At 46.9% G+C, this 140,959-nt stretch overlaps 7 protein-coding genes across 9 annotated transcripts in view; 5 read left to right on the top strand and 2 right to left on the bottom strand.

Annotated features, from left to right (window-relative positions):
• sugp1 (SURP and G patch domain containing 1) overlaps positions 1–7,905 on the bottom strand; it is a 15,496-nt gene extending 7,591 nt beyond the window's left edge. Inside the window, exons 1-7 of the mRNA XM_088907788.1 lie at positions 7,831–7,905; positions 6,276–6,438; positions 5,612–5,715; positions 3,957–4,235; positions 2,692–2,815; positions 1,297–1,400; positions 102–225 (exon numbers count right to left, since the gene is read on the bottom strand). Coding sequence (XP_088763914.1) covers positions 102–225; positions 1,297–1,400; positions 2,692–2,815; positions 3,957–4,235; positions 5,612–5,715; positions 6,276–6,438; positions 7,831–7,849 — 917 coding nt within the window. The 5' untranslated portion in view covers positions 7,850–7,905. The remainder of the gene's footprint in view (positions 1–101; positions 226–1,296; positions 1,401–2,691; positions 2,816–3,956; positions 4,236–5,611; positions 5,716–6,275; positions 6,439–7,830) is intronic.
• Positions 7,906–9,337: 1,432 nt separating this feature from the next.
• Positions 9,338–14,721, top strand: LOC148813784 (complement factor D-like). Its single transcript, XM_088907644.1, has 5 exons — positions 9,338–9,569; positions 10,276–10,426; positions 11,899–12,046; positions 12,920–13,198; positions 13,901–14,721. Exons 1-5 carry the CDS (start codon positions 9,512–9,514, stop codon positions 14,054–14,056), a joined length of 792 nt encoding a protein of 263 aa, XP_088763770.1. The 5' UTR covers positions 9,338–9,511; the 3' UTR covers positions 14,057–14,721.
• Positions 14,722–16,523: 1,802 nt separating this feature from the next.
• On the top strand, positions 16,524–22,119 carry LOC148813783 (complement factor D-like). Its single transcript, XM_088907892.1, has 5 exons — positions 16,524–16,770; positions 17,697–17,841; positions 17,989–18,133; positions 20,575–20,832; positions 21,809–22,119. Exons 1-5 carry the CDS (start codon positions 16,707–16,709, stop codon positions 21,956–21,958), a joined length of 762 nt encoding a protein of 253 aa, XP_088764018.1. The 5' UTR covers positions 16,524–16,706; the 3' UTR covers positions 21,959–22,119.
• Positions 22,120–38,381: 16,262 nt separating this feature from the next.
• fstl3 (follistatin-like 3 (secreted glycoprotein)) lies at positions 38,382–49,807 on the bottom strand. Its single transcript, XM_088907786.1, has 5 exons — positions 49,539–49,807; positions 46,994–47,179; positions 42,077–42,292; positions 41,091–41,318; positions 38,382–40,138 (listed from the first exon to the last, which is right to left on the bottom strand). Exons 1-5 carry the CDS (start codon positions 49,612–49,614, stop codon positions 40,086–40,088), a joined length of 759 nt encoding a protein of 252 aa, XP_088763912.1. The 5' UTR covers positions 49,615–49,807; the 3' UTR covers positions 38,382–40,085.
• A 4,424-nt stretch (positions 49,808–54,231) lies between these two features.
• Positions 54,232–65,298, top strand: rnf126 (ring finger protein 126). 2 transcript variants are annotated; one of them, XM_088907785.1, is made up of 9 exons: positions 54,232–54,343; positions 57,520–57,578; positions 58,916–58,976; positions 60,200–60,390; positions 61,618–61,686; positions 62,320–62,389; positions 62,656–62,749; positions 62,883–62,998; positions 63,794–65,298. In XM_088907785.1, exons 1-9 carry the CDS (start codon positions 54,269–54,271, stop codon positions 63,941–63,943), a joined length of 885 nt encoding a protein of 294 aa, XP_088763911.1. In that variant the 5' UTR covers positions 54,232–54,268; the 3' UTR covers positions 63,944–65,298. The 2 variants fall into 2 exon arrangements, with proteins under 2 accessions (XP_088763911.1, XP_088763910.1); XM_088907784.1 differs by having other exon boundaries at positions 60,155–60,390.
• A 4,172-nt stretch (positions 65,299–69,470) lies between these two features.
• Positions 69,471–83,640, top strand: bsg (basigin). 2 transcript variants are annotated; one of them, XM_088907783.1, is made up of 8 exons: positions 69,471–69,697; positions 77,794–77,959; positions 78,590–78,678; positions 78,891–79,027; positions 79,746–80,022; positions 81,707–81,719; positions 81,944–82,016; positions 82,399–83,640. In XM_088907783.1, exons 1-7 carry the CDS (start codon positions 69,610–69,612, stop codon positions 82,002–82,004), a joined length of 831 nt encoding a protein of 276 aa, XP_088763909.1. In that variant the 5' UTR covers positions 69,471–69,609; the 3' UTR covers positions 82,005–82,016; positions 82,399–83,640. The 2 variants fall into 2 exon arrangements, with proteins under 2 accessions (XP_088763909.1, XP_088763908.1); XM_088907782.1 differs by having other exon boundaries at positions 81,695–81,719.
• A 9,059-nt stretch (positions 83,641–92,699) lies between these two features.
• hcn2b (hyperpolarization activated cyclic nucleotide-gated potassium channel 2b) lies at positions 92,700–134,572 on the top strand. The gene is made up of 8 exons (XM_088907781.1): positions 92,700–94,027; positions 100,924–101,347; positions 108,549–108,710; positions 116,464–116,682; positions 126,458–126,604; positions 127,267–127,507; positions 130,068–130,232; positions 133,018–134,572. Exons 1-8 carry the CDS (start codon positions 92,700–92,702, stop codon positions 133,980–133,982), a joined length of 3,651 nt encoding a protein of 1,216 aa, XP_088763907.1. The 3' UTR covers positions 133,983–134,572.
• Positions 134,573–140,959: the final 6,387 nt, after the last annotated feature.

Raw genomic sequence — 140,959 nt, 5'->3', positions numbered from 1 at the left:
AGTGCGGCCGGATGGGTTGCTCCACACTCCCACCACCCTTCGCGTAAGGGTCCCGCACACCCCCACATCACCAGATCCCTGGTCAAAGCCGCGCTGCTCACCTGAAGGCTGGGTTTCCGCGGTTGTGCCGAGCGGCGATTGTTTCCACCTCCGGCCCGCCATCCGCTACGAAGCGTGCCAGCTTCTCCGCCACCCTGTGCATCTCCTCGTCCACTGGGGGTGAAACTTTAAGCAGGCTATGAGTACTGGGGTTCAACTCACACAACAACTCAACAGCCACTTAGATTCTATAGCGACCAGGGGATAAGAAGGGGGGAGAGGAGGGGTGGGAAGAGGAAGCGTTTTAAAAAAAAAAAAACTCTCGTGGAGTTGCAGCCCCTCGTGATGATGGATGGGGGCAGCGATATGACCACAAGTTTAAAAACTGCGCAGTCAGGCTCTGGCCTCTGGCCTTCGGGGACTTGCCTAATATTCTGGTTTTCACCAGATACGCAGTTAAGATACTCAAGATGCCAATTAGAAGGGGGGCCGTCTGTTTCTTGATGCCCAGAGTTTGGGTCTCAACCACCCACGTGGGAAGCCAGTTACAGACACCCACCACTCTTTGTGTAAAAAAGGGTTTTGTTTTTTTTTCATCTTAAATGAACTCTCTTTTAAGTCCTTACTGTGTGTGTGTGTGTGTGTGTCTGTTTCTGTACTGAGCAATAAACAGTCCCCTGCCGTGATCCTATCTCCACCTTGAAGGATCGTATATAGTTGAACCAAACCCTCTCAGTGTTCTGTGTTCTTTGACGTAGAGACTTCTCCTGTTTAACTTGACAAATTACAACAGTCCAGGAATCTGGAAACTGTGTGCCATTTGTAACCTTCTGTATCCTTCTCAAAACCCTCACAGCCATTTAATGGCACAATACCCAGCAATGCAACTGTTAACAATAAAACAAGTAAAGGTTTATTCCATGCTGAAAAGAGAAGAAAAGAAACAACGTTTCGGCCGTGGAGCCTTCTTCCTGCTGCCCCTTCTTTGACACCCAAAGAAGGCTCCACGGACGAAACTTTTTGTTTCTTTTCTTCTCTTTTCAGTACAGAATAAACCTTTACTTGTTCCTTTGCAGCCTACGCATGCTGACGCAGCTCCCTACTGGAACTTTTAACACTATACAACATGTCGCCACTGACATCAAATTCCTCCCAGTGCTGCTCATCAGCCTGTTACTGTCAGTACCGTAAGAGGAAGGACACAGGAAGTTTCAGAAGGGGGTGTTTCCCCAACAAAAAACATAACCACGCTCTTACCATCAGAGCTGGGGGAGATCTCTTCTTTGGTTTTATCCTTTCTGAGCTCTGCCACTTTCCGCCTGTAGTACAGATAGTCCCGACTGTTCTTGTCATACAAGAACCTGCAGACAAGCAGACGGGAAATATGACCACCTGCTCCACAGCTCATCGTATGAAAACCAAAGAATCGCTGGATGCACACTGGTCAGGTGGGATGCTCTCAATGTTCTTTCCTATAAATAAAGCACTTTGGAATCTTTCTGATTGAAAAGCACTAGACATAGGCTAAGAGTTATCATTTTTTGAGACGAAGTAACTTCTTTAAAGTTGCAGAACCTCCCTGCTGGGCGAAGCTGCTCCTAGTCAGTAACTGGGATGAGAGACCTCTAAGGATAAGCAGGTGTAAGTTGTTGTTGCCACACCAGCAAGTGGTGCTCTTTCCCTCTTGGCCAGTATTCCAAATCAATGTCCCAGTGTGGAGTCTCAGTCTGTCCTGTCCTGTAGGTGGTGCCATCCTTCTGCTGAGGCTTTAAACCAAGATCCCGACTATTTAGATATTCAGGATTTTAAGGCCTTGATCAGGACTATAACCCCAGTGCCTTGCCTGAATTCCAAACCGGGCTCCCTAAGGGTCGCCAAAGCAAAAGAACCTCTGGACCTCAATCTAAAGTCTATTGCTTTACTGTGAGAAGTACCTAGTACCTAGTCTTCAGTACCTAGAAGTACTGATTGTATTGTATTATTATTATTGTATCATTCATTACACTGTGGCTGTGTTGTCTGTGTTAAGCTGCTGTTGCACTGCAATTTCCCTCACGGGATCAATAAAGTATCTATCTATCTCTATCTATCTACCCAGGCAACCTGCCTCTGAAACAGGGTGTGCCATTATAGCATCTTATGGAGTATTACAATTCTTTTAATTCCGGATCTCACAACTACTGAAGTAAAAACGGAAACCCAGAGACTTATCTGAACAGCAGTTTCTCAAGTCGGGGATGTTGCAAAAGGAGCAAGAAATTTGCTTGACAGCTGGCATAAGAAACACTTGCAACCACACCAGTTTGGTTGGGGGCTTCTATCTTGCGACACCTCGAACTCAGCAGTTTTACAGAGAGTGAGGACTGGGTTAAGATCTGCCTCCTTTCTATGCTGATGTGCACATCAGAAAGACATCTCTCTCTCTCAAACTTAAACAAAGAAACCTTTCGTGGGGACAATTTGGGACGTTATAAACAGTTTATATGCTTTATGATATTCTTCAGTCCTCCCCGCTGCACAGATAGAGAGGAGTGGACAAAAAGAATTGAACCGAAAAGCTTCATTTCCGTCACTGCTGGTCTCTACAATAAAAGCACGCCCGAGGCGATAACTGAGCTGCGAAGCCGCTGGGAGCAGGGTGGAGGGACTCACAAGAAAAGGGGGTTGTCCCTGTAGTCCTCCTTGGCCTTCCTCTCCAGCTCCGGCCCCCCTTCCGCCACGAAGACCGCCATCTTCTCCAGGATAGTGCGGGTCTCGGGGTCCTCTGGAGGGGAAACTTTAAGCAGGCTATCAGTACTGAGGCTCAACTCATACACACAACCGCACCACCAGCCAGCCGGGAGGTGGTGGGGGAGTCTGGGGTTCACAGAGAGGGTGGGCGAGGAGGAGGAGGAAGGAGGGGGGGGGGGGAGGAAAGAGAGTCAACAGCCATCTTCAACGCTTTTTTAACCGACCAGAGAAAGCCTGGCTCACCCGAAGACTGACCCTACTCTGAACCTCCACCCACTTCTCTGCTACGTATCTCCTTCTCGGGCGAGAAAGTTTAATGTCAGATCTTCTAGCAAGATAGCAAAAATAACCTGAACTGTTACGGCCTGTTATTTGAGGCTAGAAACGGAGAGCGTGAAAATTAAAAAAAAACTGCAGGCCTGCCATGTTTAAAATGGCAGGCCCAAACAGTTTTGTCCAGGGCTTTGTCATTGTACAGCGTGAATTCCACGTGGGTACAGACTCAGTTTTTTAAAAGGTTTCTACGGCTAAGTCTGAAAGTAACTAGATCTCCAGGGCTGTTGGAACAGACAGCAAATGCAATCTAACTTTTTTCCTAGCATCGTGCATGTGGCGAAGAGCTTCAGCTCCTTTTTTAAACGTGTAACATCCCTTTCAGCAACCAGCCTGGCACAGTTGTGTCTCACAGCAGTATTTACTTTTGTGCTGAACAATCATAGCCCTGTGCAATATGGTTTCTGTTAGCTGCCTCATGCACAGTGGTGCTGCACAGAGGCAGAGTGCCAGGACTTTTAGAGAAGCTGAGCTCCGTGCAGAGAGCTGCAATGATGAAACAAGAGCGAGACATGGGTGGCTGAACCTCCCCGGCTTTTGTTCTGTAAAACTCCCTGCGTTCGCTCAAGTCAGCCATGTATTAACACGCACTGATAGATTATAAAGGGCGCCCCAGGGGTTAGCATTTCTAGCTCACAGCGATGGGGCCGTGGTTTCAGCCCCGGAGCTGGGATGCTATCTGCGTGGAGTCTGCATGTTCTCCCCATGTTCACACGGGTTTCCTCCCACAGCACAAAGACACGCTGGCAGGTTAACTGGGTCTGGTGCGAGTGCATGCAGGTTTGCGTCAGTGTGTCTCTACTGTCAGCGATACTGAGGTAAGGACTATGCAAGACCACGGTCATGGTGATTACCTTTGACCTCTAGGTAGTGCAGGTCGTCAGTCTCATCCTCTTCCTCCTCCTCTTCCGGCGAGACGAAGACGCTGGGGCGGGGGACGCGGGGGGCCTGCTTGGCCTGGGAGTAGTTCTTGTACTGGTTGAGCATGCTGCTGAAGCCGAGGCCGGGCCGCTTGCCTATCAGGATGCTCTTCTTCGGGGCCGGCGCCCCGCCCGCAGAGCCTCCCGGAGCGGGGGCCAGCCTGCTGTTCGAGGGGTCACTGCCGGCTCCTGCGTTGGGACCCGCAGCCGATCCTAGAAAACACAACAGGGGAGTTCGGCACACGGACTCGGCTGTTCTCCTTATACGTTTGTTTGAAAACCACGCAGAGCTTCAGCAAGACCTCTTGTAGAGCTCCGCGCTTCTGTTTTTTTCTCTGCGTGCTGCAGGAAGGACTCTTGCTCTGGCTTGAGTTCAAAGGAGAGCAAGTTCAAAGGTTGATTCTCGGTCTGAAGAGGAGCAGCCTACGCAGTCTGGTTACAGGAACTGAACCTCTTCAGTCCTCAGGAGGGGACGGGGGAGGAAGATACGATCCAAGCATTTAAAGGGGAACTGCAGAACTGTTTTTATATCGCAGGGTTAGAAAGAATCAGCCTTTTGATGAGAGCATTTCCAACCACAGTGAAACTAAAATATACACAGTAACTTGCTCAACCTCCGATTTGCATCACAAAACAGGTGAACTTTCCAGGTGTGCGCAGCACCAGGTCCTGCGATTCAGAACGAGGCAAGAAATCTTCAGGTGACGTGAAGCTGTCCTATGACACTGTAAACAAGCCGGCCTGTGAATCCATCTCTTTTCATCCAATAGAAATATTGCTCTCAACTTGGTTGATGGTTTTGCTTGACAAAGACTACGCGCTTGTTAACTCTGCATGCAGATCACGTTGGAATACTTCTGCGGTGAAATGTCTGCTGCACAACCTGTACTTATTCAGTCCTACACCGCAGTACATTGATCAGTCATTACAGGGACTAGTGAGCAGGAAGGGCCAAATTTCCTCGCAATTTGTGGGAACTCGATCTCACCTGCGCCTGTGGCGAGACCAGGGGTTTGCAACAACATGGCGACTCCCAGTACTTTCATAAAGTTCATGATTTTGTGCTTAATTTGATATGAATTTGATATGAATAAACAAATTTATTTTGTAACAGAGATTTAATAATAGGTCTGAGAAATTAGGACAGCAGTTCCCCTTTAAAAGCGACAGAGTCAACCCAGAGGACTGCTTCAGAACCAGTATTGAAACAAAGACCTAAGAGTAAAAGAATAAAAAATGGGAACCAAGTTGAAACATATTGATGCGGAAAAACACGATAGTCCTGTAGTGCAGGTTGCATCAAAGCTGTAAATGTGTTTACACAAAGGGTTGTGGGGGTCTGGAACACCTTGCCCAGCCATGCTCAAGTGGTTGAACAATATCCTCCGATCAATATGTTAAGAGGAACCATAAGTTGCTGACTGACCCGAGAGAGAGAGACGTTCTGCATCTAAGTTTACCAGTTTTCAATTAAAAAAACGAACTGCACTGTTATTGTAAATTTAGTCTTTCATGATCGAATGTATCCAACAGGCCATTTGCAGGCAGATGAATCTTCGAATGGACCTAACCTCAAGGCGGTCATGTACCTGAGTTTGAGGCCGACTTCTCCTTCTGCATCTTCAGAAACTGCTGGAGGAAGCTGCCGTCGTTGGCAAACTTGTTAGAAGTAGGCCTCTGCTCATCTGGCGAGCTGTGGAAAACGGCATCAAAACATTGCATTGGAACACAGCATCAACTTACATACTCTCAAGTTCTGCAGAACTGGAAGTTTGCATGCATAATACCCCAAAGAGTTAACTGCACATGACAACACATGTACACACATTTGATACATCACATTTGATACCAAGAACCCATGTCTCAGAAAATACTTGTGCAATTCAAAGTCTTATTTTGTGATTGTTTGTCGCTCAGACATTGATATGTGCAGACTCGCAGTTCCATTTTCTCTTCAACCTTTCTTAATCCTAGAACAAAGCAGGTGGACATAAACCAGCCTGATGTACTTTTAGACACCCTCTCCCGAGACAGAGGGGGCAGAGTGCGACAGCCTGCAGGTGAAATCAAAGCTTTAACCCATCAGCTGGAGACAAATTACAAAGCCTGTACTTCGCTGCGGGTCTCTAGAAGCAACGAGCCACTGGCAAAGGGAAACACGCCCCTCAAGCATCATCTCGATTTCGTTCTGTTTAGGTCGGGGCTGAAGCTTGTAGAAGGCGAGCGAAGCCGGCAGCGGACAGCGGAGCAGACCTGGGGGCGGCAGGCTGGCTGGGGGCCGGCGCTCTGCTCTTGGTCTGGTCGGCCATCTTGGCCTCGATTTCCCGTTTCTTCTGCGCGATTAGCTCTTCCTGCCGCAGGATGTTCATGGTGGCCTTGTTCTTCGCCACTGGCTTGACCTTCCAGCCTGATCGCCCTGTTGGGTGGGCAGCACACATACACATAAAACACACAGGGCCGTCTGACTTCAAGCCTTTTAAAACACTTTCACAATGCACGCTCACTGGCCAAAATATCAGAAACGACCAGTGGGCAACAATGGGTAGCTGGTTTTGAGGACACCCATCAGACACAGTCCCATCCCCAGATCTTAGTCCTGTTAAAAACTGGGAGATCTGCAGTTAAGGGCAGCACTGCATTTGTTATAACTGCTTATAAAACCACAACTAAAGGTGCTTCAGGAACAAAAATTTGGATAGGGATTGGGCTGCAAATATCTCGCATGTTCTTGTGGAATATGTACCCGAGTCTTATTTGAGCTGCCCTTGCTACCTGCAAAGGCCCGACACATTGCGCTGAGGGGGGTTCCAAGAATTTTGCCACCAGGTGAATGTACACAGAATGCACACATGAGCTTTGCAAGCTGGTTCTGGTTCATTAGCTGTGCTCAATTAATAACCCAAGAACGCAGAGAGGAAGACAAGAGGGAACTAGGAGGGGGGCGCTTTAGAACTGATAACAGCAGGCACTTATTTACACAGAGAGTGGTGGGGGTCGGGTGCAGGCTTCTTTCGCGAAACATCTGAATGAGATCTTCTATTCACTTGGCTTCAAGCACAAGATCCTCCAGCCAGGACATCGAGGTCTAACAAACCGACCTGTGAGACTCTTTTTTTCCCTTAGTAACTGCGTCCCTTAGGCTAAGGATCATTCTCAGAAGGCCTGAAAGTTTGTTCAGCCTCACCCCGTCGTCACAATCAGATGTATCAGGAAGATATCAGAATAACCGAGGCTTAGTGTGGCAGGTGTAAGCGACCGCAACAGACGATAAGAAAGAAGCTGAAGCTAGCAGAAAAAGAGAACAGGAAGAACAGCAAGCCGAGGTTATGACAGAAACGCGGCCCAAACAACTAAAATAAAATAAAAAAATTGTTGACTCTGCTTTGCTACTTATGTAAGCAAAAGCGTCCGTCAGTAATGATGACTCCGGGTTTCCTCGGCGCCGGGTGGGCGTGTAGCGTCGCCTGAGCGCTTTGGTTCGTGAATTTCTGAATTCCTCCGTTTTTGCATAGAATAAACACAAAATAATTATCTTAATTATAGCCACGAACTCACAGGAGGTTCGTGCATCGGGCGATTATCTGAGGTTATTCGAGATGTCTCAATACCACGTTTTACGTTAATGTCCCGTCCATCTTACTCTGGTTAAAGGTGACTATTGAGGCCCGCTCAAACTCCTGGCAAATCCGAAAAAAGACTCGCTATTTTTCGCATGTCGGCTCAACGTGAAGACCGTTAAATCCTGCATGGCGTTTCTTTGGGGAAACAAGCGTTACAAAAATAAATAAATAAAAATTCTTTTCTTTACCTGTCTCGCCACTCTCCATAGTTAACAGTTATCGTGAGAACACAATCCTTTTTTTCCCCCCGTCCGGGAACTCCTACGTCATATCCGGGAATCCATTGAAACTCTAGAAAACTCGATTTCCCAGTACACCTTGCCCCCAGGACGGATTGCGATTCACAAGAATTTGTCGTTTTTAATGACAAGGTTTAAATATACGTTGTTGGAATTAGAAAAAAAAATCATGTACAATGTTAATAACCTTTTCTGTTGTAATTGACAAAGGTAATATTTATATATTCAACGTAAAATGATCATAACAATTATGACTAGTTAATTGTGTTTATTCGTTGTGTCTAACATCAATGTTTATTTCTTTGTTTTTGGGTTGGGAGCAACTTTTAGTAGTTTTTGAGAACCTGCTATCCCAGCGCCTTAAATGGCTTGAAAAAGTTTACTAAAACAATTTCCTGTACAGAACAAGAGCGTACCAGGTGACGTCCTCAATGATCTTGTAGTTCAACCGCTTGCAAAACCCGAAACAGCAGGTTTCGACCACGTCTCTGCCAGACTCGTTGCGCGAGATAACCTCACTCAAATTGCTACATAAATTAGTTTTTTTTTCCCCTTAATGGTATAACATGATGAAATAAAATAATAAGATACAAAAAGCCCAGGAACTGTGCCGAAAGGAGCTGTTTGACTCCAAAGGCTCCCGACTTTGAAAAGGCAGTACTTTCTTGATACAAAGTAGAGCGGGCAGTAGATTTGTAATTTAATATAATGACAATAACTCTTATTTTATGTTGCACCTTTAAAGGCGTATTCTCAAAGGATTTTACAGCAAGAAAAAACACAATTATTGAAGACAGCAGAATTACACAATTAGAGTGAGGGTCTGGATTGCAGTAGGAATGTGAAGGGACAGACACAGAACCAAATAAAACATTCTAAAGAAGAAGGATTTGAGTCTTGATTTGAAAGTGCTCAGGAAAGGTGACTCTATGACACCCTTAGGGACAGAATTCCAGAGCTTTAATGGTAACACAATAACATTTATGTTAGCTTATAAAGTGCAACATTGCATCATTCAGTATTCAGTATTTTTCACAGTTCAATAAACAGCTTTGAGGACTATCTTGTCTTCGATCTTGTATCAGATCTGCAAATCTGAATGGTATGAAAGTACATATGTAGGCCTGTGTGTGTAAAAACATGTTCTCCTGCCTCTGTGCATGTAATGTTTCCAGACTTTTTAACATGTATATACAGACACTCATGTATCATTGAATAACGATGTAGAGTTCAACACCATGACACAGACACTCATACAGAGTTTCATCAATTTCCCTACGGGATTAATAAAGTATTATCTATCTATACAGTGTAGAATAGAGTGGGACACTGTTTAAAACTGAAGGCTTAGTTATTGTGATCCTCTGAGTCACCATATTATCCAAACATACATCAGACATTTTCTGGAAGAGTGTGCATCTTTTATTAAGAGAAACACGGGAGAAACACACTGATACCTGATAATAGGGTTATTAACAGTGTTGCAATAGGAAGTACTCTAATTTTAAACAGACACATATGCAGTTAGTGCCTCTTCCTCTTCCACCCCTCACCACTCTCACCCAGCTATAAAGCTCTCAGCTTCAGTTCCACGGAAAGGGACAGAGAGACAGACGGAAGGACAGACAACATGTGTCTGCTGAACACGGCTCTGCTGGGAGTGACTATCCTGTCTTTTCTCCAGTCTGGTAAACTGTACATTTTTTTAAGTGATTACTTTGATCATTTCTCCTGCCTGAGCTAAATAGCAGCAATTTCAAATGAAAAAAGGCAGCACATACATTTACAGTGGCACAGTAATGCAGTGGTGACATTGCTGCCTCGCAGTGCTGGGGCTGTGGGTTAAGTTCTGAATCTGGGGTTCTGTCAGTGTGGAGTTTGCATGTTCTCATGTGTTTTTTGTCCAGGTGCTCCAGTTTGCTCTCACTCTCCAAAGACACACTGGTGGGTTAATGGCCTTCTAAAAAAAAATGTTCCGGGTGTGACTGTGCGTCTATGTCTGCGTGTGTTGTACCCTGCCTTGCGCCTTGCTTGCAGGGACAGGCTCTGTGGTCAAAATATATCATTAGCAATTAAGAGAGAAAAAAACTTGTTTAACTTCCTTTTGCGTGAAGCATAATTTGGTCCCATTTTGTCATTGGCTGTCTTCACTTGATGTTAACCATCGGGAATCAAGAATGAAAAGGTCAGGAAAACATGTTAGCTTAAGAGAAAAAGTGTTCCAATACCAGTAGGCCATAATGGGAAAACACCACTCAATAAACTAACTTAGGCAGCACTGTTAGGATTTGGGACAAACCCATTTCCATCCGGGGTTGAATTAGTCATATCGATGATATATTATCTGAGTGCCTCCGGCTGCACTGCTGTGTATTAATGATGTTATTTCTTCAGCGGATTCCCTGCGGATCATCAGAGGAAACGACGCAGCTCCTCACTCCAGGCCCTACATGGCCTCCATACAGAAGAATGGGCAGCACTACTGCGGGGGATTCCTGGTTGCTAGGCAATGGGTGATGTCGGCCGCGCACTGCTTTACCGAGCAGTAAGTACAGGGAGAGCTCCCTCCCCAGAAACAGCCATGTGCTCCCAGCACCCAAGGCAGCCAGCCTGCAGGGAAAAACTCAAAGCAGCATAAAAAGTGCCTGGAAACAGAACCAAGCAGGCGACAGCAGTGTCTAGGCAGGGCCTTTCACCAGTCTATATACTGTATAGGAACAAGTAATAGGTTTATTCCATGCTGAAAAAAAACACAACGTTTTGGCCATGGAGCCTTCTTCAATATGAAGAAGCACTGGAATCAGTAACAGTATTCATCATCATCATCATCTTATAGTGCCCTTCATGTCAAAAACACCCCAGCGACCTGCACAAGAATCAGACCAAGCCTAGCAACAGGTTAGGGTACAAACAGCAATAAGAAGCAGGACAAACAGAATACGAACCAGGCGGTTGCTCTGTGCTCTCAGCCTCTGGCCTGTCTGCTTCCCTTTTTTTCTTACTTCTGCCGCCAAACTGTCTGGGAGTGAAAATCACCAGTCTGATGTTGTCGCGAGTGTGAGCCAGAATTGTTCTGGAGGTCCATCACAGACAGCTCTACCTCACACTCACACACATGCACACTCAAACACTCATGCCAACACACACATGCTCGCAGACATGCACACACATGTATACAAACACACACAAGTATTCATGCACACACGCAGACGCGCACGCACACTCCCACGTGCACACATTCACACACACACTCACACATGCACAGACACACGCACAAACACACGCACACACACACATTTACACACACACTCACTGACATGCACACACATGCACAGACACACACACAAACACAAGCACACACACATGTTCACACACACTCACTGACATGCACACACATGCACAGACACACACAAACACAAGCACACACACACACGTTCACACACACACTCACTGACATGCACACACATGCACAGACACACACAAACACAAGCACACACACACGTTCACACACACACTCACTGACATGCACACACATGCACAGACACATGCACGAACGCACACACTCACTGACATGCACACACATGCACAGACACACACACAAACACAAGCACACACACACGTTCACACACTCACACTCACTGACATGCACACACATGCACAGACACACACACAAACACAAGCACACACACACGTTCACACACTCACACTCACTGACATGCACACACATGCACAGACACACGCACAAACACGCACACACACATGTTCACACACACACTCACTGACATGCACACACATGCACAGACACACGCACAAACACGAGCACACACACACGTTCACACACTCACACTCGCTGACCTGCACACACGCACAGGCACACCCAAGCGCCCACACACTGCTCAGAGGTGTGGTGGACCAATACTGACGTCATTACCCTTTGACAGGTATCACATACTCTGTGAGTGCGCGAAGGAAACAGCGATGCTGCGGATTTCTGACACTGTGTGTTGTATTCCCCAGGGAGGAGCGCAGAAGTAAGATCGTGCTGGGGGCCCACTCCCTCGGGGTGAGTGAGGACACGAAGCAGGTCTTTGAGATCCAGGCCTGCTACTCCCACCCAGAGTTTCTCCCTGATCAGGGCTTCGACAATGACATCGCTCTGCTGAAGGTACGCGTGTGTCTGGAGTCTAACCGCACTGATCTCACAGCAGCTGAGATACTGCACCATCGCATCCAGAGAAGGAAATACAGTAGATATAGCTTATCTCAACTGACAGGTTGGGAAAAGGAAAAGGCCGTGGGGGCCTTCTCTTTCCTGCATTTCAATGTTGGGTGCAGTGAACGCAGATAAAGGAGAGTAACATTGAAATGGAAGCCTTGCTCAGCTGCTGGTGAGGTTTTGGCCTGGAGTCCGCTGACTTGAGCACAGCAGGTTCTGGTTCCATGTGTGTCACAGCAGGGAGCCGAGATCCATCACAGTGCCGATCCAGTGGCAACCTGCTGTGCTGAAAGAGCTGTTTCTTTTCAGGGACAACCATCAAACCATACAGCTCTCAGGGCGACAGAAGGGTAGGAGGGGGAGATTATCGATGAGGAAAGTGGAATCACTTAGTGAATGGAAACAGACTGATATATTGGCCAGTAGCGATTAGGGTTCTTGTGGGTTCGAAACCTAGGTGGAGACACAGCTGTTAGGAACTTGTCTTTTCGCATACCCCAACTTGCTCTCCATGAGACACACTATATACATCAAACACAGACACCTCCCTTCACATTTGTCTCAGGGATCCCTCCTGCAGCTGCCCTGGGTCACTCCTCTCTGAATGGAGAGAGGAGGCTGCCCATTAACCAAACGGGTTCGGACAAACCTGTCCCACCAAATAATCCGAACCTTCACCAAGCCTCGGATTCTTGGCTGTTGTTGTCCCCGGTGGAAATTAATTAAATGTTTGAGATCCACACAGGAGACGCGTGTGTTCAGACGTACCTGGTGATGTCAATGGTGATGAGCCGCAGTCCGGGCCCCGTGTTCTGATTCCAGCTGGACCGCGAGGCCATCTTGACCGCGGCCGTCCAGCCTGTCGCCTTCCAGCGCGGGGGCCAGCAGGTGCCGGAGGGGACGCAGTGCAGCGCGGCCGGCTGGGGCTGGACCTCCAACTCCGGAAACTTGCCGGGAGTGCTGCAGGAGGTCAGCGTGGAGGTCCTGGGCCGCCGTCTGTGCGCCCGCAGCGATTACTACGGGGAGAAGTTCACCGAGAACATGATGTGTGCCAGCAAGTGCGACAAGAACAACAAGAAACTCTGCAAAGACACCTGCAAAGTGCGTTGTGGGTCTGTGCTCTCAGCCTCTGGCCTGTCAGCTTTACTTCTTTTCTCACTTTTCTTACCTCTGCCGCCAAACTGTCTGGGAGTGAAAATCACCAGACTGATGTTGTCGAGAGTGTGAGCCAGGCTTGTTCTGGAGGTCCATCACAGACAACTTTACCTCACACTCACACAGGCATGCACACACACACACATGCACACTCAAGCACTGATGCACAAACACACACACACATGCACTCACACACAAGCACACAAACACAGGCCCACACCCACGCACGCATACTCACACATGCACAGACACATGCACAAACATGTGCACACACACATGTTCACACACGCACACTCACTGACAGGCACACGCACACAAACGTGTGCACAGACACATGTTCACACACGCGCACTCACCGACAGGCACATGTACAAACACGTGCACACACACATGTTCACATACACACACTCACTGACAGGCACACGTACAAACACGTGCACAGACACATGTTCACACATGCACACTCACCGACAGTGCACAGACACATGTTCACACACGCGCACTCACTGACAGGCACACGCACAAACGCGTGCACAGACACATGTTCACACACGCGCACTCACTGACATGCACACACAAGCGCACACAGCTCCTCCACTGCAACAGTCCCCTGATGGCTCGCCTCGTGTGTCTGTGCTTGTGTTGTAGGGGGACTCGGGGGGGCCCCTCGTTTGCGATGGCAAGGCAGCGGGCATCACGTCCCACGCTGGAGTGAAGTGTGGCTGGAAGAAGAAGCCTGGCGTCTATACAGTCATCTCCCGCTACACCGCCTGGCTCCAGAGCATCATGGGACAGCGCGACTGACGCTGGCGGGGGAGACAGCCCCAGCGCCGTTCCTGAAGAAGCCAAACTGCTTGACTGCGACTCTTCATCCTGCTCCTCCAGATCCTCCTCAGAATGTTTACAGCTCAAAATATAACAAGTGATGCATAAAAGAGAAAAAAATGTTTCATTTTTAGTTATTAGAAACCATTTGCGCTGGGGGAACTTTATAAATCTATCCTGCAGTGTTGCTTTGCCTGGAACCTAATACCTAATTCCAAAGCAGACAGACTATTGTTTTCTTTTTAACATTTAAGCCTGTTAAAAAAGCGGATTTTAAGTGAAAAAGTCAATGGAGACTTTATGTGATCACTCCATGTTTCTATTTTTCCTCTAGGATAGGAAAACATTTTCCCAGTTTTGCATCAAACACTTCTGACTGAGAGGTTATACTCGAGCTCGGGTAATATATAGGATATATAATTTATAATAAAAGTAATAAGATATCATCCTACCTGTGTCATCACCTGCGTGCAGCGGTCGTTGTCTGTTGACTCCTCACTCTCAACATTTAGCATTGCTTGTTTCTAGTTGCGCTGAGGTCAATAGGATGTTCTTCTTTTGACGTGTTAAACATACGCTCTTATTGTTCTCGAATGCTTTGCTGTTCTGAGCTCTCTCACCTGGAGTGCCAAATAAACACTTTTTTTTAAAAGCACTGCCACAGGGATTATTCAGTTGTCTTCATTTCTCATGAAAACGCGCACACAGCGGAACCCGTGAATGCCGCCTTCTTAAACCGCGTTCCTGTGATCAACACGTGTTTCCGAATCGCAAGAACCGTTTCGAATTGAAATCCCTGGTGGGACGTAATAAGATCAGATCACTTTATTGGCCCTATACAGTTTCTTGCATTAGGAATGTGTCTTTTCGCATACCCCAGCTTGCTCTCCATGAGACACACAGACACGGGGAGAAGCTGGGGGTCAGAGCGCAGGGTCAGACATTTATACGGCGCCCCTGGAGCAGCTGGGGTGACGGGCCTTGCTCAGGGGCCCAACGGAGTAGGATTCCTCTGCCGGCCGCAGACCTGTTACGTTGTGCGCTGAGCGCATCTAGAAGCTACCGTGAGCTTGGCAGGCACTTTCGGCTTAATGGTCCCGTCAGTGTCAGAATTTGCACGGATTTACTTTCGACTGGGGTTTAGTCATAATGACATCCTGCTAATTTGAGCAAATATGAAATATATGAATCATTATAAGCATGAGGAGCACTTGTGTGGGATTTAGAGATCAAAGCAATGATGGCTCCGTTATGAACAGTTGTACGTGCAATCAGTCCCACTGCTTAAAACTGCTCAGTCCGCATGTAGCGATAGCGGTATTATACAGTATGACAATTCTGCTATCGCGTGTTCACATAAAGTACGCGAGAAGTACTATCTCATAATTACGGGATAATTTTCTCCTGATTAAGAGAAAAGAGCAAAGATTTTTTTTCTCTTGGTGGCAGCAATGCACTTCCGTATACCTTCTAAAATATTTGCAGCTTCCTCAGCGATGGCGATTTAAGGACCAAAAGGAGGACACGTCAGAATATATTCAGACATATTATATTGTAACGCTTACGGCCGACAGGCACTGTAAGAGCCGGCTTACCAGAGCAGGTGACGTCACCGCCCTTCCCAGTAATAGCAGGACCACAGCCCCTGGGCTGTAGAGAGATCTCTCTTTGGCTCACCGGGCTGGGTCCCTGCTGAGCGACGCGAGAGTCCCGGGTTCGAGCCCTAATGCGGCAAGGGCGCCCGCCTGAGCCCCCGTTGCGTTACAATATCTTCGCTTCCAATGGATATTTCAGACGGCCTTTCCCACAGAGGAGCACGACAGGAGACACCATAAAAAGACGAGATGTTAAGATATAGGACATAGTTACAGGCATTTAAACCCAGAGAAGTTGTGTTAATGCTGTGCAAGTCACAATATTGTGTTCAGATTGTGGTCGCCGCAACACTGTCATTTCAATATCAAAACAAAGTTGGCGATGCTCGGCATGTCCTGTGCATTAACAGGCTGGATGAAATTAACCTTTAAATCTTGGAACAGGGGGACCTAACTAAAGTATTCAAAATCCTCAAAACTGCTGGCAAAAATCCTCCGGCCTTCTTCAGGATGAGCGTGAAACGCGAGCCACAGAACACGAGTGAAAAACACAGGACAGCGCCCTTTAAAAAACAAAAACAGGAGTTTGTAAAGAGCGATAACTTCTATTAACTGGGGAACAGATTGCGGGGGGTGGGCTGTCGCGAATCATAGTATCTCACGACTGCAAATAACCTCCTTTATAGCTGGTCCGTGTTCATCCCGCGTCTCCATACTCCCCCACCTTCCTCATCCTCCTTCCTGCGAAGATGTGATGTCTGTGGAAGCGCGGCTGTGGTGTCAAATATCACCGCCGCTCATAACCCGTCCCGCAGGCCCCCCGACCCCCGTCCAGCGAACGATAGTAACCCGGCCAGGAGACAAAAAACCCTGCACGCCGCACTTCTGTTTCCTCAATTATTCTTTTTCTGCCTCCAACCACAAAAAGTTTCGCCGAGACAGCGCTATTTATTTTTCCACCCCTCCCTTTTCGTGGCGTATAAAACGGGACCCCGTCGACGGGACCCCCTTAATTCTCCAAGCCCGCAGACACCATGGGACCGAGATACTACGCACTGCGCCTCGTAGCCGCTGCGCTGCTCGCTTCTGCACAGCTGGGTAAGGATCTGCCCATTTCTATAGGCATATTTGAAATAAAAAAGTGGTCAAATTCTCTTCAAGAGTGAAAAACACTCCGCAGCAGGCTTGTTTTTCAGGCTTGTTAAAATATTTACGCGGGTGGCTCATCTTTATTTTATTTTTAAGCAGGCCGACTGGCCGAATACGATTATCATCTCAATTATGATCTATTTTAAGTATTAAAAGAACGGCAAATATACTTAACTCTACCTCGCGATATCGTTAGGTTCATAATAACGCCAGTGCCTTGAGTGTGGTACCTTAAAATGCGGATACAATTTTTTTTTTCCTCCAAAGATGTAATGAAAGCAAAACTTCCAAAAAAAAAAACTTCTGTTCACACCCTACTGAGAGTCAGTAATTAAAACTGCAGTCAATATTTAAATGACCACTAAAGGCTTATTAAAAATGATGCGAGTCGGCATTTTGCTCCCTGATTTGCACAGCGTTGCGTATTAATTTACAAGCTGAGTGCTTATTTTAAATTACTTTAGCTGATACCGGAGTATCCGATTGTGAGACTGAGCTCTCCGCAGGTGCCAGGTGCTATATGGAGTAGTGGATGGAGCTGTGAAACTGGGAAGGTTGCGGGTTCAAATCCCACTGCCGCTATACCACGGATCAAGCAACGCGCTTCGCCTGAATGGCTCCAGTAGAACTTCCCAGCTGTGTGAATGGGGGGGGGGGATGTGGTCCGCTTTCGATAAAAACGTCGGCCAACTGAATGAACGAATTAAGGTGGGGAAAAAACAGTCTGCAATCCAGGTTACTCAAGGAAAGGCATAGCAGGTGCGAAGTACAGATCAATCATGAAAATATGAATAATCCCGGTTTGAGAGGAATTCCGAGCTAAAGCATGCGGCTGTAGACTGAGACGTCCTGTGTGTACCTGCCTGCGGGCCCAGGTGACTGCGTCATGGGCGGCGGTGAAGCTGTGGCCCACTCCAGGCCGTACATGGCGTCGATCCAGCACGACGACAAGCACGAGTGCGGCGGCTTCCTGATCTCCGGGCAGTGGGTGATGACCGCGGCGCACTGCTTCTCCGAGCCGTGAGTCCACCGCTGCCGCCACCTCTCCGCCCCCCGCGTCCGGTTCCGTCTGCTGCGGCTCCGCGGCTCCCGAAATTAAAGATCATAATCGGGCTAAGGAGAAAGCCGCGGTCTGGGTCATTTTACTCATGGTGGGATTTTTTAAAGGTCCGACAATAGCATCAGAGTGGTGCTGGGAGCCCATTCCTTATCCACGCCAGAAGACAGCAAACAGGTTTTCAGCATCGCATCAAGCCACCCTCACCCGGAATTCTCCTTGGAAAACTATGACAACGACATTGCCCTGCTGAAGGTAAAGGGTGCCCACCTCCTGAATAATGTTGGCATAGTGTGGTGCCAATTGTATTGGGGGCATACGGTGCTGCTTCAGTACGGTGCAGAGAGCAGTGCTGTTTCAGTACACTGCAGAGAGCAGTGCTGCTTCAGTACACTGCAGAGAGCAGTGCTGTTTCAGTACGGTGCAGAGAGCAGTGCTGCTTCAGTACAGTGCAGAGAGCAGTGCTGTTTCAGTACACTGCAGAGAGCAGTGATGCTTCAGTACAGTGCAGAGAGCAGTGCTGCTTCAGTACACTGCAGAGAGCAGTCATGCTTCAGTACAGTGCAGAGAGCAGTGCTGCTTCAGTACAGTGCAGAGAGCAGTGCTGTTTCAGTACACTGCAGAGAGCAGTGATGCTTCAGTACAGTGCAGAGAGCAGTGCTGCTTCAGTACAGTGCAGAGAGCAGTGCTGTTTCAGTACACTGCAGAGAGCAGTGCTGTTTCAGTACACTGCAGAGAGCAGTGCTGCTTCAGTACAGTGCAGAGAGCAGTGCTGCTTCAGTACAGTGCAGAGAGCAGTGCTGCTTCAGTACAGTGCAGAGAGCAGTCATGCTTCAGTACAGTGCAGAGAGCAGTGCTGTTTCAGTACACTGCAGAGAGCAGTCATGCTTCAGTACAGTGCAGAGAGCAGTCATGCTTCAGTACAGTGCAGAGAGCAGTGCTGTTTCAGTACACTGCAGAGAGCAGTGCTGCTTCAGTACAGTGCAGAGAGCAGTGCTGTTTCAGTACAGTGCAGAGAGCAGTGCTGTTTCAGTACAGTGCAGAGAGCAGTGATGCTTCAGTACAGTGCAGAGAGCAGTCATGCTTCAGTACAGTGCAGAGAGCAGTGCTGTTTCAGTACAGTGCAGAGAGCAGTGCTGCTTCAGTACAGTGCAGAGAGCAGTGCTGCTTCAGTACAGTGCAGAGAGCAGTCATGCTTCAGTACAGTGCAGAGAGCAGTGCTGCTTCAGTACAGTGCAGAGAGCAGTGCTGTTAAAGTATGGTGCAGAGAGCAGTCATGCTTCAGTACAGTGCAGAGAGCAGTGCTGCTTCAGTACAGTGCAGAGAGCAGTGCTGCTTCAGTACAGTGCAGAGAGCAGTGCTGTTTCAGTACACTGCAGAGAGCAGTGATGCTTCAGTACAGTGCAGAGAGCAGTGCTGTTTCAGTACAGTGCAGAGAGCAGTGATGCTTCAGTACAGTGCAGAGAGCAGTCATGCTCCAGTACGGTACAGGGGAGTGCACTTTGCAAGTTATGATAACCAGGGGACCTCATACAAGTATTCCAAATCCTGAAAGAGCTGTCCCATCAGACGTCTTCAGAAAACAAGATGTTTAGACGTCTAAAGGACAGAAGTGGAAATTACATGGAAGTGCATTTTAACCTGCTAACAGCAGGCATGTTTTTACACAAAGGCTGGTGGGTGTATGAAACAATTTACTTAGCCATGTTGTTGAAGCTGTTAGCCTGGCTTCTTTCAAGAAATGTCTGGATGTAAATCCTTGGATCAATTAGCCAGTAATCATTAACTAATTAACCAAATGGCCTTGTCCTTTGTGTACAGACATGGGGTGGGCGAGTCGCTGCCCGGGAGGGTTTGGAGAGCGCTCACGGGGGTGGAGGATCAAGAGGGAGTATGGGGGGGGGTCAGACAGGTTTGTAGGGAGGGATGGTGGAACAAGTCTAAATTCTGTTTAGTGAAACAGTGCAGGGGAAGTAACAACAGGATGTTGAGTGTCAACAGTCTGTGCATGGTGAAACCGGACACTGTTTACAGCAGCACAGTGGCCTTCCCCTTTGAGGCCAGCTCCTGCAGGGGCTCCTCAGGACTCAGGACTCAGGGTTCAGGGGGCTCATGACTCAGGACTCTCAGGGCTCAGGGGTTCAGGGTTCAGGACTCAGGACTCAGGGTTTAGGGGGCTCAGGGCTCAGGGCTCAGGGCTCAGGGTTCAGGGTTCAGGGGGCTCAGGGCTCAGGGTTTAGGGGGCTCAGGGCTCAGGGCTCAGGGCTCAGGGCTCAGGGTTCAGGGTTCAGGGTTCAGGGTTCAGGGTTCAGGGGGCTCAGGGCTCAGGGTTCAGGGGGCTCAGTGGGCTCAGGGCTCAGGACTCAGGACTCAGGGTTCAGGGCTCAGGGCTCAGGGCTCAGGGCTCAGGGGGCTCAGGGTTCAGGGTTCAGGGGGCTCAGGGCTCAGGGCTCAGGGTTCAGGGGGCTCAGGGCTCAGGGCTCAGGACTCAGGGCTCAGGGCTCAGGGTTCAGGGGGCTCAGGGCTTAGGGTTCAGGGCTCAGGGCTCAGGACTCAGGGCTCAGGGCTCAGGGTTCATGGCTCAGGGGGCTCAGGGTTCAGGGTTCAGGGGGCTCAGGGCTCAGGACTCAGGGCTCAGGGATCAGGGTTCAGGGGGCTCAGGGTTCATATCTCAGGCCTGCGCGTTGTGCTTTCAGCTGGACGGCACGGCCACGGTGAGCAGCGCTGTGAAGCCCATCGAGTTCCAGCGCGGCGGGGGCTACGTGCGGGAAGGGGAGGAGTGCAGCATCGCCGGCTGGGGCGCCACCAGCAACATCGGCTTCCGGCCGGACAAGCTGCAGGAGGTCGACGTCAAGGTCCTGAGCCGGCGCCTGTGTGGCCGCAGCGACTACTACGGAGACAAATTCACGGACAACATGATGTGCGCCGCCGAGAGCCGCAAGGACACCTGCGATGTACGTACAGCTTCCCGCCGACAGGAAATCACTTAGTTGGAATAACCAAATATCAATCGATGAACTAAATTCAGGGACAGGGATTTCTATATTTTAGTATTTTTAATCACTCCACAAAATTCTTAAGCTAGTTTTCAAATAATAGATACGTGGACGTGTAAGATTTTATAGATGTACAGATTGATTAAATTGATCAACTGTAGATAGACGTGACATACAGAAATTATCTGACATAGTATTTTCAGGCAGAATGTTTCTGATGTGGTGTTACTGATTCCCAAGATTTCTAAAAGGTTGCCAAAACAGTTGGTTGCTTTCTTACGGTATTGCTGGGAATACTCTGGGGAGCAGCACATGGGTCAAGGGGAAAGGGACCCCTAGCTAACAGGAAAAAGAGATATGGAAATCGACAGAGGGCGGGGTGATGGTGCTGTGGTCAGCAGCACTGGGACCCCGAGATCGATTCCAGACCTGGGGTGCTGTCTGCGTGGAGTTTGCATGTTCTTCCCGTGTTCCTGTGGGTTTGCTCTGGGTGCTCCAGTTTCCTCCCACAGTCCAAAGACGTGCTGGGGGGTTAAATTGGCTCCTGGGAAAAACTGACCCTGGTGTGTGTGAGTGTGCTTCAGCGTCTACCTGACCCTAACCCTGCGATGGGCTGGCGTCCCATCCAGGGTGTACCCCGCCCTGCGCCCCGTTAGTTGCTGGGACAGGCTCCGGCTCCCCCTGCGACCCTGGGATAGGTGACGTGGTTACAAAAAGGATAGCTAGTTGGATATCTCCTGCGTGATTACACGTCCGATTCCCGACACAACGTTCCGGAATGCTCCTGTGTTTTCTTCCGGGCCGCAGAGATGTGCAGAGCACTGTGACCCCCAGTTTTCAGCGGGGGGCTCCCCAGAGAGCCCCTCCTGCGGTGAGGGGTGAAGGGCTGCTGTCCTCTGACCGGCCCCCGGCCGTGTGCTTGCTTGTGTCCCAGGGCGACTCGGGCGGGCCGCTGGTGCACGGCGGCGTGGCGGTGGGCATCACGTCCAACGGCAGCAAGAAGTGTGGGCGCCCCAAGAAGCCGGGGGTGTACACCGTGATTTCGCGCTACACCCAGTGGATCGACAGCACCATGCAGCAGTGACCCGCAGCGCTCCTCACGCCCCCCCCCAGCGCCAGTGGAGACGGGGGGGGGCAGGGCGGCGGCCCACTTTGGGAAACGGAGGTGCTAAGCCTTGTACTCTTTCAGCTGCGCCTGCTTTGTTAACCAGCCTGATTAAAGCAATAAACTGCCTCTCATTGCAACAGGAGCTCTCAATGGCTTTATTACAGTGTGGCAAAGACCCTGTGGCGGCATCTGTGGTTTACTGCACCGAGCAGTTTCTGACAGGGAGTGTCTCAACGATGATGCCGAGGTGTTGCCAGTGAACTTCGCGAGAGCCCCCGCAGAGTAAAAAAATGCTCTGAACTCAATTAAGCGAAGGATAATAACTAGACAGTAGACCGTCTGTTCGATATTTATCTTTATGGTTGTGATAGCAGTGTGAATTTTGGCCTGAGCGAGGGGTACCACAGCAGTGCGCCTTTCCTGCAATCGGAATAAGTTGAAATCAGACATCGGGCCATTCAGCCTTCTAGCACATTGAGTTGTAGCTCATCGATCTACCCCCATCCAGCTGCTTCTTGAAAGATTGGCGCATCTCGGCTTCAACAACATATCTAGGTAGCTTGTGCCCTACCCCCTCCACTCTCTGTGTAAACAAGTGCCTCCTGTTCTCAGTTTCAACAGACGGCGGTACCTTACAGTAGGTGTGGACACCCTGATCTCCAGCTCCCCTCAGTGTAGTGTAGAAAGACACTACTGCTAGATCTTCCATATCACGAGGCAGCCTGTCAGCGCTGGTGATGAGGTCATTAGCAGTTCCCATGTTTAAATCACATTGTCCAGTCACCTCTTGGATTTCATTTCTAGTGCACACAGATTAATACCTGATCAAGATGAATACACATTAATTAGCAACCAGCAGCCATATCACCCTGAAACTCAGAACTGGTAACCCACTGGAGCCCAGCAGGTGTGAGCCTGGCCAGTACCTGGATGGGAGACTCCTGGGAAGACTAAGGTTGCTGCTGGAAGAGGTGTTAGTGGGGCCAGCAGTGGGCGCTCACCCTGCAGTCTGTGTGGGTCCTAATGCCCCAGTATAGTGATGGGGACACTGTACTGTAGAAAGGCGCCGTCCTTCGGATAAGATGTAAAACCGAGGTCCTGACACTCTGTGGTCATTAAAAATCCCAGGGTGTTTCTCGAAAAGAGTAGGGGTGTAACCCTGGTGTCCTGGCCAAATTTCCAATTGGACCTTACCAGTCACGGCCTCCTAATAATCCCCATCTCTGAACTGGCTTCATCACTCTGCTCTCCTCCCCACTGAGAGCTGGTGTGTGGGGAGCGGACTGGCGCATCATCCAGGTGGGGCTGCACACTGGTGGTGGTGAAGGGGATCCCCCTGACCTGTAAAGCGCTTTGAGTGGAGTGTCCAGAAAAGTGCTATAAGTGTAAGCAATTATTATTACTAATATTAGTACCACTATAAGCTTCCGCTGAAGACTCCACAAGATGGATTTTTTTTATTCTTACATTTCGACGTTGTATTAACCCTTGCGTATGTACTGAAGACACCCGGTAAATATGCGGAATTTCCGTACAAAACGGCTGAAAACACGGAAGTAAAATATCCGGTTAGCTTCATTAAAATACAAATCGCCTGATCCTCGCCCTTGCGCTCTGCGAGAGCGCCTTACCTGTAGTTCTCATGATCACCGGGAGATGGCGCTATTGCACAGCTGCGTGCTTCCTAAGAGAGCGGAGCTGATGTCTTTTCAAGACTCGCAATTAAAAGTCGGTTTATTCCCTGCTATTGTTCTAATGTTTAACGATATTCACAATTAATTACTTTGCAGATGTCTATATTATCCACTTATAACAGTTATTTAATTTTTATTCAATATTTGGTCACGTTTTTCTTCAGCAAATTTTTTTGGGGGAAATGTTACATAATTGAAGGGCTATGTTCATGGTGTTACATGTATTTTAAAACTTTCTGTGCATACATTTATGAGGTTCCCGAACATAAGACAGGCAGCAAACAAGAGCAAGCTGTTCGCCCTGCCTAACTCGTTTGGTTGCTAGTCGGTTTGTTTTCTAACACTTCTTTTCTTAGACAGGTGCGATTCATCAGTTCCAGACTCCCAGAATCCTCTCAGCAAGGAAATATCATTGTCTCACCGTCTGTCTCAAATGGCCGTAAACAGATCTTATCTTATACAATTATGTGGCTTATTAATAGCTCATCTGTAATTAGCTGTTAATAAACCACATAACTGAGCAATTCATCGGAAGCCACATGTCTTCGGTTAGCATAATAGTGCACTGTAAACCTCTGGGAAACACTGGAAACAAGCTTTTACAACAACAACATGAAACTGGGGCATGCAGAATGGACGTCTGACACTTTGCAGCAGACATTTTGAATCCCTTGATTCTGATATGCAAATGGTCCTTCATGCAGTCTGAGGTTCACCAACTCAGGTCCAGTTTCGCAGCAAGGCCAAAACCCTATGCAACAACGAAGCCAGACAGAACAGAATCAGAAAATTCTTTTGTCATGCACTTTATTTGAAATAGAGAATTCCTTAAGTAAAACCCAGTCTTTCAAGGTCTAAGAGCTCTGAAAAAGATTCCCCTGCTATATCAGCGGTGTCAGAAACCACACTCTCCGGCTTCGCTCATTTGCATGAAGACGTAGATCCCGTCTGTTAACGGGTATCTGATTTAGCCGTGCTGCCTTTCCCCTCGTCTTTCAATAAAGACTTAAATAACCTTTTATCGCAAGAAAAAAATGCAAATCACAGCTGTGTCGAAACACAGAGGCAACTCTACGTCACAGTGCCAGTGAGCGAGGCCTGAAGCACAGACACTGGCCACTGGAGAAGGGGAATAAAGAATATTTGAGGCGCAGCTCAGGCTTTAAAGTTTTTCACACAAATTTTAAAAGGTGACCCACCAGCTGAAGGACAGACCGCCCAGGACGCGCGAAGGTCATTTCTGTGTTCCTGCTGCCTGCCGGAACATCCCCACTACTGCCACCCAGGCATGTGGGTGCCTCAGCCATTCACGGCCCTGCTGTGCTCTGGGCACCCTGCGCCGGGTCAGGTGATCTGGTGCCAGCCTGGCCCGGCCCCAGCTGAGCCCAGACAAGGTCAGGAAGATACGGGCACGCGCACAGCGGCTCTCGGAATCCAGGCAGCAAAGGAGCCCCCTGCCATGCCAGCTGTCATTCTCAGACTGTTCTTATTTTCTAATGAGGAATTGGTATAGGGCATAGAATTCTGGAGAGGAAGACTGTGGAATTCTCACTCCCTCATCACATTGAAAATAAGTACAATAAGATTTTATCGTTATATTAAATTTGTCGAAATTCTAAAGAAGTATGAAACTAATCAAGATAAGACCACTTTATTGGCCCTATACAATTTCTTGCATTAGGAATTTGTCTTTTCGCATACCCCAGCTTGCTCTCCATGAGTCACACAGACAGGGAGAGAAGCTTGGGGTCAGAGTGCAGGGTTGGCCATTTATACGGCGCCCCTGGAGCAGCTGGGGTTAAGGGCCTTGCGCAGGGTTCCAACAGAGTAGGATTCCCCTGCCAGCCGCAGGATTTGAACTGGCAACCTTCCAGCCACAGGTGCAGATCCCGAGCCACAGAGCCACTGCACTCAACCACCCTGAAAAACACTTCTTCCCTACATATCATATCCAGTTTTTAAAAACATTCAGGCAGGCCCTTAGCTGTAAGGCTGCAATGCTGGGACTTAGCAAAAAGTCTGAAGTTCGAAGGAAAGCCGAATTCTATCCAAGCCTGTTCTGTGGGTTAGCTCCTGGCTGCTCTAAGTTTTTGCTTCTGTCCCAGCTGTGTGAGAGCAGGCTAATCAGTACAGTCCCAGCAGCTGTGCTGAGCAGCAACTGATATCGGGCAGTTTGCTATGGCTGACCCGGCGAGGGTATTATCTTCAAGCTCTGCGTGCGTCATCCAGGGCCGACTGGCTTCTCTGTAACTCTTCAATCCGGGCTGCGGTGCAGCAGAGCTCGTGACACCCGGGGTGAGAGCCAGGGTTACGCTGTACCGACTCACGGCGGCCCAAGGTCACTGGGCTCCAGTACATTCCAGAGCTGTGCTCTTCGCCACCTGCCTTTCTTAAGAGCGCAGGAGAATTTACGGATCAGAGCCCCACTCAGCCCGTCGCCCATAAGTGAGTAGCTGATTGATCCCAGGATCTTATCCTTTAAAGAAGCCAGGGTACCGGCTTCAACACCGTGTTTGCGTAGCCTGTTCCCTACTCCCACCACCCTTTGGGTAAAGAAGTGGTTCTCTCAGATCAGAACATTATTAATGCCACAATAGAAGAGATAAAAAGCTTCTGCTGTAGTGGCAGAGTCAAGGTTTTCCCTCGGTATCTGTATCACCTAATTATCATTTGAGAAGAAATGGCATCCACAGTTATGCAGTTATTGTTACATGTCCACATAATTTTGAGTTGCTTAGTTTCATGATTTAACCACATGTTCTATAGCGAGGACTCCTAGCAGAGACACTCCTCCTCATCCACTCCTGATGAGTGGCTCACCCACAGGGCCACTCGTCATTGAACACGCTGTCTAGTTTTCAGGGCCCGTTGGGGCCTGGCAGGGCCGTGAAGATTTCACCCCAATAGCCGAGCCAGCTAAGCCCAGCGCTGCCCCCAGCAGAGCTCGGCCAGCTCTATGTCCGTGGGAACCGCAGGTGTGGAAAGTTTCTTCCTGACTATTGATCCAGTTGGATCTGATGTTGCTCTGCAGAGCCAGACCAGATTTGAAAAAAGACTCATCCTACCCCCTGTCTACTACCACGGAAGGCTCTCCCAGCCTACTGCGTGAGCATCTACATCAGGCCCTGCGTGAGGCCCAACCCTAGGCCATCAAAAGCTGTGCTTTCGTCCTGACTCAGTGTTATACCTGATGCTGTGACACCTGCACAAACACAAGGGCGCTCTTTCCAAATGCCGCCGGGCTCCATGCATCACTCCAGGATATCTTAAAGACAGTCCCGCCTCCCCCAGCCCTGCCAGCCTCCCTGTCTGGTTTATCTCCACGCCCCACAGAGACCACAGCGGAGGATCTGCAGTAATTTCCCCCAAATGCGCAGTTATTGACACACATACATGTGGCGGCTCCGATCCCCCCCCCCGGCTCAATGACTAACGACATTCCTGGGAGCTGCTTGCGCAGGCCAGTCCGGATGTCGGCAGACTGGAACTTTCCCCAGTCCCCCTCTGCAGCTCTTGTTTGTGCCGTCTGCGGAGGAGGTCCCCACCGTCCCGGAAGAAGACCGAAACAAGCCGGATCAGGCTTGCCAGGCCTGCCCGCGCCACCCGGCAGAGCCACGAAGCCGTCAGCGGTGGCCGAGATTGCGCAAAGCTGGGTCTTGAGAATTCCCAGACTGCACGTGGACCAGTGCAAGCCGGCCTGTTGTTTTCCTGCGGGCGCCTGGCTGTCATGTTCCCAGCCGCGGGTCACTAGTGGCAACCACAGTTCGTCAGTCTCAGGGCTCGCAAGAATTCGGCACCACAACCTCCCTCTGCCAGCTTTTATAATATGATAATAATTTCCTTACGCTTCTATAGCGCTTTTCTAGACCCTCCACTCACAGCACTTTACAGGTCATGGGGATCCCCTCCACCCCCGTCAGTGTGCAGCCCCACCTGCATGATGCACCAGTCCGCTCCCCACACACCAGCTCTCAGTGAGGAGGAGAGCAGAGGGATGAAGCCAGTTCAGAAATGGGGATTATTATGTCAGGGTAACACCCCTACTCTGTTTGAGAAACACTCTGGGATTTTTAATGACCGCAGAGAGTCAGGACCTCAGTTTTACATCTCATCCGAAGGACGGCGCCTTTTTTACAGTATAGTGTCCCCGTCACTATACTGGGGCATTAGGACCCACACAGACTGCAGGGTGAGCGCCCCCTGCTGGCCCCACTAACACCTCTTCCAGCAGCAACCTTAGCTTTCCCAGGAGTCTCCCATCCAGGTACTGACCAGGCTCACACCTGCTGGGCTCCAGTGAGGCTGCCAGCTGGGAGCTGCAGGGTGATACAGCAGCCAGGTTTGATCCCACCAGCATCACCAAGCAGACCTGCACCCCGCATGGCTCACTGCCATCATGCTCCGTCACTGTGCGCCAGCCAGTGCCACTGCAGGCTTTCTGTCGCTGATGTTACTGAGTGGCTGGTTTGCCCAACTAATAATATCAAAGACACGGGTTCGAGCCCTGTATGGGCCGACTGTCCCGCACATAATTTGGATCGTGAGAGACTAGTACAAGCTACCCTGCCACGTTTTTGAAGCCAAAAGACTGGGTTCTCTCAAGAAACGGCTGGATGAAATCCTCCAGTTGGAACTATAGGTGCTTCTTTGCAAAGAGAGTGGTGGGAGGGGGGAACAAGCTGCCCCGCCACACGGTTTGGAGCAGATACCCAAGGCTCCTCTCAAGACACAGCCGGAGGAGATCCTCCAATCCGACCGGGAGGCAGTTCTTTACAGAAAGGGTGGCAGGAGCGTGGAACAAGCCGCCCAGCCACGTTGTTAAAGCCGATAACCCTGCCTTCTCTCAAGAAGGGGCTGCATGAGATCCGGATATCACCTGGCGAGCGGGCGAGGTGGGATGAACAGCCTCCTCTCTTTTACGACCTTTTTGATATTCTTATGACATCAGAAGCCAAGCCAGCCGGATGAGGGAGGCACAGCCCCCCCTGACCCATCCAGACACAGGCTTGCTGTGAAAGTTACAACATGACCCCCGGCTTGACCCTTTGTCCCTTTTTCCCAGCAGGCTGCAGCCCCGGGACCAGGGGGCCGTGGGCAGAAGCTCTTCCGCCCCTCTCTTCCCGCGTGGGGCCACAGACACACGCCGTGGCGGCAGCTGGGAGCCAGCGGAAACGCCGTGTCTGACGCGCACATGTGTGAGCAATTTCTGCTGTTGTTGTTGTTGCTCTTGCCCGCTCCTGCCTTCTTCTTCTGCTTTTTTTTTCCAAGCAAAGATCTCTCCCCCCCCCCCCCCGCTGCGACTCTCCGGGGGGAGAGGGGTACACGAGGAGGGACGGCAGGAGCTGGCGCTGGGTGGTCTGGAGTCACATGGCTGTGGCTGGGTGTGGGATGCCAGAGAGAGAGCAGTCTTTGCAGCCGCAGGGGGCCAGCAGCTGGCGTCTAGTGATACTTCGTTACGGTTTACCAGTGCTGCGGTGCCCAGCATTTCATGCACTTTCGCCAAACCCACGTTAGGCTCCTAGCGCCATGGTTTCCTATAGGCTGCACTGACTAGAGCTCCCTCTTCCTCTTCCTCAGCGTCCTGACGCTGTGATTATCCTGTGCTGCTCCACAGAATGTCTCTTGCGCTCATTTTACTGATTGAGTTGGGGCAGGGAGGCGTCTTCCCATTGTCAAAAAACACGCTGCTACGTTAGCTGGCTGTTGGGAAAACAGGGCCTGTGTGTGTGTGTGTGTGTGTGTGTGTGTGTGTGTGTGTGTGTGTGTGCTGTTGTCTGTCTGCCCTGAGATGGACTGGTGTCCTGTCCAGGGTGTACCTCGCCTTACTCCCGTTGCTTGCTGGGATAGGGTCAGACTCTCCTAAGATCCCGAATCAGATAAAGCATTTAGAACGTGGACGTATGGAATAGTGGGTGGGGGTGCCCTTCCACAAAAAAATCATTTTTCTCTCAAATTCAGATTCAAGGAATGTTATCGGTGTCGCTACTGAATTGTAGCATTGCTAAAGCAAAAACAATCGACACATCTCTGTCTTTTTAAACCCCTTGCTTCCACAGTACTCTTTTCTCCCTAATAAGACCCTTTGTGGCTTCACTGTACCGCCTGCTGGGGGAAATTAACCGTTTCAAAAATTTCATTTTCCCCGGCTGGGTTAACTGGGGTAAAGACCAACGATGAGAATATGAGCAGGGTTTTATATCCTGGGTATTTCAGTGAACTGCGGCGTCTGGGAGGAAATTCAAATATAATAAGGAATGCATGAACACATTGAAAAAAAAAACTCAGTGAAAGTCATTAAAATCTCTTCTTTTTCACAGTAATTGTCCAGCCTTCTGTAATTATGCCGCACGAAACTAAAGCTGGTAAAACAACTTTGATGTCAGCTGTCATAAAATATAGCCACTGAACAACAAAGATGCAAGGCTGGTACTATACCAAGACAACTAGAAGCATAATTGGCTAATTGGCATCTCTGATGGTGTAAGATTTTAAATGGGCTTTGTAGCACCGCTAATTATGCAGTAGTAGTAGGTTAAAACAGAAGAGCATTGCTCTATCACCATGCCTGAAAATGTATCGGACAGGGGTGAAAAAAAAATGTTAAGAAATTAGAATAAATGCATGTACATACTGTAGGTGTATGTGTATATAACTAAGCAGGTGCAACTGATTTATTATTATGGCTTTCCTTTTCTTTCCTTGTAAGTCTTTTAATGCAAGCTAGCAGGTGCGTGTCTACTCAATAACCGAAGACCTTCTGGTTTTAATTACCATTAATTTAATTTTGTGCAATTTCACTTAATATCGGCATAAATGGAATGTAACCTTGGGGCCCGAGCGCTTTGAAGTGTTTCCCTGAGGTTCGTCTGCGTCTCTTGGCCTGATCCAGTGTTGTTTCTTCTGCACGAGTGAGAGTAGGTTACCTTGTACGACAGCAGACATGTCCCTGGCCTTGTGTTTCTTAATCTGGAATTCCAGGCTCACATCCTTCCCCTGTAATGGGATAGTGTTCTTTCACAAAGCTGTTTAATATGCACCATATTTTCTTGTCACGTCCCTTAAAAATATATCCTTGAATGTAAAAATTCCTGCATGCATGGAAGGCAGTGATTGTGATTATTTTATCTTTCTGCTGGGAACCGGGCAGAGAGGGAAGGGGGAATGTCCTTGGCAGGATTAGGAGTCTCATGGTCTGGAATGTGCCAGGACTGTGGTCAACTCCAGCCATCTATCAGGCTAGTTTGAGAGTGTCCACTCCTTGGTCATGAGCTGTTTGATTGCAGACGGGTTGTGGCAGAGGGGTAAAACACGGTATTGGGCACTGTGTTTCACAGTATTGGGCATTCCATGTAGTTTTAAAAATTAGTGGAGGCTCAGTTCTATTGTTGGGGTACTTCTCCCCAATCAGATCAGATAGGAAGATTGTTACATCACGCCCCCGGGGAACTCACCCCCCCTTAGCAACTCCTTCACATTCCAGTGCAGTTTCCAATGAACTAATCAGACACACCTTCTTCCACCTGCCTCCTTAAACCAACCTGACATGCCACTCCTTGCTCAGTACTGGGTTTTACCTAGCTAGAGCTGTATTGTTTTCTGCTTCTAGGTTTTTGGTACAGACCCCTGGCTTTGTCTTCTGGATCTCGACTCGGTTATTGTGGATTTACTGGTTTTTGACCCTGGCCTGACCTCCTGACTGGGATAAGCCCCTGCTGGTACTTTTGAGTTCTGATGATTTTGCTTAGGGTCCTGCTTCCACACTGTGACAACCATAAGGATACTTACCAAACAAGAGGAGGCTGTTCTGCCACTCCAGCCCATTAGCAACAGTTAGTAGTTAAGTGATCCCAGGGTTTCACTCAGCTGTGTTTGGGAAGAAGCCTGGGTAACAGCTTTGACAACATGGCTGGGAGGATTGTTCCACAGCCCTTTGTGTGGAGAAGTGCCTCCTGCTCCCAGTTTGAAATGCACTTCTGCCCATGAGAACAAAGTCCTTATCTTGACTGTGACGTCTACTGTGCAAAGAGAATAATCCCCCTGTGGCCCCAGCACCCCTTGGGGAAAATAATGCAGCTGGTGCTTAGAACCTATTGGAAAGCCTGAACCAAAGGTTTCAGATTGCTGTTGGGTTCGAGGTCGGCTCTTAGGATCGAGATTGCTGTTGGGTTCGAGGTCAGCTCTTAGGATCGAGATTGCTGTTGGGGTTGAGGTCGGCTCTTGGGTTCCAGATTACTGTTGAGTTCCAGACTGCTGTTGGGTTAGGGTTCATGAACTGAGAACTAATACTTAGACCCTGTTGGAAAGCATTAACTAAAGGATCCAGATCGCTGTTGGGCTCAGGAGCTCAGGTTTGATCTTGTGTTCTGAAATGCAGTGGGTGATGGCTCCACTCCTGTGTATCTGTGCAGGAACTACTCTGATGGTATCAGCCTTGGCAGATTAAGCCCATTTCCAAACAACATCCTTGACTATAGCCCTGTTCATAGATCCTTAACAGGGGGGAAATTGATTCCATATGGCCAGTCAAATTCATTAAGTGCTGCCTGCAATAAGATTTCATTTTTTTTTTTCATGTGAGGCTCATGAGTTCAGCTCGCAAATTAATCGCGTCGATGTTTTCTTTTTTTTATCATTTGGTGTGTTTCAGAGGTAGGTTTTTCTTGTGCAACAGTTTCTTCAACTGTTTTTCTGTCTTTCCTCCCTGTCGATACAGGGGTGCCTATCTGCCCCTTTGGAGACCAGTGATAAGTGGTGTCTTTTTTTTCCTATACTTTGCCCCCTGCAAAACACAATCATAAATGCTTCTTTTAGCCTATGAAGTCTCCTAGTATGAACGGTGTGTGTGTGTATGTGTTCCCTTTAGGAAGAGTACTGGGAAATTCGGGAAATTCTTTTCTTACACATTCCATATGGATTTAGACAGATGTGTTTGTTTCACTCTTTCATGTCTCAGAGGGGAGGAAGGGTCGTACAATTTAACTCCAAGTCACATGATTGTACTTGGAGTCTCTGTTTTTCCTACTCCAGCAAGCCTTTCTGTCTGGTCTGCATCGAAACGTACCCCCGGAGTCCTCTCCCTGCTTCGAAGGACCACACAGAGGGCGAGGCAGGGCAGACGGACTGCTGACCTTTTCTTAGGGGAAATAAACTTCTGACTAATTGCGTGCTGGTCACGGTTAATTGAATGACTTGACTTTTGCTCAATTTCCGAAATCTGCTGGTCTTCCTTTTCTCATTTTGCTTCTGGCCACCCTTGCTACCCTCCTGTGACCCACTGCTGTCTGTCCTGGGCCCTTCCTAAATTGGAAGATTAGAAGTAAAAGTGTTTTTTTTCTTTGCTAAATCCGTGCAGGACAGCCAAAAGGAAAGAGCTTCGTGCAGACACGATAGGGCCTTCGTTAATGCCAAACATGTTGGGAACTTTTCATCTTTTTGTAAGAGGCATTGGACACGCTTTTTATAAAGGACAGGTTTTATAAAGATATTGCCACCACACTGAACTAATGGTTGTTGCATGGCTAACCAAACAGCGTTATTGTTATGCAACATCACAAAAAAGTTACAGCTTTCTACAGATCTACTGTGGCCTTTCGAATTTGTAAACTTTAGGGCTTGCTGTTAAAACTATCCTTCCCAGTGTTATCAGAAGCCTAACACAAAATGTTGCTATAGTATTTGCTAGCCACAGGCTTTTTTTCACACTCTGATGTCTTAATAACGCAGGTGAAACACCTTCGTAAAACATGCACATAACATAAATGTCTTAAGTGTTAGTGGTATCTGAATGCCCCTCTGCAAACATCGCAAAACCCTTTCTGAGACATTTTGCCAGCATGATTCAGCAACAACTGAAAATGTGATTAAAAAATGTTGTGTTAACTGGGCGGCCTTGACAGACAGACCCCCCATCACTGAGGATTGTGCTGTATGTAGCACTAGTTACTGCTGTGACCTCCAGGTGTCCCAGATTTCTTCTAGATAAAGTGCGTCAGAGAATCTCAGCGGACTTCACTCAGAATATTGTGCATGAGTCTGGAGACCTCATTACTAGAAGGGCACTAATGCCCTGGAGACAGTTTGAATAAGAGGCACTAGATCAGGTCTCAGTGTAAAAGGCTGGCCACATACAGATAAATGCTGGGAACTTAATCTCTTCAGTCTCACACAGAGGAGATTGAGAGGGAAGGTGTTATGAATAGTCAAAATACTGACATGTATCAGCAAGGTTAAACCAGACTATTTCAGGAGCAGGCATCGAAAAAGAACACAGGCATGGAAGGAAAGGACGAAGCAGCATATTTAGAACCAAGAGCAGGATGTAGTTTTTTTTTTCCTAAAGGGTGGTTGAATTTGGAACAACAAGCTACTTGGCCATGCTGCCGAAGACAGTTCCTCTGGATCTTTGAAGAAAGGGCTGAATAAACTTTCCTGGGTCACTGATCTGCTATTTTTCAAGTACGTGAGATGGTGGAACAGCCTTCGCAGGTCTGTAACCTTTCTTATTTTCTGTTCTCACCTCTCTACTGACAGGCTGCAGGGTGGACCTGTGGTAAGCATCGGTGCTTCGCAGTACTGGGTCTCCGGGTTCAATTCCAGTCCAGAGGTGCTGTCTGTGTGGAGTTTGCATGTTCGTGGGCGTTCTCCAGGTGGTCTGGTGTCCTCCCACAGTCCAAAGATGTACTGGTAGGTTCATTGGCCTCTGAGAAAACTGGTTCTGGTGTGAGTGTGCGTGTTTGTGTCTGCGTCCGTGTGTATCATGTGATGGAGTGGTGTCCCGCCCAGGGCGTACCCCACCTTGCACCCATTGCTTGTCCAGATAGGCTCCGGCTCCCCCCGCAACCCTGAATTGGAAGAAGTGGTTAGATAATGGATGGATGGTTCTCTCTACTGCCATTCAGCAGAGTGCTGGAAGGTTCGTCCTGGGCAATCAGTATCAGAATAAACTTCATTCCCTTTGTCTAGCCATTGCTAGAGCATCTGGAATGCAGTGTTGCCGAGCCTGTGCCGCAGAATAAATTTGTTTATCCTGCAGATAATCAGGAAGGACGGGACAGATGGGGAAGAGGGGAGAGGCACGGCGACAGCTCAGAAACCATACTTGACAGGCATGCGAGTCCGGTGATCGAGGCCAGGCCGAGCTCATAAGAAATAGCTTTTTTCGCCCAGACAAGCCCGGCTGCAGCTCTTTGAGATCCCCGCGGTGTGGTTACTGCCGCTCCAAAGCCTCCAGCATGATTCAGGAGGGTGGGTGGTCCCTCGGTCTCGGTCTTTCTAAGATTTCTTTTGTTTTAACACCATCGTGTTTATGAGCATCTGGTGGGCCTGTGTCAGGGAAGCCTTACTGGAAGTTACATCAATGCTGTGACTTCAGCAGGCAATAAAGAGTGCAGGAAGAGTCACAGCGACTGGCAGGGAACATGCAGAGGAGCACACAGGAGGAAATAAACAGCGAAAGGTATAGGCAGCAGCTGTATCACCCTGCAGCTCACAGCTGGCAGCCCACTGAAGCTCAGGAGGTGGGAGCCTGGATGGCAGGCCTCCTGGGAAAGTTAAGGTTGCTGCTGGAAGAGGTATTAGAGGGGCCAGTAGGGGGTGCTCTCACCCTGCAATCTGTGTGGGTCCCAATGCTCCTGTATAGTGACGGGGACACTATACTGTAAAAAAAAAAAAGTACCTTCCTTTGGATGAGATGTAAAACCGAGGTCCTGACTCTCTGTGGTCATTAGAAATCCCAGGGTGTCTCTTGAAAAGAGTAGGGGTGTAACCCCGGTGTCCTGGCCAAATTTCCCCCTGGGGAACCAGTCATGGCCTCCTAATAATCCCCATCTCTGAACTGGCTTCATCACTGTGCTCTCCTCCCCACTGAGAGCTGGTGTGTGGGGAGCAGACTGGCACATCATCCAGGTGGGGCTGCACACTGGTGCTGGTGGAGGGGATCCCCATGACCTGTAAAGAGCTCTGAGTGGAGTGTCCAGAAAAGCGCTATAAAAATGAAAGGAAAGATCTGGTTGCCAGCTAGCCCTCACTCCTCCAAGCCACATAACTGTCCTGATTCTCCACAGTGAGCACGCAGCCCTCTCTGTAACAAAAGAATGAGATTTGATTGAATAATTGAGTGATTCTTGCAAAACACGAATGGGATGTTTGATTTTTTTGCCCATTCTTGGTAACTGCTGTGCATGCAATAGCCCTGGACTTTACCCTGGGAGGCGTTCAGGCCTTTCAAAGCCTTTCATACGTTTCCTGAGGGAAACGAATCTGCAGTTGATGGTTTGTGCTGTTTGTGCACAGAAGGTCACTCTTATCTTCCTCGCCTAGCGGGCCGCTCAGTGTGAGGAGTGGTCTTCCTAAGAGGGCTCGGCAGGAAGAGACGGGCGATCGGCAATACGAATCACGCGCCCGAGATCTGTCTTAGCCTGGGGTGACGTTCTGTCCCTATCAATCAAAAAGAAAAACAAAACCTTTTTTTTTTTAATGGGAAACAACATAAGAATGAAGAAACAAGGAGAGCGCTCTCCAAACCCTCTGTGGCGTTGTTGTTGCTATTGAGAACACATTTCGTTCTCTCTTTCACTGAAGGGCCTTTGGCCTTGAATGAAAACATCACGCAAAGTTAAAACAGATGCTAGCGCAGTCGGGAGTGCCTCTGGAAAAGGGGAAAACAAGAGAGGAATTTAATACAGGAAAATGACTCACAGCCCTAACAGCTCTTACCTCCACCACCTCAGTCTAGGAGTTTCTCCATGGAACCAGACTGGGGCAAGGTTTTCTTGTGTTTTCTCCCTTCCATTCCACACTTTTAATATCTGAAATGAATGGGCACAGTAGCGTCAAGATTTTGTCTTGTACGTCAGACAAGCAGTGGATGTTTAGTGTTGCTAACCAGAACGGTCTTCACAAGATACTCGGCAGAGAAGCACCGTTATGAGAAGAGGATCTGTGGGGACCCAGGCTGGGGTCTCCGGGTTCAATTCCAGTCCAGAGGTGCTGTCTGTGTGGAGTTTGCATGTTCTCCCCCCCCTGCTGTCTGTGTGGAGTTTGCATGTTCTCCCCGTGCTCATATGGATTTCCTCCGGATGCTCTGGTTTCCTCCCACAATGCAAAAACCTACAGGTAGGTTAGTTGGCCTCTTGAGGAAAATCGTCCCCAGTGTGAGTGTGTATGTTTGTGTCAGAGTCTGTGTGTGCCCTGCAATGGACTGGCGTCCTGTCCAGGGTGTACCTCTCCTTGCGCCCAGATAGGCTCCAGCCCCCCCCACAACCCTGAATTGGAAGAAGTGGTTAGATAATGGATGGATGGATCTCTCCACTGCCATGCAGCAGAGTGCTGGAAGGTTCCTCCTGGGCAATCGGTATCAGAAGGCTTGAACTGACCTGTAGGTAAGACAAGAAATAGACGCAGAAATAGACGCATAGTGTTGCTAACCAGAGCGGTCTTCACACTGCAGAGAAGCCCAGTTATGAACAGAGGACGTGTCGTGACCCAGGCTGACTGACTGACCGACCGCCCGGCACCCCAGAGGGGACAGGCTCAATCTGACGAGCAGGAAGAGTGCAGCCCTCTGTACACTGTTGGTCAAGGGCTGTTAGTTAAAAGCTCAGCCGCTTTGACAGAATTACAGGATTCAGTTCCAATGTAGCGTACAGTGCTCTCGTCGCTCACAGTGTGAGGTTTAATTAATCTTTTCTGGACATCTTGCAAACACATTCATATAACAACAAGAGGCTGACCTGGCAGGCGAAACACAACACACAGTGTGTTTTGAAGATACTCTATATGCATGAAAAAGAAGAGCGGAGTTGTGGTTTCATTTACAATTGGTTTAGCTCGTAGTTCATTCGATTAAAACCTGTCAGCAAAATCAAGAAGGCATGGAAAATCTTATTTAAAACATGCTGAATGGATTGAAAAGCATGAGATCGTGGCTTTGTTCAAGAGGGCAGAATCAAAGGTATAAGCAGACCCAAAACAGTTCAGTTTCAAGAAAACCCCCTTTAAACCAGCTGTCAGAGTGTCACTCCTTAATAAGGTCGCAAGAAAGTGACCACATTACCCCTGTGCTGGAGTCCTTACATTGGTTTCCTGTCAGGTTTCGTGTTGATTTCAAAATCCTCATGCTCACCTTGCATGCATTCATGCTCACAGGTACTCGTTCTCTGTACCTCACCTCACAATCTGTTTGTCTGATTCGATTCTGGTCACTTGTCTGTACCCAAGCTCATTTACCCTCTATGGGTGACAGGCTCTTCTCCTGCTGCACTCCAAAGCTCAGGAATTATTTCCCCAGGGATATAAGACCTGCCCTGAACGCATTATTATTATCATCAGGGACGGAGTGGTGGCACTGTGGCTGGAAGGTTGCTGGTTCGTATCCCGCAGCCAGCAGAGGAATCCTACTCCGTTGGGCCCCTGAGCAAGGCCCTTAACCCCAGCTGCTCCAGGGGCGATGTATACATGGCTGACCCTGTGCTCTGACCCCCAGCTTCTCTCCCTGTCTGTGTGTCTCATGGAGAGCAAGCTGGGGTGTGCAGAAAGACAAATTCCTAATGCAAGACATTGTATATGGCCAATAAAGTGATCTCTTATTATTATTATTATCATTTCTACATTGGTACCTTTCTCCGGGGTAGTACGACCCCCAGTTGTAAACCGTGATGATTCTGATAGTTTGGAAATGGAAAAAAAAAGACAATCAGGCAAGGACAGTCTTAAGAATGATGAGTATTTATGTTGGGGATAAAAGAGCAGTACAAAAATACAAAAATAACTTGGTACATACAAATCTGACAGTGGTAAATGCGGTCCTATTTACAGCCAAGAAAATAGTGGATATACTGCAAAATATAATCATACAATTTCAAAAATAAAAAGTTGTTTATAAACATGGGTATAGTGATAACAAAGTCGGTATCCTTAATCAGTTCAAGGTGGTTTTGTTTTATACATTACTACTATTGTTATATATTATTATACTTCCACAGTATAAGCAATTTAATTACAAAAGCATTGAGCGGATTTAACTTCAGACAAAAGATGACAGGATTGTCCAGGAAAAATAAAATACGCCCCAGAAGATGTATTATTTTAGCAGCTAGGTGAATTGGAGGATTTCTTCCTCATGGATATCATGGGCCTGTGCCTTTGTCTACCTGAGCACTGCAGAAAATGACTGTTTCTGGCAACCTTGCGTCCAAGGTAGACTGTGAGAAAGGAAGGCTATACTCAATTACAAGCCCCAGTGTAAACTCTTGACGGACTTTAATATTAAACGTCATTTTGCATGTTACAGTCTCCTGCAGGAGGGGTATTAGAAGAAAACTTTGATTGAAAAGCTGTAATGTAGTCTGTCCAGTCTGCAAAATCATATTGAACAGTATCATGCTTAAACCAAGCCATGCAATGCAAGCTGAGAATATGGTGCAGCTTTACATATGATATATACATATATGTGTATATTTACAGTATATATTAAAGGAGTGAAGGTCTTTTAAAATCATCCCTTTTAACAAATCCAGGATTATGTTTTATTAAAAAAACATATAAACAAAGGAGGAAAAAATAATAAATATATCTCTGAAAGAAGAGAGTAGTTATTGTATACAGGAAAAACAAATATATAAATAAATCAGATTTTTTTATACCATTTGCTCCAATAAATATCTGTGGCATTGAATGTACAATATTCACATTCCAGCACGCCTTGTCTGTCATGGTCTCTAGTGTGGCTGCAGGTTTCTGGGAAGGAACAACACTGCCTGAGACACAGACCAGGAAGTTTCAGAATGCCGTCATTGCGCGAGTCATCGAAAGCACGACTCATCGACTTGATCAAACCTGTGCTTTCGTTTTTAATCAAAGTTTGGCCATACTGTATCTGCTTTTTAATCTTAAAGGTCCATAAGGTACCCTAAAGAAAGCTATTAAACCTCCCTCGATCAGGCTGCAAGAAGGAAGGTTGATTTTAACTGACTGTACATACTGTATTGTATTGTTGTATTATTGTATCATTCGTTACACTGTGCTGTGTTGACTGCACCAGGCTGCTGTTGCACTGCAGTCTCCCTCATGGGATTAAAAGAGTATCTATGTAAAATTGAAAACTGGGCAGACTCCAGAGGCTGGATGACTGGGAGCAGAGGATGAATGCATGAGTTAAAGATCTGCATTCTCCCAGCTTGTTCCAAGCCCTCCGTACCCTAAATAACAGCACCGTGAAGACTGCAGCTGTGTCGAAATGCGAGACGAAAGTGAGCACAAAGGCCTCTGGGCATCATGGTAGAGGCCCAGGGTGGAAGCCGGAGGGCCTGTCCGCTCCTGGCTGCAGCTCCAGGTCTTCGGTTAATCCCCTTCCTTCCCCGCAGCTAACCGAGAGACCTGCGGCTTCGGTGGAGTGGGGGGGGGGGCAGCCTCTACACCGCGTTCTCCTCGCTCTCGTCCTTCGCCAGCGCACGCCTCGGCACGTCTGGAAGGGAAGCGGGGCCACGGTTTACAGGACAAGTCTGACACGACAGGGGTGCCCTGTGCCCCATACAGCCTTTCTGCTAGACCTGACCGAGGGCAACACCACCAGAGGAGAACCAGCCAGCCTTGCGTCCCCACAAGTCTGTGCGCCTGAGACGAGAGAGGGAGTGAACTCCGCAAGGGGAGAGGGAAGAGCTTGACATGACGGCCGGATTCATGGGAAGGAAGAAAAGGGAACAGAAAAAAAAAACTCTGGCTCAGCCTCCTCCTTGATAGATCCCTTCGGGGCTGCAGGTTTTAAAACCTAGAGCAGGCAGCACTTCTGAATATACCCAGCCATGAAGCTGAAGCTGACACTCTGACTTCTTCCAGGAAACAGCTGGGTGAGATCCTTGTAGCATTGATGCTAACTACCACCCAGGCTAGCTGGGCCAAATGGCCTGCTCTCATCTCTGATCTATCTTGTGTCCTTATGATGATGATGTAACACAAGAAGACAAGAACCAGCTAGCCTGCATATAAGAGTGCAGAATAAAGATCTTTTTCTACACTGCTGCACATCTCTGAACTGGCTTCATCACTCTGCTCTCCTCCCCACTGAGAGCTGGTGTGTGGGGAGCGGACTGGCGCCTCATCCAGGTGGGGCTGCACACTGGTGGTGGTGGAGGGTATCCCCATTACCTGTAATGGGCTTTGAGCGGAGTGTCCAGAAAAGTGCTATGTAAGTATAAAGAATTATTATTATAAATGTGTACTGTATTTCTGCACTCCTGCCACACAGACGTGCACTGGTGTGCTTATACCATGTGTTTGCCTTGCTTTGCTTCTGTCAGGAACCGCAATGTGCTGTACCACACTTGCATGATGGTTCCCCAGTCCTTCGCCATCGCTTACAAGAGAGTGGCACAGTGAGCCCGCCGCAGGGAGGACCTAACCACGAGACGCTGGCTTACGTGTGCAGTGGCCATAGTGGCGGACGCCGATGGATCTGCCCAGGAAGCACGTCGCCCTGCGCAGGTGGCAGGCGCTGGGGTAGGTGATGTTATCGTTGCCGCAGATGGGGGGCTCCGAGGCCATGGGCATGGGGCAGGGGGCGGTGCGGCACATCACGCAGTGGGCGCTGTCCGTCTGGTCGGTCACGCAGGTGTGCGTGCCTGGGCACACCACGTTGGAGCAGGACTCTGGGAGGCGAGGCGTTCAGAAAGCGGTCAGGCTCGGGGGACACATGCAATGCAAGCTGGAAATACGGTGCAGCTTTCCGTCTGATATATATGCACATTTCCAGCATATATGAAAGGAGTGAAGGTCTTTTAAAAACACCCCTTTTAACAAATCTAGGAGGCTCCGTGCATGGATGTGAGCGTGCACACGGTATCTGGGACTCTCCTGGAAAGATTGTTTAAGGGTAAACTGGGATCTGCAAAGATCATATGATACCCACACTTAAAAAAGCCATGCAGGTAGCTGTGTCAGCATGCGTAGGCTGCAAAGGAAAAAGTACGGGTTTATTCCATGCTGAGAAGAAAAAAGGCACAACGTTTCGGCTGTGGAGCCTTCTTCAGGTGTCACAATGCTCCACAGCTGAAACATCGTGTCTCTTTTCTTCTCAGCATGGAATAAACCCGTACTTATCACTTAAAAAGCCTCCAGGATTGTCCAGACACACAAACTTACATGAGCTAGAGTCCGGCGCCTGTGTCAGGGTTAGTTTAAGATTCGGTGTGGAGATCGGGGTACAGTTCATGTTAGGTTAAGACTTAGGGTAGAGGTTATGTTAAGAGTTAGTGATAAAACTAAGAACAGTCTGGGGTTAGAGGCACGGTTAGTCTTTGGACGAGGGTTAGTAAGGTTCCCAGTTAGGTCATATTTAGAAACGCGTTTCTCCAGGAGCCGCAGAGCGGGCCTGTTAGCGGGCATGCCGAGAGGTCGCGCTGCTTACTTTTGCACTCCCCCTGGTACATGACCTCCAGGTCGGGCAGGCCCCGGCACTTGGCCAGGAGCAGGGAGCACTCGTCCCGGTAGGTGTTGCCGTCGGAGCCGCAGACGGGCTGCCGGCGGGTGACGTTGGAGCAGTCGGGCGAGCACACGCACTGGGGCCGGCTGTGCTTCATCTTGCACACCTTCCCGGTGCCACAGTCCACCCCCTCGCACGACTCTGGAGGAGGAGCGCAGAAGCAGGGGAGTGAGGGCCCGGTCCCGCCCCACCGCGGGCTCGGGCCCGGGCCCGATCACGAAACCGCTCCAGCGCTGAGGACACATGCACAGTGCAATCCAGCTGCAGCCCAGTCCTCTAGGCCAGGGATGATAACAGCCAGACACAGCAGAGGCCTGCATCTACCCAAACGGCTGCTGGCAAATAGGCAACCTCCTTGAACTGATAGGGTGCACCGGCGCCCTCCTGTCACTTTGCACTCTCAGGACACATACGAACAGGGCTAAATACCTCCTAACCTCGTGTTCTGTTCGCACAATCTGTTACTGTATTATAAATAGCAATTGTATAATTTATTGTATCGTGATCCTAACCTAATCCCTATAAACTTCTCTCCTCCTACTCTTCTATCCCTCTTAACCAGCTCACGGAGAAAACATTTCATTTCCGACAACACCGCTGTACTGCTCGTGCACTGATACATAAACCTTGACTGACGATAACTGCTGCAGCAACCCATTGACAGGACGCAGGTCAGGCTCCATCACTCCTTCCTTGTTACAAAAGGATATAACCGAGCGCGTGCTTCTTCAGTGACAACTGCTCTGTTTTCCAGACGGGCAGAATTACTGGAAGAGAAAAACACCACAACACAGAACGCAGTCCATTTCCCAAAGACATCTTGCGACATCTCCCAGTGACATAAGACTGTTCTCTGTCATGTTCTGGCACACGGGAGTGGGCGTGTGGAGACCACAGCCATAAATCTCGTTCTGCAGATGATGAATCCTGAACATTGATTCTATTCTTTGCAATTTGACGCGAGACCCCATTAAAAATGATTTACCCGCCAGCGTCCGCAGTTGGGTTCTGCTTTAATTAAGATGTAACCGGCAGTGCTAACTGAAGACATGTGGATTTGTATCCAGCCTCTTTGTCACTGCATGATCTGGAAGAGATGGTCGGAGGTTTGTGTATTTTTTTACAATTCTTTTTCAGGGGCATCCTCAGGCCTTGCGCATACTGCTTCTCATCTTGCATGCTGGAAACCACGAAGTCGCTTACTCATGCTTTGGTTATGCTGTACTGGGACAGTGAAAATGGGCCATTCTCTGACTCCAGCGCAGAAGAATGTACACAGATACTGGTGGCACCGCAAAGTGTGCATTCTGGAACTTGCAGGCGGGGTGCAGAAGTTCTGATTCACCTCCAGCGCCACTGAACTGAAACTCCGGCACAGCCTGACTCAGCTGGCGTGTTGCTAACACACCCCTGCATGTGCTCGGTATTCAGGGCTTTTGGTGGAGACCTGCTGAGGCAATGAGCCTTTCTCTGTGACAGGAGGAGCCAGAGATGCCATATTGGGAGGTGCCCACCAGTTACAAAGACTGGCCCAGCTGGCAGTCTATCTGGGGAAACGCAGCAGAATGACGCATGGCACCACAGACCCTTTAAAAATGCACAATTGCTTCACAATGCCTTTTTTTTTTTTACAAGTGGAATCCGTTTTTGATTTGAAATATATTGCCGTCTAACTTCAAATCCCCAAAATGCCATAAAAGGAACTACTTTATTTTCCCCATTGGCAGTGGTTTAATATCCTGTTATATTTCTTTTCCCCTGCCCTCTCTGTCTCAGCTCCTCATCTGCATTTATCCAGGAGTGCGCGCGTACACACACACACACACACACACACACAAATTTTTCCACCCTGCAAAAAAGGAGGGGATTACTTTTCTCAGGTCTGCTAACAGTACAACACGATTTATTCACGTTTTTACAGACCTCGGGTACAGCAAAGAATTGGTCAACATGAGTCAGGTTTAAAGAATGCTTTGAACCACTTAACAGAAAGAGCCCACATGTGAGAAATATTACTGTACTTTTACCTGTGAGGTACAAAACACCATGCAGCTTAGTGATAACAGAACAGCAAGCGCCAACAAAAAAGAGAACTGAAGCCCACAGGCCTCATTTTTAAGTGCGATATGTGTTTTTCCACTAATTCAGTCCATAGCTCACAGCAGTGCTCTTAGTTACGAGGAACAGCCCTCTAAGAGAGTGGCAAAAAATTTTTCAGCGTTAAACTGGAATTCATTCTGAAGAACAAGCCAGCCTGACTGATTCTAATGCGCGCTGGGAAAAAAAACACACAGATTGAAGCAGAAGTGTTTTTGTAGGGGCATGAGTACCAGGTCTGAAGGGGCCTGCATCAGGCATATGTGTCTGATGTTAAAGGAATCTTGTTCTACCACAGCGGTTATCTGAACTGCTTTAGCAAACAGCCAGAATTAGCTTACAAGTGGTTCAGCTAAGAAAAAAGCATTTCTAAAAGCATACTTCACACAGCAAAGGGTCTTTTCATTCTGTCATTTCCTGGGAGCAAACTCTCAAACCAGCAATGGACATTCCTGGTCCTGGAGGGGTCAGTGTGTCTGCAGGGTGTCCAGTCCTGGTCCTGGAGGGGTCAGTGTGTCTGCAGGGTGTCCAGTCCTGGTCCTGGAGGGGTCAGTGTGTCATCAGAGTGTCCAGTCCTGGTACTGGAGGTCAGTGTGTCTGTAGGGTGTCCAGTCCTTGACCACCAGTGCTTGGAGGTTTGGGAGAAGCTGTTAGATTGATCCTACAGAGCCCACAATGAACTGAGTTTTGGCTGTGAATAGCTGAGGTGGAATGAAGACCTACGGTTGCCCTGAGGACCAGGATTATCCTTCCTCTGCACACCCCAGTGTGAAACCTGCATCATTCCTGACTAAGGAAGCACTTTCTTTGCTTCTTTTTTGCGGTACGCTGCGAACGTTGCCCCTACAGACAAACAGATTTGGCTATGGTGTGCAATTCCCTCTTTAGCATGAATCTTTACTTCATTGTATAACATTATCTGCAGGAGGATTATACAGTGAACCTATACGATTATTTTTTACAACACCCGGATGCGAGAGAGAGAAATCTTCAATATTTCAAGAGAGTTCTTTACTTCTCAATCAGGTCACTGGGTAAATAAGCCAACACTGCCATGAGGGGCTGAAGACTGTACAGCTGCTTGCACACTTGCCAGCAGCCATATCACTCTGCAACTCACAACTGGCAGCCCCACTGGAGCCCAGCAGGTGTGAGCCTGGCCAGTACCTGGATGGGAGACTCCTGGGAAAGCTAAGGCTGCTGCTGGAAGTAGTGTTCGTGGGGCCAGTAGGGGGCGCTCACCCTGCAGTGTAATGATAGGGACACTATACTGTAAACAGGTGCTGTCCTTCAGATGAGACGTAAAACCGAGGTCCTGACTCTCTGTGGTCATTAAAAATCCCAGGGTGTTTCTCGAAAAGAGTAGGGGTGTTACCCAGTGTCCTGGCCAAATTTCCCATTGGCCCTTAGCAGTCATGGCCTCCTAATAATCCCCATCTATAAATTGGCTTCATCATTCTGCTCTCCTCCCCACTGAGAGCTGATGTGTGGGGTTAGTGTACTGGTGCACTCTGGCTGCCATCGCATCATCCAGGTGGGGCCGCACACTGGTGGTGGTGGGGGGGATCCCCATTACCTGTAAAGTGCTTTGAGTGAAGCGTCCAGAAAAGTGCTATATAAGTGTAAGCAATTATTATTATTATTATTATTATTACTTGCAGATACGAGTTTCCACAGCATTCGCACAAGATGAGAATCTTGCCATAGCTGTGGCTAACTGTGTGCACTAATGGTACCAATAAAGAGATGATGAAGATGAAGAGGATGCAACGCAGTGAAAAAGCACATAAAAACCCAGTCACACGCATAGTTCTTACCCTGTGCCAATCTCGGGCATTTCGCCGGTAAGAGGTTTATGGCCAACTGCAGCGTTCCGCCACATGCACGCATTTCAGCCATTAAGAAACACTTAACTAAACACCCCTCTCGATCACCCCCATTAGAATTCCCCACACCGGCCAGCGATCGTATTCAAGATACCTAGCATTTTCAGATTGCGAGTTAATGAAAACCTAAAATATCCTCAAGTGACCCTGAGAGTTCGCCAATGGCTTGCACTGGTAGAGTCTAGTCGAAAACAGCTGGCTGCGTTTGAAACATCTGGATGCAGTCCAGGGCCCAATAAAAAAAAAAAGAGAAATGCTTTCAAATATGGCTTCGCGAAAAATCCCTTCCCATTATCGTGTTTAAATTGAACAAGACATTTTCTGCAATGAAAGCTGGTGTGTGTGTGTGTGTGTGTGGGGGGGGGGGGTTCTTTCTTGTTGGCAGTGACTTGCAGAGGTGTTAGCGGAGGAACAGGGGCAACAGGTCTCCACAGCTCCTCTCCTGCTCGCTGGCCTGTGCCTGAGCTGGAAAGGTGGGAAGTAGGTGGCTCTTCTTGGTCATTGTTGTACTAATGCAATCGAGGAATAATGAAAATGGACAACATACTCCTCCATCCATTGTGCACATCTGCACTGCAAATACAGTATATAGAGAATATATTTGCTGATCTGATTGCAGTTCATATACTTTGGCGAATGGAAATTTCCTATATACGAATCAGAAGTGATCTGCATGTCTGGCACAACCTGTACTGCCAAAGCCAGTTGTCTAAGCCTGCCGATCACAGTCCTGTGATCAAAGTGACGCTCCATGTGGCCACCTTCGATAACAGCGAAGGTGATGCAGCCTCTTCATGCACACCTGTCCTGACAGAGTCCTCGAACGTGCACAGTGACAAGGGGGAGTGGAACCAGTTACCTTTGCAGGGCCTGCAAGGCACGATCCCCAGGAAGCCGAGCAGGCTGACCTCGTTGATGGGCAGGGTGCTGTCGGACCAGGCCGTGTCCAGGCTCCCACTGCCGCAGCACTCCTGGTGGGTCACCCCCCGCATCAGCACCATGGCGCAGCGCGGCTCCCGGCCCTGCTGCAGCCAGCACATCCCGGCTGCTCGGGCACAGAAACACACAGGATCACTCGGGATCACAGGGGATCAATCAGAGAAGCGTGGGATTGCACAGGATCACTCGGGATCACACAGGATCACACAGAAACATGGAATCACGCAGGATCACACAGAAACATGAGATCGCACAGGATCACACAGGATCACACAGTCACAGAGACATGGAATCACGCAGGATCTCACAGAGACACACAGAAACACAAAAGATCACACAGGATCACACAGAAACACTAGATCACACAGGATCACACAGAGACATGGAATCACGCAGGATGACACAGAAACACGAGATTGCACAGGATCACACAGTCACACAGAGATATGGAATCACGCAGGATCTCACAGAGTCACAGAAACAGAGGATCACACAGGATCACACAGAAACATGAGATCACACAGGATCACACAGAAACAGAGGATCACATAGAAACATGGAGTCATGCAGGATCACACAGAGTCACACAGAAACACGAGATCACACAGGATCACACAGAAACATGGAGTCATGCAGGATCATATGCGCTTTACATGTTCATATTGTCCGTTTTCCTCCACATTCAGTGCTTCAGCAATACCATCTTAAACCGTATTTGCAGAAAGGTTAGCGCTACACTAACTCCAGCTGCCTTCGGTCTTAATCAACATACAGTGATCTAGTTGAGCCTGACATGATATCCCAGTTCCGCCCGAGTGTTTTTCCTTTGTAATGCTGGTTGGTTTGAAACAAGAAGATGATACCATCATTTTCAGCACCTTTATTGTTACAAAAGAAGAGTTTGCAACACTGCAAGTAAAAGGTTTCTCCCTGGTTATAGGGAGAAAGGGAGGAAGGCTGATGTTCACCACTGAAAACAGGTCTGCGATGCACCTATGCAGCTGTAGATATATATTAGCATAATGCGTTGATAATTGCATAAATTGCATGTGTGTATTAGCCAAAATGTTTTCCAGGGCTTTTTCCGAGAACACTGGAATAAAAAACAGCAATCAAGGGACAAGACTTGATTGACCTGGGCTTTAATTAGTGACGTCTGTGGGTCTGAATGGATAGACAGCCCTCCCTTAGAGAATTACTCTAAAGAAAGCTGCGGTCATTCACAAGATTGGTCAATTCTGTCAGATGGAGTCAAAGAGGTTTCTCAAGCAGATTAAAAGTGCCTGTTTATGTCTGGCAGTGGAACACCCAAAGGATCGTGGTATAGCTGCACATCTGGTGCCTATAAATATACTGACACCTATCAGAGCTCTCCCGGACTGTTTAGGAGAAATAAAGAAATCATGCCTTCAACCTGCCAACAGTAACCACCACTCGGCAGCTGGGACGCAACGGGCGAGTATATTATACCTGGTTGTGGACCAGCCATTGACAGACGTACTGACGGCTAATTTACGACTTTTTAAAAAAGGGAGCTCTTTTTCTACACCGCGTGTTAAAAACAGGATCTGGCTGGAAACACGCCGGACTGCATTAATATTGCTGCCAGACGTGTTACAGATTTCGTCCATTTTGATCTTGGGATTGAAGTTTTAACAATCTACCCCCAAATGCATTATTTGTCAAAGGTAGCCTGTATATATTCCTACCCGCTAAAAAAGACACCTTTTTGTCCCCGGTGAAAACGTCCGGAGAAGAGATGGCGGCACACTTTGCACTCCAGTTTAAACCCCTGACCCCTCCTCACCACGGCCCTTGATACCGAAGGAACCCCAACAGAGTGGCCGTGGCTCAGGGTGCGCGCTCACCTGCGCGACGGAAGAGCGCCGCGGAGCAGACAGAGCGCGCTCACGTCAGGTCACGCTGCCCGGACTCCACCAGCGCCACCAGCAAAACTAACACTAATAATGACGACAGTGCCGACGATACAGAATCAATACTAATACCTGCAGTAGCAGCAGTACGCTATAATAGTAACCATTGTGCAGTAATATACAACAGTAACTCAACTGCATTTGTTTTTCCTGAATGAAACACTGATTCTGTTTTTTTTCGATTTTGTGACATGTTTTTAATCTTTTTTTTTTCGTGTTTCTAAATTATAGGTCTCCTTGTTTATAAACAGATTTTGGTTGCACACGGCAGACGCGACGTTTCAGCATCACAACCTTTCCCCTGAAGATCGTTTCCATCTCTCCTAAACAGAAGCACAGATATCACAGCCGTCCTGTATCTTCAAAGAGCGCCGAAAGGGAAATAAAAAAACACAGCCTAAATCCAGATTGCTTAGCGGGGAAGGACGGAAATTAAAACTTCGGAACTCGTAATTTAAAAAAAAACCAACAACGACGAAAAGTAAACGTTAACGAATGCAAAAAGAAAAATCAAAAAAGCAGGATACTCACCGTTTGCTGGGTAGCGTCCGATAAAGTCGCATAAAGCGACAAATATGATAATATTAACTGCAATGAAACAGCTCATGGCGTGAAAATTAAAGTTCCTAACAAAATGAATAACCAGCGCCGGTGCTAAACGCGCGTGAGTCTCTCCACAGTCCGAGTCTGGAGGTTTTGGAGCGTCTCGCTCGCTGACTCGAGGCTCGGCAGCGCGGATAACGGTCCGAGTCGCTGAATGGGTCGCGTCGGCGGCGGCCCTCGCTTTGGTGAATGAGTGTGTGGGGGCGAGCCCGCTCCGCCTGTGTATAAATATTTTGGCTGGAGTGGATTATGCGGCTGGGGCGGGCGTCGCTCCCAGCCAGTTGCAGGAGGCGGGGGGCGGCCGCCTGATCCTCAGTCTGAGGCAATTCTCAGCGCAAAGCGACCCCGTGTCTGAGCAAGGAGGCACCGGGTTTTACACCGGCCCTCTTCTGTATAATACCCCCCCCCTCCTCCCACCCCAAACACATTTTTTTTTAACCGCTGTCCCGCCAAACTATTGCTACCCTCCCAGTTCTCACACGCCTCCTCTCCGGAGATGTATAGTAAAAGTTGTTGTTGGTTGTTTTTTTTTGTTTTGCTCTGTGGGCGCTACAGCTACTGGACTCGAACTAAAAAGCCGCCCCCCCCCCCCCCCCGGAGGAAAGCTCTCGTTGGCGTTTCAAACCCTCCCCGCTCTGATTGAGCCGTTGGCATCTTAAATTGGACATCCCGGCACATCGGGACGGAAGCGCATTCTTCCTTCGTAGGCTTTATTTACTACTCGCTGTATCTGTTTCGGGGGCGCTCTTGCAACACCGAGAGCAGACAACGTGCTTATTATAGTAATTATTACAGCGAGTCCAGGCATTTTCCCACCGGAGGAGAGACTAGGAGTGAGTAGACTGTTTCATCCAGGGTGAACGTTGCGCAAGGGGAGGACGGCGGCCCGAGCGACACCCCCAGAAAGGGTTGGTGTGCGCGGACTTTCCGAAAGGGGCGCTCTCTTGTTGCGGCGGCGCTTGCCCAGTTTACACCAGACTCCCTTTTGACTGCTCCGGCGCTCGCAGAAGACGCGGGGCTGGCTGCTGATGCAGGCCGCATTCCTGCCTGGAGGTGGAAAGGCGGGCTGTTCGGTCTCTCTCTCTCTCTGCCCCCCCTCAACCCCGCACTAGTTAAAACTGAGCCCGTCGGGCCGGGCGGTCCCACGCGTGAGCAGGGGCCGTGAGTCAGGGCCACGCGGGGAGCCGCCACAGTCCTGGAGGCTCCTTATAAAGTCGTTAAAGCCCCCATCCCGCGTCTGGACGTGAAACCCACCTCGCCCCCCGTGCGCACGGCACCTGTCTGCGGTGTACTATGGAACGGCGCGTTAGTTGTTCCTCCTTATTCCTGGGGGGTGTAGGGGGTTAACGTTAAGGTAAGATCAGATCACTTTATAGGCCATATACAATTTCTTGCATCAGGAATTCGTCTTTTCGCAGACCCCAGCTTGCTCTCCATGAGACACACAGACAGGGAGAGAAGCTGGGGGTCAGAGCGCAGGGTCAGCCATTTATACGGCGCCCCTGGAGCAGCTGGGGTTAAGGGCCTTGCTCAGGGGCCCTTACACACACCCTGGCCAGGACACCAGTACCTGCAGGGCACACAAAGACGCACACTCACACCCAGGGCCAGCTTTCCCAAAAGCCAATTAACCTGCCAGCATATCTTTAGACTGAGGGAGAACATGCAAACTCCACACAGACAGCACTTCAGGTCTGGAACCGAACCCAGGGCTCCAGCACTGCGGGGCAGCGATACTGACCACTGTGCCCCTGTGCCACCCCTCTCTGACCTTCCTCTAGATGACCCCCTTCTCACCCTCATATACCTCCTTCTTATTCCCCCACACAAACTGAAGAGCCTGCGCAGTCGAACCCCTGTGTTTTACCATCCCGTTTTCACTCCCCTGCAGCTCCCCACTCTGATACCCTCACAAGCGCTTATTACCCGCCGGAGAAGCCCCAGGCCTGCGCAGACACCCGCTGCCAACGGAGCCCCGCTCTGCTATTGCTCAGACGAAGCCAGAGTTAAAAAAAAAAACATCCGGCCTAGTGCTGTTGGCGAGTTTGCGGTCGTCCCGTCGCTTGTTTGGGGTTTAATGAGGCCTGGCGCGATTATCTCGAAGATATGGCTGGTGAAAGACTGGGTGGCCCGGGGAACCGCTCGGCGCTGCAGCTCCCGCCTGGAGATGATGAACGGGATGTCCCGCCGCTGTCGGAGGACAGTAATCCGTCCCCGGGGGCGCTGCGCCCATCCCACGCCGAGGTGAGCGAGCGCGGAGACCCGCGGTCACGCGTGCACGCCCACGGCCTCGCGTGCGGTGTGACCGGATTGTTGAACCTCGGGTTAAGGGGGGGGTGTGTTCAATTAAGTGTTTCTCCACCGTTTCTGTACTAGTGACCAGCTCTCTTAAGGTCGCCGTCCACAGTCGGGTTACTTCAGGTTGCAGAACGGACCGGTCAGCATTGCTCTGGTGACCCTGCGCACAGGGGGCCGACAAACTAAAGCCTAGAATCATTCTTTTCGGCGTTTTACAACGATATTCACCGACATCGACCTTTTACGGGGAAAAAAAACAACTCAAAAAATGTTCCCTAAGTCTTTGTTAGCGCTCTTCTGGGCGTGCAAACAGATTGTGCACAGCGTGCAAACACGCGCCCTTCACCTGGGCCACCGCTGTTCCACCTCGAGCCTCAAAACGGGGTTGTTTTTTTTTTACGGGGGTCGAAGGCCGTGGCTCGAGGGACACTGGCCACCCGCTCGCGGGCGGGGCACGGAGCCGGCCCCCGTTCAGCCACGTTTCCGCACGGGACACTACAGATCACCCAGAGCGCAACGTCGTACATACTGTAGGGCTCGGAACATCTGAAAATGATCTCCGGCGGCCGGGTGTTTCTGAGTACACGTCATTTCGCATTCATGTCTCTGCTCCTCGCAGGAGTTCCTGCCCGCCACCCTTCCACTCCGCGATCCGCGCGCTGCGACACGCCGCTGGACTGGCGCGTGGACGGCACGAGGCCGCCGCGGTGGGGTGCGGGGATCGGCTGCACCCACCCCGTAAGCACAGCCCGGGAAAGGGCCGTCCTGTTCCTCGATCCCCACAGCGCCGCCCGGGCCGAATGCAGGCTCAGCGCTGCGGGTTCCGGATCTCGCCAGTGTTTCAAGACGCTGCGCTTTGGTCAAGAGTTCCGGGCACAGGCCCAGTCTGACCGTGATATAACAATTCGCCGGCAGCCATCTCACCCTGCAGCTCCCAGCTGGCAGCCCCACTGGAGCCCAGCAGGTGTGAGCCTGGCCAGTACCTGGATGGGAGACTCCTGGGAAAGCTGAGGCTGCTGCTGGAAGAGGTGTTGGTGGGGCCAGCAGGGGGCGCTCACCCTGCAGTCTGTGTGGGTCCTAATGCCCCAGTATAGTGACTGGGACACTATACTGTAAAAAGGCACCGTCCTTCGAAGGAGAGGTCCTGACTCTCTGTGGTCATTAAAAATCCCAGGATGTTTCTCGAAAAGAGTAGGGGTGTTACCCCGGTGTCCTGGCCAAATTTCCCCCTGACCTTTACCCATCATGGCCTCCTAATAATCCCCATCTCTGAACTGGCTTCATCACTCTGCTCTCCTCCCAGCTGAGAGCTGGGGTGTGGGATTGGGTAGCACACCGGTAACATCTGGAAGGTGCCTTCGATTACAACTGAACTTTACACGATCTTTACCTACGTTTCTACCCCACAAAATTCTCTTTCGAACTATTGTTAGTGATGTATTTGTGCAGTAATCCCGTTAAACGGAGATAAAATGTCATTTTTTACTGTGCAGCTCTGGTCATTCCCAGCACCTTTAGGGTGCGATGGCGCCCTCTGGTGGCGGAACACGTTATGTACCGCAGAGTTACAGAGACGATTACTTGGGGTGTTTGAATCAGGCGTCAGCTACTGCATTAATATTTAATTGCAGTGATCCTACTGGATTTTTAGATCCAGTGCGGCAGCCATAAATCCTAATTCCCCAGTTAAAGTCTGATTCTCCACTTTCAATTCCTAAATTAACCAACCGCTTGGTTTGTCCTATACGCATATTAAAACACGATAGAATGTTCTGTTTGAAAATAAATCGGTAACCAAATGTAAAATAAATGTAACCATTGTTCTTAACAGTAATAGCATGGCAGTATAATATCCTTACACTAGCTGACACGAACTGTTTTCTCACCTGCTATAAGCTTCGATTTTTGTCAGGGACAGATATGGTTTAATTCCTACAGATTTTTTTTATAACTTTATTCCTTTATTATAACTTTGTATTGCTTTATTGTCCCCGAGTGGAAATTTGATTTTCAGGCAGGTAAAAAACATGACGCAATACGTAACACATTTAACACCACACGAACCCATTAACAAATAAGAATCATACATAAGACGAAAAAAAACTTAAACTCCTTTAATTATATTGCCCTTTTGTGTATTCAAAGATGTCTAGCACGTTAAATAGACATTCACCATTGCTCTTCTTTGGAGATGGGGAGTATTGTCTTCCTGTTGAGACCTCAATGTTGCTGACCGCGCAAAGCGTAGCTCTGAAACGCGTTCCGTAATTCCTCCCCTGCCGTCAATGATCTTTGTCCCCGCCGGCTGTCCGTACTCGGTCTGTCTCGGTGTGTGTGTCTGTCTCGCAGAGAGCTGGAAGATGGCGGAAGCTCCCCCACGGCCCGGCCGGTTTTTCTGTCACCGGTGCTCGGCAGAGATCAGCCCCCGCATCCCGGTAAGAGCCGTGGTCGAGGGTGGGACGGGGTAGCGAGACGCCGGCGGCTGGCGGTCGGGTTATGTGAAAAGCAGGCGCCGTAGTGGGCGGTTTTCGGTGTCCGTGGCTGCCCGGCGCCGTCTGATTTAATCGGTACGCAAGGCCTCTCCGTTTCCAGTTCTGTGAGCCGTGCTACAATACGAGTGCTACAATACGAGAGCCCAGCCTTTTCAGCAGCGATGCGAGCAGTGCAGAATGTCATTTCAACGCTTCGGGCTTGGAGGCGAAATGAAACGCGTCGCTTAAGGCCATGACGGTTGAACGGAGCTTTTATTTCGCTCGTGTTCTTGTCGACCCCAACACCGTGCCGCCGAGTTCGTTCCTTCAGCGTGATATTGAAATCACACAGCCTAGAGCAGACAGCGGGGAGACCGTCTTCATCATCCCCAAGGGGCGATTTGTCTTGCAGTAAGCGATTTGTACGAACGCGTGTGTGCGAAATGTGTGCGTCTGCTGTTTTTACGTTAAGTGTGCTCTTGGGGTTTTGAAAACTGCGAAGAGACACCGAGACGTGTCTTGAGCTTGAGTGAAAGTTGGTTCAATTCTGGAATCTTCTCTGCTACGTCTATTTTTTTTGTGCAGAACGCAGTTAATTATTTGCAGGAATTATTTTTGTTCTGTCCCCCAAAATCTTAAGACCCTTTTTTTCAGTTGGATAATCTGTGAGCTGTTTGAAATCTTTTGGGCTTCTGCGTCTGACAAAGTATTTCTTTTTCAAGCTCTTACTGTATATTTGTCCTAGAGCACTACGGTGCGTTTGTCTTTAGAGTTAGATCAGGAGATCGGTGTTCAAGTACTGTCATTACTATCGAGTCTGGGTGGCTGACTTAAATGGTACTTAAATAAGATGGTCATTTTCACTTGATTCGATAATGCATGAATAATTTACCGGCATGGTTATGATGAATCTCATTCAAGTGATGTCATTTGCACTAACAAGATGAAATTCTGTAAATGCAATTATGTTAAAAGAATGTACATCTTAACACATTATCTTTGATCATAACTGTTCCTTTAAAAGATCTGCGCTTGTTGGAATCTTAATTTTACTTGTACATTTTTGCTTTGTTAAAAAAAAGTCAAAGTTTCAGGCTTCTCCTGTTGATAGCAGCGTTACTGAAGCCAGCTGCATTAAGTGTGATTCATTTGCTTACAAAATCCTGAAACAAAGTCTCCAAAAACCTGTCCTAAACATTCTGCTGCCTTTCCTGAGCACATCAGCATGGTGTGCTCTGGGCTTGGGAATCTACAGCCTGCATTTTTCGTATTGCCACCACCTCCAGTCGCCGGCTGCTACAGTTCTTTATTATAAGAGATCCATGTGTGACAGCACTGAAGTGCACCAGAGTTGTTCTGAAGCCCTTAATGAAGAGCAAAGAACTTGGATCGGCAACAGATTATTGCATTTAGGTGTATATTATATGCAAGTGGTAATCTGAGAATGTCTTTTCAAGCTACAGTTATTCTTGATCAGGTCTGCTCTTTTGCACGCTCTTGAACTAATCACTTGGCCCTTTGTCTGGGGAGGGGTTCCATTCTGTGTTTACTGCCAGCCTTTTTGAATCTAAACACTGCCCAGGTCTGTTCAGTGTTGCTGGTCCCGAGACTAGAATGTATTCTGCAGCTGTGTGAACCCTCTGGTCTGTTGAACAAAAGCACCCGACCACATCTATCCGAAAGTCCCATTCAGTGTGTTTAACGGTTGGAACAGTGGGCTCGGGTTCTGGAATGATCCTTAACACCACACGGTCCTATTCATGTGGACCTGGTGTTGTTTGTTTTTTTTCCCCTTTGTTTTTGTTTGCCTACTGCTGGGAAAATGTGATTGACACTAAACAAACTCCTGGCATCCTCATTGGTATTGAAATAGTTTTAATTTGTCTGTGAACACCTGGAGTCAGTGCAGGAGACCCTTGCTGCAGTGACTGGGACAGGACAGGCCTACCATCTGACTTACAGTGCTTTTTATCTCAGTGATCTGGGATTGATTGTGAGAAATCATTCTCAGTAAAGGTCTTAACAACTGGTGCTGGGTGACACCAAAGTAAGAACGAAAAAAAAAGTTTAGAATTGGAGTCATTTCATGACTGGATAGTACCGGATATCGAAGCACACCTGCTAAAATGAATTTTCTTAATTTACAGTAGAAGTGTCGGTATACAGTTGTAAGAAAACCAACAATTGAGTGGCTCAAACAGAACAAATTCTTTATTTTAGAATGGCCAAGTCAGAGTCCTGACCTCAATCCCAATGAAATGCTGTGGCGTGATCTGAAGCAGGTCATTCAAGCAAGACATCCCAAAAATATACTTAAACTGAATCAGTTTTGTATAGAGGAATGGGCCAAAATACCTCCTAACCGCTGTGCGGGTCTGATCAGCTGCTACAGAAAGCATTTGGTTGATGTTATTGCCAAAAGAGGAGATGTGTTGTTTGTTAAATAAGACTGTCTTTATTTATTATTACGACTTAGATGAAGATCAGATCACATTTTAGGAGCCATTCATGCAGAAAGCCAGATAATTCCACTTTTTCTTTCACCTCTATATTACTCTTTGTGCGTCCACCTCAATAGACGATTATACATTGAGATCTTGGTAGATGTGCAAATCTGATTTTGCAGAATAGAATTGGAAAATTGTGTCTTCTGGAGCACTTTAATGGCAGAATCTAAACATGAAAACATTGTTGGGTTCATATTGTAATGGTATTGGCGCTCCAGTTGTGTTGGATATTCTCGTATTGGCTGGGGTGAGAGTTAGCTTAAAAGATCCCACTCTGGCTCTGTGCAGATTAGATTGTATTAACCCCTGTGAGGGTTACAAGGAAACGGGGCTCATCAGAACCCCCAGATACCATTCTCTCACTGCAATTGAACATCTGTATGAAATGAGGCAGCAGTGTGGCGAAGTGGTCCTGGGCTCGTACGTGAAAGGTGGTGGGTTCAAATCTCAGGCGAGACACCGTTATTGTAAAGCAGAGCTCAGCACATCCCCAGAATGACTCCAGTAAAATACCCAGCTGCATAAATGGGTGCAGATGTAAACTGCTCTTTGTATAAAAGCAAATAAATGAGTAACCCGACAAACGATTGTGTTTCTGCATCTATGGCTAATTTCTTCCCTCTTTGCTTGCAGGAGTACACCTGCCCACGGTGTGAGTCTGGGTTCATCGAGGAACTGCCAGAGGAGCAAAGGTATTCCTGTTGGCCAGCGGGGGGGGGGGGGTACTAACTCTTATTTGCCACACAGCACTCAGACACAGGGAGAATTTCCTGAGCAACCTGTCTGTAGTTAATGTGATGCTGGGGTAGAGTAGTAAGAATGACCTAGGGACAGTAATGAACCAAAATGGAAGTATAGACCCACACAGTCATTTTCACAAAAAAAATCTGTAACTTTTATAGAGTTTTAGTTATTAAAGCCCTAGCATGTATATCCAAGAGAGGCTTTTGTCTTCCCTCTCTTGGTATAGCCTGCATATGAATAAAAAAAAATCATTGTCTTGCCCAAATAGCTGTTTAACAAATTTAATAGAACATGGTATATTCTGACTGAAGGAGGAAAATATTCCCCAACCCAGCTTTTGGAGAATTGTCCTACCGTCCTCTCTATAAGATTGTTGATACCCACCGACGGTACAATGTAGGGTCTTGTGACTTTTTAAAAAAACTTTTTAACTGTTTTCAAGCAGCTGATGATTGAGTAATTCCTTTAATAGAATCGGGATTCTGGTCCTCTGGTACCAGAACCACATCTCCTTGCTCCAGTTCGTACACAGACAACGAAACCGAGCATGACTGTTGCTGTGGGTCAGAACTAGTGCTTACTGTAACATGTTTTTTCCTGCACTGCTGACGCACAGAATGTAAATCTCTTGCTTTTCTAAAGTGATGTGTGCAGGCTTGTCACCCCACTTCAGGTCCTCACCATACATTGCATGAGTCATGATGCGGAGTCAGGTGGTCTTTTGTGTTAGAGCATCAGTGTGGCCACAGATTAGAGGAGGCCATTCTTCCCTTCGTGCTATTTAGGTCTCTTGGCTCTCTCTTCGGTCTGGATCAGAGGTGGGAGGAAACTGGCGCTCGCAGTAACGACCCACGAGAAACTGGGAAGAAAACTCCAGTCTCGACAGAGACAGGCATCCTAATCTGGAATCGATCCCAAGCCCCTGTAGCTGCAAAGCAGTAGTGCTAACCAGTTTGCTCTGAGCTGCCTGTGTGGTTCTGGAAGCGTGTGAAGAAGCCCTGCTGATTCCTCTTGGGACCTGCAACTCTGTGTGCAGAAATAATTACATTTTTAATTCTGAAATTCAAAATCCGTTCTTGGTAGAAATGCTAATCTGGTTTTGCCCCTATCGATCTCGTGCTTTACTGCGTCCCTCTGGTGTTAAGGCGCCCGTTTTTCCAAGTTTTTCTTTTTTGGAAGGGGGTGAAATGGCAGTGACAGTAGGAAAGAATGTGCTGCGCTGAGGTTTCAGGCCTCAGCTCTCTTTCTTTTTCTCAATTTCCTCTCAATGTGTCTGTCTGACCAGCACTGAAAATGGATCAACATCCACCACCTCTACCAGCGATGAGAACCGACACCTGTTTGAGGTTTGTGAGTGGCTTGTTTTCAGTTTGTGGTGTGTCTGAGCAGATATCGGCTGTCTGAGAGGTTGACGTTAGGAGTCTTTGTTCATTTGAGCTGAAAGTCAAGTCTGGGGAACCTTTAGGGAATTCATCATCCTGGTGTGGAAGAGAGACGAGGCGGTACAATGCTGCCTCTGTGTTGTCTGATGAAACAATGGGAAATTACACTTATAAAATGTTCTGCTTTGACTTGAGAGCTTCTGTTTCTGGTTTATAGATTGATATCGCAAATTTGGTTTTAAAACCAAGGAGAAAAAAAATGGATTAAGGTAATTTTAAATAAAATGTACATTTTTGTCTCCCTTGAGCATGCAGATAAAAATCCAAGTTAAACATGTTGGGGTGGGTGGTATTTTGAAAGTAAATGGTTATGTTGTATTTATCCATTAATGGAACAAGTAATAGGTTTATTCCATGCTGGAAAAAAAGAAGAAAGAAAACACAACGTTTCAGCATGGAATAAACCTATTTTTTGTTCCTTTGCAGCCTACGCATGCTGACACAGCTACCCACCTGAACTACTTTATCCATTAATGCTAACAATGTTCAAGGAGGTCACTTACAAGACACTGCAGAATGGATGTCTCAGCATGGTGTTGTGTGGTGCCTTTGTTGTTTTAGCCAATCAAGCTGTAAAAGAGCATCATCAATTGCATGAAATTTCTCAGGTTAAGGCAGGTCTGTAGCTGACTGGGACTGGGATTCTTTTGCCTGAGCCCAGGTGACTAGCTGACTGTAATTCTCCTGATGGTAGAGGCAGCTATAGAATTAGCCGTAGCTGGCCAGTGTCATGCCCTAGACGAACTGGCAACTCTCGCAACTTCCTGGGACCCTGCGGGCTTGCTGCAAAGTCAGTGAGAGACGAGTCACTCCCTTTCTGTAAGGCCCTGGAGAACTTGCAGCATATGAAACATTGAAGGGCTTAATGGGTGAGCAGGACAGAGGAGCTTGTCTTCTGACCAGTACAGGATCCTTCAGCTTGAGCCAGCATACGAACAAACAGCAGTTAAGTACAAATTGGAGTGAAAAAGAACATTATGGGAAGGGTTTTAAAAATAACTTGCTTGAGATGAATAGTTTTGAAAGGAAAGAAGGTGCCAGCTTGGTTGTTAACTGCGTGTGGGCCTGCCTCCCTCCCACAGAACGCGGACCAACACCTGTTTACTTTCCCCCCCGGGTACGGCCAGTTTGCTCTGGGGATTTTCGACGAGGGCTTCGAGTTCGGTTCGGGCCTGCCCTCCGAGGACAACCGGGAATCGGAGAACCGGCGGGAGCGCGACCTGGGCTCGCGGCAGCGGTACGGCGCCAGGCAGCCGCGGGCGCGGCACCTGCCCCGGCGGCAGGCGGGGAGGCACGAGGGAGTGCCCACGCTAGAAGGGTAAGCTCCCGCTGGTCCCGGATCATGCTGCGAGGGCACTGAGCCATAACCCACAGCGGGGTTGAAGCCTCTCTGTTGTGGCAGCTTGGCGGCAAGTGAGCTTGCAGAAATGTTTACTGATGTGGCAGAAAACAAACACACACTGGAAGTCTTTACCCGTACCTCTGCCTTTGGAGCGGTGGCTCTGTGGCTCAGGATCCCCGCCTGTATCTGGAAGGTTGCCGGTTCAAATCCCGCGGCCGGCAGAGGAATCCTACTCCGTTGGGCCCCTGAGCAAGGCCCTTAACCCCAGCTGCTCCAGGGGTGGTGTACAATGGCTGACCCTGCGCTCTGACCCCGTGCTTCTCTCTCCCTGTCTGTGCGTCTCATGGAGAGCAAGCTGGGGTGTGTGAAAAGACAAATTCCTAATGCAAGAAATCGTATAGGGCCAATAAAGTGATCTGATCTTATAAATCCACTCACAAGGAGCAGAGAAACACTAACTACCCACCCAGCCGTCTGCACGCATAGCTGGCATTACCAGGCCTCTCTTTCGTCACCGCAGCAAAGCAGGGGCTTTGAAGTGTAGAGCAATTTACATCGCACTTTACATGTCGACCTGTCTTGCGTTTTAATTCTGGAATCTTCTCTTCTCCATCTGTTTTATTTTTTGCAGGACCCAGTTAATTATTATCGGGAATATTTTGTTCTTTCAAACAAAATCATCCCAGTACTTTACATGTAGTTTTCTAGACCTGAAAAGATAAGGGCCCTTGTGTTAATGTCCTTGCTTTGTAGTGAATATCTTTTTTGTTAAATAGTAGATTAAAGAGGCAGTGAAGGTCTATAGGAACACAGGAGTCTAAATTGTTGTTTCTGACTTTATTTTGATTTAAGGAAAATACTCTTATTCTCCGACTTTCATTGAATTTAAGGAACAAGTAAAGGTTTATTCCCTGCTGAAAAGAGAAGAAAAGAAACGGAACGTTTCGGCTGTGGAACCTTCTTGAATATAAGGATACCACTGTTGTTCCTAACTTTACTTTTATTAAACTTAAACATGATCCGAGCTCCTTGCTGCAGAGTAGAGATAGTGCACTGCATTCCTGATGCTTTGTTTTGGCTTGCAGTCCTTGAACATTGAAAAAGCCACAAGAAGAAAATGCAACACCAGAATTTATTGAAGCCACCGTGCATCCACAACTTGTTTCTGGGTTTAACTCAGTTTTGTTTTGTCTCCTTGCGCAGAATTATCCAGCAGTTAGTGAATGGAATTATTGCACCAACAGCAATGCCAAACATAGGAATGGGTCCTTGGTATGTACATTCTCAAGAATCTCAAGAATGTTTTTGCAGGCGTGCAAAATGTTTGTTTTTTTTCCCCATTTGATAATGAAAACGTACTGTGTATGCCCTATGGGCGTTTAGTAGATTTCTGTGCTGAGTAGAATAACAAAAATGAAGTTTCTTAAAAGATGTATATGGAAAAGTGCATATGCTGTATGGTGTTGAACTGCATGCTCTTTAAAACAGTTAACTGAACTAAGAAATGCTCCTCATGGGGCGTGAAGGATAGTAGTTTATTAAAGCAGTAGTTTATTAATTAGGCATTACGAAGTGGTCTTATAACTGAATCAAAAAAGAAAAAGCTGCCTTCAAAGGCTTGATGTAATTTCTCTTTCATGTAGGTGGGAGGCATTATCTGCAGTTGCACTGTCCCCACTGTAATCGAAGGCCTTTCTTTCTTTCACTGCGTTTGCTGGAAGGTGTAAGCTGGTCTCAGTGTAAACACTTATACATTTGCTTACATAAATATTTGAAATAATTCCATTTGAAGTGTTAACTGCTCCGAAACCACCAGTGCGGGTGCTTTCGGGAGCTGCGTGCAGGGCCTTCTGATCTGTATGCCTGTGAGGCTGGCACTGCTGAGCCCTTGTCTTCTCTTTGCAGGGGCATGCTTCACTCCAATCCAATGGACTATGCCTGGGGTGCCAATGGACTTGATGCAATTATAACACAGGTACACGATCTCACATTGTCATCAAGAGCTGCAGTCTGCAGCGCAGAGTCTTGTTGTCTAAAGCATCCGGTTCGAGGAGCAGGGTCCTTGGTGCTGGGTGACCTCTGCTTTTGCAGGCTGACTTTCAGTTGTACTCGAATTTCGGACGGATCTCCCCCACTCAGGTGGTTTTCTTCAGAGCTGCGAGCTCAGCTCATGCCTTGCCGTCGGTTCTGACTCCCCCTCCTTTTTTCCCCCCCCCCCCTTTTGTGACCCGCCTCTTTCAGCTTTTAAATCAGTTTGAAAACACCGGCCCGCCCCCTGCTGACCGGGAGAAGATTAAGACCCTCCCCACAGTACAGATCACAGAAGAACATGTAGGTACGTGGCCCTCTGGTGGAGAGCTGGCCTGGAGTCAGAACTTCAGCGCTGGATCAGTTTAGTTAAAAAGGGGGTGAAAGCAGCCATTGTTGAAATGCATATGGCGATTGATTTTATGTTTCTTTCTTTGCAGGTTCTGGTCTAGAATGTCCTGTTTGTAAAGAAGATTACAGTGTAGGAGAAAACGTTAGGCAGCTTCCATGCAATCATTTGTTTCATAATGACTGTATAGTACCTTGGCTGGAACAGGTAAAACTCCTTTCTCTTCCGTCAAGCACATCGTGTCAGGTAGTGCTGCACGTATTATTAGACTGCATTGCTACATTCATGTGTTCTCATAGCTGTGTACAAATGTTTTTCTTTTCTTTGCTGTGCATTGTAAATTAAGTGGAAGGTAATTCCTGATATGCAGTTCTTGCTGCAAAACTGCATCCCCCTCCCCCCCAGTTATTAGTGATATTTTGGGGGATATTTGTCAATATCAATACTGCATTACACTGACTTGAAGAAAAATTCCTCTTGGTATTTATTGAATTGCATTCAAGCTGACTGCTGTATTGGTCCTATGGCAAATCAGCAGTCTGGGTTGGGAAGGAATTTGTGAGTTGGTTTAAAATATTGATCCTAACATGTGGTGACGCATACAGTGAGGCGGAAGGTGTTCAGACTTATACCTTATACCTTGGCCAACGGCATCTCTGCGAGCAGCCGGCATTTCCGTCTGGCTTCAAAGTGTTCGGCAAACTTGTTCTGGTCCTTTGGCGAATGTTGCACAACTCTGATCCTCAAGGGCCTTTGTAGGTTGTCGTGAGATGGTCCTGCTGCAGAAAGGCTCCGGCTGAGCTAGTGCACTCAGCGCAGTTCTGTAGGTTACAAAGGAACAAGGAAAGATTGATTCCACGCTAAAAAGAGAAGGTCTTCTTCCGCTGTATGTATGTGTTTTTGTGGTGTTCTGTAGGTTAGACCTCTGTGCCCCACTGCGGTAGTATTTTTCAATTCATTTCTTTGTTTTTCTGTTTCTCTCCCCAACTCTCCCCCCCCCAGCACGACACTTGCCCCGTGTGCAGGAAAAGTTTAAGCGGACAGAACACGGCCACGAATCCTCCGGGCCTATCAGGGATGAATTTCTCCTCTTCCTCCTCTTCATCGTCCTCCAGCTCGCCCAGCAACGAGAACAACACCACCAACTCGTAAGCCCAGACGCCTCCCTCTCCCGACCAGCAGGGAGAGCGCTGGCCCCATCGCCCTTCATCGCGTTCAGGGCTCCGTGTGCGGCCCGTGGCCCAGAGAGAGGAGGGATGCGGACGGCACCAAGCTTTCGTTTTTCTTTTTTTTTTTTTACCATTTTCGTTTTTCAGCGCAAAAGAACAAACCATCGCCCCCGTTTTCAAACTAAACAGAGACGCAGCTGCCGGAAGAGCAAGGAAACTGAGAAAACTTGCAGGTGCTTTCGGGAAATCAGGAGACGGATCGAGTCAGATCTCCGGTCGACGCTACGGGGGGAAAAAAATTCCCAGGAGTACTGTGCAATCTAGGGGAGTCATTTACCTGGTCTCTGTTCTCAGAGTACAAGGAAGACACTTCTGTTTTACATAAAAATGTGTAATTTTTTTTAAAAGAGAATCTTCCTAAGGCTGTACAGCCAATGGTGGCAATGGAGGAAAAATTTACACGTGTAAATAGATGCCTAATTTTTTTTAATTGCTCTGTATTCTGTGCAGCCAAGAGGGAAGCAGGAAATCTTGTGGACGGGGAAAAAAAAAACTGCTAATTTGGAAAGTTGCGATCACACTGGGATTAAAGGTATTTTGTTTTTAAGACTCCAGCAAAACACCCCCCTCCCCACTTCCTTGAGATTTATTCGGTCGTCTTGACAGCGGGGACGTGTTCGCCTTGAGGAGGGGAGTGGGGGGGGGGGGGATCCAAATGGGGGGGGGGAAAGGCGCTGGTGGGGAAGCCAATTTTAAGAATGAATTCCAGGGCCAGTGTTGTTAGTGTTGTAGCGGGCTGACTGGCGGCCCTCCCCACGCGCCGTACGCCGAACTTGCTCGAACGCTGCTGGTTTGTTCCTGACTTCCTCCATGGGTGTGGGGCCGCTCCTCGGGGTGAAGGGGGGTTGGGTTGGGAACGCGCCACTCCGTATTGAACTGAGTGAGCGAAGAACGGTCCATCGGCTCCGCGTCTCTCCCAAGTCCAGTTCCCACACACACACACACACAACGGGCGTACAGCGAAGCCCAGCTAGTCCCGTGCCCGAAGAAGACCAGGGCATCGGATTCGCAGAATCTGGCAGCAAAAGAAACACGAAGACGCTGCCTTTGTGCATTAGTGCTCTGGGGGCAGCAGCTCCTTTTAAATGGGGGAAAGGGTTAGCACTTGTGTAGCATGAGCAGCATCCAGCCACACTCCTAAACTCATTTCTTCTTTTGATTTGTCTGCTATATTCCAGGAAATCGGGTTCAGAACCTAAGTGGTTTTTTTTCCCTTTTTTAAGTTATTCTAAGTTAAGGAATCATTTTTTTTAAACCATAATAAAAAAAAATAAAATGAACTATCCGGGAATCATGAATGGTTTGGAGGGGAAGTGGACGGGAGGGGAGGGGGGGGGGGGGAGGTGTAGTGAAAAAATGAGGAACTTCTCTCGTTTATTACTCTGCACCCTGTCAAAGACACTTTGAGCAAAATTCAGCAGTTTGCCAGTTCTTTAGAGCTAACCCAGGCCCTAGTCTCAGTCGTATGGGTCTGGCCTTGCGCTTGATAACCAACAATTATTTTGAGTACTGTCTGAACCGAATTTTCAGTTACAAGATAATTATTAAAATATGATCCTTTATGTTACTGCTCCTATGTATCCCGTGCCTTAATGTGCAAAAAATAAGGGAATGATGTGACCAGTTAACACCTAGGGAGGGAGCCCAGGAACCAGAAAGGGAGTTTAATTTTTCCAGAAAAAAAAGTGTATTACTAATTAACAAGAGAAATAATGTATTATTAACACGATGAGTGTCGGGACATTTGTTAAAGTGGTGGATTTAACGTTATTACATTTTTATAAGTTCTATATTCTAGGCAAAGTCAGGAAAAGTTAAAACCTTCCTGTTATTCATTAAGAGCTACATGCATCTACAGAAGAAACAAGACTGCTGCAGGAGCACCGATGTGATTGCAGCTATTCCTTAAGGAAGCCGGCCATTGTGATCTTCATCCTGTGCCTCTGTCGACAATGCACTCAGTTTATTTTTTAATGGAAAGAAATGAACTTTTGAAGCTTACTTTTAAAAACATTATTTTCCGGTTGTAAAATATGTCGGGATTGTTTTCATTGTACTTTAAAGATGTCGTGTTCCAGAACAAAGTTAGTTTTAAACAAGCTGTTAGGATTTGACTTTTAAGTGGATGGATGAGCATCGGGCAGGACATGATTTATAATAACTGCAGTGGGGAATAGAATATAGGAACAAGTACAGGTTTATTTGATGCTGAAAAGAGAAGAAAGAAAACACAACATTTCGGCTGTGGAGCCTTCTTTGGGTGTAAGAAAGATAGGGCAGTCGGCAAAGATCCAGGATATCTTATCAGCAAAAATAGAATATAGTAAGTACATCATTAGATTTTCAAGAATACTGAATCTGGAATTGCACTATATGCAGAAGACACCAGATGGCGATGGTGTACCTTAGCCAGGTTTTTACACATCACCAGTCAATTCCTAGTGCCTCTTCCTATTTGCTTCCTGGTCAGAAGACCTAACTTAAATTATTAAAATATTACACATTTTCTTCTTCTATAATAGTCTAAAGGTTCTTTGGAGAGAGTTTATGATAGATGCCTTTAAGATCTCTTGGCGATAAGAAAGTGAATTTATTTTTAAATGTGCTCGAGAAACTTGAAATGGTCAAGGCATTTCACAAAGAGAGAAAACTAGCGAGTTCTGTTTCTGAGTCTCTCCTCGGCGCCCAGTTGATATTTTTGCGTGCTCTTGCATGAGTGACACGGCCTGTATTAATAACTGAATTGCTTTAACAGTATAACGTACAAAGAGGCTCAGGGTGTTATTACCTTTAAGGCTGCAGCATTATGAGGTAAACTGGAATAGAGGAAACCTGGGGCAGGCGAGAGCGACACAAGAAGCAGACCCCGTCTTAAACCGACAAGACCTAGAACGGCATTGTGTCGCACAGCTAAGAGCCAAAGTAATGCAGGCACAGCTTACAACTGTACACCACAAAGGATCTGCAAATGTACTATGAAGCAGTAAAATAACAAAGTCTGCTTTGAATTTTCAATTATCGGTGGATTAAAGATCATTACACAGTACAATAGTGTTGCCTTTGGAAAGGGGGAGGCAGACTGCCCTTTACTTGGAAAGGAGCTGCATTATTCAGTGAAACAAAGATATTTGACCAAAATAGCAAATCTATCCCTCTTAACACCTCACCTCGTCTTTCCACCCATTCCTCAGTACCTAAAGCCTACGCCTCTTGCATTGCATTATAGGCAAACGTAGACTTCCTTTGCAGACGTGTTAAAAGTAGAGGGGAGACGACATCCAGTTGTTACAATAGGCTCCTTTTAAAAATACGCACCGAGCTAATTCTCTTATCATTTCTCGAGGTGATCTGATTTCATTTCCTTTGTCTTTGTTCTTCCCTTGCAGATAACATTTAATTTGTTTAATTGGTCTGGTATCCCTTTGGGCTCTTTACCACAAGAGGCAGAAACCTAAAGGGAATAATGAGGGGGCTGCAGATTTCATTCCCACTCAATTCTGTAATTTTAATTGTCCCTAACGAGTTGCTGCGAGTAAGGATGCCCTGGCTCCTCTGAACGCGCCTGAGATGAATAGTGATGTGGATTCTGGAATGTTTTTTTTATTTTGCAATTAAGAGTGCAAGAAGAGCTTTAATCGGGGTTGGGCGCAGACTGTGGGGAAGCAGAGAGGCAGGACGCTGGAGAGGAATTGTTTCTGGAAAGCAGGGGGATGCTGGAATAGCAGCACCTCGGAACAAACCAGTCGGCTGGCCCGTAAACTACAGCTGTAACGGGAAAAACCTGCTGGACAGAAAGAAAGGGCTTCAGGGGACGGCCACCATAATAGAAGAGTCTCTAGGGGGTCAATTGGTGTCTTGCCAGCACTGACACCACTGGACAGAGAGTCGCGGCTAGCTGGGTTTCGCCACTGCAGTGCTACTGTAGGCAAGGAGTGAGCACAAATTAAGGGAGGAACGGTGGCTCTGTGGCTCAGGATCTGCGCCTGTGGCTGGCAGAGGAATCCTACTCCGCTGGGCCCCTGAGCAAGGCCCTTAACCCCAGCTGCTCCAGGGGTGCCGTATAAATGGCTGACCCTGCGCTCTGACCCCCAGCTTCTCTCCGTCTGTGTGTCTCATGGAGAGCAAGCTGGGGTATGCGGAAAGACAAATTCCTAATACAAGAAATTGTATATGGCCTATAAAGTGATCTTATCTCATCATATCTCTTAAGAAACCCCCCCTGTGCCCCCTTTTCTGAAGGAAAAGTGCTAACCTCCACCAAATTTCCTTACTTGGGACAGTGGACAGGCTCCCAGTTTTTATCCGCTAATAATGGGACCCTGTATGAGAAACTCTTAAACACTTAAATTTAACTTGACACCTAAGCTGAAAAACTTTATTATTAAAGCTGATACTGGCTATAAGAAATGAAAAGCATGTATCAGCTTTAATAATAGATTAAACAGATCTGCTCTGAATCTGATACAGTTCAGCCGATCCACCGTTAACAGATTCAGAGCAGATCTGTTGTTCTACAATGCCGATTGTACTCACTACAGGATCAGATCTCTGGAGTAAAAAGTCTTTGTTTCTAGAAATCGCCGCCGTACATCACGCTTCGCAGACTTGCATTTCGTTAGCTGAAATCGGCCGTTGCTCAATTTGAGAGCAGTTTCCCGTGGCTCAAAGAAACGGCAGGATCTCACGGCTCAGGAGTATCAGGAGTTCATTTGGTCGTGATCCTGAGGGCGTCAGTCTAGTGCAAACAGCGATTTCACGCTCAAGGTCTAACAGTACCAGAGCAGCGATCTTGTAAAACCGTCCTGTTTCGCGTATGAATCCACCTCGTGAGATTTTAAGACGCAGAATATTCTTTCTCGTTAAACAATAAGAAGTACAGTAGTTAGACTTTGAGTCACGTATAAAGATAATTTGTCTATGCCGTGGTATTAAAGTTATAAAAATCTCTCTTATCTCAGTAATGTTACTGTGCTTTGTAGTTTTATAGCTACTGAAGGTAGGTGTTAAACAGGGTTCGAAAGAGGGGTTTATGAGATTTTTTGGGCGTTGAAATATATAAAACGCAATTCAATTCATTTGAAGTTATGACATTCATATTCTAGCAGTAACTTAAAAGGTTACTGAAAACCACAGCTGTTCCTCGGAGCTTCAACATTGTTATTCTAAGAAGACAGGGGAGGCTGCACAAAGATATCCTGGCTATGTGGTACGGTAATGCCTTAAATATTTACTTCGCCCGCGGAAATCGTATGTTTTTTCCTCCACCACTCCTATATTAAAAAAAAAAAGAAAGATATTTGAAACACTCGGGTCGTCCCGTCGTCTTCCGACACGCCGCGGCGGCGGCGGCTGCTCTCGGTCACGTAACCTCAACCCCACCCCCACCCCCAAGCCCCGCCCACGTCAGGGCGTGACGCACGCACGCGACCGGAAATGGGCGGGGCATGTGTGCGCGTGCGCGTGCGCGGCGCGGCGCGTGACGAGGAACAAATAGAGGACGCCGGAGGGGGCTCGAGCCAGTGCGAGGCGGAGGGGAGAGCCGGAGCGGTCCGTTGGTTCGAGAGGCTTCGACTTTCAATTTGAGCCGTAATGGTTTGTGACACAGCCCGTACGATGGCGGTGTTTTGTACAGCGGGTGTCCTGTTGGTGTTCTTGTACGGGGCCAGTGCCATGACAGGTAAGACTCTCGTCTGTTTTTCTCCTCCCCTCGTCGGTAGCCCCCCTTTTTTTTTTCGTATTTCAAACACAAGAATGTCATGGGAGACCGCGGTCAACTGAGATGGGTACGATGGTCCCCCTGTTTCTTTTTTTCCCCCCAAACTGTAGAAATATAAATGCGATGGTCAGGTCCACCGTGAAACGTCGGTGAACACAAGCCTATAATTATCTGTTTTTTTGTCGGGTGAGCGTGAGGCGGCTCGGTAAACAGTGGCGATAGCCGGTGAGAAAATGGCCGAGGTCGTGTTACAGCAGCCTCAGGTCCAGATGACCCTCGGTCTAGAGAAGACTCTCTTTAATATCGACGTTTTTGAAAGCGTGCCTTTCCATAGAGGGGGGCGACGGAGGCACGTACCTCTATTTTTTTTTTAAGATGGAGTTTGACTTGTTTTGTTTTCTTTCATGAGCTGCGTTCTTTTGCGATGTTTACAGGTCATCTGTGTTTTTAATGGTGTTTTTTTAAACAGCGTATGAACGTTGTTCCTATGTATGGATACGGTGATACGAGTAGGTGGGTGACTTGGCGTGTGGTGAACAATCTCTACGTATACGTCGGACATGTAATCGCTACGTATAGACGCGTGAGATTTTTAAAGCGTGTTTATTTTTTTTCTCGTTTTTAGTGTCCCTAAGTGGTTAAACGTACCCCGACAGTCATTCGGGGTCGGTTCAAACTTTAATTTAAGCAAATGTGTTTTGCTTATGGCCTCTTACTGTGTAATGAGGGCGACAATGGGTGGTGCTCTTGGGAGGCATCGCTAAAGGCAACGTGTTTTCGTAAGATAACGCAGGACCGACCTTTAAAAAAAAGTATTAAATTCGTTTTGCAGTCAATATGGAAGCTAGATCGTAAAAAAGTTGTTTCAGAAAAGGTAGCTTTAATAATATTCCAGTGATCAAACTGGATAGTCAGAAAGGCCGTTGTAGAATTGCTGCAGTTAACGCCACATGCTTCTTAATCCGCCGGATAAGCCCAGTTTACCTCCCGTGCCTTCAGGAATTAAAAAAAAAAAACGGGAAACTTCTCACGAATCTCCCCGATGGGGTTTAAATCAGAATGACTTGTTTTTGTCATGTGTGGCGGCTTCATCTCGCTAACTTGACCGGTCTTGAGAAGGAGCGTTTCAAACGGGCGAGGCCGGTCTGTCGGTTTATCGCCGGATCGATCACCGTCGTCCAATGTAGGTCTTTAGGAGCCCCGTTTCAGCATAACAATGGATTAGGCGGTGTTCTGTACGCCTGCGATATGTTCTTTTAAATTTAGCACAGTTAAAGGGCAAGTAAAGAGCCATTTAAGGAAAGAGTAGGTTTAGCTATTTGTAGGTGCCTCACCTGAAATATGCTATTGAGTTTCAGGATGTATTTTTTGCATCCAGCAGAGGAGACAAATAAACTGCTTTGCTTCCGTGCTTGATATTCACATTAAGCATTTACAACTACGGTCTACCGTTTTCCTTTCCTGTTGCTTGGAGAGATGTGAGGGAGCGCTGATGCAGCCTGAAGTTGAGCTGGAGCCAGGTGATGTCAACTGAAAATCCCTTGTTCTTAGGCTGCAGGAAGCACTGTCTTGGCCTCTGGGATGGTGGGGAGGCATGTGATTAGTTAAATCTCATTATCTGCTATTATTCCAACACTTGTGATGCCGAAGGTCCATGACTGAAAGGGCTGTACTGAGTTTGTAAGCAGGAAGCCACAAGCTGTGTCAGTAACCGGTCATGAGGGGAATTTAATTTTAACTGGGTAAAAACTAATTGAGGCCCACTCATAGGGGTTTGACTATTGCAGAGTTGTGTAACATAGTCAAGGATACAAAAGTAATGTGGGCCAATATAGTCTGTTAAGGAGGTAGAGGTGTAATTGCTACTGGCTCGGTACATATCTTTCAGTTTATACCCAAACTTCTCAGGTCTACTGTGCATAGCAAGGCCTAATAGGTCTGGGAACCTATCTGTTCTTGAATGAAGCTATGCCGAGCCATTGTTCACCAGCAGTGTGGCTGCATCTTTTTCCATACTAAAGCAGTCATTTCAAGATGACAAGGTGCTCTGTATTGTGCTAAGGAGGCGTTGTGGGAATATAAATTACTTAAATGGTGTATTTTGAAATTGTGGCTTGCACTGTCCACATCGGGTTCTGTTTGTGTAGAGCAAGCAATGAAAAATTGTTCAGTTAAAAGGGTAAGGAGTGAGACCTTTTGTGATGAATTTACCAGTTTTTGCAGTGGGTTTTATTCACATTATGCCTAAAGCATTATATAGGAGAAGAATTCTCGGCATATGGTTTATGTAAAATGTATAATATTCTTCTTGGGAATTGTTTTCTAGAACAGTGGAGTTACTGTGCTGTTACTAGGTAAATCATTTTCTGCCCTCGTTATGCAATGACAAGTGCTTTTGGTTGCTGTCTGCCAATAATACCAGGGATACAACAGTCCCAGGGCTGAACTTTTCCTATAATGTCAGTGTCAGTTCATAAGTAAAATTAGCTTTCCCTGTAGCACTGTGTGGCTGTAGTCTAACTGGGATTTGTAGTCTAACTGGGATTTTTAAGATGGGGTTATTAGTCTCTTGTATCTTCCCATTTATGAAATGCTATGGGAGTGTTAATTTTAATGCATTTCTTTTCACCAAAAAACAGATTGCCACGGGCACAATGATACATTCAAGCTCTGGTATATAGTATAGCATTTATATAGTATGTTACTGGTGTAAAGAAAAACAATTGGCTCTTGATCACTTGTGGGGCTCCTTTTTAAATGTTAAGTGACTCTGCGGTGAGAAGTGGAAAGTGAATGAAAACTGAGATTTGATTTTGAAATGGGGGTTCCTGAGGGTGAGATTGGTAATTTGTTTAATGCAAACTGGGCAGGTTTTCAGTGTTGTATGGAAAAGAAAAGGTGACAATTGGTGAGAAAGTTCAGCCAACAAGTAAAGGGGGCATTGAGATGAAAATTTAAGTTGCTTTGCTTAGCATGGAACTTGGTAATTGTCAGAAGCACTATGATGTGATTGAAGTCTGAACTATGACTTTTGAACACAAATGGTGTTCCTGGCCTTTGGTAGGGATAGCATTTCAGTGGTGGGTTGCAGCAGTAAGCGTTGGTAATTTTAAGTTGGTAACAAAGCATGGTACTTGCAATAGATTAATGTAATCAAAACGGCCCTGTTGCACCGCTCTGGGTCCACTTTGTCAGAAAGACTCCAGACACTAACATAGGAAATGATGTATAAAAAAGGCTGTTTAGGTGCAGCTATTGGATTTGATCCTCTGTTCAGGAAGCAACATAAATCCTGTGATTCATAGATGTCTTTGTTGCAGTAGACCTTTTAAATGAAAGTTTAAATATTGGCAAGGGTAATATTTTGGCAAGCACAAATAACAGAAGTCGGAACAATGTCTGCTGGTTCATACTGTTTTTGTTGCAGATGACTTCCTCCTCTATCCTAGTACAATATCCACCTGATTTCACTTAAGTTCTTCCTGGTAAAATAAATTAAAAATAGTCCTTTGTGTATTATATGGAAGAATCTTTGGTTGCACTTGATTTCATGGAGGCATTTTGCATAAGCATGGGAGTGGTAAGAGTATTTTAAAAATAATCTGCCATGGTATTGAGCTACTTCTATTGAATTTGCCCAACAAAAAAAACTTTCCCATTTAATTTTATTACATTATTGCCTGTATTCATTGTATCAAACAATAAAGGAACATGCTACATATTCTTCATTTCCCTGAAGTGAACACTTCTGTAGTAAAGTTGGGCCTAGATTCTTTGGGGGCTAAATAGCTTTTTTCTGCATCTGACTGCTTAATAGGTTGCTTCAGCATTAAACTGAATTTATTTTCAAGTAACTTCTGCATTAATTTTGAATATGTTGTCATTTGACAAGCAATGACTTACTGGCCCCATCCAAAAGTTTAAATCGGGCACAAGGTCCTTGTTTTTCAAATGTAATGTAAGTAAACATCTGCCCTTCGTTGGAATTTGCCCTTACTATGATGGAGTCCATAGACCTTGTGTAGTTTATTAACTTTGAAACCCATTTTGAGAATTGCTCATTTCTATATTCTTACTCCTTCGACAAACATAACATGCTGGGGTATTTTATTTTTATTTCATGGTTTTTAGTAAGTTTTTTTAAAATTAGATTCTCTTGGGTAGGGACAGTTTGCTTGGTTAATTTTCAGCAGTTGCGTTTCCTAGTTACCAATACAAAATATAGCACTCTTTGAACTTAAGGTTCATGTTATAAAATCCATAGAATCTGAAGTTAACTTACCCTGTGTTTTGCTGAACTAATCAGGTTGTTTGCAGCTATCTTTTTCAGTGTAGTGTTTTTATGGGCAAAATATTTTAGATCTTGGTGATCAAAGCATTATTTTTGTGTAGATGGGGAAAATGTTTTTTCTTGACCAGATCATGTATGTTAATACAGACAGGGTTTGTTTAGTAGGCAGTACATATATTTCCCTTTGGAGACTGTACTGGCATGAAGGTGACCTTTCAGTTCAGCAAAACAAATGCAGTGCCTTCTAATTAAAGGTCACATGGTATTTACAGCTTGAGGCATTGCAGTTGTTGAGTATGTAAGGATTTTCCTTTTGAATAGATTGCCATGGCAAAAGATTTTTTCTTTATAGCTGCCAGCCTAATTCACAGCTTCAGTGCTGGCTTTTTTGCATTTTTGTCTCCCGGGGTTGACGGTTCTAGTTTTGGGAGTCCTGTTGGTTTTAGACTTGCTTATGTTCATGAGAAGTTTTTTAAGGCTTTAAATTGGATGGGCAGAGTTCAGAGTTGGAATGAACCTGCAAGACTTCTGCCCTTCAGCACCTATGGAGATTGTAGGTATGTTTACTTCAGTAGCCCCATGGTGATGGAATATTAGGTGCACGGCTTTGTTGAAAATCTAGATGCGTTTGTTTTGAGTTGTGAAAAGCTTTTCTTTGGAAGGCACATTTCTACTGTACTGCTCTTCTAGCCTCATGGAAACTACAGCCTATGCATTTGTAACAGCTTTTGGGTTACAATTATTTGAAAGGGAAAATATACCAAGTAGTTCACACACCAATGAAATAAACAATGTGTGTATAGAATTTGCCATTGTGATGATAGGTGCTTGTTCAGTTTATAAGTGCCTCAAGTTCAGAATGCTTCAGATTCGTGTTCTCCTGTAATCTACTTTTACAGCAGCTTCAGCTTTTTGGAACACCTGCAGCACATTTGACAGTCTGTCTTGGGGTATGATCTGCCAGTTTATTCATTCTCACTTTATTTAAATAAGTCTTGGAGCTTAGGTTATCCTTTTAATTACTGGTGTCAAAAGCTTGCTGACATCGCCACATGTCCTTGAATGAAATTGCAAGCTTTGGTAGACATATTTTGAATGATCTGTCATTCTGACACCCACTGCTCTTTTTGTTCTTTTGAGTTCAGTGTGTTTTCAGAACATCCTTTGTATTAAGTTGATTTGTTTTAATTCTTTGTTTCGTTTATTCTGCTTCCTGTTACCTGGCGGTGGATTTGAGCATCATACTGAGGTTTTCATGTCTGTCCGGGCTTAGAATAAATGTGAAATAGCTCTTCGGTCAGCATCAAAGCTTGCATTCCATGATGCAGACTGTCATGTTAAATTGGTATTTGATGGAAGGGTTTTCCTTTTAATTAACTTGATTGCTAGTCTTTAAAAGCACAAAGGGAAATGATCATACAATTTGTATCATCATAACAGCCACTATGCAGATGCTAAGGTATATAAGCACGTGGCATGCTCTTTGCAATTGCTAAACCTCAGATGGTACTGCAAATCCAAGGCCTTTTCTGTTTTATGCTTTTTTCCCCCCATTTAACTTTATTCTAAACTCTAATCTGTTCTTTTTCTTTTTGCCTGCTTTGTTTTAATTAACCACAAAACTCACTCCTCAAAAACCCCACACGTTCTGAATAAAATGCACCGGCTCGCCTGTTGGGCCTCAGCGGGGTTCGTCAAATCCCCCCTCTCCCAAATGAAACTGACTGAAGACAGTGCTGAGCTGCACTGCGAGGTCACTGGCAACCCCATCCCCGAGGTTCAGTGGTGGTTTGTGGAGGGCGAGGAGCCCAACGAGACTTTCACGCAGCTCTTTGATGGGGCGCGCCAGGAGCGCGTCAGGATCAACGCGACCTACATCCTCCACGCCACCAGTGCCGTTTACCTCGCCAACCTCACGCTGGGGGACTCGGGTACTTACGAGTGCCGGGCTTCCAATGACCCCGACCGCAACGACCTGAGGAAGACCCCCCGAATCAAGTGGATCCGCTCGCAGGCTAACGTTCTCGTGTTTGAACGTGAGTGGTGGTGGGGGGCCGCCAGATTTCTCTGGCGGCGGCGAGCAGCTTGCTCCCCTCCTACAACCTCCTGCTCTACCTGCTGCCCCCCCCCCCCCCCCTTTCCATGTCATACCCCAGGATTACAACTCAGTAGAGTAATGCCAGTGCTCAACGCTTTATAGCAGGAATTGTCTGTAGATGTACTGTAGTGTTGTAAATAAGGAAACGATACTTGTTAACTTGTATGAAAACTGCTGTCCCTTGGTCTTTGGTCCCATGACGTTACAAAGATCTTTCTCAGTGTTCTGTCTGTGGGCAGTTCCTGTTATTTAAACACCCGTCGTGCAGAGAGCTTTATCCTGGGTGTGAGCCTTCCAAATCTGGCATCTTGTGACCGTGTCCATGTCCCAGTAAAGCATCAGCCCTCTAGCTGTCTTCCAAACAAATATGGCAGAACAACGATGTGCCTTATAATACTGGACAGAAGGTGTGTGCTACACAAATAGCCGCATCAGTTTTAGAATTAAGGGGATTACACTTAGAGCGGTCAGATGTTGGCTAATGTTTCACTTTTCTCAAGCGCTGCCAGCAGTTGGACTATCCTAGCTGTTGCGCATGAGCCTTTTCCTAAAAAAAAATGGGGTTTAAGGTAATCATTACCCCAGCAGTTATGGTTGCTAACAGTCTTAATAGATTCATGGATCTGTAAACAGTTGACAATTTCCAAAAATCTTTCATTTATGGTTCAGTATTATAATGCAGCTGAGTTCAGTGTGTATGTCTTCTGAACCAATGTTTGATTTTTGTGTGCAACTTCTCCAATTTGAATATCTCCCTACCTGTCTCTTTCCTTAAGCATTGCCTAATCGCCGTCCATTGCATTTAGTAACACTTGTGCTGTTCCCATTGACAACCTAGTCCAGGACCTGATTTGGAGCCTTACTTTTTTAGATGCGTCTTACTAAATTTAGTAAAAGCAGCATTTCCGGTTAGCGATTTTGTATGATAGCTGGGCTCGAAATTGTACAAGAATGTCTTTTGAGTTGATGCAGTATATTAAGGATTTTAAAATATCCCTTACGTAAACTTCAAATGGGTTGGCATCTTCATGAAGACAACCCATCTTTTCTGGAAGTTTGGATTCCAATAAATATGGCTGTTTACAGGGTATAGTCTCAGTGTGTTAACCACCATGGTGTGTTTAAGTTTCATCTTTGGTTTTTGTGGAATTTCGAGACCTTTAAGTTTTCCCTTCAACTGCCCTCAACCATGTTATATTTTTCCATTTAGAATCTGTTTTGTGGTGTACTGTGACTGCTGTAGTTCTTGATGTTTTGTGTTTTTATCCACACGCCTTAGTGTGCTTTAAGCTTTGGAGACAACGCTTGCAGAAAAGATTTAAAGCTTTAGTTGTCCAGTCCAAAGGTGAAATCCTTTTCCTCATGTTGGCTTTAGTATTTAGTGTTTTGAAAATCAGTTTACGCAAGTGTTTATGCAGAGTTTAACTCGCTCTTACGAAGTGTCTGTAACAGTGTTCGAGCAATGTTGGCAGAAACATTTCAGATTTTTCTAAAATTAGGTTTTAAACAGCTTGAAGGCGATTCTACATTTAGCAAATCAATTTTAAACTTAAGGTAAGTCTAAAGGGCCTAGTATGGTGTTCATTTAGTAATTTAATGCTATGTACCTGGTATATGTATATGCGCACTTGCACAATTTTCTAACATCTTTCTCTTGGATGCATACAGCTCCTCCGATCAGCACCTCTTCTGTGGCACTTGGCGATAACACAACCCTTCTGTCCTGCAACTTAACGAGCCCACCGTCTCCAGTTAAAGGCCATTACTGGGCAAAAGATGGGAAGAAGCTGAAAGATACGGAGGACGGGAACACAGACCAAAGCATGACGCACGTGTAAGGCACTTCATAGGCTTATATTTGGGAATGAAAAATGATTTAGTAGAATGTGCAAGAATGCATTTTGGTCTTTTCCCTATGCTGTTGTTTATGGGGAAAACAACTTTCATTCAAGGGGTCTTTCAGGAGAATTAGTGTCCAAGGGCTCTTTTAGCAGGGTTTTTCTCTCCATATTTGTGCTGCCTGTTATAATGGTGGTGCTTGCTCTGGCAGAGGCCCAGGCACTTGGAAAGAAATGACACGCTGAGCCAGACGGGGCAGACGTGCGTTTCTCCCCATAGCGGCATTCCGCAAGCTCAGTAGTCGCTAGAATGAGGATTAGTGCTCTTGTAATGCAGCTTCTGTGCTGACCCCAATTCCTCGTGAGGTTGGAAGGCTTGCACTTTGTAGATAACAAGCACTTTATTGTTCTGTTTGGAAAGTCCTGTGCAAGTGTTTTTCTTCAGCTTAGTATTTCCCTTAGCAGGATGTCTTTGTAGCTATCTTGTTTGTGAAACATGAAAGGTGTTGTAGCATAGTTCGTCTGGAGATTTTTATCTTGGGTTTGAAGGACTTCAAAAAGGGGTCTTTGGTTTCCTGAATGGGGTTTTGTTTTTCAACACTTTCTGCTTTTGGCTTTCTCCCTAGGGTGAAGACTTCTGAAAGTGATGCTGGAGGCATATATACTTGTGTGTTTCTCACTACTCCTGAAGCCAATGGCACTATTGAAGTAAAAAGTAAGTACGGGATATGCTTTTTTTGAGTACTTGAGTGAAAAGATCACGGCTTATACTTTTAAGGCACCTTAATGTAGCTTTGCGTAAATGTTGGCAAAAGTTATAGGAAACCTTTGCAGATTAAACTGGATACACTTTTAGTCCATTGTTGTATGTAATGCTTTCTATATGGTCTTGGTGAGACTCTGCATGTCCATTGTCTTTCTCAACAGCTAAGCCTCAGGCTAAAGCTTACAAACACTCTGAACATGGAAATGAAAGGGACAAAGGAGCTCTCACTTGTGTTGGCCATGGATATCCCCTGCCAACAACCTGGTCGTGGTACATGATGCAAGATGATGAGAAAAAGGTTTGTCCCTTTCTCAGGTTTAGTACAGTACCGTATCTTGGTTTAGTTGTAATTCATTTGGTTTCTGAAAGTATCCATCAATGTGTAGCAGTGCTAATCCTTGTAGATGTTTACTTATTTAAAAATTCACTTATTTTCTGTTGGTAATTACACTTTTTATATGCATATAAAGCACAACGTGGGGCCGACTCTGCATTCAAGATCTTCATCTCTCTTTAGTAACCTAATTCTGAATCTGATCGGTAATAGTACAGATGAATCAATAATTGATGCAAATCATTCCCTCAGCAGAAAAGTTAACTTTCTGCTTTTGAAAGTTGGACCATTTTCCAGTGTTCCAAAATTAGACCAAGTTTTGAAGCCTTAAAAGTGTTAATGACTAAACTGGAAGGGTACCCACACTTTTGCACAATCTGTTACATTCAATAAATAGTACTTGTGTATCAAAGTGTGCAGAAATATAATGTTTAAGTTTGTACCCTGCCGAGGTTGTTCTAATTTCTTTGCAATTCGACCAGTGGTGCCCAAACTGTTAACTGGATTTGAGGGGGTTGTGGGTTAGGGCTGCTCTGATGGGTTTATGGGTTACATATTGGGACACTGCAGCAGTGGCACAATAAGGTGATTTTTGATGTGTTGGAAAAGAGGCTGTCAGGTCCTTGTATATTCTTGACTACCTGTTTATCACAGACTCAAACTTGATTTCCTTTGCCTGAAGGCTATTGTTAACGGGACTTCTGACAAGTATGAAGTCAAGAGCACGCCCGAGAAGACCACGCTGTATATTGATAACCTGGACATGGAGTTGGACATGGGCAACTACTTCTGCTACGCGGAGAATGAGATCGGCAATTCCACTGACAAGATCTTCTTGCGCGTGCGCAGCCGGCTAGCTGCTCTGTGGCCCTTCCTGGGCATCGTCGCAGAAGTGATCATCCTCGTCACCATTATTTTCATCTATGAGAAGAGGAGAAAGCCTGATGAGATCGTTGACGGTACGAGTGCTGCTTCCTTTGTGTTTTGGGATTAAGCCAGATGCTATTAACAGCGAGGAGAGCATCTTTAGTAGGTGCTCCAATCTTTTTGTGTTGTGTGCCAGTTATTGAGTTAATTTTCCACATTCTTGTTCCGTTCATATACACGTTGAAATGTTTCTAGACCTCAGCCTTTAACTTGTGTACCCTCTAGTGGTGGAAGAGGGATTCTTCTAAGCTTTAAACAATTTAACCATGTCCATCTTTTCTCTTCCTTGGTTCCCAGCTTCGAGTGAGTTTGAATTTTTTTGCAATTTTGAGTGGTAGCTCCTTAGGGTTTTTAAGACTTGCTGTTAAATGAAATGCATGTTTCTTCAAACCACTAAAAGGTGGTTGAAGAATTGCCTTTTTAAAGAATTGTAGGAAGGAATATTTTTCTGGTATTTAACATTTCAAGTTATATTTCCTAGATAAATCTTCAATTAAAACTACTTCATCTTTTATTTATACATGTAGCAGATGTAAGCTGTTTTGATTGCAAAATTTACTTGTTTTCTCTCTAGGATTTTAAATTTAAATTAGAAGTTCCATTTTTTTCTCTTTGGTTTGTTTTCCACTGGTACTGTTTTTATTATTTTGTTTTTATTTCTTTGTTTGCTGCTGCTTTTATTACATGTTGGTAAGTGAACAATACTGCATGTCAGACTGAAGTGGTTTCTCCCTGAGATGATCAGAAAACATTGAGTGTTTCTGTAATTAATGCATTGCTTCTGTTAAGTAACCATTAATATAAATTCAGGAGACTGCCAATGAAGATCTCTTTCACTGGTTAAATTGAGGTTATGGGGTGTAATTAACTTGTTCTCAATGTTCATATGGAAACTGCTTTTTTTAATTGGAGATTTGATATTCCCAGTGAAAGGGTCAGTTTTAGTCTGACATGGCACTGAAGGCCTACCTTTTCTCCTTCATTTCTATGCTGTCCATTTTGGGCACAGAAGGTGGTGCTGCATTGTCTGAGATTCTAGCCTATTTTGCATGTGAAGCTGCATCAGAAAATAACTTTCATGCATGGTACTGCATCATTAAAATACTGTGGATTAACCGGGTTTTCATCTGGTTGCCTTTGTAGAGGGGGGTACATTTTATGAGTCTTGTCCTTGTGTGTAGTCTTACACTAAGGATTGGTGCCTGTATGCATTCCTCACAGTTTAGTCCTGTTGGTTGTTTTTGTTTAGTATGTTCCAGGAAATGTATAACATTATAGTATTGTGCATGGGTTTAGTTAGTCTGGTTAAAGAGGTTTTCAATAAGAGGTCTTATTTAATGCAGTTTTATCCATTTTTTTTATTGCTTTGAAATGTATACACTACTTTATGCAGTTCCACTTTGGTATGTAAAGGATTGAAATATGACTTCCTTTAACAGGGAGGGTTTGTCAAGTATGTTTTGGGTTTTATTTTATCTAGAAAGCATTTCATACATTTCAATATAGAGCAAAAGGATGGAAGTCAATGGTTCATATAGGAGAGCAGTATTTATCAGGGTTTTATTTGTAAGTTAAAGCCAGCATACCTCAGCCTGTCAGCTACTGGGATTTTTGTAGCATTTGTCCAGTCTTTTACTGTAATGTTCTTTATGATGCCAAGGTTCTAATTTTCCCTTGTTTTACATTTTTATGTCCTGTTACCAGATGACGACTCAGGATCTGCCCCCCTGTAAGTAAATCTTTAAATGTAACTTGAACACTTGTGATTTACAATTACAAGTAGACCTCAAGCTTCTTAAAATGTCAGGAATAAATGTTGGTCAGTATGCTTGTATGTCCTTTGGAGCTTTTATATTCAGTGAGTTTGTTTTGAAGGGATTTTGAGTATTGCATATGACTTGTAATTTTCATTACTTGGTGGAGAAATCTGATTGAAGTACAATCCTATTGCAGGAAGAGCAACGCTGCTGCTAATCACAAGGATAAGAATGTCAGGCAGAGAAACTCCAATTAAGAGGACGTGGAGGTGAGTCTTTCTCTTTGTTACATATCACTTCATGCATATCCTGACTGCAGCATTTGGGCTGTTGAGCCAAGGAAGTCGTCATTCAGATGGGTGGTGTCCAAAATGGCTTTTCATTGTATGCAATGCGCATTGGCCCAAGTGCTAACAGATTCCCTGGTGGGAGTGGGGGGCTGCCTCCAGTCACCTATTGTTGTCATTATCTCTGGGAACAGTATGCAGACACATGCTTAGTTTATAGGCTCTTTCTAATCATTGAAATTCAAACTAGGAGTAGTTTTAATGAATTACCAATCCAACTGTAAATCTAGGTTATCAGCTGTATTGTTCTGTCTGCTGAGAAAACTGGCCTAATGTTTTTTTTTTTGTTTCTTTCCCCCAATAGGTATCCTCATGACTACTATCTTGATTTTTAAATGAAGCAGTGAGTTGCTTGAGTACACAACGTTAGTGCACCTCGCAATTTTCTACAAGTAATCTGTAAAGGGGTAGTTTTTTTTATTTTTGTGAGTTTCACAATGTCCGGAGAAACTGATTTCTTAAGTGCTTTTTTTTTCTTCTGTTAGTCACTTTCCATTGTGCTGGCAGGGAAGGTGTCAATTGAGTCTGTGTGTGGGGAAAAACTGCATGATTATTTTTTTGTTTTTTTTGGGGGGGGAACAATAGTGTTGGTAGTGAAACCTTTGTAATGTTTTATGTGAAAATAAGCAGTAGTGGCTTTTGTCAAATGCACAGCTCTGTTCCTCAAAGGGTTCATGCAGTCATGGAGGTCTTGAAGGTTTTTGCAGCTCAGGGCCCAAGAGCAGGGTCATGCCAACCCAGCTGAGGAAATTAGCTGTTATTGAAGTGGCTAAGAACAGATGAGTGAGGGGGACCAGCGTTTGGCCTTTGTGGAGCTGAGTTGTGTAACTTTTCTAAATGAGACTGTATAGAACTGACAGATCCATGGAAAAACCATTCTGGTTTTAAAAGCTGCATGTTTTATGGATTGGTTTTCCATTTTTTTATATAAATTAAATTGTCAGCTTAATTGGCAAAATCCTAATGAAATAATACTGATTTTCCTTGCTTCAGTTGCTTGTTGGAACTTGCTAAATTAGACTGGGGTGAATGCTGCTTTGTAATTTATGGTAAACATGCATTTTTTCTTTTGCAAAGGTTTAAGAAGTTAGCAGATGTAACTATTCATCGTGTTATGGTAACTTATTTTCACATTTCAACATAGCCCTGTGAAGGAGGTGGACCATGCCATGAAGTGTAACTGACATTTTCTTTAAAACTTGGATATTGGGATATGTTTCTAGTAAGATTTGTCTATTCACAATTTTAAAGTCTTTAAAAGTGTTGCACAGCTTGTAAGTGGTAATGTTTGGTCATCCAGGCCAGGTGAATTCACCTGTTTTCATCCCATTTTATTGATGAACCTGGTAAGAACCTTGCATTGACTTAATTAGTATTGTAACTAGGGTTGTAATGCTGTTTTGATCTACATTGAACCATATATTGAATCTAAAGAAGTTCAGAAACCAATACTTATTCTTACAAATGTATTGCCAGAGCCTGCACAAGATGATAGCTAAGTTGTTTCTGTAAAAACTTGCACAAAATAAAATTGATTTAATTTTAACAAGTGTGGTCTGTCATCAGTGGCATAACATACAACTCTTAATATACAGTGAATTGTGACTAAATCAACAGTAAAAAGATATGACTATTTACTGACCTACTTGCATTTCTGGTACTGTTTTAACATTCATACAGGAATTATATTAAAGGTACAAATGGATGCAAGCCCCGTGAATGCTGGAAAACTGGCTACTTGTTTATTTCATTTCTGATTGAGCTAGCATTCAAAATGACCAAAATAAAGCAAATCATTTATTGGGTATGAATGCTTCACCTGGATGTGGTTGTGTGGTATGGGTCTAGTAGTCTTGATCTCTCCTAATCAAGATTGCTGCATTGGCTATGATATCCTGCAGTCAGAGGTGGAACGGTTAACCACATTGTGCAGGTTCTCAGTATGGTTAAAGTGATTCCACATTGTCAGAGGTTCAGCAGCCTCCCTGCAAACAATGTAAGTATTAATTGTGGCACATTGTTAGGATCACTGTCTTGATTTGATGTTGATTAAGTGTCTTCAGGTTTGCTTATGTGCAAAGATACATTTCCAGTGGTATCTTGCTAGAGGACAAATAGTTGCAAGGATTCATTAAGATCAGATCACTTTTTTGGCCATATACAATTTCTTATTAGGAATTTCTTTTCGCATACCCCAGCTTGCTCTCTGAGAAAGACAGGGTGAGAAGCTGGGGGTCAGAGCGCAGGGTCAGCCATTTATACAGCACCCCTGGAACAGTTGGGGTTAAGGGCCTTGCTCAGGGGCCCAACAGAATAGGATTCCTCTGCCTTTTAAGGGTACTTAAAAGAAAGTTATGTAGTGTTTCTCCTGGCCGGTAGAGGTCTCCATTTACAGTTGAAGCATATTAACTCAGTTATTTTAAATCCAATGTGTGTTTTTGCAGACTTCAGATCCAGATTTTGTTTAAAGAATTATGGTTTTCATGACTGTTTATCATGGTGTATAAGAGACCAGTGCATGTTATAAGGACTAATTCAAGTAAGTCATCATACAAGGTTGGTATGCAAGTGATTTTTAAAGATGAAAACTTTTGCACTCAAGGAAAGTCTTTTTCAACAGTTTAAGATTTACTACCGACTGTTTTGGCTCGGATTATCCTGGTTTATTCCTACAGGCTGGACAAGACTGTCCAGGTTCATTGGTGTCTAAATCACCCTCCTTATTTGCACAATCCCAGCAATGGACTTGCATCCCACCTAATGAATTGTCTGCAGTGAGAGACTCCTGCTTATCACAGTATCTATAATGTTTTTTTTTATCATAGGTTGATGCAAATACAAACTGTTTGAAATAAAGATCAGCATGGTGAATACATTTATATTAGATTTCTCATTCTTATTAAAGTGGTGAAGCAATGGAGCTGAAGAAATGTCAGCTTTGGCTCCTTTAAAACCTGTCTGCCTTACCTGTGGTACAGTATGATTCTGGAGTCCTTCACTTGTCTGGTTTCCAGTGTGCAGCTGCTCCAGGGGTGAGTATAGCTACCTCACACTGCTGGTCCTGGAGTGCTATCTGCATGGAGTTGATATATTCTCACTGTGTTTGTGTGGGTTTCCTCTGGGTGCTCTGGTTTCTTCCCACAGTCCAGAAATGCTGGTAGTTAAATTGGCTTCTGGGGAAAATTAACTCTGGTGTGAGTGCATCTGTCTGTCTGCCCTATGATGGACTGGCATCCTGTGCAGTGTGCACCCCGCTTTACCCCCCCCCTTGCTTGCTGGTAAAGGATCTGGCTCCCCCTTAATCCTGGATTGGGTGGAGTGATTAGAAAGGGGGTGTAGCAATGGGCCGAAATAGCTCAGCTGGGAGAGCGTTAGACTGAAGATCTAAAGGTCCCTGGTTCGATCCCGGGTTTTGGCAAAACCTTTGTGGGCGGAGCGGTGGCTCTGTGGCTCAGGATCTGCGCCTGTGGCCGGAAGGTTGCCGGTTCAAATCCCGCAGCTGGCAGAGGAATCCTACTCCGTTGGGCCCCTGTGCAAGGCCCTTAACCCCAGCTTCTCCAGGGGCACTGTATAATGGCCGACCCAGCGCTCTGACCCCCAGCTTCTCTCCCTGTCTGTGTGTCTCATGGAGAGCAAGCTGGGGTATGCGAAAAGACAAATTCCTGATGCAAGAAATTGTATAGGGCTAATAAAGTGATGTTATGTTATTTAACTGCTCCAGAGCTGAAACTCCACTTTGTATCTAGATTAGTGCCACTACCCCCTATCCTTGCTATTAATCATTGAAGCCCTCCTGCTTATTGACTGCAGCCTTGTTCAGCTGCTGTGCATTAGGATTCCTGGGAAGGCTAAAAGATGCACTTGAGCCCGGGTTATGTATGAGTTAAATTAATAATGGAGGACATGTGGAGCTGATGTCAGCACTGAATGGTTAGTCGTTTCTGCAGAGGGGCCCGTGAGTGTGGTGGAGGTTGGGATCTCAGTTCAGTGATTCCTGGAGATGAGAGGGTGAGAGGGTATTGTCAAAAGTATTGACTAAAGGTATGTACTCACTGCTTAAGTGTGGTAGGTATTGAATGCAAACTACCAGAGCATTCTTATTTGTGTAGCAGGGGGGCTTAGTCAGGGGTGGCTGACAATGTAGGCAAAGTTAACATTGTGTGTAAAAAAGGAAAATTGCTGTCTTTTAACTGCTGTGCTCTTGACAAGGCAGAAACTAAACAATAGTTTCTAATCTTTGGTTATTCTTCTTTGATCAGGGGTCTGAGGGAGGGGAGTTGAGTAATTGTTTCACCAGGCCTAATTTAATAAGTTAATGGCTGTTGGCTCAATGAAAGAGGAGCCCTGACTAAGGAGTCTGCTACATGTCCCCCTGGAAGCAATTTAATTTTGTGGGGGGGAAAAAAGGGAGTGAGGAAAGGGAATTCTTAAAGCTGTTTTGCTCACAGTAAGATGGGGAGTCCAGCTACTGCCCCCTGTTAGGGCACCGGGGCACTGAAGTCTGGAATCGAACCCAGAATCACAGACCTGTGCTAACCACCCCACCACTGCCCAGTCCAGAACTACACTGAAGACAAATTACCAGCAGACTTAATTGAATGGGCTAATGTATTTTAGCGGTAAGTATTATTTAAGCCTCATTTTAAGAACAGGTAGTTTCCAAAGGATCTCGGCATGCTTTAGAAGATTATTTGAAGATTAACAAATTAATATTCCCTTACATTAAACAGTGCTGTTCTCATTCTGCTCTGCAATGACCTATATTCTTTGAGATAAGTGCATTTTAATCTGAGCACATGGACATTTTGCTGCAGGCTCTAGTGCATTAAAGAAAAGCGTTTCACTAGACCTGGAAAGAAAGACGTTGAACAGGAAGCCAACTGAATAGAAAGCAGTTCAGCAGCAAACCTTAACTTCATTATCCCAGCTGGGAAATTTGCTTTGCAGGCAGGTAAAAGGCCATTAACACAGGAATTGCTAACCCTGGTCCTGGTGACCCACATGTATGCTGGTTTTCATTCAGCCCACCTTCATCCAATAGCTGAAGCCTTACTTGCTTCAATTGAATATTTGCTTTTTGTTTCTAGTCACAAGTTTGGGTTTTTATTTCATTGACACAATACAACAGTTGAAGCTCCAGCATGTGTTAAGATCTGGGTACAAACAGTTCGAATGAATCTTAAGCTGATGAAGGGTTTAATTGTGTAATTGAGGGCCAAGCTATAACAAAAGCCAGCAGGCGTATGTGGGTCACCAGGACAAGAATTGGAAAGCACTGCATCAACATGCATTACATGAAAAAGACGAAGCTAGCAGCAGTTTAATCTTCACAATCGGTTCTCCTCCCCACTGATAGATGTGTGGTAAGTATACTGGTGCGCTCTGGCTGCTGTCGCATCATCCAGGAGGGGGCTACACACTGGTTGTAGTGGAGGGGAGTCCCCATTACTTGTAAAGGACTTTGGCTGGAGTGTCCAGAACAGTGCTATATGTGTGAGGAATTATTAATGGAGGGGAGCTCAGATTCACTTTGTTTTGAGATGTAATAAGTACATCCCCAGTACTTTGTAAAAATTATTTGGCTGCTGGAGGGCCCCATATCTAGCTGTGCTCAGCTGCGAGGCTGTGACCTATCTCTTTAAATGATCTCAACCTCAGTAGTAAACTTGCAGATCTCCCAAAATTCACAGACAATGCAGGCTCAATGTAATCTTTGGCCAGGCAAATACTCTGTAGGTCAATAGTTTAAGAACTCAATACCATTGTTTCTGATCTCACTTTGCATTTTACAATGTTGATCAAGTGAAGTGATCAAAGAAGCCTCTTCCCAAATCGTTTAATGCAATCCAGAGCTATTTTTTCCCATTGTGAATCGGCTTGCCTTCTTCCTCTTGAAAATCAGCACATACTAACCTTTACACCCGCAGCTTGACCGACCCTGTGCCTCAGAATCCATATCTTATTGCTATATTATGAAATCACATAAGGATACGTGTTTCGCAGTATCTTACCTCAAGGTGTAATTATGAGATTGTGTTATCCATGTTTGACAAACAGGACTGGTTAACTCTTCATGCAGTTAGCAGCAATAGCAGGACGTGCACTAGTGCAGATAGCCTGTGGGGAGTGGCTTGACTTTTGCTTACAGTTTTCTGTCAAAAGACGTCCTGACATCTAGTCAAAACATTAGTTACATCAATGCTTTGTGAATTAAAAAAAAAAAACAGCACAGATTATTGTAACTTTTTAGTGGAGTTTGGAAGTGTGCAAAACGTCCACCTCATTCAAACCTCATCTGAAAGCACAACGCAGCAGGAAGACATTGAGGAAGGTTCATTCCTCACCCTAACAAAACCAAGCAGAAAAGCTCCATGCTTTTTAGGTGGTAGTTCATTGCAATTCAGAATAGCATGTGGATATAACCCTCAGCTATGTCTTAACACCTATAATTAACCCCTGCCAATACCACCTGACAAAGTAACACCGCGCAGCATTGGGGGGATATGTACAAGCGCTGTCGATTTGGTGCTGCAGTTCTCCAAGGCAGACAGTATGGGATGGAGAGAGAGATCTGCACCCAGTCCTGTAGGCCAGGGATTCTTCCAGTTGACTGCATCAGTGCATTGTCAGCAGCACAGCCCCTTGCCTGGGGGAATTCCCAGCCCCTGCTAGCCAGTCCGGATGTGAACTTGTCTGCCGTCTGGAAGTCTCCGCCTGCAGAGTGAGTGAAAAATGCTTGGACTTGTGCAGTCAGTCAGCCAGCCCTCTTATCTGACTGTAGTTCGGGGGGGGGGGGGCTGCGTCAGCATGTGTAGGCCTCAGAGGAACAAGTAATAGGTTTATGCCATGCTGAAAGGAAAGAAAACACAATGTTTTGGCTGTGGAGCCTTCTTCGGGTGTGAGCCTTCCTCGTACCCTAAGAAGGCTCCACAGCCGAAACGTTTTCTTTCTTCTCTTTTCATCATGGAATAAACCTATTACTTGTTCCTCTTATCTTACTCGCAGTTCTTCCTCTTTTAATTCCAGTCATCATAATTCCTTGACTTTATATACTGTTTTGCATCCTGACACTGTTAAACCAGGCAAATTAAGGGGAACGTTTAGAGAGGCCAGATTATTCAGGCCCAGAGTGGAATTTAGCCGGGACATTGTGGTTAACACCATCTAACCTTAGGATCAGTGTTTAAGAACCAACTATTAAGGATCTCAGCTGAATGTCTTGTGCCAACAGCAGTGTCCTGGGTCACCATACTGGAACATTAACAGAGCAAAGAGCTCCACCTACTGGTTCACCAACACCACTTACCGCTCAGACGTAAGCTCAGAGGCCTCCCATCCCAGTACTGATCACGATCAGCCTGGCTGAGCTTCGCAGACCTAACGAGACCAGGCTAGAAGCCATGTACCTTTGTAGACTTTGAAATTCATTAATGGAGCATCTTCAGCCTCGATTAAGCAGTTACAGACACAGGGAGAGGGCAAAGGCTCATAATTAAGTGTGGGACTCTTTGCAGGAGTGTTAATGAGAAAGGGGAGAGAGTCTGCAAGATCCCTCTAGGTGGTACATCTCCAGGTTTATTTAGGCCTTTTTTTGGAGCTCTGCCTTTTATGCAAATGAATCTGGAGCACCATGTTAAATATGTCATACCAGGAAGTGAGGCTGCCACTGCAGGCACAGCGTCCCTGATATCGGCATCCCTGGCTGTTTAAAGATTTCAAGGTGATTGTCTGACAGAGCCCTCATGTGGAATGGCCTCTCATGACCTCTGGATACTGCATTAGGGCCCTAGGATCGTTGATTTGGTGCATCTGCAGCCCATTGACGAGAGTGAACAACCTTTTCATGTCATTGACACAGACATCCTCTCTCAAGGTAAGTCGCCCAGTTGTAAGATGCTGCTGTCATCTGTTAATGAATGACCGTCGTAGACTTTTTTTCGATCTATTTCGTGCTGGAAATGGAAAGCCAGGCACACTAATATCGTGGAGTGATTTAATCTAATCCTTCATTTGACTCTTTCTGGGTTGACCATATCTGTCTAACATGGGCTTTGCCCTGTCATGATCTTCCCAGTATTCGAAAGTGATAATTGAGATCGTGTACACAGATCTATCCCTGTCACATGGGTGAGAAGTGTCCAGGGGAATCTGGGTGTGAAACTAGGATAGAGGCATTGCAACCATTACCGAATAGCATTTTTTGTAACATTCTGGTACTAAATGTGTGATTTGCTAATGCTGGCACAACCCTATCAAGGCTAGATTTACATTTGAACAGAAGAATGGAAGGGATCTGATTTTCAGTGCTGACTTCATACTGCACACAAGCCAACAGGAGCCATTCAGCTGCACAGAGTGTCCCCCCATAGGTCCCACATTTTTTGCTTCATACTTTAAACCTCGGGTGATGCACATGCTGCCCAGGTGAGAGAGAAACTGAATGGAACTGTGTGGTAGATTAGCCAGAAATGAGCAAAGAAACACTTTCCACCATGATCTTCCAAACCGAACCTGTAAGAGCAGGGTTTACCTTTTAAAGAACCCTGATCAAAACTGTTTCGGTTTGGAAGTGTTCAGATGCAAATCTAACCCAAGAATAGCATTTTGAATTTCAAATGATAACGTGCAGTTCATTTTATGTCCATCTTTAATTATTCACATGTACTAAATTGTAACACCCCGCCCCACCACACACACAGAAAGACGCTCACAGCTTGCCTTGCTCACCGGTGCAAAAAACGGCGATCTCCATGTGGGTCTTCACAAAGAACAGCCCCTAGCTGATCAACAACTCTCATCCCTGCCCTCCCCCACAAACGCAAAATCCTGCATTACTTCTTAAAAAAGGGACAGATTCCTGCAAGAATCAAGAAAGACTCCCTTTATTATTCCAAAATCCTATGACAAGAGTTCCTATAGGAATCCTTGATAACTTGAGACTTTCTATTGGCAGGGATATCGCATCATGATTTCTTCAGGGTCTGTATCACTGGTTCTGAAACCTGGCTTCCTTCAGCCAGGGCGTTTTCAAATGATTGGAATGGAGAGCTTTGATCTCGGTGGGAAAGTGGACAAGTGCCAGCCATTTAGAAAGCAGAGGATTAAGGTTTTAGACTGAGGCAATCAAGCTTCTTCCAAGTAAAGCATCCAGTAGACATGGCTTTATTGATTTTCTGCAGGGGTATAAAAGATCCAAAGGGGAGAAAAGGAAGTACAACTATTGTAGTCAGCAATTAAAATAGTTTAAGTGTTGATCAATGCAGAGGATAAAAAACGTTTTCCATTGTTTAAAAGTTAATTTCTCTATAGCTTTTAGAGCCGTTTGTTAGAGGTTAACGCTGACTTAAAAGAAATCAATAATGTATCGGTAGGGATCTGACTATAGCCCCAGAGCTCTCTTCTCAGGGTAGGGTTTCCAAGCCTAGACTGTCCCCAGATGGGGCTGGATCAATCCCGGGTCAAAGGGAAAGACCCAGGGTTCAATTTGGAAGGTCTGGGATACGGTTTCTTAACGGGAGGGCTTCTCGAACCCTGGTCCTGAAGGAACCCCACCAGCTGAGCTCTCACTTACACAGCTCGGCTGTTAACTCTCCTAATGTTACGAGAGATTCCAAGTCAATTGTTTTCTGTTCCGATACCTGTTGGAGGTCACTACTCTGTTTAACAAAGAATCTAAGATCTCATTTTTGCATAGAAAGAAAAAAAAAACTTTCAAAAGTTCCAATCGGGCAAATTGTTAGGTCCAGTAAGGATCCAAGAGGTGGGGTGGAACTATAATAATAATTCTTACACGAATATAGCGCTTTTCTGGACACTGCACTCAGTTGACTTTGAGCAAACTTTTAGCAATGAGTTTTTATAACTATCTTCTCACGTCAGAAAATAATGTTCACGGTTACACAAGTGTCCATGTTGTGGTGTTTTCTACGTGAGAAAAAAAAACCAATACCGTCTTCAAGTTACATTGAAAAACCTCGTTTATGACAACCATTTGTAGAGCCCAGGGCAAAGACAACTGCTGTTATTTCTATTGGCCGCCAGAGGGCGCTAAGTCCCCACACTTGACGTGAATTACTCCAGCCGGTGTTCTGATAAGTTGGCACAGTAACTACCTTCTGAAAGTGATGTCGTAATTAAAACAACAGCATTATATATATATAAATCGCTAATTGCAATATCTCCGTAAATATTAACCACATATCTCAGCGATAACGCTTGTAAGGACTCAAACGCTGCAAGCAATCCTATGTGGTTGTGTTGACAGTGCGTACAGGTGCCACTAGATTCATCCCCATTCGATATACAGATTGCAACAAGGGGTTAAAATTAAACTGAACACGGATCCTGAAATAAACCATGCTTTTAAAAATTGAGCTAAACCACCTATTTAAAACAATAGAGGCTAGATTGCTGTGCTTCAAAATCCGTGTACAGGGGTGTCATTCACCCGGGAGTCGAAAATCGCCTTCAGTGATGAAAGAGATTTTTCTTTTGCTTTGAAATGCAAACAAAACAAGCCGATTTCGATGCCGGTGTGAACATTTACGAACAGATGCCCTTTCTGCTGGTAACCACCTAGCGAACCCCGTGTCTAACCTTGCCAGAATGCGGCTCGGAAGGACGCGCTCTGTGGGGACGGACAGCGGTTGGCAAAAAAGTCACGTATATTTCTGTTTTTTCCCCCCTCGCTCTCTCTCCTCGGCTCCCTCCCTCTCCCTGCCTGCGTTCCTCTCAAGATCATTGGAGCCCAAATTTGATCTTTCCAATGTCATGGACAAAAAGGAGGCTTCCGCGAGCATGAGGAGGAAAGCGGGCGGCGGCCATGGCAGCGCAGCCGGGGTCGGTCCTACTGGCGGCGGCGGCGGCGGCGGCGGGCGACAGGGCTGCTTCGGTTTCGTCGCCGCCGCCGCCGCCGCCGCCGCCCAGCCGGGCCCGGGTCCGAAAGGCGGTGCGGACAGCGGCGCCGGCGTGGACGAAGGGACCGGCGGCGAGGAGGAGGCCAGGTCGCCGCAGCCCCGACTCCGCCGGGCCGTGGGAGGTAACGGCGGCACCGGCGGCGGCAGCATCAGGATGAAGGATTTTACGCCAGGAGGGGGAGCCGCGTCCACAGCGAGCAAGAACTCCAACAACAATGAGCTCTGCCTCCTGCCAGGCGAGAGTTCCGCACTTGCTGCTGCTGCTGCTGCCACTACAACCTCTGCCGCCACCGGCCAGGGAGATGGTGTGGGACTCGCACCCCGCGGCGGAGGAGGCGACGGGGCACCCGGAGCCGCTGGAGTAGCAGCTGCCGCCGCCGCCGGGGGTGGTGGTGGTGGGTGCAACAGCACGGCCGCCAGCACAGGCATGAAATGCAACAAAAACGGAGACTGCCGGAGAGACCCAGCCGCGACAGGGAGTCTATCTTCTATCATCTCTAAGCAGGAGAAGCAGGGAGGAGGAGGAGGAGGAGGATCGGGAGCCGAAGACAGGAGGAAGTCGGGCGCCTCCAATTCCGCGACCGCCGGCATGGACGGGACAACCACCCCGGCCGGGTCGCTCTCGCAGGGGCTGGGGGGCGAGACCGCCAGCCCCGGCGCCGCCGCCGCCACAGCCCCGGGGGTGGCGGACAAGAAGGACTCCAGGGTGTCCTTCTCCAACGCGCCCAGCCGGAAAGCCTCTTCCTCCGTGTACGGCCCGGGCCAGAGCCAGCCCCCGCAGCCCCGGAACTCGGTCCAGTTTGTCAAGTCCGAGGACGGGACCCAGATCGTGGCGGAGGACGGGGAGCAAAGGGGCAGCCAGGCCAGCTTCATGCAGCGGCAGTTCAGTGCCATGCTGCAGCCGGGGGTCAACAAATTCTCCCTGCGCATGTTTGGGAGCCAAAAGGCGGTGGAGCGGGAGCAGGAAAGGGTTAAGTCTGCAGGCAATTGGATTATTCACCCGTACAGCGATTTCAGGTAAGGGCTGAGCTGCCCCGGGCGGGCGCTTGCCTCCAGGGGTGTCGTCTCACGCACGGCCCGTGTAAGTAAGCGACACGTCCTGCCAGCGGGTGTGGAAACTTCAGGGGTGAGCTGTCAGAGCAATGTCACGGGGCCGGGCAGGTCAGGTGGAGCGGGCCGAGTCCGCGCTTCCCGGCGGTGTGTCTCCTTGCGAGCAGAGGTGTCAGAAACCCCCCAGCTGGGATTAAAAGCCCTTTGTCCCGCTACGGACCCCCGGGCAGCAGTAGTGCCAGCTCTGCCGTGCTTTGGGTTAATTTGCCAGGCGGGGTGAGTTGATCACCCACACAGCTGGGCAGCGCCGGTGGCGGTCGGTACAGTGTCCGGCTTCGCCTTGCCCGCGCAGTGAGGTCGGGGCTGGCCGTCACTCCTCGTGAAACGCACCTGTGCAGGCGGACAGGGCGTGTAAACTCGTCCTCCCGGGAACAGGTGGATGGCGAAGGCGGCAATGGTGGGATTTGTGGACTGTGGCGGGTCTCGGCTCCTGTAGTGTGCGCACTACACGACACGGTGGCTTTTGTGCCCCGGTCGCTGCAATGTGGTCTCATGCGTGGGGTGGCTCTGTGGGCAAGGTCGCGCGCAACGGGCATTGCTGAAGCATCCTCGCGGGTGGTCAACTTCCCAGCTCCGCGCGAGTTCAGGAAGATGGTTTCAGACGGGGGAAACCGAGCCTTAATGGACTGAGGGCTGAGGAGTCCGTCCGACGTGTCCTTGAGTTTTTATCAATCCTGTGTAAAAGCACCGACATTATTTTACAGGCCTTAACCTGTGACCCAAGACCGGTCGTGTGGGGTTGGGGTCGTGCTGGGTGAATGCTCCTAGCTTTACAGTGTCGCTTTGTATCGTTTGATACCCCCCCAGGCGTCCGGTGTGGGATATTCTCCATTGCTCAGGACGGAGGAGGGCGAGGGAGAGATCTCCAAGATGAAACATGACGTGTCAGACGATGAATGACACTCTCTAACTGAAACACCCGGTCTACAGAGCGTGTTAACCAGAAGCATCTTATCTGACCTCACCGGGTTAAATATTTTACAATCTGAGTCTCTCCCTCCCCCTTTCAAAAATACATCCTGCTGTTTTACAGGCGTGCGCCTGAAATTCCTCTATGACTGCTGGCCCGCGTAAGATAAGATTATTTTGCATTTCTTCCCAAAGTCTGTGGTCCAAATGCGCCCATTTCCAGATGTGAAACCTGGAGCACGGTGGACTCTTATAAACTCTTGCCTGATTTCCTCGTTAATGGTCTTCAGCAAGTCCGTCTTGCGAGTAGGTGTTGACGGGCGAAATACGAATTACTTGTTTTCTACTGTTTTATTTCTTCGAGGATTGAATAGTTAACAAAATACTATGTCGTGTTTTTGCTTCCACAATGGCCACAAAGCTACAGGCCACGGGATGACCTTGTCGATGTAAAGATCCGCGATATTCAGTTCAGGAAACAGGGCAATATCAGGAATATGATATGCAAAGCCACCTGCCCTGTACCCGGGGTAGACGTGTGCAATGAGACCTCTGTGAGACGTCACCGACCGTATGTGAGCCCTCGCTCCCTCCAGTCCAGAAACCGCAGGCCCTTATAGATAGCGGGGGCTGTGGACCCTGTGGGTGCTCCCTGGCGACATGCAGGTGATCAGAAGCGCAGCGTTCGAGGGGGAGACAGTTGCACCCCGTGAATATCGGGGCCAATACAAGCAGCAGGAGAGGCGACGCCGGCCCGATGCGTATTGTAATGTTGTGCTGAACTGCAGGAACGCCGAAGACTCCCGCGGAGAAATGTCACCTTGACAACAATGGGGCTTTCAGAAGCACCGCGTGTTCTCGAGATGCCCCCCCCTCCGTAATAAACTCGCTCTTTCGGCCTTCAATCCAATTTTGCGCGTCGCTCGCTGAGCCGTCGTTCAGCGCCCATATAACCGCCGGCGACATTAATACGACCAAGGGGAAATAGACTGGTATTTTACGAGAGTGCTAAGGGACTTACATCTATATATGAGCGCTTTAGATTTGATGCCGTCATTTAATTAGTGTGCTGCTTTTCGTACGCACCACGGTCCACGCCGTAGAATTAAACTCGCAGTTGATTCCAGTGGTTTTCTCTGGGCTAAAATATTGTATATAAGTGTGGGTTCTTCCAATTGACAGCAGCCAACGCGTTGGAAACAAAAAACGTCAGACGACGACGATTTACGGAGGACCACACAAAGAGGCGATACCTCACTCAGTTTTGGGGAAAAACGAAATTTGGAAGTCGGCTGAGGGAGAGAGATTAAAATCCGACTTCAAATCTCAGATTCCAAAAGTAAAAAAAAAAACAGCGCTATCGCTATTTTCACCGTGTAAATCAAACAATTTTATTTGTGTTTGGAGACCTGGAAACCTTCCATTCGCCGTGGATGACCAAGGTGATAAAGGGGTGATGTAGGCGCTTGTTTTTCTATAACTGCAGCACAGGTTTTCATTCCATCCTGAATAATATATTTGAACGATCATTAAGTGTTAGCTAACTAAGTTAATGGGCTCTCCAGAGATCTGCTCATTAGCATTTTAAAACAACCTCACAAAACCTGTAGGGACTGTGACACCCTAGGACTAGGGATGTGGACCGTGACCTGACGTATGTATAAAATAATTTGACGGAAGCTTTCGTCCAAAGTGACTCACATTTGTACCCATTTACACAGCTGGGCATTTGACTAGAGCAGTCTCAGGGAAACACTTTGTTCAAGTGCTCAAAAGCAGTGTCTCCACCTGGGGTTTAAATCTACAATCTTCAGTTAATTAATAATAATCCCCACACTTCTATAGCGCTTTTCTGGACACTCCACTTAAAGTGCTTTACAGGTCATGGGGATCCCCTCCACCCCCACCAGTGTGCAGCCCCACCTGGATGATGCACCAGTCCGCTCCCCACACACCAGCTCTCAGTGGGGAGGAGAGCAGAGTGATGAAGCCAGTTCAGAGATGGGGATTATTAGGAGGCCATGACTGGTAAAGGCCAGGGGGAAATTTGGCCAGGACACCGGGGTAACACCCCTACTCTTCGAGAAACACCCTGGGAGTTTTAATGACCACAGAGAGTCAGGACCTCAGTTTTTTTGGCTCATCCAAAGGACGGCACCTTTTTACAGTATAGTGACCTTGTCACTATACTGGGGCATTAGGACCCACACAGACTGCAGGGTTAGCGCCCCCTACTGGTCCCACTAACACCTCTCCCAGCAGCAGCCTCAGCTTTCCCAGGAGGTCTTCCATCCATTTACTGGCCAGGCTCACACCTGCTGGGCTCCAGTGGTGAGCTGCATGGCGATTTCGCTGCTGCCTATACAGTCCAGTTATGAGTCTAGAGCCCTAACCATTGCTGCATCCTGCCTGCCTGCGGCCTCTTTGTCGCAGTTTCTCCGTATCTCTTCTTTTTATCCAGGCGTATAACTGGGCCGAGCTTGTTTGTCGTCACGCCTGAGATTGCCTTGGGGTTTTGAAAGACGGCCCCCGTGTTGAGGTCCCCTTGCAATTGTCACTCCGTTTGGCGATACTTTGTCTTGCTGGCGTTTAGATTTCAGGACCAAGGACAGTTCCTGCCCCGCCACAAATCCCACAGGGGCTTCGCCTGCTTTATGGGGAGGGGGGGCGGGGGTAGCACACACACTGTCTTCTACTCTTTACAAACCTGCGAGAGGCGGAGGGGAAGAAGAAAAAAAAAGACTCCGACTCATCAATAGTTTCGAATTTGAGCCAGGATTGTTTGGTTGCGGAACCCGATAAGAATACAGCCTGGCCAAGCAGTGCCGGAAGAGCAAGAAATTCAAACAACAACAACAACAACAAAACGGTGTCCCTATGCGACTGGATTTAAGCGCTTGACTACGCGGTAAAACAAACGCGTATCTCGACCGTCTGTCCCCCTTCTGCCGAGAGACAGGCGGTCGTGGACGTGCAACTCTCCGATACACAGCAAAGGACTATCAGAAGCGTGTTTCCCCGCGGAGATCAGAAACAGTGTTAACTCCACTAGTGTACTGTTCCAAACTGCTTTTGTTGTAACAGGAGGTGTAGAGTTCACCCAGTGGGTGTGTCGCACAGCGTTCAGGACGCGCTCTTGTTTGGGGGAGTGTTTCTAGCGCGTTGGGGGTTATAGCTGCTGACAGAGCATTGGGGTTTCAGGCGCAAGAACGGGATCTCGGGTTCGTTCTCCGAGAGTGATTGGTATTTATTTGGGGTTTTATATTTGTTCAGGAGAGGAAAAAGGATCACCGGCTCTGTGACAGATTCGCAACACCCGTTTCGTTCTCTGACGACACCCCTACCCTCCAGGCCATCCTTGAGAGAAAACCCTGTACAGCGCATTTCCCAACAGCGAGGTGTCAATGAAGGACGCTGTTTAGGCAGATCCCCTGTAAGCGTTCCCCGATCACCAGCCTGTGCGCTGAGGAATCACTGGGCGATCAATGAAGCCCCATCCCGTTTCCTCGGTACGCGCAGGGAATAGAGGATCTGCAGAGAAGGAAAAAAACGCCGAATGGTTCACTCTCGTGTTTTTAACGAGCTGAACTAAGAACTTTTGGGATTGCAGTCGGAATAAAATTTAAAGGTCACGCTCCGTTTATTATTTGTAGATGGGCATTCTAGTTCAAATATAATATATGACTTCATGCTTTTACTTTGCCATTTTTCCTTCGTTTTCTGTGTTTCTTTATTTTATCGACTCTAAGACAACTCTTAGATGACTGCAAGCTCACAGACTCGAGTCAGGCCGCGTGCATGTGTTGTACAGCAAGGAAGAAAAAAAAACAGCACCAGTGACAATTAGCTCATACACGCCGCGAGCTGGAAAATCGACTTTCTCTCCTTGACACCACAGTTGCGTCTAAAAGTGCATCACTGAGGGCTACATGACTCAGCAGCGCACAGCTCGAAACGACTTTGTGTGTGTGTGTGCGAGTCGAGCACGAAGCGTGGTCCTCGAGAGCGCGGAAATGTGACTGGATCTATAAATCACCTTCCTGCGCTGACGCACCGTCTCGTGCGTTATCAGATCCACTTCAGCAATTTAATAACGAAGAAGATCCAGCCATCTCTAGTCTCTCCCGGGTCTGTCGCAGAGCCCCACTGTGTAATTCGGTGTCTTGTCCGAGTTTCCCTGGCCTTTCGCGATCTCAAAAGCGTCAGCCTTCATTTGTCTTCTTATGCTATGCCTGGGTGAGCGGCGGCTGCAGGGTAAAAATTAATCTCTGCTCTTGCTGTCGTGGAGTTTTTCTCGCTTCTTTAAGAAGGCTCCAGCCGCGCTCGGCTTGAGAATCAATTAATTCGCTCGGCGGCTCCGGTTTCATATTCCGTTCTCGGAGCCTGTCCTTGCCGTGACCTTGCGGGCAGCCGGGACTCAACCACCTGACCGAGGAAGCGTCTGAAACCGCGGTTACAGAGGGGCCACACCCCTCTCCCCCCCGATCCCCCGTCCGTGCGTGTGTGGAAATCGAGGGCATTGTCAGGGTCTCCTCTTCAGGGTTTGAAAAGAGTCGCGGTCTGCGGCTTAGCTTAGCTGGCGGCAGAGGATGCATTTTGTAAACGCTGAGTGTACCTACCCAGGTGCATCGGTTTGTTCTCTCCTTTAAATGCCCGTAATTTATCTCAGAATCAGGGAATTCGCGACCCCAGGGTCGGGCGATCGTCACCGCGCCCCGGTGTTCTGTTCTGTAGGATTCTGCGCTTTCACCACCGGAGTAGTTTTAACTGTTGTCTAAGATCTTTACTGTCACACAGTTCGCTTTGCCCCTCGCGGTCAGTGCAGGGTCCAGCCCGAGCAAACCGACTCCTGCAATTGTACGTGATGCCATTGAAACGGCAGCGCGTGCCTGGGCACCCCGCACAGCCCTGTTACCTCGTGCACCCGCACCGTGTCCGCCACGCGCTCCGCCACCCTTCCTGATGTGTCCCCTGCTTTTATCATAAGACTGTCTAGAGTTGCCATGCATTCAACTATTAAAGACGCACTCGTGTAACGTAACACACCTGAAGAAGTCTTCGCAGCTGGAGCACTGCCTTTGTTCTTATTCCTACCTGTTTAAAAGGGACCTGGCCTCTTGTGATTCCTTTGTAAATTTGACATAAGATATGCATCTTACTTTTTTGCAGATTCTACCTCTAGAATCCAAACAGTCAAAACAATATTTATTATGCCGACACTGAGTCAATACAAATGATGGAACAGAAGAGTAATGGTTGATAAAATAACTTAAAAGACACCTAAATTCAAGTGTTGTGATTGTCCTTTCCAATGACGTCGGCATGCTGGGGATTTCCTGTTTACTGTTTGGCTCCTTGAATGTGTTGTCCAAAAGATGTGCTCTAGGTGGCCTAGAATGATCCTGGCAGCTCTTGTTTCACAGGCTCACGCAGGCGGCATAAGATGGTCTATGTTGACTCTTGCACACAGCGCAGAACTTGATCTCAGCTGGGCTGTTAATTGCACAATCGAACTTCCATGCGATTCCATAAAATCGTTAAAAGCCCTGAAAATAATGGCAGTTGGTGAGCCCCGTTAGTTTTGACTTTATTTGCGCAAATCGTTAAAATCTCATTTATTTGAATGTGCCTGCCACTGAATGCAGCCCTTAAATTGCATTAACATCATCCAGGTGGGGCTGCACATTGGTGGGTGTGGAGGGGATCCCCATTATCTGTACAGCGCTCACAGTGGAGTGTCCAGAAAAGTGCTATATAAGTGTAAGCAATTATTATTTTTATTATTAACAGACAGCGGCGACATAGTAGAAACAGATCTTTCACTGTAGCTCCCAGAAATGAGACTGTGTGCTTAGCCGTTTCCTATCTTCCTCTCACCCTCCCTCCCATTGCAGGTTCTACTGGGATTTCACAATGCTGTTGTTCATGGTGGGTAACCTGATCATCATCCCCGTCGGGATCACCTTCTTCAAAGACGAGACCACCGCCCCCTGGATTATCTTCAACGTGGTCTCCGACACCTTCTTCCTCATGGACCTGGTGCTGAACTTCCGCACGGGCATCGTCATCGAGGACAACACGGAGATCATCCTGGACCCCAAGAAGATCAAGAAGAAGTACCTGAAGACGTGGTTCGTGGTGGACTTCGTCTCCTCCATCCCCGTGGATTACATCTTCCTGATCGTGGAGAAGGGCATCGACTCCGAGGTGTACAAGACAGCCCGCGCCCTGCGGATCGTGCGCTTCACCAAGATCCTCAGCCTGCTCCGCCTCCTGCGGCTGTCCAGGCTCATCAGATACATCCACCAGTGGGAGGAGGTAGGTAGGGCTGAGCTGAACGGCTTTTTAAACGACCAAGTAATAGGTTTATTCCATGCTGAAAAAAAAGAAGAAAGAAAACACAACGTTTAGCCCGTGGGGCCTTCTTCAGGTGTGAGAAAGACAGGGCAGTAAGCAAAGGTAATGTAGTGGGAGACCAAAGGCTGGGAGAGAGGAGGAGCGAGAGGCGGGAGCAGGGGACAGAGAGAGAGGCCAGTCAGGAGGTGTGAAGTCAGGATAGGTGTAGAGAGGTGTGAAATGAAACCTCCAATGAATGGAGGAAATTTAGACGAAAAGTAGTCTGTCGTTAAGAGAAGGGGGAAGGTGTGATCTTAGCTGCAGGATGATTTTGGTTTCTGTAGCCTTTCTGATGTATGAGTTCGGAAAACCGTCTTTGAGAACACAGACGGAGAGATGAGAGTGGTCGTGGCCGTCAGAGATGAAATGAGAGACAATGGGCCTGGAGAGATCTTTAATCTTCACAGCCCTGACGTGTTCTCTGAAGCGGTCTCCGAGTCTCCTTCGTGTTTCTCCAAGTAGATGGCTGGGCATTTACTGCAAGAGACACAGTAAATAAGGTTGCTGGAGGTACAAGACGAGGTTTTTTAAATGGCTGACTCTTCCTGGGACTGTTGCAGATCCAGGGCATGAAAAGACCAGTTCTGCAGTGATGTGTGGGTTTCTGACTTTCCTTCCGAAGTCCAGACACTGTGGTTGTTGGATTAGACATGCATTTAACTCAGATTAACGATCTCGATCTTTCTCGGTATTTCATTTTTTCGGAATTCGTTGACCCTTTGTCACAGTACCTTCGACAACATTTGTAGGTCCCAGAGGAAAGTGTCCAGTTTTCTCCAGTTAGCATAATTATTCCATTTAAGTGATTAGACTAATGAAGCAATTGAGAGATTGAATGGAGCTACAGCTAAATGACACTGTGACCCTCTGGGTATTAAGACTGGTTGCTCTTGTTGGTAGAGTGTTTAGAAAAAGCAGTGGCTCTGATTTTACCCAGCATTAACAAGTGGATGATTTCGCAATTCGTTATCAAAGGCTCCTTTCTTTTGTTAACCTGTGTCGCTTTGTCTCACTTCATTGAAGTTATAAACGGAAGCTAGGGCAGGAGAACAATGAAAAGTCACACAGCTGTTGCTGATCACCGTCCTCGCAGACATCAGCTCTATATATATCAAACACATTCATCTCAGGGATCCCTCCTGCAGCTGCCCTGGGTCACTCCTCTCTGAATGGAGAGAGGAGGCTGCCCATTGTCCAAGCAGGTTCAGACAAACCCGTCCCACCAAATAATCCAAACCTTCACAAAGCATCAGATTCTTGGCTGTTGTTGTCCCTGGTGAGCTCTAAACTCTCCTGGCGGTTTGTTAATACAACGTAGGTTTTTTTTGCCTGTGTGAAATGGGGAGGGAAAGGTCTTCGTCAGGAGATTGTGACAGTGAATTGCTTAGCTGTGGGCAGAAAGGTGGCTCTGTGGCTAAGGATCTGTGCCTATGGCTGGAAGGTTGCCAGTTCAAATCCCGCAGCTGGCAGAGGAATCCTATGCGGTTGGGCCCCTGTGCAAGGCCCTTAACCCCAGCTGCTCCAGGGGTGCTGTATAAATGTCTGATCCTACGCTCTGACCCCCAGCTTCTCTCCCTGTCTGTGTGTCTCATAGAGAGCAAGTTGGGGTATGTGAAAAGACAAATTCCTAATGCAAGAAATTGTGTGTGGCCAATAAAGTGATCTTATGCTGTGCTGTGATCTCAGCATGTCCAAAACCACTGAGACTTTTTCCGACTCCCTTTTGAATCCCAAAACTTCCTAATGGCACAAAGCTAAGATTCACCAGCTGATGTCTTTTATCAGCCTCCATCGCCTAGTTCAAGACTTGGAAATCCTCACAGCTGCCTGAATTATCGTGGCAAGAAGGTTTGTATAGGAAAGAGCAGAATTTCTCAATTAAACCGTAATGAGGGCTCGTTCCAATATCAGGGGGGTCGTGAGTAAGCCTCACTAATGAACCGTTTGCCTACAATCAATTAGTGCCAACTCCTTGCCGTCAGCCAAGACATTATCCCTCCTTCTAGGATGAATTCATTGTGCTGCTGCTGTGTGACTCACTCATCCTTTCTGACAGTGGCGGCTGGTGAGGCAGTCAGGCCGACTTGTTTCAGGGCGATCTGGGATCGCTATGTCTCTGCGAAATGGCTCAGTGAGTCCAGCTTGATTACGTCCTGTGCGTGTGAATTGACCGGCACGTTTTTTAAAAATTTTATTTTAATACTAAGCCCGTGCAGGGTGCTGAGGCCAGCTGTTCAACCACAGCTTCTCACTTTCCCAAAGAGTCTCGCAGCACCTAATCTATGGTGAACGGGTTATTCTGTTCCCACCTCTTCCAGAATTAATCACCATTGGGGCATTTTATCAGCACTGGGAAAATCCCTTTGGATTACTTAAACCACCAGTCTTTTCTGTTACGTGCCTGAGGTTATCCTAAATATAGAAGCTTTATCACTGGAGAGTGTCTTGAGCTCTACAGTCTTCTCATCCAGATGTTGAGAGAGTTTGACTGTATTTCCCAGGCCAGCTGTTGCTGTTGTGACAGCATTGTGACAGCTTCTCTTGATTATTGTGGATTATTTTGATTATTTTTTCAGTTTGGGCGATTTTTAGTATGCATTTTTTTATGTTGATGGTCAATCTAACTGGCATGACTGTTGAAATGAGTGGGTCATGTCAGGTGTGCCTCATTGTTGGTATTTAGATGACTTTTGAACTTTTCCAATAACTGTTTGAACTCCAAATCCAAGTCCTGTGCCTTGAACGTTAACTCCTCCCGATAAACAGATTGTTCCCAGTGGCTTCCTGACCCAGTAACGTCTTCAACACTTTTCTGCAGAAAATCTCTTTTGACAACGGGGGCCACTGTGTTTGCTTTCTGGGTTATTAACCAGGCTGGGTGTGAGGCATATGGGCAATTTTAGGACTCTGTCTTCTGTTCTTGTACAAAGATGTTGGTTTCAGCAGTGGTCAGTCTGTCAACAGATGACAGGTCACCTCCCTCTGGACCTAACCAGTCTCCTCCTTGTCTCTCTGAGCTGAGCTCATCACTATTGACCTGCGCTAAACTTTCTGGGGGGTGGTGGGGGTGGTGAGGGGTTATTTGATCGTACTGTCCCAAAACATCGGATCAATTCCGCGCCAAGAGATTGATTGCGGGCAGTGTTGTCAGATTAAACTTCAGTGCCTTGCTCTTTCTGTTCATGCTTTGTTCTTGTTATTTTGGAAGGTAAAGCCTCAAGTCAGGCTCTGCACTGTGCATTTCAGGGTTAAGGGCAGCCTGTGCACAAGTGTGAGGTTGTTGTTTTTCATGCTGGGTGCTTTTATTGATCGGTGAATTTATGCGTTTTGTGTCACATGTGGAACTTCACCTAATTCATTTCTAAATGTTTACCTGCTGCTCTCTGCCGCTTAAGAATTAGCTAGATATTGAGCTGTGAGTGACCAGGAGGGAGGGGTACCACACTAATAGAACGGTCATTGTTTTTATCTAGTGGTAGCGGAACATAGAGGAAGCTGCACAGGAGTAGTGCATTAGAGTGGCTAAGCGGTCAGCAAACGTGGCCAATATGACCAGTGTAAGTTTTCCACTGTAAGGTTTCAGGAGGGATCATTTTTATAGTGTCATAGACTGCCTCCTCCCATGGATATCCCACTTCTCCCACCAATGAGGGAAGGTCATGTCTCCAAGGAGGTGAACCAGGAAGAATATGCTTCCTTTACATACTACGGCATTTTCGTCTTCGCCTGGGAGCAGACAGGGGTGGGAGATGGTTTATTTGATGTGAGGAGGTATTCTGAGACAGCCTCCCCCCCAAACCTTGGGATATTGGGATATTGTCCCGACTCACTCTCGCCAAGCCTGCACAGCTATTCTGAATAAGCATGCAGAGCAGCAGAGCGTCTACTGACAGGTGTCAGTCACGTATCCGCTGGGTGAGGAGGGGCTGTTGACATCGATCGCCCACTCCTGTGGCTGGCGGGGCCCTGGTCCCCATGCTGCCTGTTCTTTTGCTGACTTGTGCTCCAGTGGCTGACCTAATACACAGCTGGGCTCCCCCTTCAATTTCTGGTAGCTGTTTAGCTCTCTGTTTCCATCACTTTTCCTGCCTGCATCTGCACCAGAGCTCATGAATAAAATGGAGGCAGAGAGGACTTTTAGACAGTAGGAAGGGCTGTGATGTGAGCTCTGGAAGGGAAATATTTTAGCACTAATTACTGCCTAAGACTAAAGAACAATGGATTTCTCTGCTAATTACACAGGCATTAATGCTCCAGTACTGGGAATGGAATTTAATGGTGCTAATTGCCATCCTGACTTTGAAAGTTTGAAGTTTGAAATGTTTTACAGACAAGGTTTTTCATATCCACTGTTGCAAAATCCCAAATAACTGATTATCCTGCTGCGCTTCAGTTTCTGTTTCTGTGCTGCCCACTTGTAAATGCAAAGAAAACTTACTTTTAGATGAGCAAATGGCTAAGGAGTGGGAGGGTACAAAAAAGTGAACTGATTGCATTTTAAACAGTAGTCTCCTTCAGCCAGACTAATTTATTCTAAAACTCGGTGCTTCTAATGAACATCAGAGGCTCCATTCTGGAGGGAAAACGAGGTACGTAGGATTGATCGGGAGCCCAGGAATTGAGGATACACTCGGAAGTTGGCTGTTCTGTGGAAAAGAGATTTTAATCCCATACAGCGAGAAACAATTAACCAGAGTGTGCGTCTGTGTCTTCGCCAAGAAATTAAAATTCCAGCACCCAAGGTTTGATGACTCAATTGTGTAAAGTCTACTATCTAGTAATAGGAGCTATTATTTTCTTGATTACAGAGCAGTTATTTTCGCAGAACATGACCCCTAATTATTTAATCAACCTCCCAGAGCCAAGCACAGCACCCGTGCGACACTCTGCAATTGAGGAGTTGGCCGCTCACTGTCATAAAAAAAGAAAAATGCCCTGTACTGCTGGCCACAGTTCACCAGTCATAGTTTCCAGGCCCTAAGAGCATCTCCACCCCGTGTGAGTGTGCATTTTTATCCAGATCTAAATTGTATGTACATCTACATCTCTAGAATGTTTCTCCGTCACTGTGGAGACCAAGTTTGAGAAAATATATTTTTTACAAAGGCAACACAAAGACGCCACCACCAGGTCAATGCGTTTTTAATCTAAACGCGCCAAAGCTGTTCATTTGTGGTCAAAGTTCTCCCAATGTGGAGTTTCATTTTTGGTGTAGGAGGCGATTAGTAACTAAAATAGAATAAGCGTGAATGGGGAGTCCCCAGAAAATGTGTGTGCATGAATTCTGTATTTGTGCATGCTCTTTCATTGCATGATGATGATAATAAGAACCTAATAATCAACTTTCATATGACTCTGAATCGTCTCTGTCCCAAGCCTGATCCTCCCTCTCAGCTTTGCTCTGCTTTCAGGGGAACAAAGAGCAGACATGCTGCTGTGCCAGGCAATCTGTGGCTTCTGGTTTGGGAGTGGGAGAAACTTCTCTAATTATTCAGCGTTGGGATCAGCCGGCTGTTTCGTTTTTGCGATTTCCATTCACAAAGTCCACTTACATTTTTTTTTCCCCAGCCAAACCAATCCTTGGATAATAGTATCATCTGAATGAATTATGAAGCTGAGGGAGAATACTGTCACCGTCTCTTTGCCTGGCCTGGTGATTTTGCTATGGTCGGAAAAGCCGAGTTAGAGATCAGCTCCTGTACTGTTCCCCTTCCTAACCTCCCCCCCCCCCGATCTGTTTTTCCATGTCTGTGCTCGCCATGATTGATCCCTGCTCAGGTTTTTGACATGAGCGAGCTCCTCCTGAGAGCTGGGCTCAAGACTGATGGATTGATTTCATCATGTTGAGGCCCATTAGTCCCGGCCGGCTTGTGCGATCTGACAAGAGCTTCCTCTGTCCTCTCCCCCTTTCTCCTCTGACCCTTTGCTTGGCGACCCTTGCCAAATTGTACATCCTAGAAAAACACCTGGTGGACAGATGACTGCAGAGAAGCAACGGTGCATAAGGAGCTTACTGATCTTCCTTGTACTCCTTACCCAGGGGAGCCACAGCAGTCCCACACCAAAAACAAGCCAAAGCAGAGTATACACTATATGAGTGCATTTTACAAAGAGTCCCATGCTTTGATCCCCATAATTCAGAGATGACATTTACTGCAGACTGATGCAGGTTGCTGTATTGTTCCAAGTTGCCCTAATGTCTTAAGTGATCCTGTCTGCAATCCTTTCTTTCCTGAAACTGCGTGCAAACTGGTTTCAGCAACAAAAAAAAAGGCTGTTGCCTGAACCGTCTGGGATCGTGTGGTCCGGAGAGGGAGTTGAGGTCACCTGGGCGATTACAAAAGAGAGGAGGCCAGTCAGTCAGTCTGTCTGGCCTGTTAGGATGTTGGGAGCCCGATTGAGTCAAGTATCTCATCTCCTCATCATGATCTTAGAGGCAGAGTTATAAACCTCTGTCTGACTCCGTCTGATGTGAAATATCCGGGCTGCCTCCGACGGCTGAGCTTTTCAGTCACACTATGAGGACGGGGAGAATCTTTTGTGCAGAAGAATTCCAAAGTTTTAAAAGATTAGGATTTAAGTGCGTTGTAGACTTTTCCCCTGGAGGGACAGCAGTAAGAAGCTCTGAGACTCTCTGAAGAAGCCTAGGGTCTAGGAGTCTAGTCTCTTCTGCAGAGGCAGGAGAGGAGAATCGTCAGACTGCTCTCTGTGGCAATACAAGTGCTTCTCCTCTGGAACCAGTACAGCTCACGCAGCAGTGATTGATAATGATGTAGATATTGTTTTTGTGCTGAAGTGTCTTAGCCCACTGACAGCAGAGTGCTTGTTAAAGTTTACTGTCATAAACATGCTCTTCTCTTTTGCTGTTTGCCTGGCTGCTTCCTGGCTCATAAACTCCTGCTCATTTATTTCAGACTGCCACATACCTCACGCTGCCTCCTGCACTCGAGCTATAACGAGAAGTTACTTTAAAAAAACAAACCAGCCCTCCACTTATTGAAGAGGCACACACCAATTCATCTGTATCTTGAATTGCTCCTTTAGCTTGATGGCTCATTGGCACTGAAGGCACAATCACTTGTGCACTTTAAGGTCTAATAGCACTCTTCCCATTCCTTGACAGATCTTCCACATGACCTATGACCTCGCCAGTGCAGTGATGCGGATTTTCAATCTAATTGGGATGATGCTCCTCCTGTGCCACTGGGATGGTTGCCTACAGTTCCTGGTGCCCATGCTGCAAGATTTCCCTAGCGATTGCTGGGTGTCTTTAAATAAGATGGTGGTAAGTACATTATTTTTATTATCGTCACGATTATGCATTCATGTCTGCTCTAGCTGGATGTCTTTGTCGGCCAGCTGTCAAGTCAGCCCAGTGACTTCAGGAGGCTGTGCACCTGTGATCCTCTGTATCGCTCGATGCGTGCACAAACTCACAATTTAAGCGCACGCGCAAAGGCAGAGAGCGAGAGAGATTCACACCCTGCAACACACCTCCAGCACGAGGATCAATCCATCTATCATGCATTAATGCCAGTAATGTGGCATGAGAACCTTGCGATCTCTTGAAATCACTTTTTTTCTACTTCATAAACCTGGATCACATGCACGCAGCAACCAACAGTTTTGCGAGTCAAGTGAGGCAATTTTTTAAAAGTTTTTAGAAGTAGGAGGGATGTGGAGTTGCCTTGCAGAAAGATTCTAAGCAGTTACAAGCTACGTTCGTGACGGGATCTGTCTGTTCACCTGTCCTGTGTTTTTATGTGCTGTTTGCCAGTCCCTGCCAGTGCCAGTCACATGACACCATCGGCGGCCTCCTTATCCGTTTCATGTAAGAGTCTCGTCATGCGTGTCCTGTGATCGGTGGGATTGCAAACGCAATAGCAGCTCTGGCTCTGTTGATCCGGAGCCTTGCCCCTCTGCCTGCACCCCCGAAGCCTCCAGCAGCTGGTTGGTTCTGATGAAATTTCATTTCATTTCATCAGAGAAATAAGGAGAAGGTCAAGGTGTGCCTCAGGAGAGAGTCTCTTGTTAGTGGCCAAGGAAGTAGGAGGGATGTCAATCCCGTTGCAGAATAAAATGCAGGGGGCTGCTGGGGTTTAGGGCTCATTGCCCCCACTAAGCTACTCGCCTTGAAATTTCACTTGATCACTCTTAATCAATGAATCAATTCATTGATTAAAAGTGAACAAGCCTCTTCACAGTGGGTAATCAATCATCATTATTGCCATCATTATGGTGCGAGGAGCCCTGGTAGGTTTTCTGTGCCATGAGAATCTAACTTCCCTTATGAGAGTTTCCAGGGTGAATTTAACTACTACTACTACTCCTGCTATTATTACTGCTACTGCTACTGCTACTGTTACTGCTACAGCTCCTGCTACTGTTACTGCTACTGCTCCTACTACTACTGCTCCTGCTATTATTACTACTGCTGCTCCTGCTACTGTTACTGCTACTGCTCCTTCTACTGTTACTGTTACTGCTGCTGCTCCTGCTACTGTTACTGCTACTGCTCCTACTACTACTGCTCCTGCTATTAGTACTGCTACTGCTACTGCTCCTACTACTACTGCTCCTGCTATTATTACTGCTACTGCTCCTACTACTACTGCTCCTGCTACTGTTACTGCTACTGCTCCTGCTACTGTTACTGTTACTGCTGCTGCTCCTGCTACTGTTACTGCTACTGCTCCTACTACTACTGCTCCTGCTATTAGTACTGCTACTGCTACTGCTCCTACTACCACTGCTTCTGCTATTATTACTGCTACTGCTACTGCTCCTACTACTACTGCTCCTGCTATTATTACTGCTACTGCTACTGCTCCTGATTTATGGCTGCTACTGCTACACTCACTGCTCCCATTATTACTACTGCTACTTCTGTTGCTACTACTACTGCTGTTGCTTTGCTGCTATTACTTCTATTATTGCTAGTGCTACAATTGCTGCTACTGCTACTACTAATATTACTATTACTACTATTGCTTCTGCTACTACTGCTACAGCTACTATTACTACTACTGCAATTACTGTTGAGACTACCACTGCTGTTGCTACTACTACCGCTGCTATTACTAATGCTGCTACTGCTATTACTATAACAGAAACACTTCTTCGCAAAGAGGGTTGTGTGAGTCTGGAACACACTAACCCAGTTATTTTGTAGAAGCCGATTCTCTGTCTTCTTTCACGAAACATCTGGAAGAGGCCCTCTGCACAGGTTTCTCTTGTGTCACTCAGGTTCCTATATATGTCTCACCTGTGCTTCATCGTCATTCCACTGTGCTGCTCTGCACTGCATGCTTTGGTACCTGGGCAGTCTTTATAAGGGACAGCTTGAGGTCCTTGTGTCATCGTCAGGCATCTGTGCGTTTAATTAAAACGCACTCTTCAGCACTTGCAATAAGAACACTTAAAGGTCAAGAGGAAAAGCAATGAATAGTATAAAGCAGATAGATCTGGAGCTAAGACATCAGAGAGGGGGGTGTCTCTAATGGCATCTAGTAGGTGTTGATGAAAAGGTTTCTCAAGGACATGTTATGAGATCTAGAAGGTGAATGGGCTGTTAGCTCTTTATAGCTCTTGGGCTACTTAAATCAGATTCTGCCACCCATCTCCCCATCTGTTGTTGATTTATGCTTTGGGAGAAAGATGAGGTTGGTTCAGCCATGTGTAGCTCCCTCCCTCCACCACAGTGAGAAGCCCTGATGTTGGGTCCCCTCCCAGACCAGGAAAGACTGCTGTGTGTCAGTCTCGAAGATCACACTGCTGTCTCTCCTCCTGCTGCCTGTGTCCTGGCTGTGCTTAGGTCTTGCTCTTGTGCTCACAATTACTGTTTAAAGGGGAACTGTATCACCATATTTTTTATATTTCGAGGTTAGAAAGAATTGGCACTGATGAGTGCATTTCAAACCGCGATGAAAGTAACATGTACACAGTAACTTGTAAAACCTCCAATTTACATCACAAAATAGACTAAATTTCCAGGTGTGTACAGCGCCATGTTGCCATTATTGTCCACTTGAATCAGAATGAGGCAACAAAACATGACATTAATTATTATATTGTAAACCAGCAAGCTTGTGCATCTCTTTTAATCCAATAGACATATTACTCTCAACTTTTAGACGGCTTTGCCAACTAATACAACTTATTTGTTTACTCTGCATGCAGACCACGTTGGAACATTTCTGCAGTGAATATATCTGCTACTCAGCCTTTACTTATTTGCTTGTACATCATTAGTCATTACAGGGACTAGTGAGCAGGAAGGGCACAATTTGTGGGAACTCTCGCTCTTGCCCATGGTGAGACCAAGGGCAATTTGGAATTTGTAAAATTTTGTGATACTGTCACTTACATTAGTTTGTTGCCGAGATTTAATACCAGTCTGAGAATCTGGGACTACGGATTTCCATTAAAAATTAGTCCAAGGAGAAAAACGAAAGCCTGAACTCTGTGCGCCCTGCTGAGATAAGCCAGAATGGGCATGGATAAAATAGGCTTTGAGCACCACAGAAGCTGTTCACAATTGCAGGACACTTTTTAAGTGTGATAATCTCCTCCTAATCGCAGACAGCTGCTCCTTCCTCCAGGTGTAGCCCTGCCGCCTGCATGTGTAGCACCCAAGCACGTGTGCGCCGTCATTTCCAGTTGTAATTTCCTTCCCTACCACACAATCTAGCATGTAATATGAGGAAAGTGGAATATGATGTGATCATTTACCTCCCTGTAACGTGTTTAGTTATTTTTTTTAAAGGAGCGGATACAGCAAAACGCGATTGCTGGCTGTCAGGGTGCATCGTGGTGATGTGGTGACGATGGGCATCGCGTGCCAGCTGGTGTGATCTCTCGGCCCTCGCTGAGTCAGGAGTGACCACAGGCACCAGGGCACCCCCCCGCCACCACACACACACACACACACACACACACACACACACACACACACACACACACACACACACACACACACACACACACACAAAACTCCCCGCTGTGACCTCCAGTCCAGTCTAGCTAGACGTGTTGAAGACACATGCCTCCCTGGCATCAGTCTAGACTGCTGTTGCTTTTCGCCTGCTCTTTCAGCCATCGGCGATACCGGGGTTTAAAGAATCAGCATTGATGAGTGCATTTCAAACCACGGTGGAACTAAAATGTACACAGCAATGTGTAAAACGTCCATGCATCACAAAATAGATGAAATTTCCATGTATGTGCAGCTCTCTATTCTGCATTCAGAACAAGACTTCAGCTGAGGTGAAGCAGCTCTGTTACATTATAAACAAGCAGGCTTGTGCATCCGTCTCTTTTAATCCAATAGAAAAATTGCTCTTGACTTTGAAACGGTTTTGCTGACAAATGCTGCTTGTTAACTCTGCATGCAGATCATGTTGAAACCTTTCTGCGGTGCAGTGTCTGCTGCACAACCTGTGCTTATCACACTCGTACATCGCAGTACATTAGTCATTACAGGGACTAGCGAGCAGGAAGGGCCGCTTCACATCACAATTCTCACAAACGCCCGCTCTTGCCTGTGATGACTCCTAGCACTTTCACAAAGCACTTCATTCAAAATTTGTTAAATTCATTTATTTTGCTACCGAGATTTAATAACAGGTTTTAGAAACCGCAGCTCCCCTTTACGTTTCAGTGGGATCATGCAGTCCTGCAGGGCTCTGTTACAGAACACCGCTCTCTGAGATGGTAGCATTATACAGCCCCCCCTCCCCCCCATTCTCTATAGGCACCTCCCTGCTCCCCCTTGCTGCTAGGAATTGGGAAAAATGAGTGTTAATCTTTAATTACCAGTGCTTGTGCAGTCCTACATCATGCAAGGTCTAGATGAGAGCTGCTGTCAGCGCTCTGTAAATGGATTATATACAATAAGGCATTAAGGTTTTTATTTCCTTAATAGAGAGAAAGACGGAGCTAATACTCTTCTGCAGGATTTCAAAGGCTGAGGCTCCTGCTCCTGGAACAGCCCAGCAGGGGGTTGACAGTAGCCAGAGGATGGGTTTTAATTGTTATCAAGAGTTCTACCTTATTCTGCCCACTGCAGTCTCTGGAGAGCCCCCCGTGCTTTTGTGCTTTGACCTGGAAGGATGGGACATGTCCTCCGCAGCCCGAGACAGTTCTGCAGCTCATGCACACCTTGAAGAGCACGCTCCTTTTAAGGCGCCAGCTCCAGAGAGACCTTGAAAATGCGGGGGGCTTGCTGCCACAGATCCTGGGGTGCCTGTGGTCTGTTCGGGGGGTCTGGGGTACAATATGGGTCCTGGGATTGTCAAGGTCATTGGTTCTGACTCGCGTGAAATGCTTAGTTAAAGCCCCTATGCGAGACGGTATAATCCAGGAAGGGACTGGAGTAGGACATCGGGGAAGATGCAGCAGGATCAGGTCGGGTAGAAACACAGGGGGGTGGTGAACTGGTGCGTGGGGGGAGCGCAGGCGAACGAGTCCAAAAGGAAGTCCAATAGGGGAAATCGGGGTGCAGTCCAAGGTCCAGGTGCCGGGAGATCCATCCAAGACGAACACGGAGAACTAAGAATACGGATAGTTAAAACCATGACGGGCTAAGGCGCGCCGAGCCCCGGACTCAGTAGGGCAGGACACCGTGGTGAAGCCTGATAAATGGGTTGATTGAACACCTGTTATAATGGAACCCCAGTTCTGCAGGCTCCTTGATGGCCAAGCGTTGCTGTTGTCTTTGTTAAGGATTCGGTAAGAGAAACCGAAACCAGTGAATGAACCCACTTGCAGGAGCTGATAAAGCCTAGCCGTGATCCAAAGAAAGCCGTAGTCGAGGAAACGAGCCGAGAGTCCAGGGGAAGCCAGAGATCCAAACAGGGAACGAGTTACCGAAGCCAAAGCGTGATCCGAAACCGTAGACAGTAGAGCAATCCGAGAGTCCAGGGGAAAACAGAGATCCCAAACAGAGCGTGAGTACCGAAGCCAAGCCGTGATCCGAAAAACCGTCGTCAAAGGGGGAAAATCCGTAATCCGAAAACCAAGAAGGACACAAGGCAGAAGAAGGAGTAGCGCAACCAGGAAGCTCGAAAGGAAAACCAATACTGAGCAAGGAGGTAGGGAAAGACAGGTGTTTAAGTACAGGATGAGACGGGGGTGTGGTGGTGAATAAGAAAACTGATAGGTAAACTGATGGAGTAAGGCTACGCCTTCTTCTGCCTCTTCCGTTGCCGGGAGGCAGGGATCGTAACAGTCTTATTGTTAAGATGGATGAATATCTTCCCCTTTTAAGCCTTTGCAAATAGAACAAAATGGGTCAAAAACACCATTGTGTTCCAGCAGATGAAATCCCCTAATTTAACATGAGCCCCCTCTGTTGCAGAAACCTAAGGTTCCTAATCATTTTTGCAGTGATCAAAGCCCCTCTTCTGGTTTTTAAATCACTCTACAACACCTGTTGACAAAGTCAAAGCCTGCCTATTCCCAGGTGCATTAAAATAAACGAGCTCCAGGTGTGATTTGACAGATCCGGTGCTGCTGAAAAATGCCGCAGCACAGATACAGCGTTGTTCCTGCTGAGTTCAATGCCAACAGACTAGAGAGGATGGTTGAGTCTTTACCTTGAGATTAAGGATGTACATCGGTGCTACACACACAAAACCGTCAAGCAGCACAACAGGGCAGAGCCTGGATGACTATTGTAATTTCTGGTAAGTCAGGACAACTGTGTATTACAGAGCCAGGAACAACTGTTGCTTTTATTATGGCAGAGTGAAATCGCTAATATTTGTGCAGCTTATCATGTTTTGTTTTGTTTTCTTTTGTTCTTATCATGTTTTGTTCAATCTATTTGTACACCTGTACTTTGAATGCCATGGTCTGCAGTGATCAATGACAGATTTTTTGTTTTTAGACAAAATTAGAGTATAGATTATGACCAGGATATTCCAGTACTGGCTAACCTTTATTTCCCAAAAAGCTCCAGAGATGAGGTGAAAGGAAAGGCAGAAAAAATGCCTTACTTTGCTGTGTTGTTTCTTGATTTGACTGACATGATCCTGGTTTCCTACACTGACAGGCAGAAGGGCAGCTCTGTTTTTATGTTTGTTTCCAATGTCTATTTCAGTGTAAGAGCCTACTGCCAGCCCCCCACCCCCACCTTTTCCCCAGAAGCCCTGCCTTCTGTTTGGGATGACAGGAGGTCGAGAATCTCCACTAATAGATGCCGTAGGCACCGGCTTCTCAAAACTGGCAGGGCCAAGCCAGGACGCTGGCTCGGCTCAGGGCTGACACCTCTGCTGTTGTGCAGATCCTTCCCCAGCTCGTCTGTTCCGCACAACACCTTTGTTTTGCAGTTGTTTTTAAGCCTTTCCCTCTTGACTGCTCTTCCATCCAGAGGGAGGGCTGTAATAGCTTTTTAGCATTTGCATATCAGAAGGCAAAAAACTGTATTACCCACCCAACCAACGCAACTAACCACCCCACCACCCAACCAACCAACCCAACTAACCACCCCACCACCCAACCAACCAACTAACACAACTAACCACCCCACCACCCACCCAACCATCCATCCTGCCACCCAACCACTGCTCCACGCAACCAACCAAGCCAACTCACCACCCGACCAACCAGTCACCCCACCAACCAACCAACCAAGCCAACTAACCATCCCACCACCCAACCAACCACCCTACCACCCCACAACCCAACTAAACACCCGACCACCCCACCAACCAACCAACCCAACTCAATCAAATAACTACCTCACCACCCCACCAACCAACCAACCCAACCAACCCAACCAACCAGTTCATTTGCCAGATGATTAGTTTAATCTTATATTTAGTTTTTTCAAGGTGAGCACGAAAAAGTCTCAGATAGTATTGATGAGACCGTGATCAGAACTCTGAGGAAGAGTCAGCCACATTCAGGGGGTGTTCCTGTGGTGGCCATTAGTCATTACAAAGCCTCTGTGAATCATATCTCTCCTCAAGGCTAATGGAGGAAGAGTCTGGGTCTGCGTGGTTTAAGGCTCCCTGTTCCCTGTCCTCTCTCCCCAGAACAACACGTGGAGTGAGCTGTACTCCTTCGCCCTCTTCAAGGCCATGAGTCACATGCTGTGTATTGGATACGGGCGTCAGGCCCCAGAGAGCATGTCGGATATCTGGCTCACCATGCTGAGCATGATTGTGGGCGCCACCTGCTACGCCATGTTCATCGGCCACGCCACCGCGCTCATCCAGTCACTCGACTCCTCGCGGCGCCAGTACCAGGAGAAGGTAGGTGGCAGTGCCAGGCCTCTCATTCTTCATCAGTGTGGGTTTGGGAGTACTGTGTCAGGTGTGGTCCTCAGAGTCTCTGTTTCCTCGGCTGTTTGATTCTGTTCTCCCTTATAAAAGGGAGAGTTGGTGTTTATCCCTGTGGAAAAAAAGTAATAATAATAATTCCTCACACTTCTATAGCGCTGTTCTGGACACTCCACTCAAAGCACTTTACAGCTAATGGGGATCCCCTCCACCACCACCAGTGTGCAGCCCCACCTGGATGATGCGCCAGTCCGCTCCCCACACACCAGCTCTCAGTGATGAAGCCAGTTCAGAGATGGGGATTATTAGGAGGCCATGACTGGTAAAGGCCAGGGGGGGAAATTTGGCTGGGACACAGGGGTTACACCCCTACTCTTATCGAAAAACACCCTGGGATTTTAATGACCATAGAGAGTCAGGACCTCAGAACCCACATAGACCCCAGGGTGAGCACCCCCCTGCTGGCCCTACTAACACCTCTTCCAGCAGCAACCTTAGGTTTTCCCCAGGAGGTCTCCCATCCAGGTACTGACCAGGTTCACACCTGCTGAGCTCCAATGGGGCTGCCAGCTGGGAGTTGCAGGGTGATATGGCTGCTGGCGTAAGTAGAAAGTAGGAAAATGCTTCTACTACAGCCCTGTGAATAAAGAGATTTTGGGAGTAGCAATGACTGCTCTTTTAACAAAAGGATCATCTGATGCCCCAGGCTGGATCTATGTTATTTAGAATTTGTACAAAACACATCTGTGCTGTAGCCTACCTTGGGAAATTTAGTGACTGATCTTTATCTGTCAAACCCTTAGTTTCCAATATAAAACATAAACTGGCTATACCCTCTATATTCTGGTCCTCATTGAGTGCACAGCCTTTCCACAACATTATTTTGGGTTTTGTGAGTTCTGTAGTTACCTAAAACCAACTTGTTTTTCCTTTCCTTCATTTTTTCTGGGTCTCACTGTTCCTTGTAAAGTATCTGGGAGAGCTTCCGAAGTGAAAGCATTTGCTGTTCTCCTCTCTCATTAGTCGTGCAGTGAAGAAAATTGCTTTTTAATAATTCAGTTCGTCCTGCACAGGACGGGGCTGGGTGGTATTCAGACCCGTTAGTTTGAACTGAGATGTGATCGGGCTCACAGTTGTTGCTAGCTGCTGACCACTTGAACTCATCTGTAATTAACCCTTTCAAGACCTGCAGCCCTCCCATAACAGATATCCCAGAAGTCGATGCGAAAAATGTATTAAAAATGACCTGGATTGACTTTTCAATGATCAAGTTGTCTTGGGCTGTACTCTTATGTAAGGTGTACTGCAGTGTCACTCGTGTTGTACAGTCAGGCATGTCTGCTGTGAACTGGAACTACTTCAGAGTTCCTCTAATTACATGCTATCTTTATTGCATCTTTGTTCTGTAAGAGAAAAGTGTTCATTAAAGTGAGCTTTAGTGAAATGTGCTGACAAATGTTCGGATTGGTGAATGTTGCATGGAATTGCTGGTAAGTATTCCTGACATGTGCAAATATTATTTGCAGAAAAGTTCAACTTAGAAAATAAAATGAAGCATAGCATATTTTCACTGAACAGGTCCTGGTCAGTCTGGGGTTTGTGATATACAGTACTGTGCAATCTGAACTCTTATCAGACGTACCTTGGAAAGTTCGGTCAGCACACCCACTGCAAAAACAGCTGACAAAAAGAAGATTAAATGGCACATAAGGGAAGACCAGACCAGTATCATCCAATAAGAAGGCGGATATGATGTCTGTGCAGTTTTAAGAGCCAATACCCAAATGGAAAGAGAAGTTAATGTATTCATCAGCTTCTAAGGGTTGGATCACAGGGAGGGAGATCACATGGCTCTTTCTCCAAGGCACCCAGTTATATTATAATAATAATAATAATAATAATAATATCACTTTATTAACCCTTTACAATTTCTTGCATTAGGTATTGTCTTTTCACATACCAAAGCTTGCTCTCCATGAGACACACACACAGGGAGAGAGCACAGGGTCAGCCATTGTACGGCACCCCTGGAGCAGCTGGGGTTAAGGGCCTTGCTCAGGGGCCCAATGGAGTAGGAGTCCTCTGCTGGCTGCGGGATTTGAACCAGCAACCTTCCAACCACAGGCGCAGATCTTTAGCCACAGTGCCACCACTCCACCCCAGTTGTATCACCACAGTTGTAATTGTGGCCAGAGCTATGAAACACTGTTGCCTTCCAGTGCAGATACAGTATAGCCAGAGTTATTTCTGCTAAATGATACTGTTAAATATTTGCTGCCACAGTGCCACAGCAATTTGTCTTCCCTGGTCTTCCCACATATCACTTTGATTTATTCCAGGGCTGTAACTGTTTATTCAGTACGCTCCTTTGCTATTACTCTTCGAAAACATTGCAACACATTGAAGACTGTCAACACCCCCTCCGCCCTTCACTAACTGCCTGCTTCTCCCCACACAGACAGAGAGATGTCACTGCGCTTTTTGTGTAAAACTACACTAAAAGCCCAAGGCATAGTAATACAATTATTTCATATACAGTAAATGCAACATTGCAGCACTGCATAATCCTACTAATAAAGTAAAATAAAAGTACTGGTAGGTTAAGTGACTCATGGGAAATTTGGCCTTGTGCGTGTTTGTGTGTGTGTCCTGCGATGGACTGGTGTCCCATCCAGGCTGTGTCCTGCCTTGCGCCCGTTGCTTGCCAGGATAGACTCCAGACTCCAGACTCTATCTGTATTGAATAAACCAGTTAGAAGCTGGATGACCAGCAGCCATGTCACCCTGCAGCTCCCAGCTGGCAGCCACATTGGAGCCCAGCAGGTCTGAGCCTGGTCAGTACCTGGATGGGAGACTCCTGGGAAAAACTAAGGTTGCTGCTGGAAGAGGTGTTAGTGAGGCCAGCAGGGGGCGCTCGCCCTGCAGTCCATGTGGGTCCTAATGCCCCAGTATAGTGACGGGGACACTATACTGTAAACAGCCGCTGTCTTTTGGATGAGACGTAAAACCGAGGTCCTGACTCTCTGTGGTCATTAAAAATCCCAGGGTGTTTCCGCCGACAGGCGGACCCTGCTGATGCAGGATTAACGCTAGGATGAGTTAGAAGATGGATGGATGAAAATAGAACTCCTATGCCTACATCACGTAGGCCTTATGGTGGGCAGGCTGGAATATTCTCTTTCCGAATGTGCAGGTGGGAGTGATAAAGATGGGTGTAATCGTATCTGCTTCCCAAACTCAACATCTGCCTCCGAGCACGGAGATTCTGTGCTGTGCGTCCACAGACATCCACTGGCATGTACGGTGTTGAGCTGGCAGTGGACAGAGAGGGGCTGTTCCCTGTCTGACAGCTTGAGGGCGCTGCAGCTACTGCCTGAATCTTCTTGTTTACCAGAGCCTGTTTCTTTCAAAATAGCCTTTGCTGTTTGTAAGTTTATGTCAATCCTGTTCATTGCAAATCGCTTCCCGGCCACAATTGTTCTCATCACCTTTAAGGAGTCGATACCCGGGCCAGATCTAAAGGTGTTTCCATCTGTATTCGTCCCTTCCAATTCATCACTCCATTTTAACAAATTTACATGACTCTCCTCTCTGTTTTACAACAATCCTTCTGCTTTAGGTTTGAATGTGTAAGAAAGTTCCCTCAAATACTGCTATTCTGTTATGTAATGGAGAGGAGAATTGGTTGCTGGTCTTCACTCTGCAACACACCATCTGCAAACCCCACCCTGGCCATAAGATAGTGTAACAGTACAGGAGAAAAAAGCTGATTTGATTAGATCAGTTTGGAATGATGTGTTGAAACTCACTGCAAACTGGGTAAGAGACGAGCTAAGGAGCTACGGTTTTGGTGTCTCTTTTCATTAGCCTGAGGTTTCACTCACAGTGATGTGGGTCTGTTAATCAGATACCCACATCACTGATACAGATCAGATGTTAGCGGATACTGCTAGTTTTAAAGTTGATTATTAAAAGGGACAAACATCACTAAAAACCGCGAAGCCCTGTTCTGACCTGGTCTGAGTGATAAAGGCCACTTAAACTTTTTTGTGCCGAAAAACATTGACACATTGCAATCAATTAAGATTAGGATTAATTCAGATTATTTCCTAAAGGGGATTGGATTAACTGGCTATGCGGAGTGGGTTGATGAGCAGGTAATTAAGGTAAATGGTCTCTCTTAACCCTATTTGGAGTTTTGCAGCTGCAGTGACAGAGGACTGTGTTCCCTGATGACACGTGACGATTCGCAATGCCTGACCTTCATATGCATCATTCTGTGACGCACCAGGAAGCACTCTTAGCAGCAGCAAGAAACCGTGTGGCTGTAAATTAGATTCTTAACTAACCATGAGAAGCAAGGGTTAGGCCTTTTCAGTGGTTTCCTCCAAGAGTCAAGCAGTTTAATCTTTCGGGATTAGCTGTCTTCTTGTACTGAAGCCTGGTGCTTTCAGTTGTTTTTTACATCTAAACATTGATTAAACTTCAATCTCACATCTGCTGCTGGCTGAATGTAGGGCTCTAATTACAGTACAGCAGGGAAAGGTGATATTCTCCACAATCACATAAATAATAATCAACTGGATTTGTGTAACACTTTTTTTCCCCCAAAGGATCCAAAAACACATACAGCATCCACTATTGAAGTGTAACGTCAAAATTGCGCAAGACCTGAGTGGAATTTAGCTAGGACACCAGGGTTAACACCCCAACTCTTATAAATGGTGGCCTGGGACTAATTTTTAATGACTAATTAGTCTGTTTAACATCTCATCTGAAGGATGGCACCTCCTACATCACAGTGTCTCCTGTCTCCATACTGGGGCGTTGGTTTGGAATTTCTAGTGCTGCTGGAAGAGCGCCACCTACTGGTCAACTAACCACTCATTGCACCAGTGTGGTACTCCATCTTTAAAAGCAGGTGGCTAAGAGAGAATGAGAGCTCCCATCGTACCTAGAAATTAAGAATGATTCAGTTCCTATTTGATATTTAATGACAAATAAGGCCAAGAAAGGAAATAAAAGAAGAACGAAATGTGTTTTTTTCTGTTTTGTTTCCATTTTGGCATGCATATTAAGGAGGCTATTCATAACATGCATAATGTGTTATTCATAAGGGTGGAACGTTTTTGTCTTCCTGGCTGCTAAGAGCCTCACAATTAGGTGAAGCCGGGGACCTGTCACCCTATTATGCTGTGAGATCTGCACAGCACAGTATTAAATATGTCCGACTCTCTACTGTAATGAGCTGTAGCAAGGGAGGTTCCAGTTCAGGATGAGCCAATAAATTATACATCTGCATAGTTTCAAAGGCAAATGAGCATCCTGGAGCACCGAGACAATGGGTTGTGGATCTCTCTGCTCAGAGTGCAGGAGCCGAAAATACACTTTTTGAAAGATTGATGTGTCCTTAATCACAAGGGCTGGCCTGAAATCTGACAGCAAGAATAAGCAGCGGTAGTTTCATTCCTGGGTTTAAAACGATCCTGATGTAGATCTGGGAACTCTCCCACGTGGTAGGGGCAGTCTGGCCGTGAGAATCCTGCAGAGCTGATGTTAGCAAGACTTTGGTTACGGAGCCCAGAGTGCCTTGCACCTGTTTGAAGCTAGTGTATGTGGAGCTCAGATGAAGTCCCATGGAGTTCTGGAGTTGTGGTTAGAGGTCTGGACTTGGTCCAGTAGCTGAGGTTCTGCCTCTGAGCATGGTGCCTCACTCAGATTGCTCCAGCAAAATGTCCATCGGTAAATATATACTTTGCACAGGCACAGCTGTAAAGTGCTTTGGATAAAACTATCACCAAAGTTAAAAAAAAAAAGATTTTTGTCCTTCCATGCACAACTGCTGCCACCAATGTACAAACATGGAAGCTTCTGCGTGTGGTGTTGACTTATTACGTCCAATCTTATTAATGTCAGCAAACATTTACGCTTACAGATGCTGAAATGGATCACCCTGCTGTGCAGTGGGAGTGTGGTGTGCATCCTTGTGCTGTTTACAAACTTGTCAGACACACTGAACATAGTGGGTGAGTGCTGAGAAACTACTGCCAGGCAGAAAGGGGCAAGGCTTTGGCACTTGGTCTCTGGGGAGCTCATTACAGGAGCACCAGTGAATGACCTGAGGGCCAGTTAACCCCTTGTTTCGCCTGCCTGTAGAAGCAACGTTTATCTGTTCCTGATGTGATTTCTCGGAAGTCATTGACATGCAGGAGTCTTAAAGATGAGTCTTTAAAAGATTAAAGAGCAGCAAGGGGAGCCAGCTTCCTGTTTAGCAAGTCATATTGATCCCCACCCCCCCTGTCATGCACACACTGGCACAAACCTTCTCCAATGCAGAGCTGAACCCTGATGCTCAGGGCACTGTGGTCAGAGCTCATTCGCGACTCCTTGTTTCGCCTCACAGTCCCAGACAGCCCATTCCTGCAGCGAGCTCAGTCCCTCTGTATGTGAGCAACAGAACGTTTGACTTCCTACTTGTCAAATCTGTTTTGTGTCAGCGTGCCTTAGATGGTTGTTTTTATCTCACTTCCTTGTGAGGGTGCAATTCAGCTCCCTTGCTAAAGTTTGCCCCTGTCAAGTTTGCATGTTGATTCGGGCTTTTTGACCTAGTTTCATGTCTAAGACCACCTATTGCTTTGCTCTGATTGCACGTGGTAAATTGGGCTGTATGATCAGGGAGGTCCACAACTGGGGTACACAGCTATCGGAGCAAGAAAGCAGAGGCTCTGCTAGTTAAGGTGCAGGAAATTCCAGCTGGAGGAAACTGGTTGTTTGAAGGGATTAAAATTGGCAACAACAACAGCCTTCTGGATAGTTCCTAGAATGACCTCTGACCCTGCGTTGTGTGGCGTGATCCACTAGCCACTGTGTTGTGCTGCAGTGGTGAGTCACAGCTCACCAGCTCCACTGGTCCTACAGGATATAGCAGAGACCCTGCCCTGCAGAACAGATCTGTCTGGTTATGTAACTGGTTTCCAGAATTAGGGAGAATTACTGGATCTCTGCAGAGAGCTCATAGGAACACCATTACCAGCCCATGTGGCCTGTAAATTATTCAGCTAAGCTCTGCAGAATTAGAATGCATGCATCCATCCATCTGTCCAATATGCAGTTTTATTTTAATTGTTTCTCGAATCACTGATGAAGGTCACAGGGAGGTTGAACTGGTATCATACTTGGCCCAGCTCGCTAATCTTTACCCCCATTAGCTCGTGGGCAGATGTGTGTTTTGTCTGTAAGTGTGTGTGTGTGGCAATGATATGGGATGTTCTGGAATGTTTAGTTTTATAATGCCAAGAAAATGCATTTTTCTAGTTATTAAAGTAATAATAGCCCGACTTATTTCAATACACTAGAAAAAATATGAAATGTGGTTTAGCAGCTTCAAAAGCATATTTCGTTCTGTAAAAGTAGAGCAGGACTTGTCATGAGAGCACAAAAACGATTAGAATACAAGAAGGGGGCATTTTCATCCCATCTAGCCTGTTTGGGAGTTAGTAGCTCATTGATCCCAGGATCACATCCAGCTGTTCAGTGAATGAAACCAGGGTATCGGCTTCAGCACCTCAGCTGGGTAGCTTACCTTTTTTGAGTTTATGCTTACATTACCTGTCCATTATAATACTAATAATTCTTTGCTGCTTTTATTTTCATCCAAAAGCACTTCGCATGTAAGAGGGGACCCATTTTGCCCCTGAGGGCTGACCCCCTTGATTAGCAGCTCAGGGGGTGGAGGAACTGCTTCAGCAATGGAATTAAGGGGGGCTTTAGAGAAGCCAGATGGTAGAAGCCCAGAGACACAGGCAAAGAAAGAGTCTGGATGTAGGTATTTATACCACCATTCATAGTTCAATCAGTTTCATATTTTCTGCACATCGTAGAATTATTTTTCCCAGTTGAAAACATTAGTTGATCTATGTTCGGTTTGGATAGATTTAATTATTGGGTCTGGTTTTGCAGTTCAGTTCAGTTTATCAGTTCAGTTTACTGTCATATGCACAAGTGCAATGACATGCTTATTTGCATGTCTGCTCCAATACAAAGACATTAAAGGAATCGCCAAAAACCTATACATGGAACAGCAGTAACAACAAATTAAATAACATACAACTTAAAAAACATCAGTGTGAGTCAGTGGCGGGGGTAGAGTTCAGTAATCTGACAGCTTGTGGGTAGAAACTGTCTCTGAATCTGGAAGTTCGTGTCTTTTTGCTCCTATAACGCTGACCAGAAGGCAGGGGGAGAAAAGGGAGAAACCAGGAGGACTGGTATCCTGAGCGATACTCCCAGCCTTCCCGAGACAGCGAGCTGTAAAACTGTCTACAAGAGAGGGGAGCTGTACTCCAGTGATGGACTGGGCTGACCTGACCACCCCCTGAACGCCTTCCGGTCAGACGACGAGCTGCTGCCAAACTACACTGTAATGCCACATGTGAGCACTTTCTCATTAGTGCCCCTGGTGTTTAACCACTTTGCTAAGCAGGATCCTGTGTTTAATTCCCAGTGTCTGTGTGTGGTTGCACCAGGGACTGTGGTTTTTGTCCTGATGACATGCAGGTGAGGTTAGATTGGACTCTTGCTGGTGTTCAGGGGGGTTTTAATCCATGCAGGACCTGAGGAGCACGGTGATGGCCCTTCGCTGTGACTTTTTTGCTGTTTTTTTCTGATGTATTAAAAAGATTGCCACCGGTGTTCACGCAAACCTGAATCTCTCTAGGTGGCCCACCAGCCAGCACTGGGGTACAATGGGAAATGGATCAAAACAGCCCCCCTACATACTTCACAAACTAAATGCTTGAACAGGCTTTCGGTCAGTCTGGAGGTGCCCAGAGCTGGCACCCAGGAGGCCTGGAGACTGAGATGCAGGGTGCCAGTGTTTTTTTAAGTTTCAGTATTATTTCAGTTTTTACTTTGACTTCCTTTTCAGACGGCGTTTATTCCTAGTGTGAATGCTGCCCTGGGGCTGAAACGCTCCCTCGTTCAGTCCCACGGCTCAGCCGCACAGCTGACAGAAAGCCGTCACCCTGAATTTCAATGCCTGCTCCCTTTCTTTAAACAGAGCGCTACTTTAAACCACCTGTCACTTGATGTGTTGCTACATTTACAAGGTACAGTGCACTCGCAGCCCTGGAAACAGAAGATTAACACAGAAGGCGCTGACAAAGTTTTAGCAGCGTTGCTACAACAGCTATGCTACCACATCCCCCTTTTTTATTTTTTCAAGCAGCGGCCATAAATAGGTCAGTGTTCTTTTTTCAAAGAGCGTCTTTTTATATCATCCCGTACCTTCAGGCAGAAGCTTACCCATGGATACCAGTGACAACACTGCTGGATGCTATTCAGAGACACAGCTCTGAAGATCTCTTTGTGGCTTTCAGGCTTTAATGGAGGTATAAGTAACTGGAGCTGCATTTCTTGTGCGTGACCAGCCTCACAGCTGGTTGAATCAGACCATCGCCCCCCGTGCCTACGAGGTATTTTCCACAGAAAGCTTTAAACATGAAGCAGGGTTGCACGCAGAAAATGCATTTTTTCTATGTTTTGACAGACAGTGCGCTACTATTCAACAATATTTGTAGCACCAGAAGTCCATTTTCTCATCTGTTTTGTTTCAGGCTGGAACAGGCTGTGCAGGATTCTGGTGCTGCCCGGACGCACAGCGTGTTAAAGCTGTCAGATCTCTGCCTGACTGACCCCCCATGTCTCCTCCTCCCCCCCCTCTCTCCCTCTCTCTGTCTGTCCCTGGCAGTACAAACAAGTGGAGCAGTACATGTCCTTCCACAAGCTGCCCGCGGACTTCCGGCAGAAGATCCACGACTACTATGAGCACAGATACCAGGGCAAGATGTTTGATGAGGAGAGCATTCTGGGGGAGCTGAACGAGCCACTCCGCGAGGTGAGACAGGAGCTGGCCAGGCTAAGCTGGCATGGTTACAAGCACGTCTGCTGTTTGGCCTATACTTAGCTCTGATTTACATTGCTCTGACCAGGACCTCCCACAGTGTTGCATAAAGACTATGACAACACCCTGCATCTGCAACAGGATTGTGGGGCCAGCAGGAGATCCAGTTCCTGCTGCAAAGCGGAGAAGATGCCAACTTGGTTGTTCCTGGTTCAGACCATGGCTGTGTCACTGACACAGAATCTCTGGGCCTCCGAATCTCCGTGTTCACCATCCATCACACAGGATATCAAACATGAAGTTCAGTGCATGCCTGCCAGAGTCAGTGACTCTGCTCCACTGGCTATTGATGCTACAGCCCTTCTCCTGCGACCGCAGGTCCTATTGGACAAAAACGTGAATTATTTGTAATGCGCAGCAGGGACACGGGCATCAGAAACATGTTCTGATACTGTCGAATTGGAGACAAAGTGCAGGGGAGAAAAGAGGTTGTAGGGGACTTGCGAACAGTTACAGTTTGGCTCTGCTGGCAGTGGCAGTGAGGTGAGCTGATTAGGGATTGGTGATGGCAAGCGTGGAGGAGGGTAGCCGGTTGATTTTCAAAAGCAAACACAGGGAAGCAGGCTCAGGGGGGCGTGTCCTTCCTCTCTTCCCAGGAAATTGTCAATTTCAACTGCCGGAAACTGGTGGCGTCCATGCCCCTCTTCGCCAACGCCGACCCCAACTTCGTCACGGCCATGCTGACCAAGCTGCGCTTCGAGGTCTTCCAGCCGGGGGACTACATCATCCGCGAGGGCACCATCGGCAAGAAGATGTACTTCATCCAGCACGGCGTGGTGAGCGTGCTGACCAAGGGCAACATGGGCATGAAGCTTTCGGACGGCTCCTACTTCGGAGGTACGGCCCTTCGCTCTGCACTGCACACTTTGGCAGTGAGGGGTGCAAACGGCGCCCCCTGCTTTTCCCATTATAGCTCTGCAGGGGAACGAAGGAGTCAGTGTGGGTGCCTGCTCCACCTCTTTTCTTCTCAAGGACGGCTAGAACTGGCTATGTTGCTCAGCACTGGTTATTTCCCTGGCCTGGATTTTTGGTCTCTCTTTCCCCTGTGCCTGTTATTTTTACCAATGTTCCTGTTTAAGTTCTTTCTATCCATTTACCTCTTAAATAACAGGGGGCTAGTGCAGCATACAGCAAGAAGGCCAACGTGAATGCTGTTAGACCTCAGTCAATTAATAATACCCAATTACCTGGGGATTGTAATTTACACTAAATGGTGGTGGTGGTGGAGGGGAGTCCCCATTACCTGTAAAGCGCTTTGAGTGGAGTGTCCAGAAAAGCGCTATATAAGTGTAAGCAATTATTATTATTATAAATATGAATTCTTCCGCAACACTAATGTGCTTGAAAGCAGTCGTTCCATAGCTGAGCTACCTCGCACATGCTGATGGGTATTTAGATCCCTATCTCAAGAGTGCAATTGAAGCCACATTGTGGTTCAAAGCCTTGCTTTTGCTTGTCATGAAGACACATACTGGTGCCATTTTGATCAGGACCGAAATGCATTGAAATCTGAGCAAAGATTACTTTGACCACGTTAGCCAAGAGGATGTAAGGCATTTTCTGGGGCTCAGTATATTGAAGGCTCTCGGACACATTTTCTGTATCTCGCAGGTACAATATGCTGCAATATTACAATATTCCTGTTTCAGAAGTGTACGACGGTTTACTATGGAGGACGACATTTTCTGATTGGCTTAGTCTTTGTGCAAAGAACCCCTCCAGGTGTGCTTGTGAGACAGTGGCTTTGGGATGAGCTCCTTCCAGCTTGCGTGTGTCTCCGAGTCTGAAACACCCACCTCCTCTTGCCCAGTGTTTCACACGCACGATCCGAGAGGAGAAAAAGAACATGCCTGCGCTGGGATTCAAGGTTACAGCGCGATTGTCCTCTGCAAGGACAAACATTTTGTGAATGCAAAGTGCTGGCCCGCATCTGCAGTCCCTTCAATAAAAGGGAGTTCATTTCTGAAGAAAAAACATATATGACTGCATTTGAAATGACTCTTAACATGTTTGAGAACAAGGATGGGATGGGAATTTTATCCTGTTTTTCTGGTATAATATCGCCTCTGTGGTTTTGTGGCATAATGATGCACTATTCTAATATATATATATACTGTATACCACTTAACCCCTGGTTTCCAGTAGTGCTCTGTCAAATATGGTGAAAGAGGCTATCCAAAGGGTGTGCTGGCAACCTGAATGTTCTTCAGTCTCAAAGATGGAAGCAGAGGTGCAGTTTGTATAGTCTGTAGTTGTGAAGTCTTCACTTTAGCAGAGGGATCTCTACGATGCAGCTCCTATACCAATTTTGGTTGCATTAAGCAGCCTAACAGTGTGTGACTCCTCTGCAGATGAGATGCTAATTCATCACAAGTTACCCCCAGCAGAGCTCATACTTTAGAGGGGAAATGAACCCACAACCTTTCAGGGAACCCAGAACCCTAGCCACTACACTACACTGCTCCCATGCTATTGTAAAGGGGGTTTATTAATCTACTGATACATCAAAGCCAGAAGCTTTTCTGGGGCAGTCTGTGTGGACTGATGCAAGAGTCTGGTCCTCATTTGTTCGCCTTCTAGACTGGCGAGTGGTTCTGCATAGAACTCTGGTGCAGGGAGTAGTTCAGTGCTCAGTGGAAAATGATCAAGAGGCCTTGCGTCTCCTATCCCCCTTGGGAGATATCCGAGACTGTCTAGATCTTGATACCGAATTGATTTTCGCTGTAGCCGCTCTCTCTCTGAAAGAATGAAATTCTTGACTGGGATTCATCAATCCTGGCCAACACTGTGAGCAGCTTGTTAATTATTCATCCGCCCTGCTTAGCAGGTGGACATGGTGGCCACTTTTTTGCATCCAGACCGAGCTTCCCTTTTGCTCTTCCAAGGAAACATGGAGTCATGTTCGCAATAACAGGAGCTGGCGGGGTCAGGTGGCTGGTCCGAGTTTCCTTGGATGCGATCGGAGCAGTTCCTGACCCACAGGCCACGACAAGTTGAGCCGAGTGCTGTTAGAAAGGAAGCCACTGTAAACGTTAGGATGTCTGATTGGGGGGGGGGAGTTGGACTTAGAGGTGTTCAGTCAGAATCCCACAGATGGTGGCTTTGCACCATGGGCTCCTCAAATCAAAAGAGGTTTTGGTTACAGCCAAGAGGACCATTTGGTTAATCTTGGCTTTTTGGCAGGGAAGTATCTGATTCAGCCAAGGATTTCAATGTTGTGGCCGGGTAGGTTGTCCCAGACTCCCAGAACAGCACATGACACTTACACACGCTGTCTCAGCTCTGCTGCCTCCCCTCCTGGGCACAGGGCAATAGGACACCTGTCTCAAAGGGTTGTTCTCTCCCGTCGCGAACCTCCAGACTAACGCCTTTCCCATCTCCTCTTCCGCCCGCCCAGAGATCTGCCTGCTGACGCGGGGGCGCCGCACGGCCAGCGTGAGGGCCGACACCTACTGCCGCCTGTACTCGCTGTCTGTGGACAACTTCAACGAGGTCCTGGAGGAGTACCCCATGATGAGGAGGGCCTTCGAGACCGTGGCCATCGACCGGCTGGACCGCATAGGTACGCCGACCGCTGGGCTGCTTTTGGGGGCACAGTTGGCGCAACACCCCAGCGCCGGGTAGAGAGCCAATCTCTGCCCACTCTTTCCAGCCTCATCGGCAATGTGTCAGCATCCCAACACGTGACCTTTCCTTAATTAAAAGCGCAGAGACGGCTTAGCTCTGATATTTCTTACGGGACCTGCAATGTGATCTTTTGCATACAGAAGAGCACTTCTCCACTTTTTGGCGCGATTTTGAAAAACTGGAGTTTTGAAACTAAATGAGCCGGCGCTAGCAGAGAGACCAAGGCAGACCAAAGTCAAAACGGGAGTTCGCAAGAGAGACCAGAAGCTTGGCTCAGGATCTGCGCCTGTTTCTCGAGGGTTACTGGTTCAAATCCCGCGGCCGGCAGAGGAATCCTATTCCGCTGGGCCCCTGAGCAAGGCCCTTAACCCCAACTGCTCCAGGGGCGCCGTATAAATGGCTGACCCTGCGCTCTGACCCCCAGCTTCTCTCCCTGTCTGTGTGCCTCATGAAGAGCAAGCTGGGGTATGCGAAAAGACAAATTCCTAATGCAAGAAATTGTTTATGGCCAATAAAGTGATCTGATCTTAAGCAAGCCGATTTTGGGGACGAAGGATGGACTCTGACCACATTCCCTCAGTTTGTGCACTACTGAAATATAACTGGATCTTCCCATTTGGAAGACTGGAAAGTGGTTTAATTTCTGTCTATGAAGTCGACCTCCTTATAGTGGCTGATCCAGTATCTTCTGCCTAGACTGTAGTAACACCCCCCCCCCCCATACACAAACCTCTTCTCTCTCCCCAGTACTAATAATTCCAAGGTCAGGACGTCTCATCTTTCCACCAGATGTTTCATAAAAGTCACACCACAGTTCCCAGGCCTGTTGCTGCTACGACGTCATGAAGCATTTGAAGACGTTAATAAAAATTTTGCTCTTTATTAAAAGCTGGTTGAGGAAGGTAATTGGGTGGAAACGCGGCTATATAAATGAATATTTCACTGGCACGTTTTAAAAATGTAGCTTGCTGCACAGAGCTCCCGTCTCTCTGTTTGCAGTGGCTCTCTGAGGTGTCGACTTTCAGCTTGTGTGGCCGCATCCCAGTCAGGATCGCACTGGGCACACAGACGGCGGCTTTGACCTTGTCACTGGAGCGCAGCCCCTGTCTGTCACACGGGGGACAATTACTGTCTCCGCCTAAAAAATAAAAACACAGCCGTTCGCTGCTGTCATGAGAGAGATGCTGCATTTTTTTTCTCCCTGCAAATAACGGAGTGCTATACAGGACAGGATCTGATGTGAACCCAGGTGACCCAAGGCCTAAGACAGAGCAACGCTGATAATTCACCACCAGCAGCTCACCCTGAAATGTGCATCAGCAGTTTCTTCCAGCAGCAGGGAGAAGACCGCTACTCCATCATTTAGTGCATTTTGCCCACCTTAGCTGAGTTACCTGGTTTTCTTATCATGCAACTGCTGCAGCTCTTTTAACTTAGTTCCACCCAAACACTGCTTTAGAAAACAGTGAGAACTCTCCAGCCAGCCTGGAGAGTGCTGCCCATCAGTAGGTTAGTGAACGGGGTCGTTGTAACAGGCAGTTGCTGGTTTTACTTCTCCATTAACCCTGGGCAGTGTTTTGTGCACTGAGAGTATTGAACTGTCATCGGTGAACGACTGCCGGTTTTCAGGACACCCTTCGAGTCCAGTCAGTGAGCTGAGATGGACTCTATGTGAGCCTGTGAGGTTTTATTTTATTTCAATCTACCATACTCTGTTAAAAACCTCGCCTCCAGCTACTGTGTGCAGTTATTATGCAGCAGGCACTTATATGAACAATACATTTCTGGAACCTTTTTTTCACATGGAAAATTTAGGATCAGCACAGAGTTGAAGCAGAAGGCGATAGCTCTAACATACTGTACATACATGCAGAGCTCCCTAGTTTTCTAACAGCTCTTCTGTGCCAAAGAAGGCAAAATCATACCAGGTGCTGTGGTGTTTGTGTCTCCTCTCTTTTGTGCTTGGTCTTGCATTGCACCTTATTTCTAAGTCCAGTTACCTAGTTTATTTTTTTTCACCAGATATAGGGGAGGGATAGGCAGGTCTAGGGAGGACTGGACCAGCAGTCTCCTGTGTGATAGCAATTCTGTCTGCAGCTTTGGACTGCATGAAGGAAGCAACTCGAGCTCAGGCTGCTGCTTTTCTCTCAGTACAGAACTGTGTGTTTGCCGTGATCTGTGACAGCCAGCCCTGCTAGCAGGCCAGCTCACACTTTTGACCTCCATTATGTCAGACCTAAAGCAACGAAGACTGAAGGACCTGTCCCTCAGGGGGCAGGACAGACACAGCCAGGGGAGAAGATAATTGGGATGTCAGTAAACTGTAGCAGCCTGCTGTCTTCTCCTTCAAATAAACAAACATTCACTCTTTTCTGTAAGGCAGGGTCACTGTCCCCCTCCTCTGTGTAGGGCCCAATTACAAAATTGGATTTTAATTACAGTTGACGGCTAAGTTGCACGTTAACTTAATAGCAATGTAATGTGTCCCTCTTGGATGGGACAAGCCTGTAAGAAGCTCTTGTCACCTGCCAGCCTATCAGCTCTTTAAGTGCAGAAATGAGAGCTGATGGAAGAGGACGATGTCAGCTTCAGCCGTAACGGTGCAGGTTATCAGCTCCTTACCTACACAGCTGCACATGCAACCAGAGAGAGGTGCCTCCGGGTTGTCGCGGTGTTCCTGGTGACGGTTTGTATTGAAAGTTTTCCTCCTCCCCCTCCAGGGAAGAAGAACTCCATTCTGATGCACAAGGTCCAACACGACCTCAACTCGGGCGTCTTCAACAACCGCGAGAACGAGATCATCCAGGAGATTGTGAAGTACGACCGCGAGATGGCGCAGCAGGTGGACCTGCAGCGGCCCCGGGCCATGTCCATGACCCCGCCTCTCCACGGAGGCCTGTTCGCCCCGCCCGGCCAGCCCCCGGTCAGCTCCGCCATCGCCACTCTGCAGCAGGCGGTGGCCATGAGCTTCTGCCCGCAGATGGCCAGCCCCCTGGTGGGCTCGGTGGCCCTGCAGTCCCCCCGGATGGTGCGCCGCTTCCAGGTGGTGCAGAGCCTGTCCAGCCCCGTGTCCATGTCCCCCCTGCAGCCCCAGCCCCCTCCCCAGCCCCCCCAGATGTCCAGCGGGGCCTTCGCTTCGGCCATCTCCAGCCCCCCAGTGCAGAGCCCCCTGGCGGCGGCAGGGCGGACTTTCCAGTATAGCTCCAGCCCCGGGGGCGGCGCCCAGTCCGGCTCCCAGCTCTCCCTGGTCCAGCAGCGAGCCCCCAGCCCCCCACAGCGCCCTGCCGCCCACAAAAGCACCCACTCCTTGCACGCCGGCAGCCTGAGCCAAGACGCCCGGCCGCTCTCCGCCTCCCAGCCCTCCCTCCCCCATGACGGAGCGCCGCCGGCCGCCCCCAGCCCCCCCCAGTCCACCCGCGTCTCCTCCACCTCCATAGGGCCCCCCCAGACCCACCCCGGTACCCCAGTGTCCTCGGGGTACAGGGGTCCTGGGCCCCAGCGGGTCGTGCTGCCCCATCAGATGTCCGTGGCGTCCTACCCGCCCACGCCCCCCTCCGGCGCCGCGCCAGGGATGGGAGCAGGCACCGCGCCGGCGCCAGGGGACTCGGGAACGCCCAAGAAAGATTCGGTAGTCAGCCTCCCCGATACGGACCTGGCCAAATCTAGGCTATCTTCCAATTTGTGACCTGGACCGTGGGATCGGCGTGGGGACTTTCGTTTCTTGAGCTCAAAATGCCCCCCTCCCCACCAACCCTCCTCCCCTTATTCCCCTCCCCCCCTCCCCGAATCTGAAAATCCACCAAATGTTTGTCGGGCGAAGGCCGAGAGGAGAAACAAAAGGAACGCCCAAGACTTGTGTGTTTAAGGATCTGAAGTCTGTACAAATATACTGACCAATTTTAAAAACTGATGGGATGTTTCTACTCTGCCCACAAGCGTAGATGCGTAGCGATAGTCTCTCCCCACGTCCTGTCTCTGATTCCACCTCTTTTTTTGCTTTCTTTCCTGTAAAGTGTATTCAGACACATAAATATCGTATCGGTTAAATACTGTACAGAATCCAAACAATGCAACCTACCACGAGCTGGACACAAGGGTAATCAGGGACCTGCTACTGGCGACAGTGGTGTTGTTCGACGCTTCACAGAGTGGTGTCAGTGTCTCCTCTCTCCCTGTTTCAACGAGCTAATTAACTTGGTGTTTCTGCTCATGGCGCTGTTATCTCCTGGCATTCGTTTTAGAAAAAACAAAAAACAAAAGAAAAAAAAAGAGCTGATAGTGTTTTAGACCGCTGGTCGATCTTCAATCGATAGGTTACAAAAAAAAAGGGAAACGTGTTTTTTTTTTTTGGCAATCGAATCTTCGTTGTATATTCTCAAGACCAAAGTTAAGCTTGAACACTGTTTGGGATGTCTGTCATCAAACTACGACAGCGACGACGAAAAATGCCATTTATTTAACTGCCTTGATTCTGACTTTAGAAGCCATATTCTTAGTTTATGTGTGTGTGTGTGTGTGTGTGTTGCTTTGGTCTGTCATGTTACAAGAGTGGCGATTTTGTAGGTTCGTCAGGCCTGTTCTCAACTCCCCCTCTCCTCCCTCCTTCTGCTTTCCTTTCCAAATGCTGGTGCTGAGCTGGCTCTGTCTGTTCTCCCAGCCCGGAGAGTGCTGCCCAGCAGCTGGCAGTGGGTTGTCCTGGCAGTGGGGAGAAAGTTGAATGTCAAGAAGGAGAATCAGAAGAGCATTAAACTACCGGTCATCCATAATGCCCAAGAAAAAAAAAATTGCTTCACAAGGATCTTAAACTGCCCCAAAAAAATGTCCCCCACTCATCGGCTTTTCAGTAAGGGATCTATTGGAAATGCTCCCTTTTAAAATACACATTTCAGCATTTACCACAAAATGGAGTTTATAATGAAAGTTCGGGAGGGATGACAACAGCCTAGTTCGGTCAGTCTCGGCTGTCAGTCATTCACAATCACTTCCTCTCCTGAAACACTATAAATACTGTACCCCACACATCTTTTTACATCCCTCCTCCACCCTATCAGCACCTCTGCAGCTGCCCCTTGGTCACCCCTCACTCTGCAGGGAGGGGGGGGTCTCTGCCTCCTCATCCTCTGGCCAGGAGGTCAGCCCCCAGCCAAGCGGCTTCAGCCAAAATTTGGATTAACCACACCATGATCTTTTCAGTACATCTAATCCTTGGGTGTTGTTTTTCCTAGAGAAAAGATGCAATCATATTAATGTCACAATTCAAGATTTTAAGTCTGCACGCAGGCAGACATGCATTTGTATATATGAACAGAACCGATGAATGAGCAAGCCCAGTCAAACCTGCTAGAGGAAGAAAAACTCCTTACTTAGGAAACGGATCAAGTCTCACCATGCTAGCCAGGCTGCAGGGCTGGTGGGAATGGATATCTGTGCTTAACGTACTGATCAGCTCAGGAAGGTCTGCGATTTACAGATACAACTAGTAGATCTGACAGCCAGTTGGAATAGCAGCTGGTAGCTCCCATTCTTAAGGATGCTGCCCTGCCCAGTGAAAATGCCACTTTATTCCCACTGACACGTTTGACTTGACTGTCCAGATGTTGCCCCCGCGACCAAAACGACGCCACGGTCACTGGATCTCCGGAGGCGTAGTCCACAGATCCTTCCTGCAAACACAGTGGGATCTGCATCACTCGGACACGTCCAGAGTAACCCTTATGCGTGCACATGTGCCTGTCCTTTGGCTGGTGTATCCTGCAAGGTTTAGACGTTTGAATCCCTGAATTTGCGAAGGAGTCTTTCCAGCATCGACATCATTCCAAAGTTGACTGTGATGCCCAGGTATCCCCTGGCGGCAGTAGCAGCACATTTCCTGAGTGGAAAGCAATCTTCTCCAAGAATAGATTTTGTTTCCCATTTTCGAACCTCTGCCAAGTCCCCTGGTGATTACCGGAGAATTGCAGAGTACAGTTCTGCCCAAGGCAGGACAGCTTCAGTCCTAGTGTCAAATGCTTATGAAGGTCTCCATGGCTAGGATTAGGATTTAACGTCCCTTCGTGACCCACTCCTGCAAGCGATACACACATGAGCAGTGCTGTCAGCAGCTGGGGAATGAGTACCTGAGTCAGTCCGGTTCCTGTTCCAAGAAGCAGACCGCAAAATGAGCTCATCCCAAGGTGCTAGTTGCAGTTCTTCAGAAAGTTCTTTTTATTTGCGGCTTTCTTCAATAGGGCCGGCACTTATTTTCAGCCACCGCCTGTTTTAATCGGGATCACATACTGGACCAGGCTGGATTTGGCTGAGCTGGACTGGAATGGCAGGTTTTGTTCTGTAGCGTTTCTAGGGTGAGGTGGATTAAATCAGACTGATTCAGTGAGAGTAGCCTCAAGCAGGGGAGTTTGAATTTGACTGAAAATCTAGTTCAGCAATATGACTTTTTTGAGTGGCGCTTATCAGAAGTGTGGATTCTAACTGGGGGAACGTGTAGTAGTTCAAATGTTAATCGACATCTGAATTACTGACGCAGAGTACAACAGAGCCTGTGCATTTGTGAAGGGGATCTTAATTTTCACTCCCTGTTTCCTAATTGAAGTACAGTACAGTATAAAATTTTGCAGCCTGTATGTATTGTGAGCAATGAACTGTTTGTACGCGCAGCAATGGGTCTTTGATTTGTGGGCTTCAAAGATGTTAAAGAGAGAGATTATGCATTCCATTATTGTTAAATTTATACAGGTTTTACAAGCAAAAGTGGAGAAAAAGTGTTTCTGTAATAAAGTAACTGCAGGTGTTTTGGAGATCCAGGCACCCATTTTATATGTAAAAAACATCCTGTATTCAGTACGTTATACAATGTAAAACTGGGATACGAAGCATAGAACTGTAAAAGAAAAAAACACAGCATTGGATCTGGAGCAATTGGATTTGGACAACACAAACCGTACCTCCCACTGCATCTGTGCTAACTCAGCTCCGGTGACAGTGTTAAAAAAACGCCTGGCCTGTCACTTGGCCTGTGAAAGTGAATGGCATGGATTGGAGCCCTACCCAGAGACTGTGGCAGTCCTGTCAGTCCTGTGCCAAGCTCTCTGCCCTACCCAGAATTTCTTAATCCTAACAGAAAAGACAAACTGCACCTTTAATTATCACAGGGCAGAGTGTGTATGTTCTGAAACCATCTCAGAAAAAGCTGCTAATGTTCTTTTTTGCTCAGTTTTAAGTTTTTTTTTTTAGTTTAGGAACAAGAAAAGCATAGAAACATCCTTTCCTCTCCCTCCATTAGATAGCTTAATTTTCCAGATGAGCTGGAACTCGCAGTTCTGTCCCTGTACTGGGCATCAGCAACTACAGTATGTCACCAGCTTGGTACACACTCTGTGTTGTCTGAACAACCTGAATGCACAGAAGAGACCAATTATTAAAGCAATAAGATCCTGATTACTGCAGAGGATTTTACAAAAAAAAAGCAAAACTCAAAACTAACCACAACAAAAAATATTCAAAATTGCTAGCATTTTGCACATTTTGCCATAGAGCCTGCTAGATTGATGTAAAAGATTGGTCTTGTAAAGGTTCACTACAGTCTTACACAAGCTTGTGCTGTTTCCTGGGAGAAAGACAGGCCTAAGTGTTCTGTACTGAATTCAGGATTGTGTTAAATTTAGTGCTACCAGCTTGCAGCAAAACATCTTTGGGCCTTCCTGAAGATTGCACAGTAGTTTTCTCACCTTCTGTGAATTGTAATACTGCAACTCTGAAATGAATGCTTTTAACCGGAAGAAGAATCCTAGTGTATATAAACAATACAAGTGTATTGTTTCCACCAAAGCAGCTGTTGTGTACGAATTCATACCTAGATTAAAGATTATGCACTGTATGCATGAGGACAAGGGCCATGTGCAGGGGCTTAAAAGATGCGAGAAAGCATGCTTCTTTGAGAAATTGCAGCTAGTCAGAAATCAGTTCAATTTGGCAGTTTTGGTTTAATATGACAAAATGTGATCTGAATTACAAATAGAGGCCTACCAAGGAAATCCTCCTAAATTTAACGAAACAGCCAACAGATTGGAACTGCAGAGACGAAGCCCTGACTGATATCTGACATGAAGTTATCTTTAATGTCTGCCGAAGCAGTGCTTTCTAAATGTATTAGTGCTCTTTTAAGGTGAGGCATTAGGGAGATTGGAGGGGCCTAACTGAAGTCATTTATTCTCTCTTTGTTCCTTGTGCATATAGAGCTGAACACTGAGCCTAGAACTTGAATTAACCCTTCCTGATTTGTGGATTTAAAAAAAAAAAGATTTGGTTTCCTTTGTCTCTGTTTAAGCATCTCCTGATTTTTCCAAGTGCAATATGTATACTATAAATGTCAAGAGTTGATCTCTAGCTTGTGCATATCATGTGAGCTATTCTCACTGCAATAAGTGTGCACTCCTAAAAATACTACTCAGAAAGTCTGCAGGAGACACCATTCTTAGCTTCATCGTTTTAAGATCCCTTTAGGAACCCGTGAACTCTAATCAGCCTGCCGTTTTGTGTAAGCACAGCTGTTGCACTGACCAGACAGCAGCTGTGTTTCTGTGGCGCACAGCAACAAAACAGACGAAACCACAGGTATTTCCTCACTGGATGCCTAGTTTGTGGTTCACAGTTCGGAGGAACATTCCACTCAGGACCAAGTTTCATCAACCTGATTGCTGCTGTCCATCTGTAACAGCTGGGTTGTATAAGAAGGTATTGGACTGGTCCACAGTGGAACAGCTTTTCATCCAGGAGTAGTCTTGTGCACTGTGTCAGGCTAAGCCAGTGCAGTGCTTAACAACCCTGGTCCCAGAGGAGGTGGATTCCATTGCAGCTGAGCTCTACATCTCCAGCGCTCATTGATGTCTTAAATGATCCGCTTGCTTGTTTCGATATTTGTTTGACTTGTTTCTTTGCTCAGTCCTGAGTGTCAAAAAAACCCCACCTTAAGAACACCATTGCCAACAACAGAGTGCTTTTTCGTCCACTTGCCTTCTGTTATTTCTGAATAAACAGCTCTTACTAGTAGGTGAATTGATGATGAGCAAACACAGCTGGAAGCTACACTATCAGACAAACCTACATGGGTGTGGCATTGTCTGACACGCCCACAGTGGGTGTGACTTGTAACAGACTCGCCCACAAAGGGTGTGGCATCACATTAGACACGCCCACTGTGTGTTTTTTTTCCTTCTGCAGAGGACAAAATTCCAATCGAATTTCGAAGAGCTGATAGCTAATTTATGAATATGCTGCATGTAGAAAACTGAAATCAGTGAGCCTGTGCTTAAGCACTCAGCTGGAAGAAAAACAAGACGAGACTGTTTCTCCAGGACCAGGACTGGAAACCACAAGGACGGACTCATCCCACTGTCAGCTCACGTGCTTTTCCCTCATAGATCCCTTGCATAATTTTTTTAATTTGGGGATGGAGGAAGAAAAAAAACTGTGCCTGGTTTCCAGCGGGTGTAGTGTGGGGAAACGATGGCAGGCAGATTTTAATTTTGCTCTTGAACGTTGGCTGGTCGTAATTAGGGTACAGAGAAATGATCCAGCTGGAACAGGCTTAGGACAGGGCACTGCGGTTTTCTGTAATGATTATGATTTAATGGAAGCCAGCCTCACAAATGAAACATTACAATGCTTAATACAGAAGATGCGCCCTCTTAAAAGGCCTGCACCCAGGGGGGAAGTGAAGCCAGCGTTTTTGTTGAAAAGCAGGCAGCAAAGAGGTGACATTCAAATTGGGTTTCTACTTCTGAGCTCTGTGTCAATTCTTGCAGTGGCTTCTAGCTACGTTGTAGAATTGAATCTTTTTCATTGGAAAAAGTTTCTTTTTATTCTTGACGTTCCATGGAGCACAACTATCCTGGTTTGAACTCCTGAAGTTTGAACCACATATGTGAAATGTTTAAAAGCAATGTGTTAAGCACATTCTTTTTCTAAGTTGGTAATAATTAGCAATATTCAGCACACCAGTAGGGAAGATCTAACTCTTCAGCGACTCATAACCTGTGTATGCACACTAAGTTTTGTACTGGAGGACATTTCATTATGTACTTTACTGCATACTTGTAGATTTGAATAGGCTCCTGCCTTTCCTTTGTTAGGGTTAATGCAGATCGGTCTCCACCCGCAGCAGAAAAAAACGGTATGCTCTGGTCATTTCATATCATCTGCAAAATATTGTGGCTGCATTTCAATCTTCAGACTTTAGGATTTTCATTGACTCCAGCTGCAATGGAGTGGGAGGTGCTGCATTACGTTTTCAGCTGGCACCTTATCAATTTTGGCCTGGTTGTCCCAACAGTTGTGCCAATCTGACACAAAGAGTAGCGGGTGTGGGGAACAGGTTTTCAAGCCAAGTGTTTGAGGCCCAAACTCTGGACTTCTTTAAAAAAAGAACATCTGGAGAGTAAGATGAGCCGATCAAAACTGATTCCCACCCAGTCTCTCTGAGTAGTATTTGGTTCCATCCTAGTGTGTGGTGAGTAAGAGGAGGATTTCAATGCTTTAAAATGTTGTGATGCTCTGCTTTATAAACCTATAATGGGAAAGGCTTTGTATTTTTCTGGATCTGTTACTATTCTAATGACTTATATTGGGTCATTTTTATGGGGAATTGTAAAAGGACAAAGGGGGGGT

The sequence above is a fragment of the Atractosteus spatula genome, chromosome 28 (assembly GCF_055471065.1).
Source record: "Atractosteus spatula isolate fAtrSpa1 chromosome 28, fAtrSpa1.hap1, whole genome shotgun sequence".
NCBI lineage: Eukaryota > Metazoa > Chordata > Actinopteri > Semionotiformes > Lepisosteidae > Atractosteus > Atractosteus spatula.
Note: the sequence above shows the minus strand (reverse complement) of the source record. Positions and strands in the feature narration are given on the sequence as shown.

Excerpts from the sequence above, each read along its gene's own strand:
- LOC148813784 (XM_088907644.1), top strand. The coding sequence starts at position 9,512 with ATGTGTCTGCTGAACACGGCTCTGCTGGGAGTGACTATCCTGTCTTTT. Across the intron at positions 10,427-11,898 it reads GCGCACTGCTTTACCGAGCA|GGAGGAGCGCAGAAGTAAGA; the intron begins GTAAGTACAGGG and ends TGTATTCCCCAG. Across the intron at positions 13,199-13,900 it reads TCTGCAAAGACACCTGCAAA|GGGGACTCGGGGGGGCCCCT; the intron begins GTGCGTTGTGGG and ends CTTGTGTTGTAG.
- LOC148813783 (XM_088907892.1), top strand. The coding sequence starts at position 16,707 with ATGGGACCGAGATACTACGCACTGCGCCTCGTAGCCGCTGCGCTGCTC. Across the intron at positions 17,842-17,988 it reads GCGCACTGCTTCTCCGAGCC|GTCCGACAATAGCATCAGAG; the intron begins GTGAGTCCACCG and ends GATTTTTTAAAG. Across the intron at positions 20,833-21,808 it reads GCCGCAAGGACACCTGCGAT|GGCGACTCGGGCGGGCCGCT; the intron begins GTACGTACAGCT and ends CTTGTGTCCCAG.
- fstl3 (XM_088907786.1), bottom strand. The coding sequence starts at position 49,614 with ATGAGCTGTTTCATTGCAGTTAATATTATCATATTTGTCGCTTTATGC. Across the intron at positions 47,180-49,538 it reads CGGACGCTACCCAGCAAACG|CCGGGATGTGCTGGCTGCAG; the intron begins GTGAGTATCCTG and ends GTGCCCGAGCAG. Across the intron at positions 42,293-46,993 it reads GCCTTGCAGGCCCTGCAAAG|AGTCGTGCGAGGGGGTGGAC; the intron begins GTAACTGGTTCC and ends CTCCTCCTCCAG.
- rnf126 (XM_088907784.1), top strand. The coding sequence starts at position 54,269 with ATGGCGGAAGCTCCCCCACGGCCCGGCCGGTTTTTCTGTCACCGGTGC. Across the intron at positions 60,391-61,617 it reads GGAGTGCCCACGCTAGAAGG|AATTATCCAGCAGTTAGTGA; the intron begins GTAAGCTCCCGC and ends CTCCTTGCGCAG. Across the intron at positions 62,750-62,882 it reads GATCACAGAAGAACATGTAG|GTTCTGGTCTAGAATGTCCT; the intron begins GTACGTGGCCCT and ends CTTTCTTTGCAG.
- bsg (XM_088907782.1), top strand. The coding sequence starts at position 69,610 with ATGGTTTGTGACACAGCCCGTACGATGGCGGTGTTTTGTACAGCGGGT. Across the intron at positions 78,679-78,890 it reads TGGCACTATTGAAGTAAAAA|CTAAGCCTCAGGCTAAAGCT; the intron begins GTAAGTACGGGA and ends CTTTCTCAACAG. Across the intron at positions 80,023-81,694 it reads GCCTGATGAGATCGTTGACG|ATGACGACTCAGGATCTGCC; the intron begins GTACGAGTGCTG and ends TCCTGTTACCAG.
- hcn2b (XM_088907781.1), top strand. The coding sequence starts at position 92,700 with ATGCGGCTCGGAAGGACGCGCTCTGTGGGGACGGACAGCGGTTGGCAA. Across the intron at positions 101,348-108,548 it reads ACATCCACCAGTGGGAGGAG|ATCTTCCACATGACCTATGA; the intron begins GTAGGTAGGGCT and ends ATTCCTTGACAG. Across the intron at positions 130,233-133,017 it reads CGACCGGCTGGACCGCATAG|GGAAGAAGAACTCCATTCTG; the intron begins GTACGCCGACCG and ends CTCCCCCTCCAG.